Source organism: Perognathus longimembris, chromosome 17 (genome assembly GCF_023159225.1).
Source record: "Perognathus longimembris pacificus isolate PPM17 chromosome 17, ASM2315922v1, whole genome shotgun sequence".
Taxonomy (NCBI): Eukaryota; Metazoa; Chordata; class Mammalia; order Rodentia; family Heteromyidae; genus Perognathus; species Perognathus longimembris.
In genome coordinates this window covers 12,944,488-13,068,001 of record NC_063177.1, presented here as the reverse complement: position 1 = coordinate 13,068,001, position 123,514 = coordinate 12,944,488, and the positions used below count along the sequence as shown (strand labels likewise).

The 123,514-nt window shown below is 40.5% G+C and overlaps 3 protein-coding genes, 1 long non-coding RNA gene and 1 pseudogene across 10 annotated transcripts in view; 1 reads left to right on the top strand and 4 right to left on the bottom strand.

The window, feature by feature from the left end:
* Positions 1 to 10,954: 10,954 nt before the first annotated feature.
* On the bottom strand, positions 10,955 to 72,707 carry Akap10 (A-kinase anchoring protein 10). 2 transcript variants are annotated; one of them, XM_048365163.1, is made up of 15 exons: positions 72,448 to 72,707; positions 64,434 to 64,481; positions 59,943 to 60,125; positions 57,549 to 58,103; positions 51,129 to 51,227; positions 43,780 to 43,864; positions 42,675 to 42,798; positions 41,146 to 41,282; positions 38,407 to 38,551; positions 34,063 to 34,236; positions 31,017 to 31,126; positions 29,324 to 29,406; positions 23,498 to 23,550; positions 21,727 to 21,822; positions 10,955 to 12,278 (listed from the first exon to the last, which is right to left on the bottom strand). In XM_048365163.1, exons 1-15 carry the CDS (start codon positions 72,533 to 72,535, stop codon positions 12,273 to 12,275), a joined length of 1,986 nt encoding a protein of 661 aa, XP_048221120.1. In that variant the 5' UTR covers positions 72,536 to 72,707; the 3' UTR covers positions 10,955 to 12,272. The 2 variants fall into 2 exon arrangements, with proteins under 2 accessions (XP_048221120.1, XP_048221121.1); XM_048365164.1 differs by lacking the exon at positions 64,434 to 64,481.
* Positions 45,376 to 49,630, bottom strand: LOC125365226. Its single transcript, XR_007213674.1, has 3 exons — positions 49,620 to 49,630; positions 48,927 to 48,930; positions 45,376 to 45,575 (listed from the first exon to the last, which is right to left on the bottom strand). It is a non-coding gene; the product is annotated as an uncharacterized LOC125365226 (long non-coding RNA).
* A 350-nt stretch (positions 72,708 to 73,057) lies between the features above and the next one.
* LOC125365812 (polyadenylate-binding protein 1-B-like) lies at positions 73,058 to 84,089 on the bottom strand. Its single transcript, XM_048366060.1, is given in 4 exon segments — positions 73,058 to 73,215; positions 73,418 to 73,611; positions 83,612 to 83,990; positions 83,993 to 84,089. Coding segments are annotated over 4 exon segments (828 nt in total).
* Positions 84,090 to 99,108: 15,019 nt separating this feature from the next.
* Specc1 (sperm antigen with calponin homology and coiled-coil domains 1) overlaps positions 99,109 to 123,514 on the top strand; it is a 273,509-nt gene continuing 249,103 nt past the window's right edge. For 2 of the 6 annotated variants that reach the window (XM_048366746.1, XM_048366743.1), the window contains exon 1: positions 100,350 to 100,444. The gene's annotated coding sequence lies outside the window, so the exon portion shown is untranslated. Of the gene's footprint in view, positions 99,192 to 100,349; positions 100,445 to 123,514 lie in introns of those variants that run through there. The other 4 variants (XM_048366749.1, XM_048366748.1, XM_048366744.1 and 1 more) reach the window with 3 other exon arrangements.
* On the bottom strand, positions 122,532 to 122,990 carry LOC125366205 (annotated as a pseudogene).

Below are 123,514 nucleotides of genomic sequence, written 5' to 3'. Positions count from 1 at the left end.
GAGGCACAGGACTCAAACACAGTAAAGATATGAAAGAAACAAACTTGAAGCCTGCTGTGAGATCATCCACAACACTGGGAGATGGCGGCTGTAAAATGATTGGGAGAAGGCAGCAGCTTTATTGGACTATAAAGGACACACAATGAAGAGAAACTGCTGAAAAGAATCTACCAGGGTTTGGCTTGACCTGTTGATCTGTGCATAAAGAAATATACATGCCTGTATCCTAGCATTCCATAGACTGAGCCTGAAGAATCGTTAATTTGAGGCTATACTGGGCTACATAGTGAGATCCTGTTTTAACAACAAGAAAACCAAACCCCAAACAAAAAACCGCCCCAAACCCAAAATTAACAGAAAGCCACAGAATACAAAACAAAAAAGCATATTAAAGAATTTTTAAAAAACTACCAGGATGAATTTCATAAACACAGCCAAAAGAGAAATTACAGATTTGAAAAACAATCTTTGAGGGATGTTTCCTATGGTTCCAGATGAGGCAGCTACTTTGCCCTAACACCAGCCCCCAGACTTCCCTGGACCATAGAGTAAAGTTTATAGCCTGCCAGGAAGAGGTTAAGACTATACTGTTATACCCACCAAGTGGATAAAGAGACTGATATTACCATGTGTGAATGGCAATGTACAACAACAAGAACCTACATACTCTGTTAGTGGGAGTGTAAATCGGCATAAACACTTTAGAAAATACTTTATTAGTATCTATCAATGTTGAGTATTGTCTATAACCCACACATTCACCATAGCTCATGTACCAGTGTTCTTAGCAGCACTATTAGTAATAGACATAAAGCATGGCACTACTTAAAACAATTAACAACAGTAAGTTATGGACTACGCAGATTGCATGATACTGAATAGCCAGGAAAATGAAGTACAACTACAAGGCAATATAAAGATAGTTATCACATATGTAATGCTGAATAAAAGAAATCACATGCAAACCAGATCCAATTAAATGCAGAATTTAAGACAGTGCTACACTTTGGGGGTAGCGACTGCATAAGGACATGCGGGGAGCTGAGTTTCTAGCCATGAGTAGTAAATCCAAAAGAAGCTAGTGCTCTCCATCAGCTTTAGCAGTTCAAACCGTACACGGGATCAGCGTTGTTTTAGTGAGGTATTGTTGAGTCCTCTAGCCACCCTTGAACCTCCATCAGCTGGACCTACATGGACTATAAACACCTAAAAAAAGTTGTTCTTTCAGTAACCTAAGCTTTGCAATATAGCAATAGATTACTGAAGCAATTTTCATGCTTGAGGGGCTAAGGACAGGGACAAAATCTTTGAGAGGTTAAAAATACTTAATACTTGATTTTATCTTAATAAACTATACCATAAACATCTTGCCAGTGTATAGAAAATACACTACAAATTATTTACTAAATTTCTTGCTAATTCATAATTTGTGTTTTAAAATTGTCAGGTGATTGGTATGGTTCTCACTCATTAAGTGGGTGCCTTTTCTACACAATGATTTGATAATAGCTCAGTTGGTAGAGTGTGCCTAGCATTAGGCTGTGGACTCAATCTTGAGCAAAATAATAGGGAACCACATCAAACTTTTCTCATGCTCTCTCTATATATGTGCACATATACATATATATTATCTTAAATATAAACAATATGCATGGTTCTGGACCTTCTCTTAATCTTTGTAATAATGTCTTAGTTTTAAAATACATTCAACATCTTTATTATAAAGTGTTTGAGTGTATTACTAGAATATTTTAATTAGTTGGCATATTTTTATAGATTTTTGTTCATCTGCAATCCAATCTAAAAATGTCATCTGGACACAATTCAGAATTTAATAAATGTAAAGATTTAAAAGTTTACAATTTTTCACTCTTGTCATTAAATAACATTTTAATATAATTAGGCAACCTTGTTCTAACAGCATATCATCTCTCCATTTTTTCTTTCATAATCTGCCTTAGTTTTAATTACTTTTACCATTTGCTTAATCTATCTTCAAACTTCTGACATGTTTGCCATATTACAAAGTACAGAATTTAAAAGTATTTTTAAAGACACAGTAAGCCCACTGTAAGTTAACATGTTGTATAAAAATGTATTTGCAAAAATGTGATTTAGTAAGAAAAGTGAGGGGGCTGGGAATATGGCCTAGTGGCAAGAGTGCTTGCCTCGTATATATGAAGCCCTGGGTTCAATTCCCCAGCACAACATATATAGAAAATGGCCAGAAATGGTGCTGTGGCTCAAGTGGCAGAGTGCTAGCCTTGAGCAAAAAGAAGCCAGGGACAGTGCTCAAGCCCTGAGTTCAAAGCCCAGTACCGGCCCCTCCCCCCCCAAAGAAAAGTGGCATTAGTTTATATATTTGCAAATCTCTAATATCTGGCCTAATGGAAGACAGCAGGATTATTCTGTTTTTGCCTTAAACCTGTTATGAAATGCTATTTGTGTAATGTTACGCATGTGTGTGCCTAGCATTTTGCTCGTTAATTGGAGACTGAGTCTAAGACTTTTCTGTCTGGGCTAGCTTTGAACTGACATCCTCCAGGTCTCAGCCTCCTGAGTAAGTAGAATTACGTGTGTGAGTCATCAGCAGCTGGCTTTTGATGTGCTGTTTTGTTGAAGAAAATCTGGCCTCAAATATTTGCTTGGAAAGGGATGGGTAACCATACAGGACAGTCAGATATTATCAACTGTCTTTGATTGTACAACATCACTTGAAAGGTAGTTCTTCTTAAGAGTTCCAAGGGAAGAGCTGAATTGTATCCATGAATTTTTCACACCCTATCAGAATAATCTACTGGTAGACCCTGCACTTTGAGTAGGACTTTTATTTACGTGGTTTTTTTTTTTTTTTACATCATACACTGGTTATTTGGAAAAGGCGCGTTCACTGGGTTATGAAGATCTTCCAAACGTTGACAAATTTTATTATACAATACTGAAAAATCATATTTGTTAACCAGATCTCATCAGTTTTGGGAACTATCAAGCTCTCAGTGGTGAATATTGGTTCTCCAAAATCATAATTTTTTGCTGGAAAACTCAGAGTGTGTAGTCAGCATTGTTTCCTTCAATGTGACAAGCTTTTATTCATTTTCAAGAAAATATCTTTTAAATACCAAGTTTGAATGGCTGGTTTGTCAGCTGTCCTTTCAAGTAGATGCATTCTGTGAAAATGGTGAAGTCAGGGTTCAAGTGCTCTTCCTGTGACGACATGCTTTAGCATGCAGGATTGCACTTCCCATTGCCACATGCTATTAAAAACCATGTACTTGAGGGCTAGCCAAGATTTCACAAAACTAGTAATTGTTACTGCTGCACCAAGGACTTTCTTATAGGAATATTTTGTGCATGTGATGAACATGGTAATGATGGTAGTTAACTGCACTGTCTACATTCCTGCTAAGGTGTCAGCAATTTCACCTACTACCACTTCTGCTTCACTGCTATATAAGTTCATTAATTCATACAAGTTTTGGCCTTGCACACCTCTAGAAAGAGTCTCAGGGACAGTTCAACAACCCACAAGTGAGGCAGCTAGCCCAAGACAGTGACATCTTAACATTAGCTTCCTGTGAAGAGCAGACATCTTCCAGTGTAGAGGCTTAAGTAATTCAGAACCAGATAGGGAGCCCAGGAAGGCCATTAGCTGGGCTTGTTTCACTTAAAGATGCCTTTTCCCAACTTGCATATATCCCAGGTCATATATCCCTTGCATATATCCTTGAGGTCAAACCCACGTCTTTTCTGGGAAAAGCTCAATCTCATTTGGCAGATCAAATAGGCTCTGAACCAACTCGCAATGATCCCAAACTAGACATTAAGAGAGGACAACAAAGGGTGCCTCAGACAAAATGACCACAGGCAAAGGTTTTGGGAGGAAGAAGTGAAGAGGATTTCTTCATAGATGAGAACTTTAAACAGAAGTGTAAAGGAAGGTCTTCTTTCTTTAGACAAATGTTTTTGTAGCCTAGGTTGGCCTGAAACTCACCATCATTCTGCCTCAGCCTACTCAGTACTAGTATTATAGAGATGTGCCACCATACTTGGTGTTAGGAAGAAAGTTTATATAGTGGACATTGATTAAGCAAAGGCAATGGCTCTGAGAACTGAAAACAAGACATGTAGCTCAAGGTCTTAGAGATTAAATTGCCAGGATCTCTAATGCTAACTAAGGAATTTGGTTTATTCAGCAGACAACCAGGAGCTCATTAGACATATATACAATCCCATATTTATGGAAAATTCCTATTTCCCAAATGAAAACAAATTTTTTTTGAGTGGTAATGCATGACTATGGTCCCAGCTATTTGGGAGGTGGAGGCTGGAGGAACATTTGAGCCTAGGATAGAAGGACAGATTGGGCAACATTGAGGCACTGTCTCAAAAAGGCTAATTTTTTTTTCCTTTTTGCATTGGTACTAAAGTTTGAACTCAGGGTATGAGCACTGTCCCATAGCTTTTTCACTCAAGAATGACATGCTTTAACTTGAGCCACAGATCCACTTTTGATTTTTTGGTGATTAACTGGAGAAAAGAGTCTCATGGACTTTCCTGCTCAAGCTGGCTTCGAATCATGTTCCTTAGATCTCAGCCTCCTAGAGGTGAGCCACTAGCACCCAGCAAAAATAAATACATTTAAAGTTTCAATCTGAGTATTTAGACTTTTAGAAATGCCCATCAAATAGTCAGATATCTACTTGTAATATCTAATTTATTAGTTATACATGCTTATTTTAAAATTACAACAGACAATACAGTAATACAAAATATTGCTTTTTTCCCATTCTCACATTTCAAGTAACAATTCTATTTAAGTTTTCTACAAGCATCTTGAATGTCAATATCTTCGTGATATTTACAGTTACTTTCTTGGAATGTTACCATCTTTGTTTGCATCTAAGTTATTCTCCCCTCCTCCAAAAAACAGCACTTAAAAATACATGTCTGGCACTCACACAAAATTTGATCCAAGTTGGACTGTTCTCATACCCCCCAATAAAGAAAATGGGTGTACATTTGTTATCTTTACAGCAGAACCACACGCTTATTGCATTTGAAATATATCTTTGAATGGCTGGTTTGCAAAACCTAACTCTTGTAGTGAGGGATTATCTTCCTGAAATAATGACTAAATTTTCTTCCCTTCTTCTAACCCATTCCAATAGTAGGAACTTATATCTATACAGAGTTTGCCTTGCTTTAGTGTGGGCCAAAATTCATGGAGCAGCCAGAGTTATAATAGCTGCAAGAAATGGGCTGTGCATTTGTGGCTCATGCCTGTGATCGTAGCTACTCAGGAGGCTGAGATCTGAGGCAGGGCAGTCAGGGCAGCAAAGTCCATGACGCTTATCTCAGAAAACAGGAAATGGAGCTGAGGCTCAAACTGGTGGAGTGCTAGCCTTGAGCAAAGAGCTCAGGGACAGTGCCCAATCCCTGACTTCAAGCACTATGACCAAAAAAAAAAAAAAAAGTAAAGAAAAATTGGTTATGGGGGAGACTAAAGAGTAAAACAGTGAAAAGAGCTCAGAGCTGACTGGATGCCAGTGGCTTAGGCCTTAATCCTAGCTACTCAAGAGGCTGAGATCTGATGACTTCAGTTTGAAGGCAGCCCAGGCAGCAAAGTTGGTGAGATGCTTCATCTCCAATAAACTACCAAAAAAGATGGAAGCAGAGTTAGCTCAAGTGGTAAAGCATTAGTCTTGAGCACAAGCAGCTCAAGAACAGCACCCAGGCAGAGTTCAAGCCCCAGGTGTCTGTCTGTCTGTCTGTCTGTCTGTCTGTCTGTCTGTCTCTCTCTCTCTCTCTCTCTCTCTCACACACACACACACACACACACACACACACACCGCTCAGATCAATACCATGGACAGGGACATTTCCTAGCATGGGAATGAACGCAGGAAGAAATCTAGGAATGGTCAAAGACTTGGAGGAAGAGAGCCAGAGCAGCCTGGAGATGAGCAGATGGTAAAAATAGGGGACAACCTTTCCCTGGCAGCAAAGGTTTGAATGAGGTTGACCAACTAGTCAGGGACAGGTGCTCATGGGCAATAGTGACATGAGTCCCAATCTAGTTAGGGGGTTAGGAGTGGCCACTCCCATATATGCCAGGACTGTAAGGAAATAAGTGTCTAGAGGGAAAAAGGACATATAGAATGGACAGGCCCTGGAGAGAGACTGAGATGGTTAGTTTGTGAGTCACAAAAGGGAGGATAAGTCTACCTGAATCACATCCAGCAACTTTCCTTGCTCATAGCATTTATCACATTGAATTGTCATGGTCTACTTTTCAGACTGCAAAGAAGGGCAAGTAGTTGTCTGACTTGAGCACCAGTATATTCCTAGCAACTAGGATAGGTATAGTACAAGTCCCTAGGAAATATGTGCTACTATAAGAATCAGAGAGAGGAAGATAAAAAGAAGAAAAGACTGGGAGGGACTGAGAAAGATCAGTAAGGAGATAGGTCAAGACCTTAGGTGGAAGCTGGCATCAAAGACCTAGACAATCTGGAAGGAAAGAAACCAGACAGGATTTGTGCAAAGGATTCCATAGGACCCTGAGTATGATCTAGACAAGCTAAAGCCTGAAGGAATCTATCAAGGACCCAGTCCCTAGTAAGGGCATTGAAACTGGGCAACTGACAACTATGGGCTTTGGATTAATCTTAACTTGCTCTAAGTCTCACTCCAGAAACACTGACCCTCATGGTCTCAGATCTGCCTGGGCTCCCAAAGACAGAAATTTACCTGGTGTTTGGGTTTTTTCAGCCTTAATAAATATCTAGATACTAACAACAACAAAAAAGCCTCAAATTACCTTTTGCTTTTTGTAGCCTGGCATTTCTGATAAATGGGAATGAAAATGTTCATTTCCCAAGTTGCAGGAAAGACTTTAAAACAGTGATTCTCAAGTGTGGTCTTTCAAACTGCAATGCATGTAAGAATCTGTTAGGAATGTATTTGTTAGGTTCCACCTCAGACCTACAGAAACTATGGAAGTTAAGCCCAGCAATGTGTTTGTGTATGTAAACAAGTCTTCCAGGGGATTCAGATAAGGCCAAAGTGGAAGAACTAATTTTTGTTTTGTTTTGAGACAAGGTCTTGCTGTATAGGATAGATTGGCCTTGAACTCATGATCTTCCTGCCTTAACCTCTGAGAGTTGGACAATAGGGATATATCAGTATAACCAGTTATGAACTACTGCTTTAAGGCAATGGATTGAATATTTTCTACTTTAAAGCCACAAAGCCCCAAGTTTTCCTCAAGTCTTTGACACCTGCTATACTGATGGCAAGATGAGAGAAGGAAGAGAAATAACTATTTGTAGCCTGGCAGAGTAGTAAGAGTTAACACTAGGTGCCTGGGTTTGATTCCAGGCTATGTGATCCTGGAAAAATTCATTTACCACTCAAACCTCAGTCTCATTTATAAAAAGAAAAAAGCAAGCATTTGCCTTGTAAGACTGTCATAGGATCAGATGTGATCAATTATGTTTGCTATCATGCTTAAAGCAGAACCCACAAGGAGATCATCACTTCAAAGAATGAGCCTAATAACTAAGCTAGGTTTTTCCAAGTTCATGACTTTATGTCACACACCACCTTATATTAGTATTTGTGTTTCTACTTTCTAAGAATTATTATGTCCCAAAGCTCTGCAGAGCTTTGATCCTTTGAGCGCTACTAAGTGCTGCTCTGTTTAGAGGGACTAGCTTTGACGGTGAGACATCAATATGCTGACACCTTGCTTAATACCTAAGTGCCCAAATTCCCAGTTTTGCAGTAAGTGGAATGACACAGTGATTGGTTCTCATGCAAGGATTATGCTTCATTAGCCACATACCACCCCCTTCCAAGCTGCAATTCTTAGTGGGAGCCTGACTTCCGGGACTTTGGGATAGTAAATCATGGGCTCAAAAGGTAGTCTTAAATTAAAAAAAATACCAGTACAAATTTATTTGCTGGTGCTATACCCCAGTCTAACACATTTTTAATCATTAGTTTTTGGACAGGATCTCACTTGGAGACTTACTATGAAGTCCTGGATGGCCTCACACTTATTAACTCCCCTGCTTTAGCCTTTGGAATGTTGGGATTACAGGTATATGCCACCATGTTCAGTTGCTACAGATTCTTTGACAAGTTATATTGCATGTGTGATTCTTACTATGACACACAGGCAAAGGATTAGAATCATTTAGGGGTAAACCTGAAGGCATATTCAAGACTTAGAAATACTTAGAAATCTGAAGCTGAGGGAAGTGTTATAGATAGCACAATCCTCATCTCTCATTTGCTCCTTGGAAAATTATAGCTCCCTTAGAACTGAACTTTAGCTCACTTTTTTCATTTTTGGTTGGTTATGGGGCTTGAACTCAGGGCCTGGGCTTTTTCACTCAAGGCTAGTCCTCTACTATTTTGAACCACAGTTCTACTTCTGGTTTTCTAGTGGTTATTTGGAGATAAAAGTCTCAAGGACTCTCTTGCTTGGGCTGGCTACAAACTGCAATCGCCTTCTAAGTAGCAAGGACTGCAGGAGTAAGCCACCAGCACCTGGCTAGACCATTCTTTCTAGCACCTCTTTGGCCACTCACCCTCTTGCCCCAGCTTGTTGCTCATAAATGCTATTCAGGGGAAACCTAAGGTATCTTACTAGTGCCAAGGGGTGGTGGATGCAAGAGGCTTAATGTTCTGTATCATCTCAATGTTTGAGAACAGGCAATCTGAAAGCAACAAACTGATGAAATATTTGTTTGTATAAAATCACTAGAGCAAGGATATTTACTTTCCTAGGTTCCAGGCAAGGAGACGGGCAAAAACACTTTTTGGACATGAATATCCTAGGCGCCTTTGCTCAATGCTTTCCATGGCCACCCCCACCACCCCCCCACTAATCCAGAATTCCTAGTACCACTCACCCTATCCTGAGCCATTCCTAACACTCCCAAGCCGAGAGGCTTTCTCAGTGCTCACTTGGAAAGAAGCTCAGAGGATGATTACTAGCATGGAATTCCAAGCTGTAACCAAAAGAGGTTTTACTGACCTTTATTATTCCCTTCTTTATGACTTTAGCCAAAGGCCAGACTTAGCATAATACATAGAAAGTCAGCTTTAACATATTTTGTACATTATCCCCTCTTCCCATTTTAAGCTTTTATTACTCATTAGTCAAATTTCCTTCTATTCTAGGTTTGTTATATTGCTAAAAGTGGGAATCATGTTTAGTCTTCAACAGGATGTAGAAAAACATGAAGAGGTTGTTTTAGGATTGAATTCTAATGGTGACTATCTCACAACAAGCAAGTTGTGAGGGAGCTTTCTGAAGCCTAAATAATTCCTTACTATATACAAGAAGTATCTTTTAGTTCCGTTAGGACTTTATTTTGAGCACATATTTAAGATGACCAAGGAAAGTTTACTGAAAAATTCTGCTCCACAATGTAGCAGTACTTTGTACACATGTTGAACATGGGAGCATTAGGGATTAGGCCAGTCTGGTAGTCAAGGTTCTTTCAGTAACATTGGTAAAAATGCACTTCAGGCTGACTTAAAAAAAAAATCAAGATGCAATTTAAGCATACCTGAGAATTGAACAGAGTCCAAGGCAAGGAGGTAAACCCTGATGCAGAAACCAGGGAAGTCCTCGGAGTTACCAGGGGTAGCTGCTCTCAGGCTTACCCATGTAGTGCCAGCTCCTGCCTGTTAAGTGCCCCATCCAAGCTACCATCCAAACCACTGTCACAGATGGTAACTGTTACCTCTCCTTAACATAAAGGATTTGGTGGGTCAGTACTGTTATGTTGAGGGGAAAGGGAGAAAAAGAGGCATTGTGCACAAACATGGCTTTCACTCCTGAGCAGTGTATGTGGGGACTTAGTTAGGCAGGTTTCTAATAGTGTCATTAGAGATACCAGCTGTTGTTTCAGGTACTTAGCTCTCAGTATTTAAATGCAACAATAATGAAGTTTGTAGTATTCTACAATTCAGAATGACTTTTCCTTCCAAATTATCTATTAAATGAATCAAAAGTCCAGCACTAAAACCACGTACATTTCATAAAGCTCTACTTAATATTGGAATCCAAGTAGAAAAGAACTACAAAAAATTTCCTATTTTATTGCTCTTCACTGGATTTGGTTTATATCTACTTTATGCTTTTATCAAACTTGACAGAAGTAAAAACACATCAAGTTACAAATACTAGTTTTCTCACTAATATTTTTACTTTTAAAATAATTTGTGTTGATGTCAATGACAAGGATACAAGAAGGTTCAACTGGTTACTTGAGCCTGTAAAACCCTGCCAGGGTATCATATTTTGTAGACACACTGCATAGAGCCGGGAATACACTGAGTGTTGAATGTTAGGGAAATACAATTCCAATTTTAATGTATATACAAGGATCTACTTTAGATCAAAAATTTTAAATGGCTAATAATTTCAGCTACACCACTTCTATGTCTCATAGCATGTGAAGCAAAAAGAAATAACTGAATTTCAAGTGTGCTATTTTTTCCCCTTATTAGAAGTTTATAATTATTGGATTCTTTACCTTAGAAGCATAGAATGTACACAAAAGACCTAACTAGAAATTACCTTAACCAACAGTACTAGTTGAGCCTAAAGTCTTATAGAAATTGTTTTTCTAAAACATGCAGAGGCAAAAGAGTTACCCCAAATCACATTTTGTTCTATGATTTTTATATTGCTTTCCTTCTGAAGTGTGAAACAATGTAAACTGGATAGAAATATTTTGTTAAAAGAACAAAATAAGTTAATCACAACATATATACCTAATAAAAACCTCAGTTCTATTCCTAAACTCCGAACACAAGGCTAAGTGGCTCATGTTCTGGGTTTTTGTAAAACAAGTGTTACTATTAGGAAAGATTGATGTATTTCAACCAAAGAACCACAGATACCCTGAAAGCAGAAAGTTGACACCATCTTAAATATAATTCATATTTATATATTTAAAATCAAACACAATTAAATAGAATATTGTTTAAGTACATGAATACTTCAACTTTAGAAGAATAACAGAGGTGGTACATAGTACCAAAAACTTACACACAGCCTTTTTGTTTCTTCTGTTGATAAAACGGTGTGTCTGTATACAATCAATATTGCAATGGAATAAATTCTCTATTCATTCAAGACTTTCTCAAGGACAGAGGTGATTAATAATTATATACATATATATTCATTTTTATTTTTGTAAAATCTGAGCAAAAGCAGTAACACCTAAGAGAAGACTGTGCTTGCCAAATGGAAGGCCCTGACCATGGCTGTGCAGTCTTGAAGCAAAGTCAACTGAGCAGTAGAGAAAGTGTCCCACACTGTCCTGAAGACAGAAAGGAAAATGACCGACTGCATACCTCCCACTCATAGCAAAGAAGGAGAAGCCAGTCAAACAAAGATGAGGGCCTCTCTCCCTATCTTATTATTTTTTTAATTATAATCTGGAAAAAACCATTTTGTTCAAGGAAAAACTGGAGTGATCATTGCATTTCCTAGCAACTGGAGTGCAGAATTCCAGAGGAACAAGTCCTAAAGCTCAAACTAAATTTGCCCTTTTGTTAGCAGGGGAGAGACTGGTTGTAAGGATACTGCCTCTCAGAAGCAAGTATAATGTGAACACTGCATATTGCCACCAAAGAGAAAGATGGCATCACTGAGGCTTGAGTTGTGACTTTGTCAGTTTCCTTCTAAAAATGTGCCTCTGTGCAGCAGATTACATAAGAAATCCTTACCTTTTCCCAAGCTGCAGGCCCCATACTGCCACTTGGAGCTGCCTGGCTCTTGGTGGGAAGAAGTGAAATGGTTATTTTAGGAGAACAAAGCAAAGCACCTCTGGCACGTATTTTATGCTGCTGTCAGGAAAGGATTCCTGCTACAAGAATGTGCATCAAATACCAGCTCTGTGGTTATCTGCCTCTTACAAGATGTGGTCCCTGTCCCAGCGGGTACCTCTACCTAAGTGGACTACTGGCCACTGGAAAACTATTAAATTTCTAATAATGTCAACAATACCACTTTGTATTTTTGTGACTTACTGTGTGAATATCATGTGCATCATTTGTCTATATGATATTCTGTATCATGGTGGAAATCTAGGATTGTCTCCTATTCTTTCATGGAAACAACAGTGATCTACCAGTGAACAGAAATACAGTGCTCTGTTTTCATTGGCTGTGTTGAAGATTCCAATCAAAGAAGGAAGTTCTCTCATTTTTCAGAAGCAGCTTTCCTTATGTCTGGGCTTGAGTCATAGCTGAAAAAAATAAAAGGAAAACGTCAGGTACATTATCAGTACAGATGAAGGAAGAATGCAACCAGAACTAGGTCAGTATCTACTACTTGCCACAATTTATGACAGCCAGAAGCTGACTACTATCTTGCCAGAACAAATATTAAAATTACCCTCATTTACATATGAGCAAATCTTAGCATCGAGCTATTAAAAAGTTGTTTTCACCTTTCCATTTGGCCACCGACATAAAATTGAAAAAGATCCCTACTTTATGATAGGATAATCCTACTTCTAGGAATTTTTAACACTAAAGCATCCTCATAAGAGTGGGTAAAGATATATTTTTGAAATACTGTTTTTAAAAGGGAAAACCCTTAATCATTCACAGAGAGCTCTTTAAATGATAATAAAAGCATACTATGAAATATCCTAAAGTCTTTACAAAGAATAAAAAAATATCTTTGACCAAGCTCAGGATGCCAAGTCTTTCCTTTACTCAGCACTAGGGAGCAAACACACACAGTATTTGTGAGATGGGACATGCTCCTTAAACAATTTAGTAATGACATTAGGTAGCTATTTATGCTGAAAGTTCAAGTACACTCTGTGGGCAATTTAAATGCTAGAGGTTCAAAGCAGACAGGTATCAACACAGTCTAAAGAGACTGAATGATCTTGAATAGGTTTAGGACTGTTCATAGTCACAAAATTATTGTACAGAATTGGATATTCTTTCACATTTTTAGGTTCAGTGTCTCTATTCACTGATGAGAAATAAGGCACTGGAAAAGAAAAGCCATTTGCAAAAAGTCACACATCTTACCTAAAAATGAACTTCAGGACTGAAGGTATAACTCAGCAGAAGAGAACCTGCTAGTACTCAGGAAGCCCTGGTTCAAATCTCACTCAATCACACATGCACTCACTCACATACTAACTACTGATTCCTGAAGTGCAGGCAGAACAGATGCCCCATAAGCCATATACAAGGCAAAGCAAACTCAAAAAAACAAAATATAGAAAAGTATGTCTATAATCTTAAAAATGCAAAGTACCTGATAATGAAATCTAAACATACCAGTCAAGTGAAAAGTTTGAATTTTAAACATGTTTTCAAAAATGGTTATAAAGAACATTTCCTTTCATTTTTCTTTTTGGTGCTGGTCCTGGGACTTGAACTCAGGGCCTGGAAACTATCTCTGTGGTTTTTTTACTCAAGGCTAGCACTCTACTTCTTGAGCTGCAGCTCTTCCTCCTACTTTTTGGTGATTAACTGGAGATAAGAATCTCATGGACTTTCCTACCTAGGTTGGCTCTGAACCTTCATCTTCATTCTCAAACTCTTGAGGAGCTAGAATTATAGGCATGAGCCACAAGCACCTGGCTGAACATTTTCTTATTGTCAAAATTGGTAAAGAACATGAAGATGAGAAACCACAAAAATAACTACTTCATACTTCTTTATACACCTTTAGCTGTTCTTTACTATTTTAGGTTCAGGGGCTGGGAGTATGGCCTAGTGGCAAGAGTGCTTGCCTCCTACACATGAAGCTCTCAGTTCGATTCCCCAGCACCACATATATGGAAAACGGCCAGAGGGGGCGCTGTGGCTCAAGTGGCAGAGTGCTAGCCTTGAGCAAGAGGCCAGGGACAGTGCTCAGGCCCTGAGTCCAAGGCCCAGGACTGGCCACAAAAAAACAACAACAACAAAAAAAACCCACAAAACTATTTTAGGTTCAGCTGAGCTAGAAGATAAATAATAGACAAAAATAATTGTCCTTACACAGAAAAGAGGATAGTTTGCAAAAGTAAACAGGGCTTTGGTATGAATCAGCTCAGTGAAAAATTAAGTTAATCCAAAATCTGTAATGACAATTCTCCCCAAAAGAGGTTAGTGAGATAGCTGGCAGGATAAGGATAATATTGGACTTAAAAAAATTCAAACCTTACAACCTACTGAAAGTTGTATGGATGTCATCAAACATAGTCTTTGGGTGAGGAGTATGGCTCACATGGCTCTCATGTTTAAGGACTTTGTTTTGAGCTCCAGCACCAAAATTTTTTCTTAAAATATAAGAATCATTGGGCAAAGAACGTGGCTTAGTGGTAAAGTGCTTGCCTAGCATCCATAAGACCCTGGGTTTGATGCCTTGATCCCACATAAACACAAAAAATAAATAAAATTATGTTTTAAAAAAGGATTCATTATATAACTATAACTACTCTGTACATCACCTTTATAATAACAATAGAAATTAAAATAAAAGATTCATATGGATATTTTTCTGATTTCAAACTTTTTATGTAATGTAAATGACAAGAATTGGGGCTGGGAAGATGGCCTAGTGGTAAAGTGCTCAACTTGCATAAATAAAGCCCTGGGTTCGATCCCTCAGCACCACATACATAGAAAAAGACATAAGTGGTGCTGTGGCTCAAGTGGTAGAGTGCTAGCTTTGAGCAAAAAGAAGCCAGGGACAGTGCTCAGGCTTCTGAGTTCAAGCCCCAGGACTGGCAAAAAAAAAGACAGGAATAGTTTAAGGATATAAGCAGAAATCCTCCTATCACATTAAGTCTTTACAAATAAACTAAGAAGAAATAAAACTAGAAGAAACTAAGGACATTTGGTTTGAAGAAGGTGTTTTATGTGGCTCTCAAAGGTAAGATCAGAACTAGTTGGTGAAGCTACAGAGAAACAGAATATTAAATTTCCAGAACAATGACAAATGTCTGACCTCCAAGAAACGATGGTAGCTTGTTCACACACAATTAACTTGTTCCTTCTTAAGCCATTACTTCAAAAACCACCACTACCACCCCATAAATACATGATTAAAAAAAGAGGGAAGAGGGGCTGGGGATATGGCCTAGTGGCAAGAGTGCTTGCCTCGTATACATGAGGCCCTGGGTTTGATTCCCCAGCACCACATATACAGAAAACGGCCAGAAGTGGCGCTGTGGCTCAAGTGACAGAGTGCTAGCCTTGAGCAAAAGGAAGCCAGGGACAGTGCTCAGGCCCTGAGTCCAAGGCCCAGGACTGGCCAAAAAAAAAAAAAGGGAAGAGGTGGTAGCATTGATGCCTCTGATAAAGGGAAGGGGAATAAAAAGTGAAAACACAACTTGTTAAAAGCTCAACTTAGGGGCTGGGGATATGGCCTAGTGGCAAGAGAGCTTGCCTCGTATACGGAAAATGGCCAGAAGGGGCGCTGTGGCTCAAGTGGTAGAGTGCTAGCCTTGAGCAAAAAGAAGCCAAGGACAGTGCTCAGGCCATGAGTCCAAGGCCCAGGACTGGCAAAAAAAAAAAAAAAAACAAAAAAACTCAACTTAGAAGTGGCTAGTTCTTAGTGACTGTTATACATCTAATCAGCCAGTGACTGTCTTTAAGTCCAACTCCAGTAGAAAATCTAAGATTGATTCCCTGGGCTAAAGAAAACTAGGCATGCATGAAGACACAGAAATTGTACTGAAAAGATTCAAGGAGGACTTTAATATAATGAAGAGTCCCAAGTCCTTCTACCCTTGTTCCACTGGCTCCTAGATAACTGATGGCCTGGCTTTAACTTATAGACAGGAGACTGGTATAGGTTTCTCTGTGGAACATGTCCAAATCATGAAAAAAAGAACTTAAAAACATTTCTGAGCCAGGTGGTGGTGGCTTATCCTTTTAATCCTGACTACTTAGGAGGCTGAGAACTGAAAGACTGAGGTTTTAAAGGCAGCCCAGGTAGAAAATTCTGAGACTCTATTTCCAACTAACTGCCAAAATGCTGGACTAGAGGCATAGCCCATGTGGTAGAGTGCCACCTATGAGTAGGAAAGCTAAGAATGAGGTCCTGAGTTCAAGTCTGATATGGGTGCACAAACACAACTGTTTAACATTAAGAAATTGCCAAACTGGGGCTGGGAATATGGCCTAGTGGTAGAGTGCTTCTCTTGCATATATGAAGCCCTGGGTTCAATTCCTTAGCACCACATATGTAGAAAAAGTCAGAAGTGGCGCTGTGGCTCAGGTGGTAGAGTGCTAACCTTGAGCAAAAGGAAGCCAGGAATAGTGTTCAGGCCCTGAATCCAAGCCCCAGGACTGGCAAAAAAAGAAAAAAGGAAAAAAAAAAAAAACACTGCCAAACTGTTTGTTTCAAGGGTACTGGGGTTCAAATTCAGTGCCTTGAACTTGTTAGAAAGGCATGCTACCATTTAAGCCAAGCCTCAGCCCTTTCTGTTTTCATTATCTTTTGAATAGTGTCTTGCTTTTATCTGAAGTGGCTAAGAACTTCTTACTGATACTTGCTAGGAGCTGGGATCTCTAGCTTTTTATTGGCTGAGAAATGATCTCATGAATGGTTTCCCCTAGGTTGGCACAGAATGGGGATCCTTCTGATCTCTGCCTCCTAGATAGCTAACATTACTGGCATAGCACCTGGTCCTGTCAAACTGTTTTTTCTTTTACCTTGCTTTCTTTTCGTTTTCCTTTTTTTTTTTTTTTTTTTTTTAAAGTACTAGGGTTTAAACTCAGGGCCTCACTCTTGCTAGACAAGTGGTCTACTGCTAAGCCTTGCCTTAAGCCCCAAAACTAGTTTTTTAAAGTGACATTACTATTTTTCATTCCATCAGTGATCAAATTGTTTCATGTCTTTGTCAACACATGGTATTAAGTCTTTTTTCCGCTGGTCCTGGGGCTTGAGTTCAGGGCCTAGGTGCTTGCTGTCCCTAAGCCTCTTTGTGCTCAAGACTAGCACTTGAGCCACAGTGCCACTTCCAGCTTCTTCTGAATAGCTAATTGGAGCTAAGAGTCTAACAGACTTTTCTGCCTGGGTTGGCTTCCAACTGTGATCCTCAGATCTCAATGTCCTGATTAGCTAGGTTTACAGGCATGAGCTAACAGTGCCTGGCTTGGTATTCAGTCTTTTTAATTTTAGTGATTCTTTTGAGTAAATATTTGGTCAAATATCTTTGTGACTTTAATTTGCATATCCTTAATGGCTAATGATACTGGGTTTCTTCGCACACCAGTTATTTGTTATCTTTTGTGTTGTATTTATTTCTCTCTTTTGGTCATTAAAAAAAACCCCAAACCAAAAAAAAAAATTCCTGGGTGGTGGTGGCTCCTGCCTGTAATCCTAGCTACTCAGGAAGCTAAGATCTGAGGATTGCAGTTCCAATCTAGTCCAGGCAGGATAGGCTGTGAGACTCTTCTCTCCAATTAACTACCAGAAAACTGGAAGTGGAGCTGTAGCTCAAAGTGGTAGAGTGCTAGCCTTTAGCATAAAAGCTTAGGGACAGGACCCAAGCCCTGAGTTCAAGCCTCATGATTGACCAAAAACCAAAAACATCAGACTGTAAACTGAAACATGCCCCTCCCCACAACCTTTTTTTTTCTTTTGCCAAACCTGGGGCTTGAACTCAGGGCCTGAGCATTGTCCCCAGCTTCTTTTTGCTCAAGGCTAGAAGTCTACCTCTTGAGCCACAGCGCCACTTCTGGCTTTTTCTATTTATGTGGTGGTGAGGAATTGAACCCAGGGCTTCATGCATGCTAGGCAAACACTCTACCACTAAACCACATTCCCAGCCCCCCAGAACATTTTGAAATTCAGAAAAAATTACATTTTTTTGTATATAAAGAGAAAAAAGTCTTTAGAATTCATGTTTACATGTTCTAGATATAACTCTTAGAAAGATGTTTTTCACCACATGCTGGTTACTCACACCTGTAATCCTAGCTACTCAGGAGAGTGAGATCTGAGGATCACAGTTTGAAGTCAGCCCAGGCAGAAAGAGTCTATGAGACTCTTACCTACAATAAACTACTCAGGAAAAGCTGGAAGTGGTGCTGTGGCTCAAGTGGTAGAATACTACCCTTGAGTACAAACGAGGCTCAGGGACAGTGCCCAGGCTCTGAGTTCAAACCCCAGGATTGGCAAAAAAAAAAAAAAAAAAGTATGTAGTGCTTGGATTTTAAGAATGCACTAACATACCCATATATCACCATATACGGCTAATGTCTCTTGGGACTCAGGGCCACAGGGATGCACTCTATCACTTGAGCCAACTTCCAGTTTTCTTTACATGTTATCTTTTGCATTTTTTTGTCCCCCTGGTGGTACTGTAGCCTGAACAAGGGACTTGCAGGCAGGTATTCTACCAACTGAGCCACAGCTCTGGCCCTGTTTTCTTTTTTTTTTTTTTGGCCAGTCCTGGGGCTTGGACTCAGGGCCTGAGCACTGTCCCTGGCTTCTTCTTGCTCAAGGCTAGCACTCTGCCACTTGAGCCACAGCACCACTTCTGGCCATTTTCTGTATATGTGGTGCTGGGGAATCGAACCTAGGGCCTCATGTATACGAGGCAAGCACTCTAGCCACTAGGCCATATCCCTAGCCCTCTGGCCCTGTTTTCTATTGCTTAATTTTGAGATAAAGTTTTGCTTCCTGCCCAGTGTGTGCCTAGATCACAATTTGCTTTTTAGCTTCCTATTGCTGCCAAGATGATAGGCATGTGCCACTGTGTCCAGTTTCCCTCAGTTGAGATGGAATCTTGTAGAACTTTCTGACTGGGCTATTATGAAACTATAACCTTCACAATCTTAGAATTATATGCATGTACCATTGTACCAAGTTATGAGTTGAGGAGGGGCCTTGTGAACTTCTCTGCCTTGGTTGGCCCTAAACCATGATTCTCCTATTTTTAGCTTTCCAAGTAGCTAGGACTATAGGCATGAGTCACCAATGTCCAGATTACTTCTTGTATTATTGGATTCGTTTTCTCATATTTTGTTAAGGTATGTTCACAAGAGAAACTGTAATTTCTCTGCTTACAATGTCTTTAATTTTCAATGTTGGCCTCACAGGATGAGTTAGGAAATATTGTCCTCTCCTATGTTTTTGGAACTTTATCTAGAAATGCTATTATTTTTCTTAAAATTACTTCTGAGCCATGAAGCAATATGGGGTAGTTGTTTACTAGAAATTCAATTTCTTTAATAAAGGCAGTGTTATTCAGGTGCCAGTGGCTCACACCTGTAATCCTTGCTACTCAGGAGGCTGAGGTCTGAGGACTGAACTTCAAAGCCAGTTCAAGCAGGAAAGTCGGTGACACTTTTATCTCCAATTAATCTCCAAAAAAAGCCAGAAGTGGAGCTTTAACTCAAGTTTTAACTCAAGTGTTAGCTTTGAGCAAAAAAGCTGAGGGGCAGTACTCAGGCTCAAAGTTAAAATCCCACTATTGGTTATGTGCCTTCACACACATACCCACACACCCCTATTTCTTTTTGAATGACCTTTCATGCTTATTAGCATTAAGTTGTTTAAAATGTTTCTCTATTGTCTTTTTTTTTCCTTGTCTGTCATGGGGCTTGAAGTTAGGGCCTAGGTGCTACTCCTGAACTTTACTTAATCAATTGAGCTGGCTTTTTTTTTTTTTTAGTGGTTAACTGGAGATAAGAGTCTCTGGGACTTTCCTGCCTAAGCTGGCTTTGGACCACAAGCCTTAGATCTCAACCTCCTAAGTAACTACAATTACAGGTGTTATCTACCTATCTGTTTATGGTGACAATATAAAAAAAAAAATTTTTTTTTCCTGGTCTTGGGGCTTGAACTCAGGGCCTAGCTAGTGCTGTCCCTAAGCCTCTTTGTGCTCAAAGGATAGCCTTCTATCACTTGAGCCACAGAGCCACTTCTGGCTTTTTCTGAGTAGGTTATTGGAGATAAGTGTCTCAAGGACTTTTCTGAACTGTGATTCTCAGATCTCAGCCTTCTGAGTAGCTAGGATTACAGGCATGAGCCACTGGGTGCCTTGACAACAATCTCAATTTTTAATAGACCCTTTAATTTAACATAGTTATTAATATGATCAGGTTTACATCTACCATCTTATTTGTCTCACTGGTTCTTTCTCTTCCTTTATCTTTTAGATTCAGTTTTTGTTGTTTTAATTTGGCAGTACTGGATTTTGAACTCAGGGCTTTGTACTTACCAGGCAGGTACTCTACCACTAGAGCTATGCCTCCAGTTCTTTTTTTTTTTTTTTGCTTTAGTTATTTTTTGGATAGGGGCTTGTGTTTTTGCCAGGGGCCAGAGAGAGACTATTATTCTTTTACCTATGCTTCCCAGGGAGCAGGGGAATTATAGGTGCATGCCATCATATCCAGCTTGTTAGCTCAGATGGGGTTCTGCTATTTTTTTGCCTAGATTAGCCTCAAACTCAGATCCCTTTGATCTCTATCTCACATGCTTAAACAAACAAGATTCAGTATTATTGTAGGCACTAGTTTTTAATATCTCACTAATGGCCTACTTATTAGCTTTATCATTTTTCAGTGTTTGCTCTTAAGGTTAATAATATACATTATTGGCAAGAGCCACCGGTGCCTAGCAAATTTTGTTACTTTGTCTTTTTGTCACTGGGGTCTACCACTCAAATGTCTTATTCTTAAAACTTGCTTTTGAACTTGATTTAGGTGCTTTACTCTAGTAGTAGTAAACCATAAGTTATCCAAATCTTTCTATATTGCTCTGGCTAGAGGGAATATGAACTATTCCTAACTCTAGGTTCCAGGTATCATTCACACTAAATTCTGGGGGTTCTTTCCTTGGACATGTGCATTTTGACCCAACACATATGCAGATTTGTACTTGGCCAAGGACTTGAGGGGACCTCTCCAAATATCTTTGCAATTCTCTTTCTGGGTAGCCATCTCTTTTCTGATAACCTGTCTTGTAGCTTCTAGCTATGTTAGACTTTCCAAGCTTTACTTTCTTTTTCTTTGTGTGTGTGTGTGTGTGTGTGTGTGTGTGCGCGTGCGCGCGCTAGTACTGGGGCTTCAACTCAAGTTTGTGTTCTGCCATAGTCTTGGACTGGCACTTTATCACTTGAGGCACACCTCTACATCCAGCTTTTTCTTTTGGCCAGTCCTGGGGCTTGGACTCAGGGCCTGAGCAGTGTCCCTGACTTCTTTTTGCTCAAGGCTAGCACTCTGCCACTTGAGCCACAGCGACACTTCTGGCCATTTTCTGTATATGTGGTGCTGGGGAATCGAACCTAGGGCCTCATGTATACGAGGCAAGCACTCTTGCCACTAAGCCATATCCCCAGCCCCTACATCCAGCTTTTGCTGCTTATGTGGAGATAACAGTCTCATAGACTTTTCTGCCTGGGGCAGCTTTGAACCACTATCCTCAGATCTCAGTTTCCTGGGTAGTTAGTATTAAATAGGCGTGAGCCACCTAAGCCCAGCTAAGCTTTGCTTCCTGACTCCTCAATTCAGCATCTACAGGATTCGATTTGGGTTCTTCCACTGACTCAGAAAACGCTTCTAAGCAGTGAACTAAATCACTTAAAAGAGAAGGCAATTCCTATAGCTGTTAACCCTTCAAAAGCAAATGCAGAGTACCTCGCTTTTTTTTTTTTTTTTCAATACCCGAAATGTAAAATTCTTTTCAGTTTTACACAAGCTAGGTCAGAATATAGTCTTCCTTACCTTTGTAGACTTCTCTATTGGTTGATCATAGTGTGCCTGCTGCATAACGTCACTGACTATCATTTTAGCAATCTTCCAAGCTAGCTCTTCTTGGGCCTAAAAGAAGTAATCTAAGCTGTTGATAATGGTTATTCATTAGAAGCATCAAGATACATGTAATCCTTGAACGAGGTGACCCACGATCTGCTCTATGAAGGCTACCGGGCTCGCTGCCTACAGAGCCTGGCCCGGCCCGGGGTTCGAGATCGAGCCAGTCGCAGTAAGCTATCTCGCCAGAGTGCTACAGAGATCCCCCTGCCCATGCTGCCTCTGGCCGAGACGGAGAAGTTGATCTGTGAGAAGGACGAGGAGCTACGCCGCATGCAGGAGATGCTGAAGAAGATGCAGGCTCAGGGAGAGCAGTCGGACTCTCCTTCCCTCGGCTCCGCCTGGAGTCCAACCCCGGGGCCCTGGACTGCCCAACCGGAGCCCAGCCACTAGGTCGACCCTAGCACGCGCTTTGCAAAGGAGCTCTTTCTTTTTTTTTTTTTTTTTTTTTTTTGGCCAGTCCTGGGCCTTGGACTCAGGGCCTGAGCACTGTCCCTGGCTTCTTCCTGCTCAAGGCTACCACTCCGCCAGTTGAGCCACAGCGCCACTTCTGGCCGTTTTCTGTATATGTGGTGCTGGGGAAATCGAACCTAGGGCCTCGTGTATCCGAGGCAGGCACTCTTGCCACTAGGCTATATCCCCAGCCCACAAAGGAGCTCTTTCTTGATAAATGGTTCACCCCGGGAGTACCGCGCCTGAATGTGTAGCCCCTCCCTGGCCACGCCCCCAAAGACCACGCTCCCTAGCTTACACCCCATCCAAGCCCCCGTCCCTCCCACTCTCCACCTGATCCTCAAATCCTCCAGCCAGCCCTAGTCCGCCCCTCTCCACTTTGGGGTGACCCCCTTCTTTATTCAATAAAATCAGCTTGTAGAATCCAAAAAAAAAAAAAAAAGATACATGTAATCAGTGCTCTAAATACAAGTGTATATGCATATCATTTGGGTAAAAGGTACCTTCCATTGTATGAAAGGATTTGGGCACCTCCTGGCTATGATTTATTAACATGTCAGCCACTGTGCTTCAGTGTAACCTACTACATAGCAACATTATGACTACTTTGTTAGATGGTCAAATAAAACTTTTCCTTTTCGACAAACATCTTTCAATGAGCTTATTCAAAAAACAAAATTCCATGGGGCTGGGGATATGGCCTAGTGGCAAGAGTGCTTGCCTCATATACATGAGGCCCTGGGTTCAATTCCCCAGCACCACATATACGGAAAATGGCCAGAAGTGGCGCTGTGGCTCAAGTGGCAGAGTGCTAGCCTTGAGCAAAAAGAAGCCAGGGACAGTGCTCAGGCCCTGAGTCCAAGCCCCAGGACTGGCCAAAAAAAAAAAAAAAAAAAAAAAAAAAAAAAATTCCACTTCTGACAGAAAAGAAACATTTTAGCTTCTGTTTCTGCACTAATGGCAGATGCCTGCTGGTTGACGGAAATTTGAATGCAGGGATATTCTTCAGTGGTCACAGTCTCTGGATTGCAGACATATCTTCACTGGTACCACAAAGGCAAATTGTTGGTTGCTAAGAAGGTCCCATTCTTTTTCATTACAACCTGAGTAAGAGAGCACTGATGTGTCATGCTGCTTAAATGTGGGAACTCAAAATGAGAAAATGTGAAGCTGGACTTAGATAAGGGGAGTTCCTAGTGTGAGAGTATTCTCACACTAAAAGTAAATTTACCTCATCAGTATTTCCTTGAACCCACTTCTTCATAGCTTGTGAGAACATGGAGCCTAGTAAACAAAGCCAAAATTGAAAATTGATTTCATACATCATTTTAAATTAAAATGCTCTTATTCAAAAGTGTTACGGTTAGTCACTTCTTTTTCTAGTGTGATTACATCTAAAACATTAAGGAACCATTAGTAAAAACTGGTTATATCACTTCAACAACAGATATTTGCAAACATCATGGTTGGAAATGCTTTTAAACAACTGTTTTAGAGTTCTAGATTTTTCTTCCATTCTAGCCCAATGAAAGAAACCATCCTATTATCCAATGCTAACCTGACAAAGGAAACCATCCTATTATCCAATGTTGGATGTACAGCAAACAGTAAAAACAAAACTAAACTCTAAAGAGAATGTCAGACCTCAATTCACTCATTATATTTTTGAATCATCCAGAGACGCTACTATACAAAAGTGCTTGATAGTACATACTAGTAAATGTTATGCTGTTATTAGATGGATGTCTGGTCTCCATAAATTAGCTTCATGAGAAAAGCGTTTTAAATAGCCATGCTGTACTCAAGCCAAAAAGTACCTCAACTTTCTAGGATGCACAAGTTCATGTCTTCTTCAGGACACTAAAGAACTGAACTCAGGGCCTAAGCACTGTCCCTGGCTTCCTTTTGCTCAGGGCTAGCACTCTACCACTTAAGCCACAGCACCACTTCTGGCCTTTGTTTATGTGGTACTGAGGAATCAAACCCAGCTCTTCATACATTCTAGGCAAGCACTCCACCACTAAGCTACATTCCCAGTCCTGTCGGTGTCCTTAATTCCAACCTTCTAATTCCTTGCTACCACCACCTAACTCCAAATACTCCTTTTCATTAATGCTACTGCCTGATGGTTTCCCTGACATCTCCTAACCTGGAATTCATTCTCATTATGCTGTCAGAAGAAGGTATTGATTAATAATCAGCTTAGAAATCCCTAAGGCCTACAAGATGGGAGTCAAGTTCCTTAACAGAGAATGCAAGGGCTCTCTCAACTAGAGTACCACTTCATCTCCACCAGGTCATCTAGGCTGTGGGAGGGCTTCCAATACAGGGACCCAGGTTCACATCTTCTTATAATTCTTCTTGCTAGAATTTTTCCTAAATGATTTCGATTTAGCCATTTATTTTACGTCTTTCCTGAAATCAAAGTTCTCATATTCTTAGAAACCTCTGAGATATATACCCTTTTCAAAACTTTTCCTTTGCCTATTACCAGAGTTTTAAAACCCAAGTTAAAACCATAGGCTAGCAAATGACAAGCACTCTGTCCAGCTGTGTTTAGCAAGTAAGGCAGAGGAAAGTAGTAGAACTGCAACTGTTATGAAAACAGCATTGTGGATTAAAGCCCTGTACTTGCTATCTTGCTATCAATCTGCTATGTCATCCCTAACAATTCACAACTTCCCTATTTCTGTTTCTTCATTTGTAGAGTGGGAAGGTGGTATATACAAATGCATCACCTAAGAACTACATAAGCTTAGCAATACCCAAATCCAGAATTTTGAATCAGAAAAGGGAGAAAAGAATATCTTTAAGATTAAGCAAGAGGAGAGTAGATTTCAAAAGAAAAAAGAATGAAGTCATATGGATAAGAAATCTTAAGTGTTTGTGCCTGATGTTTGTAAGATATGGAAGTTCAAGCTCCTTTATATATATGGCTTATGAGAGCTCTCCCAACAAGAGTACCAGTCCAACCAAGTTTTTAAAAATTGGACTTTTAAAAACTACTCAGCTAATCTTCCTGAAACTCTTCAGGATTAATTAATTCAAGCAATATACACTTAGTAAATGCCTATTAAGATATAATGCATAATTTCAGAATCAAGGAATATCCTGCCAAATAAGATAAACAATCCCCACTCTCACAGAGGTAATATTCTAGCCATAAAAGAGAAACAGAGCACAAACACGTATGAGTATGAAAATGAGAAAATAAATGTGCTGTCAGTGACTACCTCTCTGAAGAGACAATAGTGTGAGGAAAGGGTCAGTGGCTGCATGAAAGCCACTGCAGGGGAAATAGCAACTTTGGAAGCCTACAAAAGAAGAAACTGTAACATACAAGCTAGTCCAAGCCGAGTTTTATTTGTGAAAGGTAGGTTACAGAGGCCAGAAGGGAACACCTGGTAGGTCACAGTGGAGAGGATAGATTTTTATTTCAAATGAAACAGGACACCAAGGGTAAAGAATGGAGTGGATGATGAAGCAGCGACATACACATAGGGTATTTTACTACTCTATTTTTGAAAAATTAGAGGCAAAAGATCCAATGAAAAATAAAAGATATACTCTCCCATTCTCATCCCTAAAGTAACTGCATTTTTTTGTACGTCTTTTCAGGTAGCATTTTAATTTATATTCCAGTATTTAGAGAACTTTATAAAAATACTATATACAAATGAACCTATGATCTGTTTTTAACAGATGCAGAACTTCCAGTTTACAAAAAACAAGGAGGAGAAAGAATAAAGTAAACAACACAATTAGGAAAATCCAGAAGGTTGAGTATTCTGGAAAGTAATTAAACTGTTATGTTTAACAGGTCAGCATTCTAGAAAAGGAACCAACTGAGAGTAAAATTGATTGGGACTATGCCTCTAATTTATAGCTCTAGCATGGTACATGGAGCATAAGAATCACTTAAACATCTTCTGAGTAAGTGAATTCAATTTCTGTGCTCCTATACTACCAAAATATACTTGGCTGAAAGAGACATCTGGACAACGAAAGGAAGCACCACCATATATAGATGTATTTAATTAAACTGCTCAAATTCCTACTCATTACTTTATATAAATAGGTCTTGGTTACATAAATAATATAACTTGATGGAAAGACTTTCTGGTACAGACATAATCCTGTTGCCTCTATTATCAAACATCATCCAAATATCTGACTGTTTCTCCACTACCAGCCTAATCTACTGATCCTTATTTATCTCTGCTTCTCTTCCTAAACTTTACAGTCTATTTCCAAATGACTGCCAGAGCAATCCATCAGTCCTACCACATTACTTCCTATTCCAACCTCCAGTGGGTCCCCAATAATTTCCAGTCCTTGCTGTGATCTCTCACCTTCTACCATTCATTCCTCTGCTCATTCACTCTAGCTACACTGGTCTTGTCTCTTGACCATGCTGAGCTTTCTAGTTCAGTCCTTTATTCATTATTTTTGTCCTATCAGTTACCAGGGCTTGAACTCAGGGCCTTCAGCTTGCTCAGTTTGATTGCTCACAGCTGACACTATGTCACTTAAGTCACATTTCTAGTCTTGATTTTTTAATTTTTAAAATAATCAATGCTGTTTAAGTGCATAACAATATTTATTTACTTACTTATTTATTTGTCATTTGTGGGGGCCTGGGCGCTGTCCCTGAGCTCTCTCGCTTAAGGCTAGCCCTCTACCAATTTGAGCCACAGTGCCACTTCCAGTTTTCTGGTTGTTAATTGGAGATAAGAGTCTCACAGACTGTTCTGCACAGGCTGGCTCAGATCTCGGCCTTCTGAGTAGTGAGGATTATAGGTGTGAGCTACCAGCATCTGGCAGTATTATTTGACAATAATGAGCACTGAACTCAGGGCTTCATGCTTACTAAGAAGACAATCTGCAACTTGAGCCATGCTTCCAGCCTATCTCTGCCTTTTTTGCTAGTTAATTGTGGAGTTGAAGTCTTGAGAATTTTTTTGCCTGGGCTGGCTTTGACCTATGATCCTCCAGATCTCAGCCTCTTGAGTGGATACGATTACAGGTGTGAGCTACCAGTGTTCAATCAGTCTCTATTCTTGTACTTTCAGCCTTGAGCAAGCACTCTTCTTCCATACAAAAAATGAGGGGGAGAGAATAAAGTAAATAATACAATAAGGAAAATACAGAAGGTTGATCATTCTGGAGTAATTAACCTGTAAGGTGTAACTGGTGAAACATAACATTCTGCTCAGGTCTTCTGGTGCTACCTCCAAGTGAGGCCTTTCCCAATGACCAACTTTCAAATACCATTTCTAACAATTCTGCCAATTCCTTACCTTGCTTTTTATGTTTATATGCACATATAGAAATAGATATACTTTTTAGAATTAGTGAATAACATGAAGAGACTAAATAAAATGAGCAAACCATAGTTTAGAAAAGTTTCTCAAGTATCTTTACTCAAATATAGCTTAATTCATAAAGCAAACAAAAAGCAAACAAAAACAAACCATAAATATCCAATCACCTTTGCTATACTGCACCACAATGAACAAATGGAGTAGAAACACTTCTTCATGAGCTATCAGAAGTATTTAAGACTAGATTTTTTAAATAACAAAGAACTCAGATTTTCTACTAATATTGCATACCCCAATGTCTTCATTGTCAGAGCAACCCAATGACACAGTCCTTTCTGGTCAATGCCTCATAGAGGTCACCTAGAACTTCCTCTGTTCCAAGGCCATCATTGGCCTTTTCCCAGCATTTAACTTTTACCCAAGACAAGCCAAATAATTACTAAACTGTTTTCTTGATGGCAAGATATGCACCTTCCAAAACCAGTATACAGTGAAGCACTTGAATAATATTTACTGGGCTCAGGGAATCGTTCAGTGATGAAACGCTTGCTTGGCATGTATGAGTCCCCACGTCTAACCCCCAATACTGAAGAAAAAACCTGTAGAATATCATTTACACTTTATATTCTTCTCAACCGAGCACCTGACACATTTCTGACAAAATAGGAACTAAGATAAGCAGTCCAATGAGGTGAAAGGTCCTTCTTTGTTCTAAATTATTTCAACAACTGTTGGATTTTTTGCTTACTCTATTAATACATATGTAACCCATAGATTATTTATCAAAATAAATGGTAGAATTGATTAGCCAACTGGTGTTGCATTAAAAATAAGTTAAACATAACAGAAATGCAGTCCTATTAAATTGAGAGGAAGATTACTACTTGATCAATTTTAAGCATACATATTAAAGAATGGATGAACACTTTACAAACTCTTCCTATGTTAACCAACTATTTGGTCACAAAGAATGTAATGTCAGAAAATATTTTAGTCTGATTCTTAGACTTGACAAAGCTGCTCCTCTGCTAATTGAACAAAAGGTATGAATTTCAACTTATTAATATTTTCCACATATACTGCAGCTATTTTAAGAAAATTTAACAAAATCAAGGGTCAAAAAACCCTGAAGGCCAACCTAGATTTGGTATCTTTGCATTACAAGAAAAGGTGAACAGTGTTTCTTTTTTTAAAAAAATTAATTAATGAATTAATTTTTGTTAGTTATGGGGCTTGAACTCAGGGCCTGGGTGCTGTCCCTGAGCTCTTCTGCTCAAGGTCCTACTACTGGATACTATCCCTGAGTCCTTTTGTTCAAGGACTTTTTGCTCTATAACTTTGAGCCACAATGACACTTCAGGTTTTCTGGTGGTTAATTGGAGATAACAATCTCACAGACTTTCCTGCCTAGCCTGGCTTCAAACAGTGATGAACAGATTTCAGCCTCTTGAGAAGCTGGGATTACAGGCACGAGCCACCAGTGCCTAGCTAAATAATATTTTCTCGTGTTGCTGTGCCTTCTACAGTGAAAAAGCAAGTTCAGTAACTTTTCAAAGGAAGAGACTTTTATAGATGTGTGACTTAGATGAGGCCCTTTCACTTACTGTGACAATAAACATAAGCAAAGAGACATAGTGGTTATGACGTTTAACCCCTAAGTGGTGATCATTTGCAGCCAGTGATTACACTTCAAGAAAAGGCTTACTTAATATTAAGCATAAAGTTAACACAACCTTTTGATTTCTTTACATCAGGTTCAGGCTCAGATTCTCGGATGAACTGCCCCAAGTCACTGACTCTTCCAAATGTCATCTTCCTATATAAGGATGAAAAGGAGAATATAACTGCTAACAATCAAAATCAACCTTTAAGTATCTTATCCAAAGCTAAAAACACAATTTATAACTTTTCTGTTATTCTAAGTGGAGCATATTTAAAATAAAACTTTCCTCCACACAGAGCAAAATATTCTCTAGTGTAATTCTATTAAAAAATCCTAAGGTTGGGCTGGGATGTAGTTCAGTGAGCACTTGCCTAGCAGGTTCAACGTCCTGGGCTTGATCCCCAGAACCAAAAAAGGAAAGACAAAAAAAAAAAAAGCTTAAGGTTTGAGAAACTTGACAGACTAATAGCTAATGCATTATTCTAAAGTGCACACAAAGAAAAAGGCAGAAGAACAGCCAAGAAAAAGCCAGGTGTGGTGATACATGCTTATAATCTAAGAACTAGGGAGTCTAAGGTGAATGGTAGAGTTGCCAGCTAAGCAAGAAAGCTGACGAGAGCATGGCACTCTTGAGTACAAGCCCAGGTATCAAAAAAATTCAAAACAACAAAAAGACATGTGGGGCAAGTTTAGAATGCATGGCAAATATAAGACTGGAGTTCAAGCCTCAATACTATCCCTACAAACAAGATTAAATCTTACTTTTTTTTTTTTTTTGGCCAGTCCTGGGGCTTGAACTCAGGAGCTAGGCACTGTCCCAGGGCTTTTTTGCTCAAGGCTGGCACTCTATCAATTGAGCAGTTCCAGTTCTGGCTTTTTGATAGTTAACTGGAGATGAGCCTTATGGATTTTCCTGCCTGCGCTAGCTTTGAACAGCAATCCTCAGATCTCAGCCTCCTGAGTAGCTAGGATTATAGGCATGAGCCACTGACACTCAGCAATGTTTAGTCTTTATTAGTGTTATCAGGTCTCACTGCAGTATTTGTGTACATGCATATAATGTACTTTACTTGAAAAGCTATTTTAACAGGTTTCATTATTTAGTTCTCATACTTACATATAAAGTACTTCAGTCTTATTTACTTTTTTTCTTTCTTTTTTGAAAGGGTCTTGCTGTATAGCCCAGGCTGGGCAGCACCTTACTGTGTAGCCAAGTAAGAGCTCAAGGCCGAGTTCAAGCCCTGGTTTCTGTCTCTGTCTCTGTCTCTGTCTCTGTCTCTCTCTCTCTCTCTCTCACACACACACACACACACACAGGCAGCAGGGCCAAGTTAGTTTTGGTTTGATATTACATATTAAAATACATATGGTACATAAAATACATATAATACATATTACAGTGTGGGGAAAATGTTGGGCATAGATTAAAAAACATTTAAAATTTAATAGAAAATTTAAGAGATACTAAGTTCTTTTGTGTGTGTGGGGGGGGGGGAGGACACCAGGGCTTGAACTCAGATCCTTGAGTTTCTTGTTTAGCTTTTTCAATCATGGCTGGTGTTCTACCACTTAGGTCATGTCTCCAGTTCTGCCTTTTGTGCTGTTTAATTAGTTCTAAGAGTGTCTTAGATGTGTCTACAGGGGCTGGTTTCAAACCATCATCTTCAGATTTCAGCCTTCTGAGTAATTAGAAATAGAGGCATGAGCCACCAGTGCCTGGCTGTTATATTCTTTATAAAACCTGAGACATGCGTGAAGCTTACCCTGCATATGTCCGTTGGTATAAAGATTCTGGATCCAGACTTGCAGCATCCACAATTATTGCTTCGTCAAAATTTTTCAGAATTTTAATACTGGCTTTTTTCACATTGGACTATAATAGAAATTGTAAAACTAGTATATTATTCAAGAAATAAATCAGTCTTCAGTTAAAATTACAGACAAATTTTTCTTCAGTGTTTCAACTGTGTGTAATTTTTCCTTAACTCCTTCACTACTAAGAAGCTTAATGGCAATGGTATGATTCTGGAATGTATCCTCCAACTACACCTACAGGAGGAGAGCACAAGACAAAAATGTGTAACATAAGCATTTGTATACCAGATCTGTTTTCTTTTTTTTTTTTGGTTAGTTGTGGGGCTTCAACTTAGGGCCTAGAGGCATTGTCCCTGAGCTCTTTCATTCAAGGTGCATGCTCTACCACTTTGAGCCACAGTGCCATTTTCAATTTTCTAGTGGTTAGAGATACGAGTCCCATAGACTTTCCTGCTTGGGTTAGCTTTGAACCATGATCCCCAGATCTCAGCCTCTTGAGTATTAGGATTATAGACATGAGCCACCACAACCAACTATCAAATCTGTTTTCTTAATGACACCTGTCCCAAACAAATGTGTTGTTCTCACAGGAATTATTTCCTCAGGCGATTATTTCCATCCAGGAGATTGTATCTTGACTAAGAAATGCAACGCCCTCTTTTTTACAGAGTAAACAAGGATTTTTTTTATTCTTATGAGGCTATGTGACAAATAAGAAACTAAACAATCCTTTCTATAATGATTGAGTACAGTAAGTCCCCCTTCTCCTACTCTTATCACTCCCACAAAAAAAAAAAACAAACACCAAGTCAGAATTGGTATTTTTATAAAACAGTTATGAGTTGACCCAAAAATTCCAGTTCTTGAAATACAATTACAGACCTTTATGCACAACTTATATAGATCATTCATTACAACATTTTTGTTGTTGTTGTTTTTGCCAGTCCTGGGCCTTGGACTCAGGGCCTGAGCACTGTCCCTGGCTTCTTTTTGCTCAAGGCTAGCACTCTACCACTTGAGCCACAGTGCCACTTCTGGCCGTTTTCTATATATGTGGTGCTGGGGAATCGAACCCTGGGCTTCATGTATGAGGCAAGCACTCTTGCCACAAGGCCATATTCCCAGCCCTACAGCGTTGTTTAAAAGAGCAAAAAGGGAATAACAAGCTTAATGTCTATAACTAAGGGATATATTAATAAAACAAAATAATTGAATAGACACATCCCAAAGGGGCACATAATTTAAAAAAGGAGCCAGGTGCCAGTGGCTCATGCTTAGCTACTCAGGAGACTGAGATCTGAGGGTCGCAGTTCAAAGCCAGCCTAGGCAGTAAAGTCCACAAGACTTACTTCCAATATACTACTCAAAAAAGGCTGGAAGTGGTGCTGTGGCTTAAGTGATAGAGCACTCGCCTTGAGCAAAAGAAGCTCAGAGATAGTGCCCAAGCCTAGAGTTCAAACCCCAGGACTGGTGGGGGAGGGGGGAAGGATACTACAATAAAGGACCATAGCCCAAATAATTCAATGATATCACTACGACTAAGGTATCAAAACCAGACATCACTAAAAAACTAAGACCCAGTACCTAAACATGTCTAATAAAAATAAGCCATTCTGGCTTTTATCAAAAAGCAAAATGGACAAGCTCAAGCCTGGAATCCTGGCTACTGGGATGTAATGATGAGAGAATGCAGTTCAAGACCAGCATAAAAATTCCATCTTGACTATAGACTGGTGCAGTTACACATACCTGTCATCCTCAGTATAAAACAAACAGGAAGACTGCAGCCTAGGCAAGTTTGGGAAAATTGAGACCCTACTTCAAAAATACTCAATGCAGCCAGGCACTAGTGGCTTACATCTATAATCCTAGCTACCCAGCAGACTGAGATTGAGGATTAAGGTTCAAAGCCAGCCCAGAGAAAAAAGTGAGACTTTTACCTCCAAATAAGCAGCAAAAAGCCAGAAGAGGAAGTATGGCTCAAATGGTAGCACAACAGCCTTGATTGATCCAAACAAGAGCACAGGGTCCTGACTTCAAGCTCCAATAACCAGTACCCAGTAATAGCACACACATACACACAAATCAATGCAAAAAGGGACTAGAGGCATGGCTCAAGTAGTAGAGGAAGAACCTGAGTCCAAGTCTAGGACCAACCAACAAACAAAACAAAACAACATAACAATTACAACTTCTAGTCATTAACCCTCCCTGTACCAGGATAGCACTGTCCTGACTTGATAGCACAGATAAGCATTATTTTTTCTTGTGACTTTATAAATAAAAAATATAAGAGGGAAAATACTCAGAAAAGCCTCATTCATGGCAATAAGAACATACTGTCTTGAAAACAGTTTTAATTTATCTAAGGCCAAGAATCAAAAGATTCAAAATGTTACTTGTTAATGATTAGTCATGTGAAAATTATTAATCTATATTATTAAGCTATGGGAAAGAACAACAGAGAATTATATCTGGTTGTACTACTTACTATGTGATTTTATAAAATCAGCTAACTTTATTGTGTCTCCTTTTAATCTCCTATTTTGGGAATACTCCATTTCATTTGATTTGGGGGAGAATCAGGTAGCATGTGATACATGACAACACCCAAACACCACAAAAGTTAAGGAAATATACAATGAGACATGCTAGTTCAAAATAAAGCTAAAAACTATTGAGTAAAATATGGTATTAAAAAGCCAAATACACAAAAGGCTCTTCAGGTGCTATAAACAATTTAACGTATTTAATTAATAAGCATAAAAGCAATCATGTCAAGCAGATTAATGACTTGAATGACAAGGTACTTTACACTATACTATATGGTTAATCATCACAAGCCCTCTGATAAGAATTTATATTAAGTAGACTAATTTTATTTCTTGAATCTTTAACAAAAAGTTGTAAGTAAACAGGGTCTGGTACTGGTATGTGAAGGGAAAAAAATGGCATGCTTTTCTACATAATAGTAGATGTGAACCAGATTAATACCTGAGAGGTGGAGCTGTCAGAACCTCCTGAATGAGACTCATCTGGAAGGCTTACAGAGCTATGGGAAGCTAGTGAAACATTCCCTCCGGGAAATTCATCTCCTCGAACGGAATGGATGAGGTCATTTAAATACTTATAATAAAGATTGCTGGACAAAAATCCAGGCAGAAAGACCTGAAATGGAGGGAAAACATTAAAGTTGAAAATAAAATGCATCTCTTATTTTAAATAAACTTTACTTACAATTTTACCACAAATGTTTGTACTTTTTCCTTGCTATAATCTATTATCTCTTTGTATACCTTTCTACCATAAAATTACAATGCATTCAATGTTGTCCCCCTGCCAGATACCTGTGTCATGGAAATTATATAGACTTAACATCTTAGAAAGCAGAATTAGTTTCCACAGATTAGATAACACCCCTTAAAAAAATCTATTTTCAGATGATATCTAATCTATGGAAGAAAGCCCAGGCAGGAAAGTCCATGAGACTCTATCTCTAATTAACCAGCAAAAATCTGGAAGTGGAAGTATGGCTCAAGTCATAAAGTACCAATATGAGCAGAAAAGGCCAAACTCAAATGATCCAAGTTCAAGCCTGAGTGCCAAAATACATAGAAAAAAACTTGTGCATATATGGATTTGTGCTCCTGAACTCATTTCTCTAAGATAAATTACCAGAAGTGTAATTGGTCAGTTTAATTTTAGCTTTGAAATACTAGCCAATGTATCCTTCAAAAGAATATAATCAATTTGTATTACCAGCAATATAGCAAAGTATCTGTGGATTACAGATGTGATTCAAATCTGCCTTTCAAACTCAATACCTAATGCTGACCTCTCCCCCCCCCCCAAAAAAAAAGAGAGAGAAAGAAAAAATCGAATTTTGCTCAGTTCTAGTGGCTCATACCTATATCCCCCATCTTATCTACTCAGGAGCTAAGATTCTGAAGATATGGGTTCAAACCCAGTCCAGGCAGGAAAGTCCATGAGATTTTGTCTCTGAAATGACCAGTAAAAAATTGGGCTGGAAGTATGGCTCAAGTGGTAGAGCACCAGCCAAGTGAACAAGCACAAGGTCCTCAATTCAAACGCTACTAACAGCAAAAAAAAAAGCATCCTACACAGACTTTCCAATGTTTGGGCTCTACTCCCTACCCAAAAACTTATGGATGAATAAATGCCTAATGGTGCATAAATGTCTTGAATTGTATTCAGCAATTATTGGGGATGCTAAGTTTCCATGGTTATTAGTTGAATTGCTTAAAAAAAACAAAGCCTTTTAGTGTTTAGTATAACTGTACATATTTATGTCTATATTTAGTATGTGTCTTCTTTACAGAATAGTGACCAGGGAGGGGAAAAGAAGTCACATTTCTTTTGCTTACGAGTGTGATAACTAGTATAAAAACACTGCAAGCATTTAATAAATGAATTATTATATCATTTTTCCACGCATATACCAAGGTCACCTTAAGTATTCTTTAGATTATCATAGCCAGACACAGTCAGATACTCAGGATGTACAGATTGAGAGGATCAAGATTTGGAGCCAACCTGAGAGAAAAGTGAGATGCTCATCTCAACAAATAAGCCAGGTATGGTAGTATAAAGCCTGTAATCCCAACTATACAGAAAGCTGTAGATAGGGAGGTTTTGGTCTGAGGCTGGCCTGAGGAAAAGAGTGAGATTCTGTGTGTGATTCAAGGGTCAGAATATCTGCCAAGCACGTCTGAGGCTGAGTTCCGAATCCCAGCACAGAGGGAAAAAATTAGAGGCAAGTGCTGGTGGCTCATGTCTATAATCCTAGTAAGTCAGGAAGCTGAGATCTAAACATCATAGTTTGAAGTTAGCCCAGGCAGAAAAGTCTTTGAGAGTATTATCTTCAATTAACCAGCAAAAAGCTGGCAGTAGAGAAGTGGTTCAAGTTCCAGCCTTGAGGGAAAAAGCCAAGCAAGACTGAGAGGCTCCGAGCTCAAGTCTCAGTACCAGCACACATAACCCCCCTCCCAAAACGAACAAACAAAAAACCCAAGAAAATATTAGTGCAAGTTCTAACCTAAAAACATTTAATAAGAACCTTTTCTTTTTCTTTTTTTTTTTAAGGTCCAGGACCAGGACTCAAACTGGGTACCTGAGGCTTTTGTTCACTGGCTAGTGTTCTATCAACTGAGCCGTACCTCCAATTCCATAAGAACCATTTTTGTCCTCCCCTCCCCCCATCATACTGGAAAATACTATACTCCAGCCTGTTTTTAATTTTATTTTGAGACATGGCCTAAGTGGCCCTAGCTGGCCTCACACTTGTGATTCTTCCATCTTCAGCCTTCCAAGTAGTCAGGATTAAAGGCATATACAACATGTACAAAATGCCCAGCTGCATTTTGGTTTTCTCTGTATTTTATTTTATTTTATTTTTATTTTTATTTTTGGGTACTGGGGATTGAACCCAGGACGTTGCACTTGCTAGGCAAGTGCTTTGCCACTGAGCTACATCCCAGCCCCTCTTTGTATTTTAATTTTATCACCTAGAAAGTTTACATTCATTATATGCTGTAAGTCATTCTCTAAAATCAGGAAAGTTTTAATTTTGATAATGGAAAAACTATCATCTTTGGGTAATTGATATTGTATTACATTACTTCCAGCATTTTAATGATTTCACTTGTCATATATATATATATATTTAAAATGTAGTCTTTTGTGTGCAGTATTATGTATTAGTACATAATCTTTTTCCATATATAACTCATGTTATGGTAATTAACTTAATGATAACATTAATTTGCCCTGGACTTTGTGCAATTCCTGGCAAAATCTATTTATTTTTTTGGGTGGGTCCTGAGGCTTGAACTCCGAGGCTGGTCACTGTTCCTGAGCTTCTTTGGCTCAAGGCTAGTGCTCTACCTCTTGAGCCACAGCACCACTTCCAGCCTTTTCTGAGAAGTTTCCTGGAGATGAGAGCCTCACAGACTTTCCTGCCAGAGCTGGCTTTGAATCGTGATCCTCAGATCTCAGCCTCCTGAATAACTAGGCTTACAGGTGGGAACCATCAGTGTCCAGCTCCCAAAAATCTATCTAACTTGAACCCAAAACCTTGAGCTCTAGCTTGACCTTTTTGCACTCAAAGCTGATACTACTTAAGCCACAACTCCACTTCTAGCTTTTGCTGGTTAACTGGAGGTAGGTCTCATGAACTTTTCTGCCTGAGCTAGTTTCAAATCATGATCTTCAGATCTCAGCCTCCTGTGTAGCTAGGATTACAAGCATGAGCCACAGCACTTGATTTATCCATAAAAGATTTGCCAAATAAATGTAATATGAAAACAAAAAATGTCTCAATCTTAATGGCAGATAATGATAAAATATTTTTATCAATCCTCAGCTAACTTTACCTCATACTTGTATGTGACTAACAATAACAACATTTTAAAATGCTTTTAAATTATGGCATTTCTTTCTTTCATTATTAAGTAGTTGTACAAAGACATTTCAATTCCCTAAGTCAGGTTATAAGTACAATTCATCTTGATTAATGTCACCTCTTCCATCATTTCCTCCCATCCCTGCCCTTAAGTTATATAGTTCAATTTTTACATAATGTACCTAGAATATAATATATAACCACCCATCCTTCCTCTGTTCTTCCTGGTATTCACTTTGTTAAACAGTTCATTAGTTGTTCAGGAGTTATACCATTGACTCCTTCTCTAATTATACCATGGGCACTATGTTAATAAGCATTTTATATATAACCTCATTTTCATCCTAAAAATAACTGATATTACCACTTGTCTACAGATGAGAAAAATGGCATTAATAACAGCCCGGGATTACTCACCCTATAAAGGTGAAGTTAATACATACCAAGACAGACTCAAAGCCTCTGCTCTTAATCATATGCTGCACTGCTTCAATTTTCCACTATTGGGGTAAGTTTAGCTATTCCCATATTTTTCTAGGTTCCACTAGTAAAACTTCTTTTCTTTCATTTTTTTATTGTCAAAGTGATGTACAGAGAGATTACAGTTTCATACATAAGGCAGTGCGTACGTTTCTTGTTTTTGTTTTTTGTCAGTCCTGGGCTTTGAACTCAGGGCCTGAGCACTGTCCCTGGCTTCTTTTTGCTCAAGGCTAGCACTCTGCCACTTGAGCCACAGTGCCACTTCTGTTTTTTTCTATATATGTGGTGCTGTGGTGCATGCTAGGCAGGCACTCTACCACTAGGCCACATTCCCAGCCCCAGTGTGTACATTTCTTATCCAACTTGTTACCTCTACCCTCATTTTTAGCCCCAAGTAAAACTTCTTATAGTTTAATACTTCTGAAGATCTTGGTTACCTTCTCCATGGTTGTCCAGGCCTGACGTAATGGTGTTGTGAAGCAGTTAGGGAGTGGCCCACCTTCCCTGCAGATATTGGACTCAATTTCTAATCGTACAACATCATCAAATCCAAGAGGATGTGTGGCTTGGAGGGAGAAGTACCTATAGCAGAAAGATATGTATAGTAAAACCAAATTCCAAACCAAACTTAGGGACCTATGCCTAAAGAACCCTTCATAGAGCTACATGACTAGCTACATGTTTCAAATAGACTTGTGAAATGACAGCTTTGCTGTAACCTTTATTTATGTATTCCCATTTTCTCAAAGATACCTGGGTCAATTTACTACCTCCCTATCCGCCTTTCAATCATCTTCAATTCCTGATCAACCAAATTTGCTACTGTTTTTAACATCTGTGAGAAATCACAAAAGAAGGCAGTAAATCAATCAACCACATATATTTAATGGACATTTGTTCTTGTTCAGAGCTTAGTTGACAGAAATAGGTTTAGGAGAAAGACACAGTTATTTCCCCTGAAAAGATAGCAAAGAAGACCTGTGCACAAGATATAATGAAAATACAAGATAATACAAATCACAAGCAGTAAAAAGGAAAAAGTGAACTGAATAAATGTGAGGTATCTGGAGAAAACTCACAGGACTTGCTGATGATTTGTTAAGGAAAGAAAAAGGAGTAATCAATGGTAACTCAAAGATCTGTAATTTGATGGATATAATGCAGCAAATGTTTTGATAAGTTAACTATGAAATGGACACCAAAAAATGCAGAAATAAAAAGACTTCTTCCAAGTACTCTAGTGGCTTTATCACTCATGTACGACAGAAATACAGAAGGGCTTGATGATGTACAAGCAGGGAGTTCTAGGTCAAACCTTGTACAAGAAACTTAGCAAAATGAGAGTGCCAATAGTATGTCAGTCATTTTCATTTAAAAATGGCTCCTAGGGTAAAAATGGAATCCAGTGGGAAAACCAGTCCTTCTCTGTCTAAACTCTAGCTTTACTACTGTCAGTGTCACTGTTCTGCTCCAGCATATTGATACCTTCTCTTTTAAAATCAGCATTTTTATAAAACACCGGATCTCCCATGTTGTAACAAATAAACAGGTGAATGAGTTAAACTTTCAGGCATTTCAGACCAAATTTCTACATGTAAACTCTTGCTACTCAGCAGCTATCAACAATGTTTCTTAAAATATCTTCCATAAATGTGTTATACTAGACAGAATACTAAGAATTTCATTCTAGTCTAAGTGTTGCTGTAAACATGCTCTAAGACTTTGAGAAAATTACTTCCTCTCTGGATTTTAGCTTCCTCATCTGCAAAATGAGGGGGGGAAAACCAGACTAGATCTCCATTTGGCTATTTTCTAACACTAAAGATTCCCTGGGTCAGCTCTCAAATCTGAATCAGATCTTTTAGAGAAGACTGGAAGCTTATTAACAAGCTCTTAGCTACTTAGGAGTGGCTCAAAGCCAGCCTAGGTAGGAAAGTTCAAGAAACCTTTATCCCCAATTAATCAGAAAGTAGGAAGGATTGGAAACGTGGCTCAAATGGTAGAGTGCCAGCCTTGAGTGAAAAGGCTCAGGGGCAGCACTTAGGCCCTGAGTTCAAGCCCAGAAGTAGCACATGGCTTTTATGCATACAGCTTAGTGTGAACCTGCAGGCTCCTTGCCTGGAAGTTCTTGGTTCTCTTCCAACTCTAAAATTCCATGGAGTTCTCTCTATCCTCAAGTTATTTCCTTAGTGCTTTCTTGTGGATACAAATAACAAATTACAAAGTAAAAACAAAAAATCCAATGAGAAGGATTATGGAGCTGGCCAGTCTTATCAATTGCCTGAGCAGACCTTTTCAATGCTATTCACTGTAAGATTTTTTTCTAACCTCTCATTTTCAGTGAAAACTAATGAAAAATGAGCTGGGAATAACTCTGGGATAATATATGCTTAACATATGTAAGGCCATGAAATTAATCCCTATCACCAAAAACAAAACTAATGAAAACTATTATTTAACATTATGGCTAAGCAGAGTTGTACAAGAAAATATGCCTTCAAACACAGATATCCAAGGTCCTTTGCAATCTATTCCATTTGATTTCACACACTCACACACACACACACAATCTCCCCCTATAATCCCTTTGATTACTCAAACTCGTTTCTTTCTTTTCAATTTTCTTCCTGTTCCTGATGCTAGTGATCGTGGAATCTAGACCCTTGGTAATATTTAGAGCAGACCCAATCATCAAGCTATCTTTTTCTACCTCTCACTAATCAATTATCTATCTCTATATACATACATAAAAATACCTATATATACATAATACACATACACACACAGAGTATATATATTCTTTGTCCCCAGATTCAAGTTTCTTTAAAGTACCAAATTCCTCCAAATTTCAATTATTTTTCTTGTGTCATTGCCTGGAATTTTCTTTCCTGCTCTCTGCTTGACAAAATTCAATTTACTCTTAAGGATCCAAATCAAATCTATTCCATACAACACCCCGAGAACACCTTTGTTATTCTGCTTATCATGCATTAACCCTCCCTTTTCCCAAAAGAAACATTTGCTAGAATGTTTGTTGAAACACACACTATATGCAAAGCAGATTTTATGTTCTGTGAGCTCCTTGACAAGAAAAAATGAGTTTATTCATCTTCATTTTCAGTCCATAGTAAATGCTCAATAAGTATCTACTAAATGAATCTATTGATCAAACTCACTTGTCATACAAAATCATGGCATCGTTCTGTGCCTCCTGTCCGTCATACTGGCCCTTTTTGGCAGCAAGCTGAGATTGGAAGTTATCTGCTGCCAACCAGAATTGTAAGATATTCACTGCATCTTCTTTTTCCATATACTAGGAAGGAAAAATACAAAAAGTGTAAAACAAAACTAGAAACATTCCTTTCACCATCTGCAATCTATAAGCCTTAACTATTAAAACACAGGTAGTAAGCAAGAAGCAAAAAGATCTACTTCATTAAGAGGATCTACTTCATTCTGGGGTTTTTTTTGTTTTTTGTTTTTAGTCATTTGTGGGGCTTGAACTCAGGGCCTGGACAGTGCCTATGAGCCTCTTTGTACTCAACGCCAGTGCTCTACCACTTGAGCCACAGTGCCACTTCTAGTTTTTGAGTGATTAATTGGAGATAAGAGTCTCATGAGAACTTTTCTGCCCGGGCTGACTCTGAGCCTCGATCCTCAGATCTCAACCTCCGGAGTAGCTAAGATTACAGGTGTGAGCCACCAGCACCCAGCAAGATCTACTTCATTCTACTTCACCATTCAGCAGTGTACAGTAATTTGGGAAAGACAAGCTATAAAATACCTTTGAGAAGAAAAATCAACAAAAACAACATATTGCTGGATGAAAACTTTGGAAGAATAAAAATTGTACTATATTGGATTAGTAGTTCCACATGTGCAATCATGTAATGAGATAATCACACCACATCATTTACACTTGCTTCCATCACTCCATGAGGACATATTTACCTGAACAAATGCTGAAAAAGCAAGCTAATTAAGTAAATGTGTTTTTGTCTAGATAACTGTTTTGAGAGAGTGAGAATCCTCTTAATAGTCATTGCTTTGTAACAAAAGAATTTCATTTTCTAAACTCTAATAAATACTATGTACAAACCCTATGTCTCAAATAAATTAATATATTTATTGTTGCAAACGCTTCACTGGGCAATGCTATCAAATAGCTAAAGTAAAAATGAAAAGCATAGCAAAAAATTTACTATTCCCTAAAGTCTGGTCTGCAATTAATGTGCACTGGGATCAAGTACCAAATTCTATGCTCTTAACAATTTCCAAACTAGCTAGGTCCTCGTGACTCATGCCTCTAATCCTAGCTCGAGTGGTAGAGTGTTAGCCTTCAGCTAAAAGGCTCAGGAACAGCACCCAGGCTCTCCTGAGTTCAAGCTACAGGACCAGCACCTATGCGCATGGTATGTTCACATGCTTGCGTGCACACACATACTTCCAAAATTAAAATCACATATCTTGCAAGCAATAGCTTGATAAGCTTTTTCAAAATGGAATTATTTTACATTGAATTTTCATGATCTCTTAAATCTGATGAATACATCCATCATTAAGTATTCTAGCCACTGGATACAATTTACAACAATAAATCTTTTTGGGAATGTCTCTTTTGTTATTTTCTATAGACAGGGTCCCAGTATTTACAGCTTAGAGGCTGGAATGCTCTAGATGAGTGCAAAAGGAAATGCAAAATTACCTCAGAGAAATAAAAGAGGGCTGACTCACAGAAGAGAATGTCAGCCAGGTAAACAGTTCCACTGGTCAGCACTTCAATCTGGTATTTACAGAAATGGTGACTTCGCAGAAACTCACTAAAGTGCCTGCATGTGGACAAAAAGGGAAAACTTGAAGGAATGACCAAGGAAAGAGCTTAATTGGGAATAAAAAACAAACCCAGGTTCAATTCCCCAGCACCACATATATAGAAAAAAGTTGGAAGTGGCGCTGTGGCTCAAGAGGTAGAGTGCTAGCCTTGAGCAAAAAGAAGCCAGGGACAGTGCTCAGGCCCTGAGTCCATGCCCCAGGACTGGCAACAAAAACAAAACAAATAAACAGAAAAGACAAAAAACAAACCCAGGCTCTTTCCATGACTGTTCCTACCGAATCATAAAGGGCCTAGATCAAGGCCACCTTACTTCTGATATTGTAATTCCTGATTCCTTTAGTTGTAAGCAATCTCTCCTATCTCTCAATGACTTTGTAACTCTCCTCTAAGTCAACACAGGCTATGTCACATTACAGTAACTAAAGAACATAATGATTCTTTTATTGGGTTATAACTTCCTTCAAAGTAGATACTGTACTTATTTATGTTCTACACAACACACTAATAAATGTTGAAAAAATGAATATATAATTTTTTAAAGGGCATGCAACAATAATTAATAAACTGTGATGTCAATTTCAACAAAATGATGTCGACTTAGTTATACACCATATATTGAGCTAAAAGCATGAGCTAGTAAGTTAGGATATCAAATAGATTACCTAAGTAAATAAACGAATTCTAATAGTGACATACTATGGTCTTAATCATCTGTAAATTATTTAAAAACTAAAAACAAATTATTTTAACTTAGGAAATATGAAACTAATCATGAAAATTATCTGATTTTTTAATAGAGGTTACATAATTTATATTGAAATTAACCAAGAGTCTTAGAAGTCTTACATGATCTTGTAAATATCCAAATAACATAAGTCTTCTCCAACTAACAACTTTGTTTTAGTTGAATAAAGTCTATTTCTAACACATGACCCAAATTCCAAAGAATACAAAATGTGAAAATAATGAAACTTACTCTTGCTCCATTGCACTAAAGACTATGGCCTGTGCCAGAACGAAACAGTTGGGATCTACCTGTCCATCTTCTCCACAAATTTTTGCTGTGAAAGAAACAATAAATAATTAAATACTAAATTCAAAGCATATCTTTTTGTGAAATAAACTGGAAATAAAGAAGATACTAATGAGGTTTTAAATAGAACTATAATAAAATACAGGTAGTTTCTTAAGGTAGGGAAAGTCTTTTGAAGTACACAGATAAAAGCAGAAATTACAAGGTTAACTTCTATACACTAAAATACTACAAAAACAGAATAAAAAGGCATTTATGACCGTTCAAAGATTAGTATTATTAATTTATCAAAAGCTATTACAAATTAATAGAAATGTCCCTAAAGACAAATGAACAGAAGACATGACAGACCACAAAAGAATACAAAATAACCAATATGAAAAGATATACAGAAACACTAGTGATCAAATGAAGTAAATACAGATTAGAATAGTAGGCTCTCTATTTTTTACTTAGAGAACAGAGAAAATTGTCTTTATACATATGAGAAATTGGTTAATAATACATATTCTTGAGCAAGGACATAGGCAACTCACACTACTGTTAGTGGAAGTATAAATTGGTATAATTTCTTGTGGAGGGTATTTTGGCAATTTCTCAAATAAGCTTTAAAAATAAGCACACCTTTTCCACCAGCAATTCTATTTCTAGGATTTTAACCTAACGAAGTATGCATTTATGAAAAGATTTATATGTTAAAAAAGCTTATGTTATTGGCAAATTTTAAAACACAGATACTTTAAAAGGAAAGTCTCTAAATAATGTCAGCTATTAAGTTCACTGTTAAACAGAGGAATGGATTCAAAAAATGTGGTACCTATATACAATGGAATTTTACACTGCCATTAGAAAGGATAAAATAATGGCATTCACTGGAAAATGGATGGAATTAGAACAAATCATCTTGAGTGAGACAAGCCAATAACAGAGAAACAAATGGCATATGGTGTCCCTGATATGCGGGTGTTAGAATTAAAATGCAAAGAGACAGAACAAAGTAAACAGGACTCAAGATACCAAAACAGTAAAAAGAGGACACAGAATGACTGGGAAGTGGATAAAAATAGAGGGGACCATCAGCTACACTGGACACTGATGAAAGTGATCTAAGCAACTCATGGATGGGAATGGGAAGGAAAAAACAAGTGAAAGAGGGAACAGATGTTACTAAACAAAAAGAAAGTAATGTACATATCACCCAAAACGGAAGAAATGATTTTATTGTTAAAATTCATAGACTTAGTAAGCTATGTAGAGTAGAAAGATAATTTTTATCATTGTGAAGGTTAAAATGTGTACTGTGAAATATATGTTGTAACTTAAACACAATTTTTTAAAAAGTTAGCTGTTAAAGATGACTGGGAAAAAAACACCCACAAGGCATGAGGGACAAGGCAACAAACAGTACAAGAAATGTATCCAATGCCCAACGTATGAAACTGTAACCTCTCTGTACATCAGTTTGATAATAAAAATTTGAAAAACAAACAAACAAAAAACACCCACAACCATGATGGCCAGCTTTACTTTGAATCCAAGAAACCCAAGGACCAGATACTATAGCTTCCACCATCCATTCAATCTCATCTTCTCCTAGAGAATACCCATCTGTAATATTGTTGTGCATATTGTGATCTTTGTCTGGTTTCCTAGCATAGAGCTCTTTTAATTTTTCAAGTCTTTAGAGTAAAGACTGTCTTTTGTATGCTAATGAGATGACTAGTAGCTGAGATCTTACCCTCAACCTCTGGGAGAAAAAGGTGCTAAAGGTTGAGCTGTTTACCAATTGCCAATGAGTCAATCATACCTACATGATGAAGCCTTCATTAAACAAACCTACAAGGATAAGGTGGAGGAACTGGAGCTTCAGGGAGCTAAACATACAGAGGTTCCTGAGGAACCTCTGACTGAATGTGCATAGACTGGATGCTATAATAAACTTTGAATGCCTGTGACTCTCACTTTAAAAAATAAAATCAAGGGGCTGGGAATATGGCCTAGTGGTAATGTGCTTGCCTCATATACATGAAACCCTAGGTTCAACTCCTCATGACCACATATATAGAAAAAGCCGGAAGTGGCTCTGTGGCACAAGTGGTAGAGTGCTAGCCTTGAGCAAAAAGAAGCCAGAGAGCCAGGGACAGTGCTCAGGCCCTGAGTTCAAGCCTCAAGACTGGCTAAAAATTAAATCAAATCAAATCAAAGACTTTCCCTCTTAACTTTACATATTCTTCCACCTAATCGTCATAGTAGTATGTCTCATCAGAACAGTCAATGCTTGTAGAATGCTTGGCTAGCAAGTACAAGACCCCAGGTACAAAGCTCTACTCCCACCACCTCACACCAAAGAATGCCAACCCTTGGCATCTTCATTCCTCCTCCTATTTTCAATTAAGATTTATTCAACTAAGTTATTGTCAGCAACAGCCCACTATTATTAAGTGACTAGTGTGCACTTGGGCTTCTAAAGCCAATCAATTCCTACCTTTCATCTTATCAGAATCATTTAACATATTACTTATTCACTGAATCAATTTTTGGGTGCTGGTAGTGTGGTTTCAACTGAGGGCCTGGAGTCGCTTAGCTTTCTCACTTAAGGATAGTGCTCTAGGGGCTGGGAATATGGCCCAGTGGCAAGAGTGCTTGCCTCATATACATGAAGCCCTGGGTTCGATTCCCCAGCACCACATATATAGAAAATGGCCAGAAGTGGCACTGTGGCTCAAGTGGCAGAGTGCTAGCCTTGAGCAAAAAGAAGCCAGAGAAAGTACTCAGGCACTAGGATAATGCTCTAACACTTGAGCTCCACTTCCAACTTATGGCTGCTTAATGATGGTAAGAGTTGTAATGAACTTTCCTGCCTAGGCTGGTTTTGAATCACTATCCTCAGATCTGAGCTTCCAGAGTAACTAGGATTACATATGTGAGCCATTGGCACATGACTGCTTGAAACTTGTTATTTTTTTCAAGTCTGGCTTCCAGGAAAACTACTCTGCATATCTAGTTGATGCAAAAGGGTTACTTGGTAGCTGTTACTTTTTTGGGGGCAGGGGACAGGTAGCTGTTACTTCTAAGTCTCTTTTGCAAATTCTTTCTCAGTGAAGACTTCTAAATGATAGGTACATATGTTCCAGGGCCTTGTGCATGCTAGGCAAGTAATCTACTCCTGAGCCACATTGCCAGCCTTTCCTTTTATTTCAATATACTCACTCTTACAGTAATAGTATCTATTCTGGAGGGTCTACTACTTATTATACTGATGACTTCCAAACAGGCACCTCCAACCTGAACTGCTAACATATGTGTCCAACTGCCTGCTTGACACTGACTAGAAATCTAAAAGCAAATGGTTAACTTTTCCCAAAAGCCATCCTCCCATGGGCTTTCTTATCTTAAAAGTAGCAATTCTATTATTCTAGGTAGTCAGTGTTTTTTTGTTTTTGTTTTGTTTTGGTTTTTTTCCAGTCCTGGGGCTCGGACTCAGGGCCTGAGCACTGTCCCTGGCTTCTTTTGCTCAAGGCTAGTACTCTACCACTTGAGTCACAGCATTACTTCTGGATTTTTCTATATATGTGGTGCTGAGAAATCGAACCCAGGGCTTCATGTATGAGAGGCAAGTACTCTACTGCGAGGCCATATTCCCAGCCCCCATTTTTTTGAAGAGTCATATTTGACTCTTAATTCTCTCACACAGCATTAATATCTAAAACATCAGCAAATTCTACCAGCTGTACCTTCAAAGTTGAGCTCTAGTGGCTCATGCCTGTAATCCTAGCTATACAGGACACTAATATCTGAAGTTTAAGGTTTGAAGCCAACTCAGTCAGGAAAGTCACACTCTTATCTCCAATTAACCACAAAAAAAGCTAGAAGTGGAGTTATGGCTCAAACAGTAAAGTACTAGCCTTGAGAATAAAAGCTCATGGACAGTACCCAGGCCCTGAGTTCAAGCTCTAGGACTGACACATACACACAAAACTTCTAGTACTTCAAAGATGTTAAAGATGGAAGAGAGTGTAGAAATATAGTCTTTGGATCATTCTGAATTTGTAGATGAGAACAGTAATTAGATACTACAACCATCAAAACCCTATGGTTAACATTTATAATAAAAGTAGACAGGTTGAATACTTAATGTAAAGGCTCCTTGAAACAAAATTCAATTGAAATACAGCTATATTAAAATATTTCAACTGGGGCTGCGAATATAGCCTAGTGGGAGAGTGCTTGCCTCATATACATGAAGCCCTGGGTTCGATTCCTCAGCACCACATATAAAGAAAACAGCCAGAAGTGGCGCTGTGGCTCAAGTGGTAGAGTGCTAGCCTTGAGCAAAAAGAAGCCAGGGACAGTGCTCAGGCCCTAAGTCCAAGGCCCAGGGCTGGCAAATAAATAAATAAATAAATAAATAAATAAATAAATAAATAAAAAATGTTTCAACTGTAAGAGGAAGCAATTAGGGAAAGATTCAGAAGAATAAAGAATCAGGAAAGATAAAAATAAAGAATAAAATAATTAGGAAAATAAAATAAATACAAAGCAATAAATAAATAAATAATTAGGAAAAGTGACTATCCAGCTCCATTTAAGTAATTAACATTCTAAAATGCATACATGCATAGTAGATATGAAATAGAAACTTTTTCAGGTTCCCTGATTACTAAATCTGATCCCTCAGAAGATATTTTTTCTCCCTCAACTAAGTCATTAATTTGTTAAGTAATTAATCACTGATTCGATCATTAAGTTTAAGTAAAAAACAGAACTGCAGTAAAACTTCATTTAAAAATGTTTCATTTGGTTTAAAACTTCTTTCTTCTTTTCTTATCCCAGTTTAGTTGCCATATATACTATCAAAGGAATCAATAGCCAATCTATTTCTCAATTAGCCAAATTCTAATCAGGATAAGCTAGTCGTATTACTAGAAAAAGTTAAATGTCTAGGAGATGGTAGCAACAAATTCTCAGCTAAAAAGACAGTAACTACAAAGAAAATGGAAAATCTCATGACAGAACTTTCAGTAAAACTGAATGAAACAGTGACCCACACACTTCAAACCACAAGAAAATGAAAACTCACCAACAGGCACTAGACTTACATGTAATAGGTATCTGCACAGAAGAAAAAAAGGGGACATAGGAGCAGCAGCTGATGAACATAAAACAGACAACAAATGCTCCATGGGAATGCATGGTAGACTACAACTTTGTAATAAGCACAAAGTACCCACAGAACTGGAAGAATCTGCTGCTCAGAGAAGAATGTGTGCTTTATTTTACAAATCACAAATATTAAATCGTGTGTGTGCATGTGCATGCTTGTATTGGAGCTTGAACTCAGGGCCTGAGAAATGTCCCTGAGTTTTTTTTTTTTGTTCAATGCTAGCACTCTACTACTTGAGCAACTGCTCTACTTCTAATTTTTTCATGATTAATTGGACTTATGCCATACAAGCATGTTCCAATTACTGAAGGTTTGAACTTAGGGCCTTGCACTTGACAAGTAGGCTCTCCATCACTTGAGATACACTCCAGCCCCTATGTTGTGTTTAAATCATCCCTGTCAATTTTTTCTTTGTTTTTGTGTGTGTGTGTGTATGTATTGGTACTATGGCTTGAACTCAGGACCTAGGTGCTGTCTTTGGCTTTTCTGCTCAAGGATGGCACTTTTATCACTTGAGCCACTTTTTGTTGGTTAACTGGAGATATGAGTGTTATAAACTTTCCTGCTAGATTGGCTTTGAACTATGATCCTAAGAGCTGAGCCTCCTGAGTAGGATTACAAGCATGAGTACTGGCACATGACTCCCCACACTTAATTTTGTGAAAATATGCATCCCCAAAAGCAAGATAAAAGTCCATGTGTTTAATAAGTGATTAAGTAAAAATCTTAAGATTTGTTCAAAGTCTGTATGTCTTTACCAGTGTTATGGAAAAAAATGACTCAAGCATCTGCAGTGCAATACTAAATTCCATCCACCCTGAGCATGCACTGCTTTTCCCCAATTGTGGTCTTATGGAACCATATACCTGGGATACTAAGAGTCTAGTGTAATAAATATTCATTGAATGAACAAATGAACTACTTTCATCTGTGAATATACTTTTGTCTAGGATGTACTTGATAAAACACCGTGAAAGCTTTCAAATTTTTTGGAGGAAGGGACAAAAACATAATTTTATTTTGTACTATTTGTCTCATTACTAATAAAGCTGTATGTGGGGGCTGGGAATATGGCCTAGTGGCAACCGTGCTTGCCCCATACATGAAGCCCTGGGTTCAATTCGTCAGCACCACGTATATAGAAAATGGCCAGAAGTGGCGCTGTGGCTCAAGTGGTAAAATGCTAGCCTTGAGCGAAAAAAAGAAGCCAAGGACAGTGCTCAGGCCCTGAGTCCAAGGCCCAGGACTGGCAAAAAAAAAAAAAAAAAAGATCTATATGTGGCCCCATGCAAGATGCTTTTATAGCTGTGATGTACAGAAAAATATATTTGCTGTCTGAGTACTATCTACATATACATATATGTACATATGATGGAAACAATTTCCTGAAGTGCTATTTGCCCATACAACTCTGCTAGCACGTTGATGTTTTTATTCCAGTAGGGATTTTTGTTGTTTGTTTTTTTTTGGGGGGGTCAAGAGTATGACTGCCTAAGTATGGATACATTGCTATGTCTGAGATGTTGCCCTACACAAAATACTTCCCTCCCTCTGCTTCAATTTTCTCATTTATAAAATATCATCTATTACACCAGTTCCTTAAAATGTTAAATGAACTTATACATGGAAAGTCCTTAGAATATTGTCTAGGACATAGAGAATATTCCATAAATGTTTATTATTCATACAGCTGTCATTATTTAGGTCGAAGCCCAGGAGTCTGGGTCCACAATAAAAGAAAAACTTTTTAAGTGAGCTAAAAGTTAGATGTTAAAAAGTACTATGAGGGGCTGGGAATATGGCCTAGCAGCAAGTGCTTGCCTCATGTACATGAAGCCCTGGGTTCAATTTCTCAGCACCACAAATACAGAAAATGGCCAGAAGTGGCGCTGTGGCTCAAGTGGAAGAATGCTAGCCTTGAACAAAAAGAAGTCAGGGACAGTGCTTAGGCCCTGAGTTCAAGGCCCAGGACTGGCAAAAAAAAAAAAAAAAGAAAGGAAAAAGTACTATGAAAACAGACTAGGAAGGGAAGTATTACATTCCACATCCATTAAAAAAAAATCTTAGTAAATAACCAAACATTGGTATTTTTGTTTGTTATTTTTGCTTAGCTTCAAGTAATGCTTACCTATAATGTCATTTCTCATTGCTTCAGTAATTGGAATTGGTTTAGCAGCATCTGGAGATATATATTTGGTAAAAGTATTCACTGCATCTTGTTCTATACCTGCAAAGGGAGAAGGGAAAAACGTCAAAATCAAACAGCAACTTGGATCACAGCAATGAACTATAGTCATGAACAGTAGGGCTTGGTTTTCAGAGTAAGCTTCCATCAAAAAGGTATTTCTTAGCCTGGAGCTGGTAGCTCATGTCCTTAATCATAGCTCCTCAGGAGGCTTAGTTCTGAGAATTATGATTGGAAGCTAACCTAGACAAGAAAGTCCATGAAACACTTATTTCTAATTAACCACTAAAAAGCTGGAAGTGGAGATGTGGTTCAAGTAGCAGAGCACTAGCCTTGAGTAAAAATAAAAGATCAGCTCAGTGCCCAGGTCCTGATTGGTACAATTAAAAAACAAAACAAAATACTTCTACACTGAACACCAATGGCTCACACCTATAATACTAGCTACTCAGGAGGCTGAGATCTGAGGATCATGGTTCAAAGCCAGCCCAGGCAGAAAAGTCCCTGGAACACTCTGCTCTCCAATTAACCACTGAAAAACTGGAAGTGGAACTCTGGCTTAAAGTGACAGAGTGCTAGCCTTGAGCAAAAGAGCTCAGAGACAGTGCCTAGGCCCTGAATTCAAGCCCCACATGGATCCCTCACCCCCAAAAGAAAAGATGCTTCTTCATTGGTTCACGGAATAGAAAAGCTTTTGAGAATTTTTCTCTTCCAATCTAATGTGCTAATTAAGAAAGATCCTTTATAACAATCTCATCTTTGCACATTCTCTTTCCATATTTTTTCTCCAAAGTCTCAACTTGAAAGAGTTGCATAGTAATCTAACAATAGAAGCTCAAAAATTTATTAACCTACCTTTAAAATATTTTACGTTATCCTACATACATGAATATATTCATTTAACCTTAAACATCGTAGGTTAAATAATGAATCTTAAACTTTTATTCTGAGGATTCCTCTAAAATTTTAAAGTTAAAAAAATACCTAGTATATGTGATGTACTTCCAGCACTACAAAGAAACACAAGCAATAACTGATATCTCTATTTCTAGCTACACAGGAGGCTGAGATCTGAGGACTGTGGTTTATATCCAGTCCAGGCAGACAAATCCAAATGATTCTTTTAGAAAAAACCTCAAGTGAAAACATGGCTTAGGTGGTAGAACAACAGCTGTGAGTGTCGAAAAAAGAAGCCCAAAGTTCAAGGCCCCAAGTTCAAGCCCTAGTTACAGCTTCATGACTAGGGGAAGAGCTCAAGTTGTACAGTTCTTGCCTAGCAAGCCCAAAGCAGTGAGTTCAGAGCCCAATACTGTAAAAAGCCTCATCTATACAAATTAAGAAATTAAAAATTAAACATAGTTATATACTTGATTAAAATCAACAACTTTAAATCTTAGGTGTTCAATATAAACATTTTTAAAAAAATATTATTTTCAAAATTAAGAAAGTTGGTGAAAGGCATTCATTCTTGAATCAGTTGGTATTGATAACAAAACTATTAGATTTTGGTATTCTACCTTTGCCATGCTCTTTTTTTTTTCTTGTGTGATGGTTCTGGGGCTTGAACTCAGGGCGTGGGTGCCATCCTTGAGCTTCTTTTGCCCAAGGATAGTGTTCTACCACTTGAGCCAAAGTATCACTTTGGCCTTTTCTGAGTAGTTTACTGGAGACAAGAGTCTCATGAACTTTCCTCCCTGGGCTGTCTTCAAACCATGATCCTCATATCTTAGCCTCCCGAGTAACTAGGATTAGACATGAGCCACCAGCACTCGGCTTGGCTTGCCATGTTGCTTTGATTGAAATATATCTAGGAAAACCAGAATTTGAAAGCTTTTTGAGATAACCACAGATATATTCTATTTGATATTACCTCAATATTTGCCAAGTGGTAGTTTTTCTTGCTTTGGCTTTTTGCTCATGATTGGTACTTCACCACTTGAGCTTGCCCAAACTAGCTTTGAACTTCTATCCTCAGCCTTCTGAGTAGCTAAAGTTATAGGAATGAGTCACTAGAGTCTTGACTGGTTAGAGCCACCGCTGTAAGCAGGAAAGCTGAGTGACATTAAGAGGCCCTAAAGACTCTGTACCTACCCATTTTTTTAAAAAAATTCCAAGAAATCTATGAAAAGTTACTAGAAGTAGGTTAGAAAAATCAGACTGCAATGTTTACTTACTAAATTAAATCACATTCTATGTACCAGGAATAAAAATCTTCAACAAAAAAAGTTAAGCAATACTATTCACAAAAGCATCAAAAACTGTAGCAGGAATTCTAGTTTTCTGGTGGATGTTCACAATATAATATTATGCTAAACTTTACATGAAAAAAATCCTAGAACAGCCAATAAATTTTCAAAGAAATAAACTTGGTGATCCCTAAGCCTACTATGACCAAGGTAGAAAGGCAAGTCAATGGGTTAAGAGTATCTTTCAGGGCTGGGGATATAGCCTAGTGGCAAGAGCACTTGCCTTGTATATATGAAGCCCTGGGTTCGATTCCCCAGCACCACATATACAGAAAATGGCCAGAAGTGGCGCTGTGACTCAAGTGGCAGAGTGCTAGCCTTGAGCAAAAAGGAAGCCAGGGACAGTGCTCAGGCCCTGAGTCCAAGGCCCAGGAATGGCAAAAAAAAAAAAAAAAAGAGTATCTTTCAATTAATGGTGCTGGAAAAACTAGACATTCATTTGTAAAAATAAAAAACAATACATAATAAAATCTTTGACCTAACCATCACACATATGCAGTTTTAACTCAGATCATGCAAAAATAAAAAGTAAAATCTTAATACTTGGAGGAGAAAATCTTCCTGAATTGATTAGACAAAGGGCTTATAGATATGATTCCAAACCTTAAAATATAAAAGGAAAGAATTGGTAAATCAAAAGTTCTTTTGCTCTGTAAAAAACAGCTAAAAGAGTAAAAAGTCAAAGTCATAACCTGTACAGTAGCATTCTCGAATAACAGAAATACTACAACTCTTATCTGAAACATACCAGAACACTCTTAAAATTCAATATTTGCAGCTGGGCACTGGTGGCTCATGCCTGTAATCCTAGCTACTCAGAAGGCTAATATCTGAGAACTACATTTTGAAGCCAGCCTAAGCAGAAAAGTCTGAAACTCTACATTCTAATATACCACCAAAAAGCCAGAAGCAGAGGTATGGCTCAAGTATCAGCCTTGAGTGAAAAACTGAGAAAGCAAGAGGCCCAGAGCTCAAGCCCCAGTACCAGCACCAGCATCCCAACATTAATAAAACAGTTCAATATACTGTGAGAAAAAATTTGAACAATTCATGAAAGAACACATTAAAAAAAGCAACACTTCCTCAGCACCACATACATAGAAAGGGCCAGAAGTAGTGCTGTAGCTCAAGTGGTAGAGTGCTAGCCTTGAGCAAAAAGAAGCCAGGGACAATGCTCAGGCCCTGACTAAGTTGAAGGCCCAGGACTGGCAAAAAACAAACAAACCAGAAAACACTCAAACATTTGGCAGTAGCAAAGCAAATCATGAGATTCCACTACACGTCTATCAGATGGCTAAACATCCCCAAATTAACAACGCTAACAGCACCAACTACTCACAGTAAATGAAACTAGAAAATGAAACTAGAAGTTGGATATACTGTGTTTATAAAAGCAAAATTGTACACTCTATATTATCTTAGACAATGGCAGCATCTTATATAACTATATATTTAACGTATAATCCAGCAAACCCGCAACTAAATATTTACCCTAGAAGTAAAAACTATGTTCACGTCAAAACCAGCAGAAATGCTTATAGTTGTCCTAGATGTAATCACCAAAAACCAGAAACAATCTAAATACTCTCCAATAGTCAATTTCACAGTACATCCAGACAAGGAATACTAATTAGCAATAAAAATGAATGAACTATATTTTTTGTGCCAGTCATGGGGCTTGAACTCAGGGCCTGAGCACTGTCCTTGGCTTCTTTTTGCGCAAGGTTAGCACTCTACTATTTGAGTCACAGCAATACTTCTGGCTTTTTCTGATTATGTTACTGAGGAATTGAACCCTGGGCTTAATGCATGCTAGGCAAGCACTCTATCGCTAAGCCACATTCCCAGCCCCTGAATGAACTACTGATATAATCAACATGGATGGACTTCAAAGTGGGAGAAAATGCAAACCAATCATTCTCAAAGGTTATATAGTGCATAAATATACTTACATGGCATCTCAGAAAAGGCTAAACTAGGGCTGGGAATATGGCCTAGTGGTAGAAGTGCTCGCCTTATATACCTGAAGCCCTTGGTTCGATTCCCCAGCACCATATATATAGAAAAGGCCAGAAGTGGCGCTGTGGCTCAAGTGACAGAGTGCTAGCCTTGAGCAAAAAAGAAGCCAGGGACAGTGCTCAGGCTCTAAGTCCAAGGCCCAGGACTGGCAAAAGAAAAAAAGAAAAGAAAAGAAAAGGCTAAACTACTGAATAAAAATAGATTGCTGGCTGCCAAATAGAGAAGAAAATGGCTATAAAGGTGACAGATCTATTCTTTGTCTTGACTATTGTGATAGTTACAGGCATCTATATATGCATTAAAATTCATTCATGTAAAATGGGAATGGTGGCAGATGCCTGTATCCCTTACTTGGAATCCTAAGCAGGAGAATAAAGAGTTTAAGGCCAGCCTGGCTACACAGTAAGACCCTTTCTTAAAAACAAGTAAACAAAAACATACCTTATACAAGCATGCTTTTTTTTTTTGGCCAGCCCTGGGCCTTAAACTCAGGGCCTGAGTACTGTCCCTGGCTTCTTTTTTGCTCAAGGCTAGCACTCTGCCACTTGAGCTACAGTGCCACTTCTGGCCATTTTCTACATATGTGGTGCTGGGGAATCAAACCCAGGGCTTCATGTATACGAGGTGAGCACTCTTGCCACTAGGCCATATTCCCAGCCCAAGTATGCATTTTTTTTTTTTTTTTTTTGCCAGTCCTGGGCCTTGGACTCAGGGCCTGAGCACTGTCCCTGGCTTCTTCCCGCTCAAGGCTAGCACTCTGCCACTTGAGCCACAGTGCCGCTTCTGGCCGTTTTCTGTATATGTGGTGCTGGGGAATCTAACCTAGGGCCTCGTGTATCCGAGGCTGGCACTCTTGCCGCTAGGCTATATCCCCAGCCCGCAAGTATGCATTTTTAAAAGGTCAAATTTACTATATATAAAAGTAACAATGAAAACAGAAAAATAATTAATATTTCCTTAGTAACTCCATTCCTATCTTGATGTTTTCCTTCTTTCTTTTTTTTTTTTTTTTTTTTTTTGGCCAGTCCTGGGCCTTGGACTCAGGGCCTGAGCACTGTCCCTGGCTTCTTCTCGCTCAAGGCTAGCACTCTGCCGCTTGAGCCACAGCACCGCTTCTGGCGGTTTTCTGTATATGTGGTGCTGGGGAATCGAACCTAGGGCCTCGTGTATCCGAGGCAGGCACTCTTGCCACTAGGCCATATCCCCAGCCCTCCTTCTTTCTTTTTAATGCCTGTATTGGGGCTTGAACACAGGGCAAGTCTCTTATTCTTACTTGGCTTTTCACTCAAAGTTGGTGCCCTAGTACTTGCACAAAGTAAAACTTTAAAATATAAATAAATTACCAATGCAAGTCATGTGACAGTGGTTCATGCCAACAATTTTAACTACTTAGGAGGCTGAAGTATGAAGATCTCATTTCAAAGCAAGCTTTGGCAGACAAATCTGAAACTCTTATCTCCAATGAAACAGCAAAGAAAATGCTGTTTCAGTCATAAGTAACAGCACCAGGCCCTGAGTTCAAGTACTAGTACCAGTAAAAAAAAAAAAAATATATATATATATATATATATATATACAAAAAAATAACCAATGTAAAAAAGGAAAATGGGGTGGAGGCATGGCTTTGTTGGTAGAGCACTAGCTAATGAGCTAAATAATCAGGTTCAGAGTTCAAGTCTCCATCTCAGAACTATAAAAAGAAATAAAAGGCAAGTCAAATGGCTCAATTGGTAGAATGTCTGCTTGGTAACTTTGAGGTCCTGAACTCATACCAAGAAAAATGAAAACTTTAGTCTGCAAAGTGTGGTAAAATAGTAATATAATTGACACAGAGAAGAAATAACTACCTGGATAATGGTTTGATTTCCAAATCTATGAAAGAAAAAAGCATGACTGATTCTGCTACAGTTGTCAGTTCTAATACACCTCTTAAAGGATGAAGTCCCTCAAGACATTTCTCCTGTTCCTTTTTCATATACTAGCCTGATCTGCCCCCTAATCTGCAAACTATTAAAGGAGAAAAGGTAGTATTCCAATCCTTTTGTTATTTATCATCTTAGATACATGAATGAGCAAAGAGAGAGAGAAAGCCACTTACTTTTCATTAGTTTTCCTGATAATTCTTTCAGTGGAGAAGAGGGAATATTTCTACTGGCTACTGTAAGTTTGGAAGCGGATTCTTGGGTATCCAGGGAAACTTGATGAGCTCCTGCTCTGGCCATTTCAAGGAGAGAATGGGCACTATCACATTCCTGGGAAAGCAGTAAGTGATTCTGAGTGTTGTTAGTTCTATTATTTAGGTCAATTCCTTCTGATTGAGTCATAAGCAATTGGGTAGAGTAAGAATCCTCCAACCTCTTGTCAAGAGATTCAGTTATAAGAGATGCTGTAGTTTGGTGCTTTTTAGATGGAGAGACAGGCTCAGCCAGTGAACTCTGCTTCACTGTGTTCAGACTGTGTGCTCTTATTCTGGACCAAGTTGTAGAGTGAAAACTTTCAGCTTCCAGCCAAAATTTAACCAAATGCTCCATTCTCCGAAGTTCCATGAATTGAATGAAATATGGGAGGACAACAGTGTCATGCAAGACTTGTTCAAGGGTTTTTGAAAGACTTGATTTGGTCTCTTGAGTCTGGTAGTCCAGACAAGATCTGCCTAAAAGACAGAAGCAAAAGAATCAGCAGTTCAGTAACAAATAATTTCAGATCTAAACATTAGCCAATCACTTTCAGCAACAGTAGTAACCAGAGGTCTCAAACTTTACTTCTAGCAATTAAAATGAGTAAAGAATTAGAAGTACTATGGTTCTGATTTCTAAATATGACAAAGAAAACAAACTCTCTAAAATTTATTTAAATTACTAAAAAGTATATTGTTACTCAATCATCATATCTCTTTCAATAACAAATCTGACCACAGGTTTTTTATTTTGGTGGTACTGGGGATTGACCTCAGACCCTCATCACTGGAACCACACCCTCAGCTCATTTTTCTTTTATCTACTTTTTAAATAGTGTGTTTTACACTGCCCAGGCTGGCAGTGTAAGACAGTCTTATCTAGCCCAAAGGTGAGTAGGATCAATCAGGTGGAGGACTTAGTGGCAGAGTCAACTTTACTCCCTGCCATGGTACTTGGTGAAAACCCCTTGAAGGTTCTGGAAGGACAATCTGGGTAAAGCAACCCAAAGAGGCGTGTACTGGTGGCACATGCCTGTAATCCTAGCTACTCAGGAGGCTGAGATCTGAGGATCACAGTTCAAAGCTAGCCTGGTCAGGAAAGTCTGTCAGACTCTTATCTCCAATTAATCAACAGAAAGCTAGAAGAGGCACTGTGGCTCAAGTGGTAGAGTGCTAGCCTTGAGCTGAAGAGCTCAGGGACAGTGCCCAGGCCCAGAGTTCCAGCTCCATGACAAAAAAACAAAACAACAAACAAATAAACAAAAGAATGCTATGTACAATGGAGTCCTGTTTTGTGACCTTTCAAAAGTAGTTTTTATCTCTCAGAATAATTCTCAAGATTCATTCAAGTGGCTGTGTTACTAATAGTTTATTCTTTCTGACTATTCCATGGCTTAAAAAATCAGTCCATTTACCTGTTGAAAGATACTTTTTCACTATTAAGCTGCCATGAACATTCATCTGCAGGTTTTTGTGAACAAAATTTTTCAGTTTTCTGAGATAAATGCCAGAGTACAATTAGTGAGTCATATGGTAATTATATATTTTGCTTTGCAAGAAACTGCCAACCTATTTTCCAGAGTGGCTGTACTACTAAACACTCCCACCAGGAAAATGTATAGTTTTACTTTGTGTCCAATAAACATTCTATCTGCAGTATACTACTGAGTGTGTCCCACAAAAAAACTGACATCCTGTCTGTGACTATAAAGCAGTTAAGCAGAGCTGTCAAGATGGGGTAATCTTTTATTTTTTATTTCAGTACTGGGGCTTGAACTCAGGGCCTTGCACACTTGTTTAGCTGTTTTGCTCATGGTTGGCACTCTACCACTTGGGCCATACCACCACCTTCAAGGGGATAATTCTATTGCAAGCCAATTAATTTATGAATTTTGATCATTTTGTAACACCATGATGCAGGTACAGAAATTTGAGTAATACCTAGAAAAAAGAATCTCCTACATTTAACAAGGATGTGACTAAGCACATTATATGTACTGCTTTTATCACTTTAACATATCTTTAACATTACAGTTTTCCATAAAAGACTTTAAAATGGGTACACTGTATACCAGAACATGAGGAAATCACAATTTTACTATTTCTTTATCAACAAGTATTCTTCCTGGTTTTGACTATCATGAACAATAATATGAATTGCCTTATATAGACTTATATATACATCTTTGTACATGTTTTAGAATATTTTATACTTATGTCTTGTCTAAAGGGCATGCACATATTACATATAGGTGTGTGTGTACACATAGATATACACACATACACACACACCTCTAGCATGTCACAGGCACTTACCCAGGTCCCCAAAATGAGCAGCCTCCATATGACTTGGCTGCTTCTTAAGGGTTGCTGTCCTGCTACTTGAAAAGGAGTCCATGTTGGCAGAAATGGCATTGATTGCGACATGACTTGGTCCTGCAGCCTCCAGCAAGGCATGATTTTTAGTGCTTTTTTGTGGGGAATGTACAGATATTGAAGCTGTAATTTTTCAAAAAAAATCATTAAAAATTAAACACAAGTTGATAACCTAAAATTCTTACAAAAGGCCTTTAAGAAAACTTCAAAAATTAGATTTTCTAACATTTTACTTAATGCACTCAACAAAAATAATTAACATATACCTCAATCAAGAAGGACACTGGATGGGCTGGGGATATAGCCTAGTGGCAAGAGTGCCTGCCTCGGATACACGAGGCCGTAGGTTCGATTCCCCAGCACCACATATACAGAAAACGGCCAGAAGCGGCGCTGTGGCTCAAGTGGCAGAGTGCTAGCCTTGAGCGGGAAGAAGCCAGGGACAGTGCTCAGGCCCTGAGTCCAAGGCCCACGACTGGCCAAAAAAAAAAAAAAAAGAAGGACACTGGAAAGCCAACATTCTAAATATTATTTATAACTTTCAAAATAATGTATCAAAAATAGAACTTGAGCCACATGCCAGTGGCTCACACCTATAATCCTAGCTACTCTGGCGGCTGAGATATGAAGATAAAGGTTCAAAACCAGCCCGACAGGAAAGTCCATGAGACTCTTATTTTCAATTAACCTCCAAAAAGCCAAAAGTAGAGCTGTGGTTCAAGTGGACAGCACCCACCCGAGTTCAAGCCCTAAGACTGGCATGAGCATGCACACGCACACTCACACACAAACCTGAAAGAGATAACTGTCTCTCAGACTAATCCTTTGACCTGAGTTCTGATCTTATGTGTCTATTTATTATTGGACATTCCCACTTTTGACTTTGCCACCTCAAGCCCAACATATTAAGGTAAACTAATTCTTCTAATTATCCTATGTTCAGCCCACCAGTCTCCAAAGCCCCAAACCATGGTCCAATTCCTTTCTACAGAGTTGGTTTACCTGTCGATATCTTGTCTTTTCCTTCAAGAGCTTAGACATTTACTTGTTTATTTACTCATTTATTTATGTAGTACAAGTACTGGAGCTTGAATTCAGGGTCTCATGCTCTTACTTGGTGTCTGTACTCAAGACTGGTACTTTACCATTTGAACCATGCCTCCACTTCTGGCTTTTTGCTGGTTAATTGGAGATAAAGAGTCTTAGACTTGTTTGCCCAATGGCTTTGAACTGGCATCCCTGATTTCAGTCTCCTGAGTAGCTAGGATTATAGGTATAAGCCACCAGCACCCACCTTACATGTTTATTTTTAACACCAACCCTTAGTATAGGTATTTCTGTATTTCAAAAAAACCTGTAGGGTCTCAGTGCTATTCAAAGGCCTACAGTGGCTCCCTGTCTTATCTGGCTCAACTTTCTCTCTTCTGGTCTTCATGACTCTCTATAACCTCATCTCTCTTTCTGTAGAATCTTACATTTCCTTAATCTGACGGCCTTTCTGCCCAATATATATTCAGAAAATAAAATAAAAGCTAAGCTCATAGGGAGAAAAAAATCATTCAAGCCCTTCTAATTCTTCAATTTTATTGTTGGTTGCTTTTGCCGGTCCTAGAGCTTGAACTCTAGGCTTGGGCCCTGTCCCTGAGCTCCTTTTCCCTCTACCACTTGAGCCACTGCACCATTTCCAGCTTTTTCTGTGATTAGAGAGTTTCTCAGACTTTCCTGCCCTGGCTGGTTTCAAACTGTGATTCTCAAATCTCAGCCTCCTGAGTAGCTGGAGCCTTGAGCCACCAGTGCCTGGCTTAATTCTTCAACTTTTATACAGCCTAAGTCATGACATCCTTTCTAAACTTCAGAAATTTGCCTGAACTCTTTATGATATTTTGCTTGATTTACTAATTTAACAACTGAAGGACTCCTGTGTTTACACTAGACAAGAATTGCTATTAACTAGGTACTTACTACAGACTAGTTAAGACACTATTGCAATTTATCTTTACTTAATTTTAATTTTTTTGTGTGTGTGCTGGTGCTGGGGCTTGAACTCAGGGCCTGGGCACCATCCCTAAGCTTTTTTGCTCAAGACTAGAGCTCTACCACTTGAGTCATATCTCCACTTCTGGCTTTTTAACTGGAGATAAGAGTCTCATGGACTTTCCTGCCCAAGGCTAGCTTTGAACTGTACCCTCAAATCTCAGCCTCCTGATAGGAATACAGATATGAGCCACTGGTGCTAGGCAATTTTGCTTTTTGTCTCTCGTAACAATCCTGTAGGGCTGGTATTTACCATTTTGAAAGTGAAGTAAAAAGTGTAAAAAAAGCTAACTATTTTCCTTAAGTCAATGAACTAGTAAAGAATAAGGTGATATTTCAACCTACATCCTCTACAGTTTCTTACCTTCAGTTAGTAAATCCAAACCCTAAAATTAGTATATATCTATATATAGTTATATGTAATAAGTGACTCAAAAGCACTTCCCACTCAATAGCATTCCAAGACTGAACATATAATTTCCTAGCTTGGCAAGCCAGAGGTAGCAACCAACCTTAAGTCTGTCTCTCGTCACACTTGCTGTTTAATCAATAACCAAGTTCTATTCACTTCTTAATTTTTTTCTACTATGCCCAGATTTCTTTATTCCTATCACTACCAATGTAGCACAAGCCAGCTGCCAAATTATTTGATTAGTGTTCCTCTCCTTTATCAATCTGTAAATTCAATATAGGATAGACCCAAGTCTTTTATACTGTAATAACCACATGATTTGTCTAATAGCTAGAATAGAAAAGATGTGCTATTTATGGTGCTTATTATTTTGCTTTATTTGCTTTTGTTCTGTGTCTAAGTTTGTCCTACTCAAGCTACAAACATGTTGAGGAGCTGTTTCCTGTACTGCTTTTTTATTTTCCTAAGGTTAAGTCTATGATGCTTATGTCTTGATGTATTGTCATCAAGAGAACAGGAATATGGATTTTAAAAAGGTTTAGAAGTCCATTTAGAAAACAGAATGAGGCCAATACTCTCACTATATAAACAAAGAATCTAAAGAAAATTATATAAGTTACTAAGGTCAGACAGCTGATAGCAAACTTGAAAGTAGAGGACTAGTGTTTTAACTGCTGAAGACTTCAGTTTCTGCCTTTACTACAATCAAATGCAGTCTACACATGGTTCTACTTTCTCAATGCTTTCGGCCTGTACCACTGCAAGTCACATTTGGCTTAAAGAAGGCAGTCTAAACTTATATGGAATCCAGCCAAGTTTATTTTAACTTATCAAAAATAAGCAGACAACCAGGAAACGGAAACAAGAGGATTTTCTTCTTTGTTTTCCTTTCTTTGTATCTTGTTTGTTCCTTTATCTGTCTTTGGGAGGATAAGGAAGGGCACAGAAATGGAGAGACAAAAGGTGAACAAAGGAAGCAGTGGTACTCACTAGATACTATGTTGAAAATGAACTATTCAACTTGCAGGTGAAGATGGGAGGGAAAAACTGGGAGAGAGGTGACTTTGTTCAAAAAGGAACTTATATAACTTATATAACAGTAACCCCTCTGTACATCACCTTTATAACAATAAAAACTAAAAAAAAAGCATACAATGAAGCCATAAACTGTTTTTTTGGGGGGGTAACAATGATCAAGATGCAATGAACCCATAATCTGACTTGTTGAATTGAGTCTCCTTTTTACAACTACTTTAAAAAGTTACTTTTCCTTAATCTTGAAAATTAATCTCTTTGTGGCAAAGTGAATACATAAACATTCAATGCTGGCAATACAACAAATAAACACTGGAAAGAAAAAATCTAAGTAGCAATCTACAGATTCTATGTATGTTATATTTATGAAATTAATAAAATTTATATAAAGTGACTATGGAAAATATTTTGCATTACAATGTTCACATATTCCCAGTACACTAGACATAACAAAATGAATCAAAAAGAGAGCAGAACCTACAATCTAAAGAAATCATATAATAGCTTGTAAATAAGGACAGTATATTAATGGCAACAAAGTATTACAAATAAAATCCAAAGTCAGGCCAATAAAAATAGAAAACTATAATGATCCACATTTCTGAATAAATAGAAAACAATGGCTTGTATAGGTGAGGGTGCTTTTTCTGTTGTCAGAATGATCTTTTTTTGTTTTATTGAATCAAATCAACTAATCACATAAAGAACAAACAAATTTATGAAACGAGAACTCTAGTTCATTGTAATCATGAGATTGCCAAAAAGGATCAGTAAAAGCCTATAATGTGTTAGCTGTTAAAGTGTATGCAGGTTAAAGAGGGAAATGTAACTATCAAATAATTATAAATGAAGGCAGAAATGATTAATGCCAAAAGAAGGTAGAAGTTTACAAGAGCTCCTAAATGCAAAGCACATCACTTTTTAATACACTGTAATTCAACTGAACTCACCTTTAGTGGATGTGACATCTGAGGTCTTCTCTTGTTCTTTGCCTTTCACTAGAATACAAAAGGATATCATGACCAACTCCTGCAGTCAGATATCCATCCTACATAGTATCAAAAATCAGAGAAGCTTGATTTGAACACATGAATATTCAAAGCTCAGGAACAATGGGCTATGTGACTTGGAGGGGTGAAGTCAGGGCGGCTGTCAGGAATACTTCTCTAAGGAAACCTTTGAACAGCATTCAGTCAAAACCTTTGGGAGGAACCAGGTGCCAATATGGCCTAGTGGTAAAGTACTCATCTCAGATACATGAAACCCTGGGTTCAATTCCTCAGCACCACATATACAGAAAAAGCCAGCAGTGGTGCTGTGGCTCAAGAGCAAAAAGAAGCCAGGGACAGTGCTCAAGCCCTGAAGCCACGCCCCAGGACTGGCAAAAAATAAATAAATAAATAAATAAAATGATCATACAATCTTTCCTCTATTACACAAAACAGTGAAAATTCTATGGCAGATAAGCTAACAATATGTCAGCCAAGAAAGGAAGGTGAATGGCAGCTAAAGCCAGGGGTAAATTTTACTATAGGATCTGAAAGAAGACTATTTTACTTTTCTTGTGTCTTTCTTTCCTAACACTAAATTTTCTTTAAATCCACCATGTAAAGCTTCTCAAAATAAGAAATCTCAAAAAAGTGACCATGTGTCTACATGAGTTCTAGATATTCAAAACTGAAAGATAGCAGGAAATAACTAGCTCTCAGAGTATGTTACTTAAGTCAACCTATTTACAACTACTTGGGTGTCTAGCAAGGCCTAGATTCTCGAACTTTTTTTTTGCCAGTCCTGAGGCTTGAACTCAGGGCCTAAGCACTGTCCCTGGCTTCTTTTCGCTCAAGGATAGCACTCTACCACTTGACATAGTGCCACTTCTAGCTTTTTCTATATATGTGGTGCTGAGGAATTGAACCCAGGGCTTCATGTATATGAGGCAAGCACTGTACCACTAGGTCATATTCCCAGCCCCAAGACCTAGATTCTCTATTGGCTCAGAAAAAGTAGTGATTCTACTTTCAAGAAATCTACTTTCAGCAGAGCACCAGTGGTTCACACCTATAATCCTACTCAGGAGTCTGAGATCTGAGGGTTAGGTTCAAAGTAGACAAATCTAAGCAGCAAAATGGTTATAAGTAGAGGTATGACTCAAATGGTAAAGCAAGAGCAGTACGCCCTGTGTGCAAGCCCAAGTACCAACACATAACACATTCAAGAAAGAGAGAGAGAGAGAAAGGGAGGGAGGGAGGAGAAGAGGGAGAGAAGATGGAAAAAGAAAAAGAAATGAAATCTATTTTTTCTGGGTACTAGTGGCTCATACCTGTAATCCAAAGTCAGCTGGGGGAGAAAAGTCTGAAAGGCTCTATCTTCAACTAACCAGAAAAAAAAAAAAAAACCTCAAAAAACCAGACTGAAGGTGTGGCACAAGAGATACTGTGCCAGCCATGAGCAAGCAAGCAAGCCAAACTGCAAGCCCTGAGTTAAAGTCCTAGTATTAGCACCTCCCAAAAAACTATTTCCAAGAAAATGAACCTAACATGGAAAAAAAAATGATACCATCTCAATACTGTTCAAAGATAAACTATGAAAATGAGGCAATTTCTGTAGTCCTCTACCAAACAACTGTATCTCTCATTTGAAACATTCGCATATCTTGGCTTTCATGACATTCCACTCTTTATTTCCTAGCAGCTCCTTCTCAGCTTATCCCTTTGCTGACCTCTCTGCCTTGGCTGGCTGGAATGTTCTTAGGAAAAGCAGATAGCTCTCTTTCTTTGTTCACTGCATAATACATTTATTTCCTGGTTGATCTTCACTAGTTATTTTGTTGCTTTTTAAGTACAGGGGTTTGAACTCAAGGGTTTGAAGTGTTTTTCTGGGCAAGTATTCTAGAACTTGAACCAAGTCACCAGCCCAACACACACACACACACACAATATGTATGCATGTATGTATTCTCTCTATATAGAGAGACATACATATGCATTTGCACATGTTTTTCAAATATTATGTACTTACATTTTATGTTTTGGGCAGTATTTGAACTCAGAGCCTTGCACTTGCCACAGATACAGAGCCCACTTTTTGCCTGGATGGGCCTGGACCAAAATCTTCCTATTTATGCTACCCACATAGCTGGGATGACAGATTAGTGGCTGTACTCAGCTTTTTATCGGCTGAGTTAGGGTCTTGCCATCTTTTTGCTTGTGCTAACCTCAAAATACAATCTACTCGATCTCAGTTCTTAAGTAGAAATGTAAGTGTGAGCCACCATACCCACTGTATATATGTATGTTTATATCCATACAAATACAACCTTTTTTTTTTTTTTTTTTTTTTTTTTGCTAGTCCTGGGGCTTGAACTAAGGGCCTGGGCACTGTCCTGGAACATGAGCTTCTTTTGCTCAAGGCTAGCACGCTACTTGAGCCACAGTGACAATTCCAGCCTTTTCTGTTTATGTGATACTGAGGAATTGAACCCAGGGCTTCTTCGTGCATGGTAGTCAAGCACTCTACCACTAAGCTACATTGCCCCTCTACAGAGGTTCTTTAACCTTGATTTTGTTTGTTTTTAGAAAAAAGTCTTAGAGATAGCCCAGGCTGAAGATCCTCTTGCTGCAGCTTTCCACTAGGATTACAGTTATAATCACATCTAGCTACGGAGCTTCATGTATGACCCAATCGGACCAACCCCATTCCTCTTCCTCCCTTTTCAGAGATAATATTATCCAAAACTAAATGTTTTCCTGTCTTTTATGTTTTCAGACAATTGCTACACATGAATACATTTAAATGGTAAGATTCTGTACCTTTTAAAACTATACAAATAGTATTCTACACTTGACTTGTATTCATTATATATAATTTTGGAGGGGTGGAGGTCAGTCATGAGGTTTGAACTCAGGGCCTGAGTGCTGTCCCTAAGCTTTTTTGCTCAAGGATAACACTCTACTACTTGGAGCCACAGCTCCACTTCCAGTTTTCTGGTGGTGGCTTTGGAGATAAGAGTCTCACAGACTTTCCTGCCTGGGTTGGCTTCAAACCAGCCTCCTTAGTAGCTAAGATTACAGATGTGAGCCACTAGTGCCCAGCTTCATTTAATATTTTGATGTGTATTTTGATACAGCTATTTCATTGGTATGATTATAGTTTATTCACTGTAGCTAATTAATTCCTTTAAAATACATTTTTACTTATCCATCTATTAATCAATTTATTTCCTAATTTTTACTTTCAAACACTGATGCTTATGAAACAATCCAGTATATGTCTTCTTATCCAAATTTGTAAGAATTTCTCTACAGTAAACCCCTAGAAATAGAATTGCTAAAGTAAACTAAATTTTAAGTAGAAATAGTTGTACCAATTTACATTCCAAAAGCCACACTTTTCATGCTTCATATTTTTAATTTTTGCTGACTTACTAGTTTTTAAATGCTATTTGATAGACACAATTGTGTACCCAGGCACAAAGATGCTGCTGCCAAAGAATAAGGCACAGCCCAAACCACTATGTCTACTACTGTCTCAATCCAGTTAAATGCCAAGTATCGCTGGAAACCCACAGTGGCAAGCAGCTGGCCACCTGATCCCTAAATGCCAGTATCTACTTCAGTATAATGACCCCAACTGACCAATCTTTGATGATATTCACTGGACATGTACACGAATAGCAAATGTGTAACCAATTTCAAACCCACTCCCAAGTATTCACTCTCTTACGAGCTATGTTTGGAATTAGGCTCCTCATCTGTACATCTTATACTAACCTCCAAAAGGCCAGAAATGGAAGTATGATAAAGTGGCAGAGTGCCAGCCTTGAATGGGGAAAAAAAAAAAGCTAAGCAAGGTCATATGAGTTCCTGAGTTCAAGCCCCAGTACTACCACCAAAAAAAATGAGTAAACTATATAAAAGCCTTTTATTATATACCAAGTTCCTCTATTTTTCGGTCTACTGTGCATTCACTTTGAAAATATATCATAGGAGTAAAAAAGGGAAGGAAAACAAATGCAAATATACAGCATCCTCATTTTCACAAAACCATTTCCTTTTTGACATGTACGCTGAAATTTCAATGGCATCTCAAAGGATTTTCTTAACTACTCAATCTAAACAGAGATGACTATCCAGAGCAGTCATTGTCAGGATTTGGAAATGTTCTGGGATAACAGATCTGCTGATGGACAAGACGTAGAGCAGGAGAGAAAAAGATGTTTAAGAATATACTAAATTTTTAGCCTGAGTTTAAAATAATAATAATAATTAAAAGTCCAAAAATTTGGGCTGGGGATATGGCCTAGTGGGAAGAGTGCCTGCCTCATATACATGAGGCCCTGGGTTCGATTCCCCAGCACCACATATACAGAAAATGGCCAGAAGTGGCGCTGCTCAAGTGGCAGAGTACTGGCCTTGAGCAAAAAGAAGCCAGGGACAGTGCTCAGGCCCTGAGTCCAAGCCCCAGGACTGGCAAAAAAAAAAAAAAAAAAAAAAAAATTTGATGAACAGGTTTAGGACTGAATCTGGAGCAAATTTTTACATATTGTATTTTAAGTAAACTGGTGAATTAGAGAGATTAAAAAGTACATCAACTGGGTATACCAGTCAGAATTTAGGAGTGAGAATGCCAAGCTCAGGACATGTGTGTGTGTGTGTGTGTGTATGTGATAAACACAGAAGTTGTTACTTAAAGACACATTGGCTCTGCTTCCTGACTACACTAAAGTATTGGCTTCTTTCACTAAACCCTAAAAAAAACAGTAAGAAGACAACACAGTAAGAAGACAAAGTGGTAGTGACAGAAGCAATCAATGTAATTAAAAATGGTACTTAAAAGTGTACTGGGTCAGGCACCAATATCTCAAGCCTGTAATGCCTAGCTACTCAGGATGCTGAGAACTTAAGGGTCATGGTTTGAAACCAGCCAGGACAGTAAGTCTTTGTGACTTTGATCTCAATTAACCACCAAAAAGCTAAAAGTGGCTCAAGTGGTAGAGCATTAGCCTAGAGAAAAAACAAAACAAAATCAACTCAGGGGCAACACCCAGGCCCTAGTTCAAGCAGGACAGATTCCCAGAAGACTTTTCTAAAAGTGTGAATGGGGGCAATGAGGGAGGAGGTAACAAACAGTACAAGAATGTATCCAATGCCTAACGTATGAAACTGTAACCTCTCTGTACATCAGTTTGACAATAAAAAAAAATTTTTTTTTAAGTGTGAATAGGGCTGAGGATATGGCCTAGTGGTAAGAGTGCTTGCCTCGCATACATGAAGCCCTGGGTTCAATTCCCCGGCACCACATATACAAAAAACAGCCAGAAGTGGCGCTGTGGCTCAAGTGGCAGAGTGCTAGCCTTGAGCAAAAAGAACCCAGGGACAGTACTCAGGCCCTGAGTCTAAGCCCCAGACTGGCACAAATAAATAAATAAATGAATGAATGAATAAAAAAATCATGAGAAAGATCCCCAAAAGAAGGGAGTTTTACAAAGTCAAATGAGAGTTCATCTTGCAGTATCATCCACTCAAAAGGCCAGAAGTGGAGGTGTGGTTCAAGTGATAGAGCGCTAGCCTTGAGTGGGGGGAAAAAAAAAAAAGCATCTTTCACAATTTCCTTTTTTTTTTTTAATTTGGTTGATCATGAGGCTTAAACTCAGGGCCTGGACACTGTCCCCGAGTTCTGTCACTCAAGACTATTGCTCTACCACTTTGTGCCACAGCTCTACTTCCAGTTTTTTGGTGATTAATTGTAGATAAGAGTATCATGGATTTTCCTGTCCAGGCTGGTTTTGAATCTCAATCCTCAGATCTCAGCCTCCTAAGTAATTAAGATTACAGATGTGAACCACCAGCACTAGGTACAACATTTCCTTTGATGTTGGGTATGACATAAAATTGGAGTAGAAGAAATTATGGTATCTTTCAAAAGACTTAGTAGAGGAACAAAATCAAAACATAACGTAGACACTCAGAAGCAAAAAGAGAGCATACTGTACTAAAAAGTACTAAGGTAACTTTTTTGGGGGGGTGGGGGCAGTCCTGCGGCTTGGACTCAGGGCCTGAGCACTGCCCCTGGCTTCTTTTTGCTCAAGGCTAGCACTCTGCCACTTGAGCCACAGAGCCACTTCTGGCCTTTTCTATATATGTGATGCTAAGGAATCGAACCCAGGGCTTCATGTATACAAGGCGAGCACTCTACCACTAGGCCATATTCCCAGCGCCTAAGGTAACTTTTAAAAAAATTATTTCCAAATTTACCATTTTAAACATATAACATAATAAACCTTTCTTTGTCAAGAGAGGGGGAAAAATAAAGGTATTTAAAATAAGACTGTCCTAAAATGGTATTTGTGTCACATCAATTTCCAAAAAGCATCCAGAATGGCTTTTGAAAAATATAAGATCACATCATTCCTCCTCAAAAAACTAAAAGTACTATTCTCTCTGTATTTGGAATAAAACCTACACATGATCTACAGAGCTTTCTATCATCTGATGCCTACCAAGCTCACTTGGGGTGGGGGGGGGGGTACCTAACTCTTTATTCTCTGTGCCTAGAGTGCTCTTCCTTGCTCTCTCTAGCTACCTCATACTTACTGTTCCTTTAATTTTATGTTTTAAAGTTATCTACTGAATATTTTCTCACATTCAAGGAAAATGTTTTTCTTCTCATTAATCTTTCATTACTTTAATTTGTAAGTAGGCTCATACACACATATTCACATAGAACTTGTTTGCTTATTTGTTATCTGTCTACAGTAGCCTACAACAAACTCCATAGATGCAGGGGCTTGCTTGGTCTTACTGACTGTTCAATCATTTGAGCCTAGAACAGTGCCTGGCAGATTGTAGACACTCAAAAAAGTACTTGTTGAATAAACTATGGTGTGCAACATGCAATTAGCCTTTCATCTACAACACTATTTTTCCTTCAAATAAATAAAAACCCTACCCACTTCACTGCTGTCCAACTAGGTATAATTAGTAACTCTAGACCTATGAAGTTAACCAAGCTTCAGTTTCATTCATTCATCCTAGAATATTAAACCCTACACATAGTAAATTCTTTTGTCACATGGCCTTCTGGAATCACCTGATTCTCAGGTGAGGAAGAGAAAAAAGTGGGTTAAATGGCTTGCTCCAGGTTACACAATAAGAGAGCTGTCGTGTGAACCCAAGACCCTGATTTAGTTCGGTGCTTTTTCCAAAACCCTTTCTGTCCTGAAGTTTTTCTGAAACAAGAACTAACAGAAGAAGCATTTTTAACTACGGATATGTATTTCTAGTGAAATACAACAATCTTCCCCAGGACAAAAATGATGCTACCCCTGCTGAAAAACCGAGTAGTCCCTAACAACTGATAATCAGAAATACAAGAAATTGGTTTATAAAGTCAAGGCTCCAGTAATTAGTAGACTTGCTAAGTCATCAAAAGTAGTCTGCCTCAGGAGGGAACTTCAGCAGTAAGTAATTTTATTTTAAGACTAATAGTTGGCCTCCTTCCCATCTTCACTCCCCCAAAAAGAGGAAACTGGAAAATGACAATGGTTGAACAAGTGTCTCCCGTGTTGTTTTTTAAGACTTAAATTCCTCAATATTCCGAAAAGTCACAGACTTCCATATGAAGGTTCAAAAGAAATTTCCTTGATCTTGAAAGACACACACACACACACACACACACACACACACACCGAGAGGATAGAAACCCCTTTCCTAAGCAAACAAGCTTCAAGTTCTCTGTAGTGCAGCAAATAGTTTTTTGCACCAGCGCTACAATTCCCCTCCGACCTAGACCGAGCAGCCATCCTCTTCCTCCCGGCCGGGTACCGTGCAGAGCAGGGGCATAGGCGACATGGTTAAGATTCTTTGAGGGCCTTGCCAACGCCCTCGAGGAAGTCCCTGCAGCCGCACCTGCCCTACCGCCGGCCAGTAGCCCCGGCCTGGCCCCCCGCAGCGCCCCCTCAGCTACCTTTCCGCCGGAAGAAGGACATGGCGGGGCCCCGGTCGGGGCGGAGGGCGTGGGGGGACTGTCGCGGAGAAGGTCCGGCTCCCCTCATTCAGCAACTGGCCCGGACTTCCGGGCCGGCAGGCGCCAGGCACCAGGCACTAGCCGGAAAAGAGACCCTTCTTCCGGGTGTGGGCACCACCGCCTCCTCGGGATGGCCAGGCAGCTCCTGCCGCCATATTATCAACAAGCCGTCCGTCCGGAGTTCCGGTCCTTCCCCGCGCGAGGCTTCACGGGAGGCCCTGCCGCGGGCCCCGCCTCCTCCCGCTCGCCGCCCCTTGTAGGTGCAAGGACTCGCACTCGCGCCGCCCACGTCACCGCACGTGACCTAACGTCACCACCACCCCCCTCCCGTGAAGGGCGCCTGCGGCTTGCGAGCGCGCGAACACCTCTGATTCGTGCTGCCCGCCGGCATTCCTCTCAAGCATTCATTTTTTTCCCGCCAGCGTCGGACGTCGGCGGAGCGCTAGAGACGACGAGCCCTTCTGGAGCCGGAGTCCCCCTGAGCGGAGTTGGTTAGACGTGGCCAGTGTGGGAGGCAGCCCGCTGGGGCACCTGGCGGCACACGCCCGTGTCAAAAGCTGCGCCACCACCGCCACGCCCCCAGGCCTTCAAGAGATTTGCCGGGAGACACTGGCCGACTTCGGCGGCTTCCCTTGCTCACTTTTAGCTCCAGTTTTCCCGGGGACTCCGGTCGCTTGGCATGGCCTCGCGTGGCTCCTCGAGGCCTTTCTGTCAAGACCTCGAGAATGAAAGGGGAGGAAGGGGTTTATTTTCAACGAGATCCTTGCAAGTGCGCAAATTCTAAAGGGACAGCCAGGTAAAAGCCGCGCCAGTGAGTTGTATTTCAAGTCTTGATCCCAGTGGCTTTTCCCTGTGACTCTTCTGACCACCCCACCCTTAAAGCCTCCACATCTTTAGTGCCTTTTCCCACCCGGGAAGGGCTCAGCGCTCTTGACTGAGTGGTAAAGATTGGTGATTGTAGCTGCTGCTCCTGTTAGGGAAGAAACCAGGAGGTAGTCTTGTTCACCTTTCTTTTTTTTAATGAAGTATGTCATTGCGTAGACTGGGAAGCTAAGGTTCAGAAGAGGCACATTGCCCAGTTGTTCAGTGTGGTCAGTATTAAGACTATATAGCCAGATAGAACCTGGGGTCACAGTGTTATTAGAGCAGGTTAGGTTAAATTTGCCTGTGTTGTGTCAGGCATGTTTGCAAGTACATTAAAGTTAAAACTTACTGGGTAGATAAACCTCCAGATTAAACCTCCAGATTAGTAGTCCTTAGGCTTAGGTAGGGGAAAATCCGGTACAGCAAAACTCACCTACTCAAGGTTACAAGTTGACTAGAGGTGAAACCTGGATTTCAAGGTCAGGTTTCTCCCAGATTCTGAAAGCATGTTCAGGGATGCTGGGCAGGTGCTGCAAATACTTTATTGGGGCTGTGGATATGTCATAGCCCCACCCCCCACGACCTTATCAAAAATACTTTTGGAAAACAGTCTGCACTTGGAAGGGGATACCCAACTCCATTTGTGGTCAGACCACAAATCAGCCTTTGAAGGAGTTGCAACCCAGCTTCAAGTCATTTGGATGTATCAAGAAATCTCAATTCCTGGAAGTGGCCCTTTGTTCCAAGTGGTAGAGTGCTAGACTTGAGCGCAAAAGCTCAGGGACAGCACCCAGGCCCTGAGTTCAAGCTCCATGACCACCCCCAACCCCCAATCTTAATTCCACAGTCATAAATTAAGAAAACTCTAGCTGGGCTGGTTGCTCACAGCTGTAATTATACTTAATTACATTTAATGTTGATTATACATAACATACTAGTTTCTTTGTTCTTTTAGTGCCTTGTATCTCAGACATTCCACTTTACTTCTAAAGAAAATCCTTTAAAACATCCTTTAACCAGGTGCTAGTGGCTCATGCCTGTAATTCTAGCTACTCAGGAGGCTGAGATCTGAAGATCTTGGTTTGAAGCCATCCAGCAAAAAGCCAGAAGTGAAGGTATGGCTCAAGTGCTAGTGCACTAGTCCAGAGTAAAAGAGCCAAGCAAGAATGCAAAGTGCTGAATTTAGGCCCCAATACCAACACACACACACACACACACACACACACACACACAATTGCTAGTAATCAGGACAACTGATTCATCTCCAAATGTACGACAATTTAAAGAGCTGATTTCTTAAAATGTATTTCAAAGATGACACAAAGCATTTACAGACAAAAAAATGTCACTAGAAGATCGCACTAATATTTTTTTGTGTGTGTCCTAGAGCTTAAACTCAGCCTAGGTGCTGTCCTTGAGCTCTTTTTGCTCAAAGCCAGCATGGTACCACTTGAGCCACATCTCTACTTCCAGCATTTTGGTGGTTAATTGGAGATAAGAATCTTACAGACTTTCTTGCCCTGGCAGGCTTCGAATCACCATCCTCATCTCAGTTTCCTTGAGTAGCTAGAATAACAGGCATGAGCCACCAGCACCTGGCTAAAGGATGTTTTAAAGGGTTTTATTTAGGTAGAATTAAAGTGGAATGTATGTGATACAAGGCACTAAAAAGAACAAAGTAAGTGGTATATATGAAAAACATCAAGTGTAAATGGTAACAATAAAATACAAAAGTTGCTGGGCAGTGAGATACAAGGCACTAAAAAGAACAAAGAAATGGCATGTGAATGAACATTAAGTATACATGGTAATAAACTTACAAAAGTTGCAGAAGGATCACAGTTTGAAGATAGCCCGGGGAAGAATTGTAGACTTTCTAATGAACCACCTAAAAATTGGAAGTGGAGCTGTGGCTCAAAATGGTAGAGTGCTAGCCTTAAGCAAAAACAAACCTCAGAGATAGCACCCAGACCTTGCAAGCCCCATGATGAACAACAAAATTTTTTTAAGTTAATCAAAGAACAATACAGAAAAAAAGCATTCTTACTCTAACTAGGTTCAGGGATCCTCCATATTACCCTTACATTTGATCATTTGTAACAAAATCCACTAAAAGTTGTTATATTCAATGAGAGATTATAACAGCCAAAGGATATAGGTTGGAATCAGGCAAGGGAAGAAATACATGAGGTAATATATACAGAACTTCAATAAAAAAAACTCCAGTTGTATTTGCTCCAGGTCTAGTTTACTAGCCTGAAATACTGCCAACACAGGTGGCTTATCCAAGCCTTATTGTCCAAAACCTTTTGGGAGTTCCATCATGTAAGTATGGTAGGTTGCCCATGTGGTGGACCCCAATACCTTAGGAGGTCATGATGGTGCCATATGACTTATAACCCTCAATTCAATACACATGGTTAGCTTGCTCAAGGCCCAATTAAAACAAAAACATTCATGCAAGGAATTATATTTCAAGGGCCTAGTGGCTGAAAGCTTAGGACAAACCTTTCACTGAGTAAGGTTAAATCCATTTATATATAATCTAACAGATTTTGAAACCAGTGCAGCAGGCTCCTGAATCTTTGGAGGGCATGATACCACCTGGCATGTGTGTGTCTTTCGAACATGTCTAGAATATGTAATCATTTTCTTGCTCACTGATTCCAACTAATATGATGTCAGTAATGCCCTGTGGTATTCTACAGAATGTCCAGATACTCAAAATTCTTCATATTCTGTCCAATATGGTACCACCAGTCACTTGTAGCTATTCAACACTCAAAAATATGACTAATCAAATTAAGATATACTGTAAGTGTAAAATACAAAATTTCTATTTTGGTACACTAACTTGACCATTTTCTACTGAAAATGCCTGTGATGCTTTGTCTCTTGGTCTTTCTTTAGTACTTGTAATGCCCCTTGCCTGTGGATGGAGCAGGCTGGACTGCCAGAGAATAAACAATCACAGGTCAGATTTCAAAGACTTTGAATGAAACAAAGAACATAAAGATATTGCATTCATATTTTCATATTGATTACAATGTCTGCCATATTATCCTAGTTCCTGAGGAAATAACCACAGAGTAGATTGGGTGGTTGGACTTATACCAGGACTCCATATGTCTTAATTTCACACTCAGGAGTACATGAAACAACAATAAAAATTGATTTCTCAAAACATAGAGTCTAGCAAGTTCAATATGGGGTGCTAGGAGTGTCTGGTAAGAGTTGATTTTCTAGTTCACAGATGGGACCACCTTGGTGTGCCATCACTTGATAACACTGTCCAGGGGGACTCCTTTATAGTCCCATTCATGAGGCTCCCACTCCTAATACTATCAATCACATTGGGGCTTAGGATTTCAACATGAATTTAGGGAGACCATAGCATCTCCATACAATGTAAGTGCCACAAATACCACTAATTCCAAATATTATTTCAATTACTCATAGCTGAAAGCCTGATTTTTATTCTGAAGCCAGAGTTTTAGATTAGGCCACTCCAGTACACCAAATAAAAGGAATGGGGGCTTATATGGCATACACAACCATAGAAAGATACTTCAGTTCATCTTCAACCATCTTTGGGGGTACAGATATGAGCTGCATTGTTTAAGTAGACAAATAACTGGGAGCAGGAGAAGAAATGCATAATTATTTACAGTCTGGTCAAAGTATGATCCAATTAGCCATTATTTCAGCCTTTGTCCTAAGGAAGCTCTACTGCTCCTTAGGGGTAGTTTTGGTTCTTTGTTATGAAGATATTGATCAGTGTTGTTCTTTCTGGAACCCAGTGATTGCAAATTGATTGCAGAAAGAATGCTTAGAACAAAGAAAGGTTCAAAGTGGGGGCAGAGAGGCCAAGCTTTTCTCCTGGTTTTAATTAGTTTATGGCCCTAAATAAGGAGTCCATGCTTTCTGCAAAAGCAGCTTTAATCAAACTTCTGCTTGCAAGAGGTTTTTTTTCCCTGTATTTGCTATTAGCAATAATCTATTGTCATTATGGTTGTTATGTTCTGAATGTTGGTGTCTTCCAAAAGTTATGAATTCCTCATTGGTGGATCAACATATATAAAAGAGGCCCCAAGGTGAAACCGGATTTCTAAACCCCAATCCCAGAGTCCAGCAGTCCCAAGTTAGGTCTGGCCACTCGCCCCATATGCCAAATTAAGAGATATCATCTAGGGCAGAGAAAAGAGCAATGGGAAGACAGCATATCTTCAGAGGTATACACATTGACTTCAGGTTATATAGAATTGGAGGAATAAGGTGGTTAAGGTATGCACACTTAAACTAGTCCCAAGTCCAAGATATGGCCTGGTTGACCATTAGCCCAGTCTTTGTCCTTGGAGGAATTCTGGAGAAGTTATCCCTTTATTGCTAGAACAGGAACAAGGTGAGTGTCAGAGTTTTGGGTTGTTTGTTTTATGATAAGAAGAAGGTATTGCTTGTTTGAGGGGCAGTTTGCCTTCCACACAAGATAGTTATCTGAATCTTTTTTCCTACAAAGAGAAGGCAGCAGAGAATAGCTCAGATCAAAGGGCACAGATACAAAGTTGAAGAACTTTTAGTTATTTCATAGGACCTAGAAGAAAGCATCTTTTAAATTGCCAGTTACATTATTACTTTGACTACAAAAGCACAAACTACCGTCTGTAACTCAGAAAATAGGCCCTCTGCCAGAAACAATCTGCCAAGCGCCTTCAATTTACCTCACAGCCTATGGAATTTGAGGCATAAATTTCTGGCTTATAAACTGCCTAGTCTTTGGTACTCGTTACAGTAGCAGGAATGAATACTGATGAATAATCAGACATTAGAATCTCAGCCCTCTTTAGGTTACCCAGTACTCAGGTACTTGGATCTCCCAGAAAATAAAGACCAAGACAGGACTCATAGTAGAGCTATGCTAGTGAGCACAGTCCCAGGGGGCTGGAAGGAGAGATTAGAGAAGTAACTCAGGAAATGAGGGAGATCCAGTCAAGACTTGAGATTATCACCACTAAGAGTGAAGGTCTGCTGGGTTCATAGGACTGGTTCCCAAATCTCTGTATGAACAGAAAAGCGTTTATCCACCAACTCCCAGTTCCCTCTGACCAATGTTCAGGGTACTCCACAGTTCCAAGTGACACTGTCAGTATAGAAACCCACATCAGGAAAGACATATATAATAGGGAGAGGAGGTAAGATGCTGTCAGGTTACCACTGAATGAAGCTGCTCAGGGTCCATGCTGAGGTGGAACTCTAGCCCCTCAAGATGAGACCAAGAGAGGAGAAGGGGTAGGAACAGTGAGCAAACATTCCCCCATTCCAGAATGGAGAGTTGCCAAGAGAATGCTTATAAATAGAGTGGAAGAGTTGCATGGGTTCCAGAAAGAATCTTTAGAACCCAAAGACTTGATTGGTTGTGTCTCTAATGTACTACTGGGAGTGAGTGAGGGCCCTGAAGAAACTGAGCAAGTGGAAAGCTGGAATAATATGCCTTACAGTTTGCTGTTTCATATATATGAGAAGGGCATCTGAGTCCTGTGAAGCCCTTCATAAATCACTGAGGCTCCAGAGTCAATTACATTAGCATGATGTTTTCTCAAGATGTCTTAAGTATATTTCTCCAGAAAAACCTAGAATCAGTGGCTGTCAAAGCTAGAAGGGATCTTATGGTATTAGCAATTCCCACTGTCTATAAATCTGAAAACTGAACCTTCAAGTGAAATAATAATAACAGTAATGGCCACCAGAATGATAATATGGCCTATCACTTTGAGCTTGACATGAAGGAAGGCATGCCAGTCTAACTAACTCCTTTTTTATCCCTGCCTTCCACTTTTTACTTTTTTCTTCTTTTTCTGAATCCCTAGCCCCTCCATTCACATTAGGATTCCAGAAAGCACAGGATCAATGAAAAAAATTGTGACAAAACAGTCACTGAGTCTCTAAGAACAATGTATTTTCCTTATCATAACCAGAAGTTTCCTGACCATCCAGGGATAATGATCACCTGGATTACAGCTTTGACCAGGACTATCTAAATACACACAGTTCCTTCCCTACTTAAAGCATTTATTTCAGTCCCTGGAAGACCATCTGGGGTGTCACCAGAAGATGAATGAAGGCTTCCCCTTGCTTCCCAGTTACCACAAACATAATCACAGGCCCTTGAGATCTACATGCACACAAAAAACATTTGTCTCACAAAAAGAATTATGGGGTAAAAGAATTAATTTAACAGGGTAAAGGGAGAAACAAAATCAGGGAATCATTTCCTGTTTCCTATGCAGGAAATGAGAGTTAAAGACTCAAAATAGCGTTCCTAACTTATTTATTTATTTAGTTAGTTATTTTGTTGGTCATGGGGCTGGAACTCGGGGCTGGGCGCTGTCCCAGAGCATTTTTACTCAAGGTTAATGCTCTACCACTTTGAAGGACAGCTCCACTCTGTTTTTCTGGTGGTTAATTGGACATAAGAATCTCAAGGACCTATCTCAGCTACCAGAGTAGCTAGGCTTACAGATGTGAGCCATCAGCACCTGGCCCTCTCTGCATTTTTTAAAATTTATTTATTAATTAAAAAAATTTTGACAAAGTGTTGTGCAAAAGGGGTACATTTACATAATAGGGCAATGTGTACATTTCTTGTGATATCTTACATCCTGTTTTTCTTTCCCTTCCCTAGATCAGGTAGACATATATACAATACACAGTGTACCAAAAACATATACAGTAGCCACGTGGCCTACGACAAAGGAAATTCACCTAGGACTTTAAATGTAACGTCAGCAATAGAGTATGCTTATCCTTGTCTTATATGACATACATATATAGCTTTTGAGCTATTGTGATCCACTGAGAGGTCTATTTTAGACCTTTATATGTTGAGTAGTTGTTTGGTTTTAGTTACGTAATGTAGGGTTGCTGACCCAAAACTGTGGGAAATACCATTTGACAAGAAGTTTTTGGTTTCGAAGACCTGGTCTCTACTGTCTCCCCCTCCCCCCTCCTTAACAGTCCTATCTCAAGGAAATCATGCCCCTTTGCTTTCTGTGTTCTAGGCTTGTCTCAACATTATTTGTTCAAGTTCTGACCATTTCCCTGCGAATAACAATTTCACCATTCCTAATCACTATGTAGTATTCCACTGTGTATAGGTACCATATTTTTTGGATCCATTCATCTGTGGAGGGGCATCTGGGTTGTTTCTATATTTTGGCTATTGTGAATTGTGCAGCGATAAACATGGAAGTGCAAATGTCTTTTTGATATCTTGAGACCTGTTTTTCAGGATAGATGCCTAGGAGTGGTATGGCTGGGTCATAGGGTAGGTCTATAATAAACTTTTTGAGGAGCTGCCATACTGTTCTCCAAAGTGGTTGTACTAATTTGCACTCCCACCAACAATGGAGAAGGGTTCCTCTTTCCCCACATCCCCTCCAGCATTTGTTGTTACCTGAGTTCAGAGTATAGGCCATTCTAACTGGAGTGAGGTGGTATCTCAGGGTTGTTTTCATTTGCATTTCCTTTACTGCCAGGGATGTTGAACATTTCCTCATATGTTTCTTTGCCATTTTTATCTCTTCTCTTGTGAAGTCTCTCTTTAGCTCCTTTGCCCATTTCCTAATTGGTTTACTGGGCTTGGAGGGACTTAATTTTTTGAGTTCTGTGTAGATGACAGATATTAGGCCTCTGTCTGTTGCTGTGCTGGTAAAGATCCTTTCCCATATGGTTGGCTGTCTTTCTAGTTTGGTGGTAATATCTTTAGCTGTGCAGAAACTTTTTATTTTGTAGTAGTCCCATTTGTCGAGTCTCTCCCCTATTTGTTGTGCCCCTGGGACTCTATTCAGGAAGTTCCTTCCTGTGCCTATAAGTTCTAGTGTCTTTCCTACTCTTTCCTTCAGTAGTTTGAAGGATTCAGGTCTGATATTGAGGTCCTTGATCCATTTTGAGTTGATCTTGGTGCATGGTGATAGGCTTGGGTCTACTTTGAGTTTTCTACATATGGCTGCCCAGTTTTCCCAGCACCAGTAGTTGAAGAGGCTATGTTTATTCCAGGCAAGCTCTCTTTTTTTTTTTTGGCCAGTCCTGAGCCTTGAACTCAGGGCCTGAGCACTGTCCCTGGCTTCCTTTTGCTCAAGGCTAGCACTCTGCCACTAGAGCCACAGTGGAAAGATCTGGTTCTCCCTTCGAATGTGAACTCCAATTTCGCTGGATATTTGCTCCGAGGTTGTAAATTGTTATTCTGAAGTACTTGGATGGTGTTCTTCCACTCACTTCGTGCTTGGTAAGTTTGTGTGGATAAGTCGGATGTTATTCGAATTCTCTTCCCATTGAAAAAAGTTTCCTTCTTCACTTTAGCTGAATTCAGAATTTGCTCTTTAATCTTGAGGTCTGTAGTCTTGAATATTACGTGCCTTGGGGTGGCTTTCCTGGGGTCTGGCCTGCCAGGTGTCCTATAGGCTTCGGTTACCTGGATGGGGTCCCCTGTAAGATTGGGGAAGTTTTCTGCAATAACTTTATTGAGAACATGATTAAGCCCTCTGTTCTGGTATTCGGCTCCTTCTTCTATTCCAATTATGTGCAGATTATATCTCTTGTCTTTGTCCATTAGTTCCTGGATTAGTCTTCCCTGAAGCTTCACCTTTTCTTGGAGTGTGGTCATTTTCTGGTTGTTGTCAGCTGCTTCATCGTCCAGGCGAGAGATTCTGGATTCTATATGGTCCACTCTTTGTGTTATGGTTTCAGTTGCGGAGTTTATGGATGTCAGAGAGCCATTCATGGTTGTCATATCAGTTCTGATTGTGGAAATTTCTTCCTTTAAAGAGTTGTATTTTAAATCTATTTTTTCATGCATTTCAATTCTCAGGATGTGGAGATTTTCTTTAAAGGCGGCTTGCATTGTATCCATTTTTGCTTCCATTTCTTTAATTGAGGCTTGCATTGTATCCATTTTTGCTTCCATTTCTTTCTTGGCTTCCTCGGTGTCCTTCCAGATTTCCACTCTAAACTCCTGGAATTGTTTTCTGATTTCATTTCTGATGCTTTCGATCATTCCTGTTAACATGGCCTCATTTGCTTTTTTAGTCTCCATCTCCTCTTCAGTCGTGCTGCTCCTTGGAGCTGGCGAGTTGGCTTGCCCCTTGATGAACTGAGTTATGTTTCTTTGTGATTTGCACAACTGGAGGTCTGTGTAGGTCTTCCCTCCCTTCTGTGTAAGCGTGTCTACGGCAGCAGGTGCTGTCGCTGTGGCCCCGCCCACCAGTGCAGGGTACGCCTACCAGTGTGGGTGCTGTCGCCAGGAGCCCCGCCCTCCTGTGCGCTGTGCGTCCTCTACAACAGGCACTTTAGCGGGATATGCCTCCCAGAGCGAGCCCCGGGTTGTTGGGTTGTGCTTGCGCCCTCCTGCGAGTCCATTGGGGGGGCGGTATGTGTGGGGTTCAGTGGGATCGACTGTCTGGGTGTGGCTTGGCACCCTTAGACCTCACCTCCACTGCGAGGGGGGCACATGATCAGGCTCAGGTGACCCTGCTGGGCTGGTATTGCCCACCAGTGCCTGTGATTTTAGTTGTAAGAGTCTGCGAGGTCCAGGAGCCTCGGGTGGGGCTTGCACTGCCCGCCGTCCCCCGGCCCCTGTTGGGAAGGGGGCGGGCCCGTTCTGCCAGTTCAGGAACCTGTGGGGCCTTGGAGCTGCTCCGCCCTTTCCCTGCTAAACTGACTTCCCAGCGCCTGATGGGGGCTCCCCGCCTGATTTGGGCGTTCTTTGTTCCCTCGGGGTGGGAAGGGGGAGGGAGGGAGATCTAGCTTCTTTGTCGGGCTTGGGTCTCTGATAGCTGGTCTCCCGTTGGGTGAGGGTAATGGGGGGACTCACTTTTGCTGCTTTGTGTGTGTGTCCCGCGCAGCCGTTGGCCCTTCAGTGTTTGGTGAAGTGTTGTGGTGGCTTCCCCGGTTCCCTCTTTCTGCCGCGCTGGGTTCCCTTGTCCGAATCTGGTGTGGACCCGAACTTCTCGTCGCTGCCGGTGTGTGTCTTGGTCCGCACCCTGCCTTGTGTCTGTGGGGTCTCCCGCTATATGAATTCTGCACTCCTGGCAGCCTGTCAGCCGATCGCCGGGTTCCCCTTTCCCAGCCTGGCCCTGTTTGGGCCAGGGTCGGCTGGTGGGGGGAGGGTGCCCCAGAGATTCTCCGGCTCCGTGTAGGTTTTCAGTTCTTCTTTTTTGCTCCTTTTTGTTTTCCTGCGTTTCTCCACTGCTTCTGGCTGCTGGTTTTTCTTTCAGCTGCTTCTTGTGTCTCAAAATGTACAAATCCATAGCCCTTGGAACCATTTTCCTCACAAACCACCTTACATGAAAGGATGTTACCAAAAGCAGAAAATGTATCATACAGTGCTTTATTATCAATGGATTTGTCCAAATTGTTAATGAATATGTTGCCCACTCCACTTTTACGAAGTGATGGATCATGCTGAGACCACATGATGCGTACTTGCTTGCCCTTTATAACATCAAAATTCATGGTGTCCAAAGCACGCTCTGCGTCTGCTGGCTGCTGGAAGTTCACATATGCATAGCCCAAGGAGCGGTGGGAGATCATGTCCCTGCAGACCCAGATGGAGAGGAGGGGCCCCCCGGGCTGAACTTCTCGTAGAGCATCACCTCGGTCACATCGGGGTGTAGATCCCCCATGTAGAGTGAGGCCATGGGGTAGCTGGGGGTGCTGGGGTTCATCTTGGCACAGCTGCCCACAGGGCCACAAGCAGCAACCTTTCTGTGAGAGGAGAGTGAGTGCTGGGGCCCGGGGCCCAAGCCAGGGGGCAGGGGACCTGGGACAAGCACAAAGGGACAAAATTCAACCAGAATTGATGACTACTCAACTGCCGCAGAGCCGGATTGCGTTTGCTGCTGCTGCGGGGTGGCCAGCTGCTGGCTGGGAGAGAGGCTGGCGGTGCCGGGCAGGGGGGACAGACGGGAAGGCCTTGGTCTCTGGGTTTCTTCTTGGAGCTGCTGCGGGGCCGTGGGCGGGTGGGCGGGTGGGTGGGTCTCGGCTGCTTCACTGGGTTATTTTATAAAAGAGGAGGAAGGAAAAAAAAATAAAAGTCTCCGGTGGGGGAGACATGGATTTTTTGTAAATTTCTTTTGGGTTTTTTAAAGGATTTTTTTTAGGTTTTTTTTTTTTTTTTTTTTTTTGCCAGTCCTGGGCCAGCTGGGACTCAGGGCCTGAGCACTGTCCCTGGCTTCTTTTTTGCTCAAGGCTAGCACTCTGCCACTTGAGGCACAGCGCCACTTCTGGCCATTTTCTATATATGTGGTGCTGGGGATTTGAACCCTGGGCTTCATGTATACAAGGCAAGCACTCTTGCCACTAGGCCATATTCCCAGCCCTTTTTTTGGATTTTTAAATAAAAAATGTGTGTTCCGAGCCCGGAGCACACACTCCGCACTCTCAGCACTAACCGCAGGGGAGAAGGAGCTGCCCTGAGTTGGAGGGTGCTTGTGCCCTCTCGCGAGTCTGCTGTGGGGGGCGGTATGCGTGAACCCCAGCAGGTTCAAGTGTCTGGGCGCAGGTTAGTGCCCACAGACTCTCTGCACCTCCGCTGTGGGAGGGGGGTGCGTGTGTTCGGGCCCAGGTGTCCCTGCTGGGCTGGTATTGCACACCAGCAAGCCTGTGACTGTTGTTCAAAAAGTCTGCGTGGACCAGGGCACCTCTGGTGGCATTCCAAGGCCTACCAGTCCCTGGACCCCTGCTGGGAGGCACGGGGGGGGGGGGGCTGGTGTGGACAGGTTCAGGCTCCCCAGCTGGGGCTTTGGGGGAAGCCTGTCTAAGGTGTTTCCCGGTCATTTTGTTGGGCGCTGCTCTGCCTCTGCTAACTCCGGTGTCCTCCCAGAGGCTGTAGGGTCCTAGAGCTGCCAGATATGGGGCTCCTTTGTTCCCTTGGGGTAGGGAGGGGGAGGGAGGGAGCTCTAGCTTCTTTGTAGGGTTTGGGTCTCTGCTAGAGCTGTTCTCCCGTTTGGTGGGGGGAGGGGCAATGGGGAACTTACTGGTCCCGGATTGTGTGTGTGTCCTGCGCTGCTGTGGGCTTTTCGGGGCTGGGGTGCTAGGGTGTGGCAATCGGTCATTTGGTGGTGGCGGTCCCGGCTCTCCCTGTCAGCTCTCCCCGTCTGCGCAGCCTGGTTCCCCTGCTGTTGTTGTCTGTCCATGCCTCCAGTCCCGCACTGCCGTCTGTCTTGGTCGGTCTGCGCTCCGTCTGCGCTCCGTCTGCGCTCCGTCTGGGGCCCGTGGAGCTCCTGCTGTCTGGACTCTGCACTCCTGGCATGACTTTTCAGCTGTTGCTTCTCTGGTTGCTGACGGTCTATGGTCCCATTTACTAGCACCAGGTCCCCTTTCCCAGCCTGGCCCTGATTGGGCCAGGGTTGGGGGCAGGGGATACCTCAGAGATTTTCCGGCCCCATGCAGGTTATAGGCTCTTTTTTGTTCTTTTTTGTTTCCTATGTTTCTCTGTTGCTTCTGGTTGTTGGGTTTGCTGGACTCTTGATGGGATATTGGGTGTTGGAGTTCCCAGCTCACTATTCGGTTGGAGCAAATTGGGGTGCCTCCCTATTGTGATGGCGCCATCTTCCTAAGGCCCTCTCTGTACTTTTTGAGTGGAAAGAATACAGTCATGTCAGTCTAGTGACTGCTAATCTATGAACAGTGGTTTGGGATGGGTAAGATGAATGAGGGCCAATGCAGTGTCTTTTGGGACTTCCTATTGCTAGACTCATTTTTTTCTGTCTCTACCCTTATTGGAAGAATTTCCAGATGTTTACCATTTCAAAGGATAAGACACATTTAGATAGTCCCTCCAATATTCCGTTTCCCAATTTATCTATCCTGCCTCACTGAGGGTCACTGAATCCCTCTGTCAGTGACACTGCCAAGTATGATTAAATTTCCTTTCTCTTGTTCTGCAGTGCTTCTCTTTGACTGGGAGATAGAGACAGGTAGCCAAGCCTAATGAGATTGGGATTTGCTTGAAAACTTCCATTTCATACATACTTGAAAATAACTTTAGTCCACACAACAGCTCTGATTTTGCATATGAAAAAATGGTTTTTAGGTAGGCTCTGATTTAATCAGTTTAGTTTGTCTAAAGAGAAGAAAATTAAAAATCAAGCCCTATGTTGGTGGTTCATGCCTGTAATCCTAGATACTCAGGAGACTGAGATCTGACGATAGTGGTTCAAAGCCAGCACAGGCAGTAAAGTCCATGACACTCTTGTCTCCAAATAACCACTAAAAAACTGGAAGTGGTGCTGTGCTTGAAGTGGTAGAGCTCTAGCCTTGAGCCAAAGAACTCAGGGACAGCACTCAAGCTCTGAGTACAAGCCTCACAACCAACAAATAAAAGTTAAAAATCACTTTCTGAGCCTCAGAACTGGTTGGCTCGGTCTGTAATTTTGACTATTCAGAAGGCTGAGATCTCTGGATCACAGGTTCAAAGCCATCCCAGGCAGACAAATAGGAGAGACTCTTACCTCCAACTAACTAGTAAAAGGCTGGAAGTGGAGCTGTGGCTTAAGTGGTAGAGCACCATCCTTGAACAAAAAAGCTAAGTGAATCCCTGATTTCAAGCTCGACTAATGAACCTGAAGCTGGGGGGAAAAAAACTAAAACAAAAAGATTCACTGAAGTTTAAGTTAAAATTATTTAGATTTTCTTCCTTAAAAGGAGACAACTGAGCCTGAAGCTTTATATTCTTCATCCTCTTTTTCTTCTATGCTCATTTTACTTTTTCCCATGATCATTTTAAATGAATAGAAATTCAGCAACATTCCATTACTCTCAGGCTCACTTCTGGCTAAGTACCTACTAAAAGGATAGAAAGATAACCCTGTCCTGTCAAGTGCATACTGTGTGCCAGATATTGTCCCTAGATCTTTTCATTTCATTAAATGTAATAGTGCATTTAATTCTCACAACAACCTGGGATAGTAGATATTATTATTTGCTTCATTTTGCAGACAAGAAAGTGAGTCTTCAGAGAGTTTTAACAAATTAATATCTTGCAGCAAATAAAAGACAGAGCCAAAGACTGGAACATAGTTCTGTGTCTCCAAAGCCGTTCTCACAACCCTCCCCCATTTTTGTTTTTTAATGCCACACCATATCAAGATCTGGTTTTGCAAATCTGATGGTTAATGAACTTTTGCGCTAGAGTAACATGTGATTCCTCCTTGAGGAAGACTCAGTAGAATGGTAAGATCATCTACTTTTTAGGCATTTCATTAGAAAAAGTTGCATTTGAAAACTGTTAGAACTGCCTAAAACGGCTTTACAGTTCTGAAGCCAATTAACAGATGGGAGCTGCGTGTGCTGCTACTGTGATGGTTTCATTGCTTTTGTTATTTGCACTGATGGTCTAGACACTGTTCTCAGGCCCAGGACATAGACAGTAAACCTTGTTGCTACCTTTAATAAAAGCAAATTAGTGGAGCAGACAGATATGTGCAGATGGAGCTGTGTTCAGAGAACCTGAGAAGAAAGAGGTGCAAGTGAGCCATCACTTACACTAATATAGTGATAATCACAAGTTCCCTGTTCAGTTTCTACCTTTCCTTCAGGACTCAGCTTAAGATCCACCTTCTGCAGGAAATCTGGCTGGCACCAGTGGTTCATGCCTATCATTCTAGTTGCTGAGGAGGCTAAGATCTGAAGATCACAGTTTGAGGCCAGGCCAGGCAGTAAATTTTATGACTCTTATCTCCCACTATCCACCAAAAAGCTGAAATTGGAGCTATGGCTCAAATGGCAGAGTGCCAGCCTTGAGCAAAAGACTTAAATGACAGCACCCAAGCTTGAGTTCAAGCCCCAGTATTAGCACAAAAGAGAGAAAGAAGAAAACGAAAGGAAGGGAGGAAAGAAGAAAGGGAGGGAGGAAGGAAGGGAGAGAGAAAGAAAGAGAGAGAGAAAAACAAACAAAAAGAGCTATTTCTGTACTTCTCCAGGGCTGCTGTATGTCAGTAGGCTAACAACTTTAATATCTCAGTTACTTAAGACAAGTGTTAAGAATTAACAATGGTCCTCCACAGGGGGATTCTGCTCACTGTGGTATCCCAAAGAACACAGGTGGACAGTAACTTCATTGCCACTTGTACTTTGATGCTGCTCCATCAATGAGAAATGGACTTGTCCAAGTGTACACTAGATTTTAGGACTCCTGCTCACATTCTACTTGCTAAAGCAAGTCACAGGCTATGCTCAACTTGAAAGGTAACTTCAAAGATGAAGTTTAGGTAAAGCAGAGGAAATGTCATCTTACTGTAAGGTCCACTCCTGGGAGGGTTCCATGCAGATGTTCCCCACTTGCTTATGTCTGTATCCAGTACCTGAGTTAACTAGGTTACTGGCACACCTGGAGGCAGTTACCTCCCCCTTCTCTGAGGTCACATCCAATCTACCTGGCCATACCTCCCACCTTTTCCTATATAATCCAGCTCAACACAGTCCCCACTCTCTTTCCTTTTCTCTCTCTCTCTCTCTCTCTCTTGCTCTTTTCTCTCCTTTTCCCTTCTTCCCCTCTGTCTCCTCACGGCTCCATCTTGTGTGGTCTGGCAGTTTGCTTTTCCCCCAATAAACTCCTTTCTGCCTGAACCATGTGGTGGGTTTCCTTTCTGGCGAACCTTACACTTACCATGAGGCTAGAACATTTGTAAACAACTGTAATGACCACTGTCTCTGATCACATATTCCTTTGGAATATGCTATTTCTCTGACTTGTCCAAGGCACAAGCTGTGATTGGTGAACCTCATCCCATACAGAGTTATGTTAATCAATGCCTGAATTTCAATGCTGAACTCTAAAGTTTACTAAATTTATATCCTCTTCTTAGTTTTAATGGCACTGTAAATTTGTTTTTTCCTTCCTTCCTTTTTTCTTTCTTCCTTCCTCTTTTCCTTCTTTCTTTGCCAGTCCTGGGCCTTGAATTCAGGGCCTGAGCACTGTCCCTGGCTTCTTCTTCCCTCCCCCCCCCCCCCCCCCCCGCCTCAGGGCTAGCACTCTGCCACTTGAGCCACAGCGCCACTTCTGGCCATTTTCTATATATTTGGTGCTGAGGAATCAAACCCAGGGTTTCCTGTATACGAGGCAAGCACTCTTGCCACTAGGCCATATTCCCAGCCCCTCCTTTTTTCTTTTGTGTTCTGTTACTGGGACTTGCACTCTTAGCCCAGTTTTGCTGGACTTTGTCCTTATGGCTGGTTGTCTGTCATTTGAGCTATACCTCCACTTCCAACTTTTTCCAGTTTAATTGAGAAGGGTCTTTTAGATTTGTCTGCTTAGGATTATTTCAAACTAATTTCCAAATCTTAGCTTCCTTAGTAGTTTGGATTCTAGGAATGAATCGTCAGTGCCCAGCAAACCTTTTTTTTTTTAATTTTTGATATTTTTTTTTTTGCCAGTACTGGGGCTTGAACTCCTTCCTTTCTCCTTTTTTCTTTCTTTTTCCCTCTTCCCATTTCCCCATTTATTTCTTCTCTTTCTTTCCTTCCCTCCCTCCATCATTTAGTTCATTCATTCTTTACTTCTCTCACATTTCTGTCTCTTCTTTCTTTGTGTTCTCTCTGTATATGTGTGTGTCTCTGTTTCTCTGCCTCTTGACTTCTCTCCCTCCCTCTTTCCCTCCCTCCTTCCCTTCCTTTCTTCCTTAGCATACTCTCTCTCTCTCATACACACACACACACACACACACACACACACACACACACACACACATCGGTAAGCATTACAGTCTGTGTCACACAAAGCCAATCCACTGCAGAGCCTGCCCATTGTCACTGGACCTCTGAGGTTGCGGTGGACACTAAAGGACATGTGGTCTAATTGATGCCCTTTCTGGGTCACATACCGTGTACGTCTGTGTGGACCAACATTTCATTGTAAAGCGGGTCACACTTAATGTTCTGTAAATGAAATTTGATCCATCTTGTATTTGAATTTGTGTTTAAAATTGAATTTGTGTTCTGAGGTTTAAGATCATTTCCATATAAAAGAAATTCTTACTTGAGGACTAAATTTTGAGTGTGATTTTCAGTGGTCCCCATACCCCTAGCAATTTGTTGGATGGGAATCCTTTCTCCTCCCCCCCCCCCCGTTTTTTTTTGTTTGTTTTTTTTGCTGTCTATAAGAGTTGAACTCAAGGCCTGAGAGCTCAACTTGTTTGTTCATGGATGGTACTGTACTACTTGAGCCACATCTCCAGCCCAGCTTTTTGCTGGTTAATTGGAGATGGACTTTTGAACCCAGATCCTCTAGATATCAGCCTTTTGAGTAGCTACTGGCATCTAGCAGACATGTGCATTTCTTAGAGTCTTCATTATTTAATCACATATTAGAATGCATCTGTGGCCCAAAATAATATTAATTAATTCCAGGAAACATTTAAAAGTTCTTGATAAAAAGTTCTGCTTCACGACCTTACATTATGTATAGGCAAAAACAACTCCAAGAGAAGGACACAGAAGGATTCTATTGTTAACATTACATTTAAAGTTCTAGGTGAATTTCCTTTGGTGAATGCTACGTGGTTACTGTATATGATTTTGGTACACTGGGTATTGTATATATGCTTACCTGATCTAGGGAAGGGAAAGAAAAATGAGGGTTTAAGATATCACAAGAAATGTACTCACTGCCTTATTATGTAACTGTACCCTTTTTGCACAACACCTTGTCAACAAAATTCAATTAATAAAAAAAAAGGTTCAGCTTCAACTTGGAGAGAGCAAGGGTAGGGGTGATATTGTCCAAAATGTACTAATTACCTGGCTTATGTAACTAACCCCTGTATGTATCATCTTTATAATAATTTTTAAAATCTACTTTCATTGTAGTAAAAGCAGCAGTTTCCAGTACTAGATATGTCCTCTAGGTGGCAGCAAAATGCACAATATAAATCTGGTCCAGGTTGCTGGTCCTTTATTGCTCATGATAGCAATGAGAGTATAAATTACTTTTTTTTTTCTATGTATATAATTTTGTATTGTTACTTTTAGGGAGTTGTACAAAAGAATTATAATTTCATAAGTCAGGTTGTGAGTACAATGTTTCTTGGGCAATATCATCCCTTCCTTCCCTGTTCCTCATTTGCCCCCTCCCACCCCTACTGACAAATTACATAGTTCATTTTTTACATATTGTATATCAACTACAATGACAAAATAATTTACACATGCATTTCTTTAAAAAAAATTGTAAAGTAGGGGCTGGGAATGTGGCCTAGTGGTAGAGTACTTGCCTAGCATGCATGAAGCCCTGGGGTTGATTCCTCAGTACCACATACACAGAAAAACCCAGAAGTGGTAGCTGGGAATATGGCCTAGTGGCAAGAGTGCTTGACTCGTATACATGAAGCCCTGGGTTCGATTCCCCCGCACCACATATATAGAAAACAGCCAGAAGTGGTGCTGTGGCTCAGTGGCAGAGTGCTAGCCTTGAGCAAAAAGAAGCCAGGGACAGTGCTCAGGCCCTGAGTCCAAGGCCTAGGACTGGCAAAAAAAAAATTGTAAAGTTCTTGTACAAAGAAGTTACATTTCCATAAATCATATTATGACTTATATATATGTATAATACGTCTTGATCAATGTCATCCCTTCTATCATTCTCCCCTACTTTTCTCTCTCATCCCTATTCTCAAGATAGGGAGTTCAATTTTTTACACATGTACATAGAACATAACGACGGCATTCTCCACAAAACATGTATTTCTTAACACTGAGGCAAGTAGCTATATCAGTTTTCTTTATTTTAAAAAGTGTGTGTGTGTGTGTGTGTGTGTGTGTGTGTGTGTGTGTGTGTGTGTGTGTGATGCTAGGGATCAAAATCAAGGCCAGGTACACGAAAAGCACACATTCTACCACTAATCTACATCTCCAGCTCCATTTTTCTTTTTGTTTGTTTTGTATGGTACTAGATTTTGGACTCAGCACCTTATATTTGTTTTTTTCTGTTTTCTTTTTTAATTGTTTTAAAATTAAATTTTATTGACAAGGTGATGTACAGAGGGGGTATAGTTACACAATCAGGTAGTGGGTACATTTCTTGTCACAGTTGTTTTTTTAATTAAAATTTATTGACAAGGTGATGTATAGAGGGGGTACAGTTACATAATAAGGTAGTGAGTACATTTCTTGTCATATTTATTATACCCTCCCTCATTTTTTTCCCTTCCCTAGTTCAGGTAAGCATATATACAATATCCACTGTACCAAAATCATATACAGTAACCACATGGGGTGTGCCAAAGGAAGTTCACCTAGTACATTAAACATAATGACAACAATAAAATCCTCCTGTTTCCTTCTCTTCTAGTTCATTTTTCTTAGCCTCATCTTATAGAATCATATATACATAGCTTTTGAGCTATTGTGATCCTCTGATAGGTCTATCCTAGACCTTTTTATGTTTGTTTAGTAATTGTTTGGTTTTAGATACATAATGTAAAGTCACTGACCCAAACATGTGGAAATGCCATTTGAAGTTTGTTATTTTACAGACCTGATCTCTACTGTTCTCCCCCCACCCACACCAAAATCATATATCAAGGAGACCATGCGCCTTTGTTCTCTGTATTCTAGGCTTGTCTCTCTCAACATTATTTGTTCAAAATCTGACCATTTCCCTGCCAAGACCATTATTTTATCATTTCTAATTGCTATGTAGTATTCCATTGTGTACAAGTACCACATTTTTTGGATCCATTGATCTGTAGTGGGGCATCTGGGCTGTTTCCATGTTTTGGCTATTGTGAATTGTGCAGCGATAAACATGGATATGCAGATGTCTTTATGGTATCCTGGGACCTGTTGTTCAGGATAGATGCCTAGAAGTGGTATGGCTGGGTCATAGAGTATGTCTATGCTGAGCTTTTTGAGGAACTTCCATACTGTTCTCCAAAGTGGTTGTACTCCCACCAACAGTGGAGAAGGGTTCCTCTTTCTCAGCATCCCCTCCAGCATTTGTTGTTGCCTGAGTTCAGAGTATAGGCCATTCTAACTGGGGCGAGGTGTCAGCACCTTATATTTGCTAAGCAAGCATTCTGCCACTTGAGCCATACCCCCAGCCCTTTCTTTCATTAGTTATTTTTAGGAGGTGTTCTCATGCTTTTTGTTCAGGGCTGGCTTGGGAATGTGTTCTTCCTAACTACACCTTCCATGTAGCTTAGATTATAGGCAAGTACCATAATAGCTGGAATGTATTTTTCAGTTTTTGTAAGTTTTTTTTTGTTGTTGTTGTTGTTAGTGGTGGTGGTGCTTTGCTGGTTTCTAGGTTTGAATTCAGGGCCTTGAGCTCACTCAGATTGCTTGCTCAGAAAGTACTTTACCACTTGAGCCTCCAACCCAACCTTTTGCTGGTTATTTTTGGTGGTATGGGGTGTCTTGGACTTCTCAGTCTTGGCTGGCTTTGCACTGTGGTCCTCTAGATCTCAGCCTCTTGAGTAGCTGGAATTACAGGTGTGATCCACCAGTGCTGGTTTATTTTTAAGATGAGTTGTCAATAGATAACATTACTCAGGTTGGTTTCCTGGGCCTAAGCAATCCTCCTGCCTCCATCTCCTGAGTGATGGGAAACAGATGTACACCATGTGTCAGGATCCATTTTTAATTTTTCTAATTAACAAATTAGTGAATCTGTGGCACTAGGTATTTGGCTCAGAGTCAAGGCAAAGACTTTCCACTTGAGCCATGTCACCAGCCTTTTTGTTTTTAGTTTGTTTTCAGTCAGGTCTTCCCCATTTGCCTAGGTAAGCCTTTGATCAAGTAAATGGCCTCTTCTGCTCCAGAATGGCTGGATCACAGTCACACACTAGGCCTAGCTAATTTTTATTTTTAATTGACACATAAATAATTGTGCACACTTGTAGCATACAGTGTGTCATTTCACCACATGTACACAATATGTAATGATCAAATCAGCATAATCTGAATATCCATGGCCTCAGACATCTATCATTTCTTTGTACTGGGAACATTCAAAATCTATTCAAAAGCTATCTTGAAATGTATGCTTAATTGTTATCAACCACAGGACTATAAAATATTATCTGATCTCTCTTATCTAACTATAAACTTGTCCTTAGCTTTTTTGGTGCCAGTCTTGGGCTTGCCTGGGCACTGTCCCTCAGCATTTTTGCTCAAGGCTAGGGCTCTACCACTTAAACCACAACTCCAGTCCCAGCTTTTTGGTAATCAATTGGAGTTAAGAGTGTCATGAGCCAGGTGGTGGGTCTCATACCTGTAATCATATCTACTCAAGAGGCTGAGATTTGAGGACAATAGTTCAGAGCTAACCAAGGCAGGAAAGTCCTTGAGACTCTTAGCTCCAATTAACAGACAGAAAACCAGAAGTAGAGCTGTGGCTCGAAGTGGTATAGTGCTAACCTTGAACAAAAAGGGCTCAGAGAGAGTACCCAGGCCCTGAGTTCAAGCCCTAAGACTGATAAGAAGAGGAGGGGGGGAGGAGGAGAGGAAGAGGAGGAAGAGGAAGAAGGAGGAGGAAGAAGGAGGAGGAGGAAGGAAGATGGAGGAGAAGGAAGGGGGAGGGAAAAGAAAGAGGAGGGAGAAAGAAGAAGGAGGAGGGAGAAGGGAGAAGGAGAAGAAGAGAGAAGGGAGGAGGAAGGGAAGGAGAATGGAAGAGGAGGAGGAGGAAGAAGGAGAAGATCATCATGGATTTTCCTTTCTGGGCTAGCTTTGAACCATGAACCATGATTCTCAGATCTTAGCCTCCTGAGTAGCTAACTAGGTATGAGCCAGTTTTTTGGTTAGTTCTCAGGCTTGAAAATGGGCTTGGATGCTACCCCAGAACTCCCTTTTGCTCAAGGCTAGCACTCTACCAGTTGACTCACAGCTCCACTTCCAGCTTTTTGGTGGTTAATTGGAGGTAAGCGTCTCTCAGACTTTCTGTAGAGAGTGGCTTGGAACTGCATCCTCAGATCTCAAGCTCCTGAGTAGCTAGGATTACAGGTATGAGCCATTGGTACTAGGCTATATCCCTGTACATGTTAACCATCCTCTCCATCCTTCCTTTTTCCCTAGAACATGGTCCTTTGGCCTTTGAAAAGTGTGTGTGTGTGTGTGTGTGTGTGTGTGTGTGTGTGCGCGCGCGCGTGCGGTAGTGCCTCAGGTTGTATAGTCTCCTTCAAAGTACATATTTCCCCCAAACTAAACTAGAATCACAGTATACCTTTAGAATTTTTGTAGTCTCATATTCTTGAGCATAGCTGGTTGAACAAGTGAATGAATGAATGGATTACAGAAAACTACACAATGTTTGCCATTGCCTAGTTGGAGAAAGGCTCTTGTGTATGGACACCCCAGGAACCCTCTAAGGTTTTTGGTTGCAAGCAATAGAAATCAACTCTGGCTCTTTTTATCATAAAGACAATTTATGTGTGCCAAGTCCCAGTGGCTCATGCCTGCAATCCTAACTACTCATGAGGCTGAGATCTGAGGATTGAGGTTCAAAGCCGGCTGGGGAGACAAATCTGAGAGACTGCTGTCTCCTATTAACCAGCAAAAAACAAGAAATGAGGTATGGCTCAAGTGGTAGAGTACCAGCCTTGACAAAAATATCTAAGCAAGAATGAGAGGCTCGAGCTCAAGCCCCAGTACCAACACACACACACACACACACATACACACACACACACACACACACACACACAATTTATTTCAATGATATGGGAGCAGGATAATGAGATAGAGTTCAACAGAACCAGTTGATTATAGATGGAAACCTCTAACATTGTGAGTCAAAATATCCTTTTTTATTTCTGCAGTAATTGATTATCTCAGGTTTTTGTTATACTAATGGAAAGTTGATTCACATGAACAAGCTCAGAAAACAGGCAGAAGCAACACACTACCACAGGACAAGGAGTAACAACACCTACTGTTGAGCATGAGCCAGCTGTCTAGGGCCCCACCACTGCTACTGGACACCACTACAATTACTATAAAATGAATCATAATTCAATTGTTGTCTCACCTTTGCATCAGGCATTCCAGACTTCTGGATGAAAAGACCCTTTGATAGAGTAGATGTCACATTCCGGTGCTCCAAAAGTTTTAAAAGGTGAAGAATCTCCATGCTGCGGCTCCTGGTGAGGTAAGATCCATCTGGGTCCCACGACAATACACGGAGCTGAATAATATTCTTCATCACCTGGGTGATTCTAGTTTCTTAGTGAAACTGTTATGGTTGTTTTCCCAACCCCTACACCTGTGAGGGAGACACATTTTCTGGTCTTGATGCTGAGTCTTCTCTTCTTCCTCTTTCTTTTCCTCTTCCTCCTTCTTTAAACCTGTACTAGACTTTAAATTCAGGGCCTCCTGCTTGCTAGGCAAGTGCTTCCCACTTGAGATGCAATCTAGCCCTTTGTTGCTTTAGTTAATTTTCATATAGGGCATCACATTTTGGCAGGCCAGAGTCCAATCTGGATTGTGATCTGTCTAGCTGGCTGTCTGGATACTGTAACAAAAATATGGTAGATTAGGAGGCTGTAGAAATGAAATATTTTTCTTAGAGTCCTAGAGGCTAGGAAGTTTAAAATCAAGGCAGACTTGGTCTCTGGGGAGGGCTCATTTCCTGATACTTTGATGGCAGCTTGATGCCTGCTCACAAGGTAGAATGTTCTAAGCACATCTTGGGATATTTTTCATAAGGACACTTATGACACGTTGTGTCTCTGTCTAATTCTTCATTACCTCCCAAACACCAAGATTGGGTTGTAAGAGATAAATTTTGGGTAATATCAATGTTCACTTTTCAGTGAATACCTCCATTTTAAATTCCTGGCCTGCTCAACATTGACCATCCTTATTTCCTATTAGACAGACACTCCTCTCTGCTTTAGTTTTCCAAGTACTTCATGAAGGAAAGTATGATTCCCATCAACACTGCCCAATTGTTGAGCCCACTACTTCCAACTGTTGAATCCACTACTTCAGTTCTCTCCTTCCTTTCCTTCTTACACAGCTTTGGTCCCATGATTCAGAATCCCCTGCTTCTCCTGCAGTTCTCACAGGTAACTTTTCTCTCTTGCCATGGAAAACTTCTTTGATGTCTCTCTACCAAAGTAAACCTTTACCCTCTCCTTTTGTTCTCTCCTTTATCTAGTTAAAGTTGCTCAAGCATTGACCTTTTGGGCAGGATCAGTCCTTATTGTGGGGCCTGATTTGCACGTAGTAGAGCATTTTTAGCAGGATCCCTAGTGTCCATACACTACACATCCCTAGTCTCCATGCCAGTGGCATGGGTGACAGTAATAACAACCAAAAGTATCTCCAAATGTTATTATTAGTGGATGGGATTGAGAACCACTAGCCTAGTCTCACCCTCCTAGTATATCTGGATCTCTACCTTACTCTTCACACATACTGCTCAATGGTATTAACTATTTTTTTCTTTCTTGTACAATAAAGTCAGCAGCTCCCTATCAACTGTATTTGTTTCATAAATATTAAAAATAAACAAACAATACCCTCCTTGGACAGTACTTCTACATCTAGTCACTAGGCCTCTCTTCCTCCTCCACCACATCTGGCAAGAATGGGTTGTTTGCCTGACCCGTTAGTGGCTCACAACTGTAATCCTAGCTACTCAGGAGGCTGAGATGTGAGGATCTCAGTTCAAAGCTAGCCCTGGTAGAAAAGTCCATGAGACTCTTATCTCTGATGAACCAGGAAAAAGCTGGGAGTAAAACTGTGGCTCCAGAAGTACAGTACCAGCCTTGGGGTGGGGATGGGGGGGGGGGGACAAATAAAGGTCCTTGGTTCAAGCCCCAGTACTGCACACACACGCATGCACACACACACACGAGTAGATTGTTTGATCCTTATTCCCTCCCCTGATTCCATCCCACCCCTGCAGGTTTTAGCGATGTTTTGACTTCCTTGTTTATAAATACAATGTACACTCATCAGACCCTGGACATAAGGCTCATGGAAAGAGAATCAGTTTGAGGAGAGTGAATCTCATGAGCTTAGTCTTGACCTGGTGGAGTTTCAGATGCCTCCCTGGAGAGGGTAGATGGACACTGGGGAAGAAAGGTTAGAGTGAGTGGGGAAGAGTATGCCAGACGGAAATGTCTGGGTCGCCTGCACTGTAGATGGGGACACACAGATGTGTGTGTATGTATGTAACTAGTGTCCCAGACATCATGAGTTCCTTTTAGGGGAGGAGGAAAAGTCTACATAGAGCTGAGGGTGTAACTCAATTGTACAGTGCTCACCTAACATGTGGGAGGCCATGGATTCCATTTACACCACTGCAAAAGCAAACAAAACCAAAGCCAAATAAAGCCCCGTGAGATGGAGAATATGTACTTGCATCAAGGTCGCAGAGGATGCGGAAGCTGTTGATTTGAGTATTGCGCTTTAGGAACATTAGTTTGGAAGTCTCTGCGGGGTGGGGGGGGGGTGGGTGTCAGGCCTCTCAGTGAGACACCCGGACAGCGGAGAGTAAGGCCTGGAAGAGGCGAAGAATGCGAGAGGAGGGAGAAGAAGCGAAGGTCCTTGGACTACAACTCCCAGTAATCCTCCCGCTGGTTCGCGCGCGCCTCCTGGAGGAAGCTGAAGGTGAAGGGCGAAGATGTGGAAACTTTGGACTACATCTCCCAGCGATCTTCGCTTCAGCTCACGCGCGCCCTCTGGAGGTTGCTGGTGGGAAAGCGCTGAGGGATCCCCGGGACCTTTCCACCGACACCGGTGAGCACCAGCAGCTGCGGGCTGAGGGCTGCGGGCTGCAGGTTGCAGCAGCGCCTAGCAAATCGAGTAGTGGAAGCCCAGCCGGACAGGTGAGGTGGAACCGCGAGCCGCATGCTCTTCTGCGCCTCAGCTGCCGTATCATTCCCGAGCGGGCAAAGGGGTCCCAGAGTCCGGGTGTAGGGACGCAGGACTCCTCTATGGGAAGACGCGCTGCGGAGATGGTTGCGGTGTCCCCAGTTCCTTTCTTGTCCCCAGCCAGAGAGGGACGTCCTGCTCTGTCTTGCCCAGCCTGGGAGTGGAGAGACCGGCGTTGCAGGTGGCAGAGGCAGGTGGCCGCCCCCTCCCCTCGGGGCCCAGGGGGGAGGGTTCGCGCTGGAACCTAGGACAGAGGACCAGGTGACCCCTAGGACTGTGGCTCTGAGATGCACCCAGAGTCCTCGCTGTGGTGGGACAGGTGCGTGGGTGCGCCCGGCCGGGACCCCTGGGAATCAGGGAGGCTCCCGCACCCCAGCTGGTACTGCCCGAATGGGAAGGGGAGGGGTTGCTATGTGATGTGAAGGACCGAGGAGCCCTTCCTTGGCTGTCCTCACGATCACGCAGCTCCGGCCCGCGTCTATCCTGAGGTGACCCGGGCAGCGCGCAGGCTGCGCTTCTCAGGGGCTGGCTGGCGGTGCCACAGTGCGGGGCGCCTGGCGAGCCGCCTCTCCCCGCCCCCCCGCCCCCGGCGCCGCGGGCAGGAATGCGCTGGGGGGTCCAGGGGATGCCCAACCTGCCGCGAGTGCGACAGCAACAATTTCCTTGTCCAGAAGCCTCGGAAACAAAAATTACTTTTATGTGCTTTTTTAAAATCATTATTATTAAGCAAGATTGACGGAATATGTGCCTTATTTTTATTTTACGGAAGCTCCATTTGGCAGCACGCAAAGTTTATATAATAGGTAGCATACGCTTTGAAAGAGAAAATATTCCCTTAGAGGGCTCTTCCTTGCCCTCTGTCGGAGGATGCAACGCGTGGGACTGGCTGACACGCTTATCCCTCAGTAACTGCAGTAGCTGCAGGCGAGAGATAAAGTGTTTTTGAGCAGAGCCACAGTTCAACCGCTCAGAACGATTTTTGGTGTCACAAGATTTGGTTATCCAGTTTCAAACACTGTGTTTTTGCCATAATTAAGATGGGAAGCGGGGTGGGGTGGGGCCCAAGCTTGTCAGTCCTAATCCCTCAGTCGAGAAAATACATATTTTGCATGATTAACTCTCAAACCAAGCAGGTTTAAACTGAAGCTGAGCCTCCATCTAAACTCTATGAATTTTTGCTTTCAGTTGAACTGTTTGGCTGTTCCAGGTAAATAGGTTGTCTATTAAAAAACTCTGTATCTCTTATTTCTTGCCTTCCATCAGCCACACTATAGTACTGAGTTTTAAACTCCAACAGGATGTCTTCCTCTTAGGTTTGGTTTTCCGGGCACGTTGCTCCTATATATTGGGAAAGGCTCTTTACCATTTTAGGTGAGTTTCTATTTATACCTGATTACCAAGATTTTAATAGGGGTGAGCGCTGCTAGTTTTTTCCACGCATTAATATTGGCTTCCTTAAGATTGCTAATATAAGTGACAACATTGCCTAATTTTCTTTCTAAAATCCTGGCACTTTTAAAAATGCATTCTGAGTTGTTTGATAAATTTACTTAGGGTTTGGAACCCCAGTTTAAGGGTAACATTGGTATATAGTTTTAATAAATGAGATCAGTTTATAGTTTTCTTATTTCCCCATGTGTGTTCATAATTAACATTATGCTGTTGTTACTAAGTTGGGAATCTTCCCATCATTTTCTGTGCTGTGGAGTAAAAGAATTTTCTGTTCCTTGAAGTTTGGCAGACTCTCACTGCCGACTGCCTGGACTGCTGTTGGTGTTTTTAGGAAGTTGATATCAGTATTTAACTACTTTAACGCTTTTCCCTAACCATTAATATTTCTAGGATCATTGTCAGTATTTCTCAGGTCATTATTCTCCTAGAAAATAACATTATTGATTCTTAATAACATTACTGATTCTTAAATACATGTTAGCATAATGCTATATGTAGTATTCTACTGTAAGACAATAAATTTATGTACTTGTGAGATGCTATCTTCCTTGTTAATACTAATGTTAAATGATGTATTTTATCTTTTTATTGTCAGACTTGTTGAATGATTGCTTTTTAAATTAAAATTTTAAGTTAATTTTAAAGAATGGAATTTGGATTTATTGGCTAATCCTATCAATTATTATCTTCCTTTCTTTTTGTACCCAAACTGGAGCTGGCTGTGCTTTCTTTCTCATGGCTGGCATTCTAGCATTTGAGCCAGACTTCCAGATGGGCATTTTGCTGATTAATTGGGGATATAATCTCTCACGGACTTTCCTATCTGGGTTGACTTCAAACCTTGATCCTCAGATCTGTGCCTCTTGAGAAGCTAGGATTACAGGTATAAGCCACCCGCAGCCAGCCTTAGGCTTATTTCTTGCCAGCTACTACGCCTACCATAAATTATTTGGACTCATTTTATTTTTTTCTGTTTTATCTCTATTTTATCATTACAGATTTTATTCCTATTCAGATTATAGCTAGGTAGCCCCTCCTTTTGGGGGGCAACTGCTCACTGATGTGTATGTACATAAAGGCACATAAATTATCAATGAATTTTTTTGGCTGGTCCTGGGACTTGAACTCAGGGCCTGGGCAATGTCCCTGAACTTCTTTTGCTCAAGACTAGCACTCTACTAGTTGAGCCATAGTACCATGTCTGGCCTTTTCTGTTTGTGTGTTACTGAGGAATCAAACCCAGGGCTTCATGCATACTAGGCAAGCACTCTACCACTAAGCCACATTCCAAACCATCAATGAATTTTTTTTTGTTGTTGTTGAATGACTTTCTTTTTTTAATTTAATTTAATTTATTTATTAATTGAAAACAAATTTTTTGACAAGGTGTTGTGCAAAAAGGGTACAGTTACATAGTAGGGCAGTGTATCTTGTGATATCTTACGCCTTGTATTTCTATCCATTCTCTAGTTCAGGTAGACATATATACAATATACAATGTATCAAGAACATATACAGTAGCCACGTGGCCACGCCCAAGAAAGTTCGCCTAGGGCTTTAAATGTAATGTCGATACTAGAAAATATCTTGACAGTAGTCTTTTTTTTTTTTTTTTTTGGCCAGTCCTGGGCCTTGGACTCAGGTCCTAAGCACTGTCCCTGGCTTCTTCCCGCTCAAGGCTAGCACTCTGCCACTTGAGCCACAGCGCCGCTTCTGGCCGTTTTCTGTATATGTGGTGCTGGGGAATCGAACCTAGGGCCTCGGGTATACCGAGGCAGGCACTCTTGCCACTAGGCTATATCCCCAGCCCCATTGACAGTAGTCTTATATGAACATACATACATAGCTTTTGAGCTATTCCCCTGAGAGGTCAATTTTTGACCTTTATATGTTGAGTAATTGTTTGGTTTTAGTTACATACTGTTGGGTTGCTGCCCCAATCCTGTGGGGAATACTATTTGACAAGCAGTTTTTGGTTTCACAGACTTGGTCTCTACTGTCTCTCCGTCTCCCTTTGTTAACAGTCATATATCAGGGAGATCATGCCCCTTTGTTTCTGTGTTCTAGGCTTGTCTCACTCAACATTATTTGTTCAAGTTCTGACCATTTCCCTGCGAATAACAATATTTCACCATTCCTAATTGCTATGTAGTATTCCATTGTGTATAAGTACCATATTTTTTGGATCCATTCATCTGTGGAGGGGCATCGGGGTTGTTTCCATATTTTGGCTATTGTGAATTGTGCCGCAATAAACATGGAAGTACAAATGTCTTTTTGATATCTTGGGTTTTGCTGTTTAGGATAGATGCCTAGGAGTGGTATGGCTGGGTCATAGGGTAGGTCTATATTGAGCTTTTTGAGAAACCTCCATACTGATCTCCAAAGTGGTTGTACTAATTTGCACTCCCACCAACAATGGAGAAGGGTTCCTCTTTCCCCACACCCCCTCCAGCATTTGTTGTTGCCTGAGTTCAGAGTATAGGCCATTCTAACTGGGGTGAGGTGGTATCTCAGGGTTGTTTTTATTTGCATTTCCTTTACTAGCAGGGATGTTGAGCATTTCCTCCTGTGTTTCTTTGCCATTTTTATATCTTCTCTTGTGAAGTCTCTCTTTAGCTCCTTTGCCCATTTCCTAATAGGTTTATTGGGCTTGGAGGGGCTTAGTTTTTTGAGTTCTCTGTAGATGACCGATATCAGGCCTTTGTCTGTTGCTGTGCTGGTAAATATCCTTTCCCATATTGTTGGCTGTCTTTCTATTTTGGTGGCTATGTCCTTAGCTGTACAGAAACTTTTTAATTTGTAGTAGTCCCATTTGTCGAGTCTCTCCCCTATTTGTTGTGCCCCTGGGACTCTATTCAGGAAGTTCCTTCCTGTGCCTATAAGTTCTAGCGTCTTTCCTACTCTGTCCTTCAGTAGTTTCAAGGATTCAGGTTTGATATTGAGGTCCTTGATCCATTTTGAGTTGATCTTGGTGCATGGTGATAGGCTTGGGTCTACTTTGAGTTTTCTGCATATGGCTGTCCAGTTCTCCCAGCACCAGTAGTTGAAGAGGCTCTGTTTATTTCATTGTATGTCTTTAACTCCTTTGTCGAATATCAGCTGGCTGTAAGAGTGCAGTTTTATTTCTGGATCTTCAATTCTAATCCATTGGTCTTCTGGTCTGTTTTTATACCAATACCAGGCTGTTTTTGTTATGATGGCCCTGTAGTAGAGCTTGAAGTCTGCTATTGTGATACCTCCTGCACTGCTTTTTTTTTTGCCTAGAATTACTTTGGCTATTCTAGGTTTTTTGCTGTTCCATATGAATTTATGGATTGGTTTCTCTATTTCAGTGAAAAATGTGGCTGGGATTTTGATAAGGATTGCATTGAATTTGTATAACAATTTGGGCAATATGGCCATTTTCACTATATTGATTCTGCCTACCCATGAGCATGGGAGGTCTTTCCATCTCCTTGTGTCTTCTTTGATTTCCCTTATTAGATTTTTATAGTTTTCATTAAATAGGTCTGTCACATCCTTGGTTAAGTTGATCCCTAGGTACTTTATTCTTTTTTTGGCTACTGTAAATGGAATTGTTTCCATAATTTCCTTTTCTGTTTGTATATTGCTGGTATACAGAAAAGCTGCTTACTTTTGTGGATTGATTTTGTATCCTGCTACTTTGCCAAATTGGTTTATTAGGTGTAGGAGTTTGGGTACTGAGTTTTTTGGGTCCTTCAGATATAAGATCATGTCGTCTGCGAATAGGGATAACTTGATTTCTTCCTTGCCAATGTGGATCCCTTTGATGTCCTTCTCTTGCCTTATTGCTATGGCTAGGGATTCCAGCACTATGTTGGAAAGAAGTGGGGAGAGTGGGCATCCTTGTCTTGTTCCTGAGTTTAGGGGGAATGATTTAAGTTTCTCTCCATTTAATGTGATATTAGCAATTGGTCTGTTGTATATGGCTTTTATTGTTTTGAGGAATGTTTCATCTATTCCTGTTCTCTCCAAAGCTTTTAATAGGTATGGATGTTGTATTTTGTCAAAGGCTTTTTGGGCATCGACTGAGATAACAATGTGATTCTTGATTTTAGTTCTGTTTATGTGGTGAATTACGTTGATTGATTTACGGATGTTGAACCATCCTTGTGACTGTGGGATGAAGCCTACTTGGTCATGATGTATGATTTTCTTGATCAGTTTCTGGATCCTGTTAGCTAATATTTTATTAAGGAGCTTTGCGTCTGTGTTCATTAGTGATATTTGTCTGTAGTTCCCTTTTTTTGTTGGGTCTTTGCCTGGTTTGGGAATGAGTATGATATTAGCTTCATAGAATGAGTTTGGGATTTCTCCCTCTGTTTCTATTTCGCGGAAGAGTTTGAGGAGTAATGGTATTAGCTCATCACTAAAGGTTTTGTAGAATTCGTTGGTGAATCCATCTGGGCCTGGGCTTTTCTTTGTTGGGAGGTTCTTGATTACCTCCTGTATCTCACTGTACGTTATTGGTTTATTTAGTTGATTTATTTCTTCTTGGTTCAGTTTGGGCAGTTTGTACTTCTCTAAGAATTGATCCAGGGGCTGGGGATATAGCCTAGTGGCAAGAGTGCTTGCCTCGTATACATGAGGCCCTGGGTTCAATTCCCCAGCACCACATATACAGAAAAAAAATGGCCAAAAGTGGCGCTGTGGCTCAAGTGGCAGAGTGCTAGCTTTGAGCAAAAAGAAGCCAGGGACAGTGCTCAGGCCCTGAGTCCAAGACCCAGGACTGGCCAAAAAAAAAAAAAAGACTTGATCCATTTCTGTAAAATTATTGTTTTTTGCTGAGTAGAGTTTTGGAAATAGCTCCTTATGATTGTTTGAATATCATGTGTACTTGTTGTAATTTTTCCGGTGGAGTCCTTGATTTTACATATATGAGTCTCTTCTTTTTTTTGTAAGTCTTGCGAGGTGTCTGTCAATTTTATTTATTTTCTCAAAGAACCAGCTTTTAGTCTTATTTATTTGTTGAATGGTCTTTCTATTTTCAATCAGATTTATCTCTACTTTAATCTTTGTGATCTCTCTCCTCTTAGTCATTTTAGATTCTGTCATTTCTTGTTTCTCCAGTTGTTTTAGTTTCATCATGAGGTTATTCACCTGCTCTGCTTCCATTCTTTTAATGTGAGTGCTGAGGGCGATTATCTTGTCCCTCAGTACTGTCTTAGCTGTGTCCCATAGGTTTCTTTGTGATGTATTTTCATTGTCATTGTGGCTTATGAATTCGTTGATTTCATCTTTAATTTGGTCTGTGGCCCAAGTGTTGGATAGCAGTGTGGGGTTTAGCCTCCAAGAATGTGTATAGCCTCTGTGGTATCCTTTGTTATTGAGGGTTACCTTTAGTCCACTGTGATCAGATATAATACATGGGATGACGTCAATACTTTTGTATTTGCTGAGGTTCTTTGTGTGGTCCATGACGTGGTCTATTTTGGAATATGATCCATGGGCTGCTGAGAAGAAGGTGTATTGTGTCTCTGTAGGGTGGAAGATTCTGCATAGAGCTTCCAGATCCATTTGGGATATGGTGTTACTTAGGTCTTCAGCTCCCTTGCTAATCCTCTGGGTGTTGGATCTGTCTCTAGGAGAGTGTGGGATATTAAGGTCACCCACTCTGACTGTGTTTGGGTCTATCTTGTTCTGTAATTCTGTGAGAATTTGCTTGACATATGTAGGGCCTCTTTTGTTCGGTGAGTATACATTTATCACCGTGATGTCTTGATTCTGGATTTTTCCTTGTATTAATATGTAGTGTCCGTCTTTGTCTTTTTCAGTTGATTTTAATGAAAAGTCCAGCTTGTCTGAGATCAGGATGGCTACACCTGCCATTTTGGTAGGTGCGTTTGCTTGGTAGATCTTTCATTCGGAGCCTGTTTTTGTCTCTTCCTGTAAGGTGGGTCTCTTGTAGGCAGCAGATGTCAACTTTTTGTTTGCGGATCCATCCTGCCAGTCTGCTACTCTTTATCGGAGAGTTTAAACCATTTATATTTAAAGAGATCAAGGATAAGGGTGTTTTTTCTCCTTCCATTTTCTTGTTGGGCTGTTTTTTCCTCTTTTTTTTTTTCTTCTTGTGTTTAGTTAGCTGTTCTTTCTGTTGGGCTTTGGCTATTGTAGTTTCTTTCTGTTTCTGTATGTGTGTGTTGTACAATCTCTGTTGGGTGGGGCTCCCCTCTTAGAATTCACTGTAGGGCTGGTTTTTTATTCACATAGTCCTTTAGCTCCTCTTTGGTGTGGAAAGATCTGGTTTTCCCTTCGAATGTGAACTCCAATTTCGCTGGATATTTGATCTGAGGTTGCATATTGTTAGCCTGAAGCACTTGGATGGTGTTCTTCCACTCACTTCGTGCTTGGTAAGTTTGTGTGGATAGGTCTGCTGTTATTCGAATCCTCTTCCCATTGTAGAAAGTTTCTTTCTTTGCTTTGGCTGACTTCAGAATTTGCTCTTTAATCTTGAGATCTGAAGTCTTGAATATTATGTGCCTGGTGGTGGCTTTTCTGGGGTCTGGCCTGCCAGGTGTCTTATAGGCTTCGGTTACCTGGATGGGGTCCCTTGTGCGATTGGGGAAGTTTTCTGCAATAACTTTATTGAAAATATGATGAAGCCCTCTGCTCTGGTATTCGGCTCCTTCTTCTATTCCAATTATGCGCAGATTATATCTCTTGTCTTTGTCCATTAGTTCCTGGATTAGTCTGCCCTGAAGCTTCACCGTTTCTTGGAGTGTGGTCATTTTCTGGTTGTTGTTGGCTGCTTCATCGTTCAGGTGCGACATTCTGGATTCCATATGATCAACTCTTTGTGTTGTGGATTCAATTGCAGAGTTTATGGATGTCAGAGAGCTATTTATGGTTGTCAGATCAGCTCTGATTGTGGAAATTTCTTCCTTTAAAGAGTTGTATTTTAAATCTATTTTTAATGAATTTTTTTGAAACAGTTGTCTTTTTTGTACTGGGAATCAAACCCAGGATGTGGCACTTACTAGACAAGCACTTTTCCATTGAGCTACGTCCCACCCTAGCCCTATCAATTAATTCTGATAAACTGAACATACATAACAACTTTTTCTATGCTGCTTACTACCAAGGGTAACTACTATTTGATCTCCATGACAATAGATTAGTTTCACTACTATTTATCAATAGAATTATATGGAATGTGCCCTTTTATATCTGGCTGCTTTCCACTATCATTACATTTGTGAGATGTGTCTGTATTCTTGAGGCTATCATGGTTTTTTCATTCTTACATATTCATCATTTAGATACCTATTCTACCTTCCTTGACAACTGAATTGTTTGCCGTTTTCAACTGATGATCACATTTATTTATTTATTTTTGCATGCGTCATGGTACTTGAACTCAGGGCCTTACACTCTTCTCTAGTTTTTGTTTTACTTTCCTCAAGACTGGCACTCTGTCTACCATTTGAGACATACCTGTACTTCCTGCCCTAATTTATTTGTCTTCAAAGTATATGTGGTTCATTTTGGCAATAAAGAAAAAAGTTTATTTAAAAAAAGTGTATGTGGTTGACAGTTCTTAGTATTTTCTGTATTCACTTGAGTCAGTCTGATGTGTATCATGTTGTGGTTTCAGTTTGGATTTCCCTAATGGTAAGTGACACACTTTTGAGTTGTATTGGTCCTCTTAATGTTTCAGGAGTATTTGAACATTTTTCTTTCAAATCTACATATTTTCTTTTTAGGAGCTAAGTAAGAAAGAACCTTAACATGATTTTAACTCTGCCCTATGTTAACATCACATGGAAATTTGAATTTGACTCATTGTATACAACTATTTAGATAAGCTCAAGTTTCATTAATATTTGATCACATTGATACTTTTACCTCTTAATTTACTTGAATATCGAGCCATTATCTTTTTCTTTAAGACATTCAAATTGTTTGAGTGGTAAATTTTTGGGGCTCTTGTTTGTTTAAAAATATTTCTTATTGCCAGGCACTTGTGGCTCACGCCTGTGGTCCTAGTTACTCGGGAAGCTGAGACCTGAGGATTGCTATTCAAAAAGCCAGCCTACTCAGAATAAGCAGGAAGTGGCACTATAGCTCAAGTGGTAGAATACTAGCCTTGAGCAAAAAGAAGCTCAGAGACAGTGCCCAGGCCCTGAGTTCAAGCCCCCTGGACTAGCACACACAGTCTTTCTTTTTACTTTGCCACAAGAAATTTTTCTTCTCTCTCTCTCTCAATCTCTCTCCCACATCTCTCTCTCCCCCCTCTCTCCCTCTTGCTCTCTTATTCTCTCACTCTCTCTCTTCTCCAAACTCAGGGCCTTGTGTTCTTGCTTGACTTTTTCCACTCAAGGCTGGGGCTCTGTGATTTAAACCACCCTTCCACTCTGGCTTTTTGGTGGTTAATTGGAGATAAGAGTCTCCATGGACTTTCCCACCTGACTGGCTTTAAATCCCAATCCTCAGAACTCAGCCTCCTGAGTAGCTAGGATTACAGATATGAACCACCAGTGCCCAACCATTTCCTGACCTAGAAACATGCCAAAATATGCACAGTCCATACTAAACCAAATTGAGGGGCATACCAGTGGCAGAGTGTGGAGGAACCACTCAAACATCCAAGACTATTTTACCATTAATTGGTCTCTAGTCACTTCAAATGAACATCACATCACACAGTGAACAATGTGCAGCTCCATTATGTCTTTCCTACAAAACCATCCTGACTGACCCTTCCCCCAACTATGGCCACAGCTGTTGTCATGAAACATCATCTCTTACTTTCCTTCTGTGATTATATTGGGAAGTTTTTGTTGCTTATGTCATGTCTGTCTGAGTTTGATATCCCACCAGATTGGGAATTCTATGAGGAATAAGCAACATGTCATATGTAGTTCTATACTCGAAGCCTTCTGGGAGGATGGCATGCTTAGATTTGGTGCTGGTTAATGCTCATTGAAAGAACAGCTAAAAAGATGTAGGAAGCAATCCCTTCTTCATTCTATCCAATGCTTAATAAGAAGCTGATCTTTGTTCTATGCTGAGAATGGTAAGGTAAAGGACCAACCTGGCATTAACGATTCACATTGTCTGTGTTCTACCTATAGCAGATGGCATAATTACATGCTTTCATTGGAAAGAATTTCTGAGGTCATAGACCCTAAGTGTGGATTTGGATTGCCAAACCATCTTTTAAAATTAGTGTATATTCATTATACAAAGTAACAGTTTTCATGCTGAAACTTTTTCATGCATGTAACTTACTTGATCATATTTCCCCCATTGCCCTGTTATTCCCCTTCTTCTCCTTCAACCACGTCTTCTCCTATTGCAGTCCCTCTTCTACTTGTTTATTTCTTTTTTTCCACCTAGATTCCACAACTGAGTCTTGACTTGTGTCACTAGACCTCACAATCTACAATTCTAGATGTTTTCCTGGAAGTCATGATTTTATTCTTTTTAATGGCTGAGTAATACTCTATTGTGTATAAATACATTTTCTTTATTCATTCATCAATTGATGAGTAACTAGGCTGATTATATACCAAGGCTATTATGAATAGTGCTGCTATAAAACATTGGTGTGCAGATTTTCTGATATGCTGACTTTAATTCCTTCAGGAGTGGTATGGGTAGATCATATGGTAATCTTACTTTAAAGAAAATTTTGTTGTAGAACCTCTATGCTGAATCCCAAAGTGGTTACACTAATTTATATTCTCACTAGTAATGTATAAGGGTCCTTTCCCCACCAGATCCTTGCCAACACTTATTGTTTTTGTTTTTCCAATGGTAACCGTTGTGACTGGGGTGAGATGGAATCTCAATGTAGCTTTTTAAATTTTATTGATTGATTGATTGAAAGTCCTGGGGCTTGAACTCAGGGCCTGAGCACTGTCCCTGGCTTCTTCCTTTTGCTCAAGGGTAGCACTCCACAATGCCACTTCTGGCTTTTTCTGTTTATGTGGTACTGAGGAATCAAGCCCGGGGCTTCATGCATGCAAGGCAAGCACTCTACTGCTAAGCCACATTCCTAGCCCCCTTATTTTTTACTTTTTATTTTTTAAATTGTTATTATACAATAATCAGAGAGGTTCCAGTTGCTTAAGTCAGGTAATCTGTACATTTCTTTTTGGATAGTGTTTCCCTTGCTGTCTCCATTTTCCCACTCTCAGTTTGGTTTTGATTTGTATTTCCCTGATGGCTAAATATGTTGAATATTTTCTGTACATATTTATTGAACATTAATACTTCCTCTCTAGAAAAGTGTCTTCAGGTCATTTGCCATTTATTCTATTTTAATTAATTAATTAATTAGTTTGTTTCTTTATTATTGGTTGTAGGGCTTAGACTCAGGGCCTACGTGCTGTCTCTGAGCTTTTTCTCAGTGGAGCCAGATCTCCACTTCTAGTTTTTTGGTGGCAATTGGAAATGAGATCTCATGGACTTTTCTACCTGGGCTGGCTTCGAACTACAATTCTCAGATCTCAGCCTCCAGAGTAGCTAGGATTACAGGCATGAACCATCTATACCTAGCTTCATTTGCCATTTATAAATTAGATTATTTGTTTTTTTAACATTTAATTATGTGTGTATGTACACATGCACGCATGTGTGTTATTTGGATTTGAACTCAGGGTCTTACACTTGCTAGACAAGGTTTCTACTACTAGAGTCATACCTCCAGTCTTCAAATTTTTTAGTTCTTTTTATGTTCTAGATCTGTTAGAGGAAGAACAGTCTCTAACCAGTGATGCTGGAGAGACTAAATCTTCACATGTAGAAAGCTGAAATCAGATCCCTATCTCTCACATTGTAGAATATCAATTTAAGCCAGGCATCAGTGGCTCATATCTGTAATCCTAGCTACTCAGGAGGGTGAGATCTAAGTATTGCAGTTTGAAGCTAGCCCAGGCAGGAAAGTTCATGAGGCCCTTCTCTCCAATTAACTACCACAAAGCTGGAAATGGAGGTATGACTCAAGTGATAGAATGCTAGGTTTGAGCAGAAAAAGCCAAGTGAGAGTGAGTGGCCCTGAATTCAAGTCCCCTCCCTCCCATCAACTCAAAATGAATAAAACTTATAAGGGAAGACCTGAAACTTTGAAACTCATAGAGGAAACTGTAGGAAGCACTTCAAGATGAAAGTATAAGCAAGGGTTGTCTGAAAAGGAGTCTAATAATCCAAAAATTAATAGCAACAAGTGACAAATGGAATTGCATCAAATTTGAAAGCTTCAGTGCAGCAGCAAAGGAAACAAAAGAGTGAATAAACAACTTACAAAAAGGCAAAGGGCTTTTTTTGTATTTCATCTGCACAATTTGTGAGGTGAGCATTGACCTCAATGTTGCTGAATAGTGGAAGTGAGGGTTTGTGGTGTCAGGGACAAGAAGAACTTGCATCAGGTTGTAGTAGGAGTGGTAAGAAGCAGAAACGTGGGGAAAAAAAAGATTGAAACAGAATCATGAATGCCTAAACACAAAAAGGCAGATGATAACTCCCATGCTGTTAACATAAGAAAACACCAAAGCATCACACCTGATTAGGACAGTAGAAGGCCATATAAGTAAACTATATGCATAGTATGATATAAACACCAAAAATAAAAGAAATAGATCTTATTGTAGGAATTTCGATGTATTTGGACATACTTTAGCACAAATATTATACACATAAAAGAGGAAAGCCCTATAATCATCTTTGGAGAATCTGACAAATGCTGGATGCAATTTCACTTCTACCTTCTAGAACTATGAGCAAATACCTCCCCCCCCCACCCCACACGCACTTCCTTTCTCTCTCTGTCTCTTTTTTTGTGCCAGTCTTTGGTTTTGAACTGAAGGCCTGGACTATGTCCCTTAGCTTTTTCACTCAAGGCTGGTACTGTACCACTTGAGTCACACCTCCATTTCTGGCTTTTTGGTAGTTAATTAGAGATAGGAATCTCACAGACTTTCCTGCTTGGGCTGGCTTCAAATCCCAATCCTCAGATCTCAGTCTCCTGAGTAGCTAAGAATATTAAGTGTGAGCCCCAGCACCTGGCTTGTTTGTTTCAGCTACCCTGTATTTGATGCCTTGTTATCAAAGTGCTGGCAAACTAACACTCTTCCTGTCTTCCTGCTGTTTAGCCCTAAGCCACCACTAAACTACTTTCAATTTCTTATAGATATCCTTATTCTAGATGTTTCATGTACATGGAATCATAAGGTTAGTTGTTTGTGACTGGCTTCTTCTACTTAGCTGAGTAGTTTCAAGGTTCATCCATGCTGTAACATGTGGCAATATGTTATTATTTTGCACGGAAAAACAATGTTATAGTGTGTGGATATAGCACATTTATCCATTCTTTCTTGGTAGGTATTTGGTTGTTTCCAACTTTGCTCTTGTAGACATTTATTATTATTATTATTATTATTATTATTATTATTATTATTATTATTATTATTATTTGCCAAGCCTGGGGCTTGAACTCAAGGCCTAGGCACTATCCCTGAGCTGCCGGGCTAGATTTACCTCCCCTGGTGCGGGGATGCTAAGCTTACTCCTTATCAGTGCTCCCCTTGTCACCCTCTCCCCTGGGCACCCGACCAGCAGGTGGCCAAGGTGGAGCGAGGGACACGGGCTAGCCTAAGGTGCACGTGGCCGAACGAGATCCCCTTTTCCTCCCTCCTTACCCACCAAGGAAGCCAGGCGCAGACAGATCTCAGAGAGGCTTCGGAGAGCAATCCGGTTTATTTAGGAGGGGCTCACAGTAATATAGTAGTGATGACGAGGATTGAGCATGAGCTGTGATAGGCTGGCAAGCTTGTTCGTCCAAGAGCAGCTCCCAAGGACCTCCCTCATGGGCTAACGTCACTTCCCATTGTACCGCCCTGTGTGCTCACTGGCGCAAGGTGGGGGATGGTCTCAAAGCTACCCCTTCTGGTTATGGACCCAGAAGGAGATAGGTGTGGCTTACTTCCACACTGCCCCAGGGCTGGGGGAAGGGCGGCGTCTTGGGAGCGATCTCCTCGCCCTTCTCCCCTTAAGGCCAAGATGAATCCCCAACACTGAGCCACTTGTGCTCAAGGCTAGTGTTCTACCACTTGAGTCAAAGCACCACTTTCACCTTTCTCTGAGTAGTTTATTGGAGATAAGAGTCTCGCAGACTTTCCTGCCTGGTCTGGCTTCGAACCACTATCCTCAGATCTCAGCTCCCTGAGTAGGTAGGATTATAGGCCTGAGCCATCAGCACCTGGCCTTTTTTTTGTAATTTATTTATTAATTAAACACAAATTTTTTGACAAGGTGTTGTGCAAAAAGGGTACAGTTACAGAGTAGGGCAGTGTGTACATTTCTTGTGATATCTTACACCCTGTTTTTCTTTCCCTTCCCTAGGTCAGGTAGACATATATACAATACACAATGTACCAAGAACTTATACAGTAGCCACGTGGCCTACACCCAAGAAAATTCGCCTAGGGCTTTAAATGTAATGTCGACATTAGACAATATGTCGACAGTAGTCTTATATGAACGTACATACATAGCTTTTGAGCTATTGTATTCCACTCAGAGGTCAATTTTTGACCTTTATATGTTGAGTAGTTGTTTGGTTTTAGTTACATAATGTTGGGTCCCTGACCCAATCCTGTGGGAAATACCATTTGACAAGCAGTTTTTGGTTTCACAGACCTGGTTTCTACTGTCTCTCCATCACCCCATCTTAACAGTCATATATCAGGGAGATCATGCCCCTTTGTTTTCTGTGTTCTAGGCTTGTCTAGCTCAACATTATTTGTTCAAGTTCTGACCATTTCCCTGCGAATAACAATATTTCACCATTCCTAATCGCTATGTAGTATTCCATTGTGTATAGGTACCATATTTTTTGGATCCATTCATCTGTGGAGGGGCATCTGGGTTGTTTCCATATTTTGGCTATTGTGAATTGTGCAGCGATAAACATGGAAATGCAAATGTCTTTTTGATATCTTGGGGCCTGCTGTTCCGGGTAGATGCCTAGGAGTGGTATGGCTGGGTCATAGGGTAGGTCTATATTGAGCTTTTTGAGAAACCTCCATACTGATCTCCAAAGTGGTTGTACTAATTTGCACTCCCACCAACAATGGAGAAGGGTTCCTCTTTCCCCGCACCCCCTCCAGCATTTGTTGTTGCCTGAGTTCAGAGTATAGGCCATTCTAACTGGGGTGAGGTGGTATCTCAGGGTTGTTTTTATTTGCATTTCCTTTACTGCCAGAGATGTTGAACATTTCCTCATATGTTTCTTTGCCATTTTTATATCTTCTCTTGTGAAGTCTCTCTTTAACTCCTTTGCCCATTTCCTAATAGGTTTATTGGGCTTGGAGGGGCTTAGTTTTTTGAGTTCTCTGTAGATAACAGATATCAGGCCTTTGTCTGTTGCTGTGCTGGTAAATATCCTTTCCCATATCGTTGGCTGTCTTTCTATTTTGGTGGCTATGTCCTTAGCTGTACAGAAACTTTTTAATTTGTAGTAGTCCCATTTGTCGACTCTCTCCCCTATTTGTTGTGCCCCTGGGACTCTATTCAGGAAGTTCCTTCCTGTGCCTATAAGTTCTAGCGTCTTTCCTACTCTGTCCTTCAGTAGTTTCATGGATTCAGGTTTGATATTGAGGTCTTTGATCCATTTTAGGTTGATCTTGGTGCATGGTGATAGGCTTGGGTCTACTTTGAGTTTTCTGCATATGGCTGTCCAGTTCTCCCAGCACCAGTAATTGAAGAGGCTCTGTTTATTCCATTGTATGTCTTTAGCTCCTTTGTTGAATATCAGCTGACTGTAAGAGTGTGGTTTTATTTCTGGATCTTCAATTCTGATCCATTGGTCTTCCGGTCTGTTTTTATACCAATACCAGGCTGTTTTTGTTATGATGGCCCTATAGTAGAGCTTGAAGTCTGGTGATACCTCGTGCACTGCTTTTTTTTGCCTAAAATTGCTTTGGCTATTGTAGGTCTTTTGTTGTTCCATATGAATTTATGGATTGCTTGCTCTATTTCAGTGAAGAATGTAACTGAGATTTTGATAAGGATTGCATTGAATTTGTATAACAATTTGGGCAATATGGCCATTTTCACTATATTGGTTCTGCCTACCCATGAGCATGGGAGGTCTTTCCATCTCCTTGTGTCTTCTTTGATTTCACTTATTAGATTTTTATAGTTCTCATTAAATAGGTCCATCACGTCCTTGGTTAGGTTGATCCCTAGGTACTTTATTCTTTTTTTGGCTACTGTAAATGGAATTGTTTCCATAATTTCCTTTTCTGCTTGTACATTGCTGGTGTACAGAAAAGCTGCTTACTTTTGTGGATTGATTTTGTATCCTGCTACTTTGCCAAATTGGTTTATTAGGTGTAGGAGTTTGGGGACTGAGTTTTTTGGGTCCTTCAGATATAAGATCATGTCATCCGCGAATAGTGATAGTTTGATTTCTTCCTTGCCGATGTGGATCCCTTTGATGTCCTCCTCTTGCCTTATTGCTATGGCTAGGGATTCCAGCACTATGTTGAAAAGAATTGGGGAGAGTGGGCATCCTTGTCTTGTTCCTGAGTTTAGGGGGAATGATTTAAGTTTCTCTCCATTTAATATGATGTTAGCAGTTGGTCTGCTGTATATGGTTTTTATTGTTTTGAGGAATGTTCCACCTATTCCTGTTCTCTCCAAAGCTTTTAATAGGTATGGATGTTGTATTTTGTCAAAGGCTTTTTGGGCATCGACTGAGATAACAATGTGATTCTTGATTTTAGTTCTGTTTATGTGGTGAATTACATTGATTGATTTACGGATGTTGAACCATCCTTGTGACTGTGGGATGAAGCCTACTTGGTCATGATGTATGATTTTCTTGATCAGTTTCTGGATCCTGTTAGCTAATATTTTATTGAGGAGCTTTGTGTCTGTGTTCATTAGTGATATTTGTCTGTAGTTCTCTTTTTTTGTTGGGTCTTTGCCTGGTTTGGGAATGAGTATGATATTAGCTTCATGGAATGAGTTTGGGATTTCTCCCTCTGTTTCTATTTCGCGGAAGAGTTTGAGGAGTATTGGTATTAGTTCCTCAGTAAAGGTTTTATAGAATTAATTGGTGAATCCATCTGGACCTGGGCTTTTCTTTGTTGGGAGGTTCTTGATTACCCCCTGTATCTCACTGTAAGTTATTGGTTTATTTAGTTGATTTATTTCTTCTTGGTTCAGTTTGGGCAGTTTGTACTTCTCTAAGAATTGATCCATTTCTGTAAAATTATTGTTTTTTTCTCAGTAGAGGTTCTGGATATAGTTCCTTATGATTGTTTGAATATCGTGTGTACTTGTTGTAATTTTCCCGATGGAGTCCCTGATTTTATGTATATGAGTCTCTTCTCTGCTATTTTTTGTATGTCTTGCGAGGGGTCTGTCAATTTTATTTATTTTCTCAAAGAACCAGCTTTTAGTCTTATTTCTTTCTATTTTCAATCAGATTTATCTCTTCTTTAATCTTTGTGATCTCTCTCCTCCTAGTCATTTTAGGTTCAATCATTTCTTGTTTCTCCAGTTGTTTTAGTTTCATCGTGAGGTTATTCACCTGCTCTGCTTCCATTCTCTTAATGTGAGTGCTGAGGGCAATGATCTTGCTCCTCAGTACTGCCTTAGCTGTGTCCCATAGGTTTCTTTATGATGTATTTTCATTGTCATTGTGGCTTATGAATTCGTTGATTTCATCTTTGATTTGGTCTGTGGCCCAAGTGTTGGATAGCAGTGTGGGGTTTAGCCTCCAAGAATGTGTATAGCCTCTGTGGTATCCTTTGTTATTGAGGGTTACCTTTAGTCCACTGTGATCAGATATAATACATGGGATGACGTCAATACTTTTGTATTTGCTGAGGTTCTTTGTGTGGGCTATGACATGTTCTATTTTGGAGTATGATCCATGGGGTGCTGAGAAGAAGGTATATTGGGTCTCTGTAGGGTGGAAGATTCTGTATAGAGCTGTCAGATCCATTTGGGATATGGTGTTACTTAGGTCTTCAGCTCCCTTGCTAATCCTCTGGGTGTTGGATCTTTCTCTTGGAGAGAGTGGGGTATTAAAGTCACCCACTATGATTGTGTTTGGGTCTATCTTATTCTGTAGTTCTGTGAGAATTTGCTTGACATATGTAGGGCCTCTTTTGTTCGGTGAGTATACATTTATCACCGTGATGTCTTGATTCTGGATTTTTCCTTGTATTGAAATGTAGTGACCTTCTTTGTCTTTTTGAGTTGATTTTAATGAAAAGTCCAGCTTGTCTGAGATCAGAATGGCTACTCCTGCTGTTTTGGTAGGTGCGTTTGCTTGGAAGATCTTGCTCCATCCTTTCATTCGGAGACTGTTTTTATCCCTTGCTGTAAGGTGGGTCTGTTGTAGACAACAGATGGCAACTTTTTGTTTGCGGATCCATGCTGCCAGTCTGCTCCTCTTTATTGGAGAGTTTATACCGTTTACATTCAAAGAGATCAAGCATATGAGTGTTTTTTCTCCTTCCATTTTCTTGTTGGGCTGTTTTTTCTCTTTTTTTTCTTGTCTTTATTGAGCTGCTCTTTCTGTTGGGCTCTGGTTATTGTAGTTTCTTTCTGTTTCTGTCTGTGTGTCCTGTATGATCTCTGTTGGGTGGGATTCCCCTCTTAGAATTCGCTGTAGGTCTGGTTTTTTATTCACATACTCCCTTACATCCTCTTTGCTATGGAAAGATCTGGTTTTCCCCTCGAATATGAACTCCAGCTTCGCTGGATATTTTATTCTAGGTTGGCACTTGTTGGCCTGTAGAACTTGGATGGTGTTCTTCCATTCTCTTTGCGCGTGGTAGGTTTGTGTGGAGAGATCTGCTGTTATTCGGATCCTCTTCCCATTGTAATAGATGTCTTTCTTCGGTTTGGCTGCATTCAAAATTTGCTCTTTATTCCCGAGATCTGAAGTCTTGAATATTATGTGCCTTGGCATGGCTTTTCTAGGGTCTGGTCTGCCAGGTGTCCTATAGGCTTCGGTTACCTGGATGGGGTCCCTTGTGAGATTGGGGAAGTTTTCTGCAATAACTTTATTGAAAATATGTTGAAGCCCTCTGCTCTGGTATTCATCTCCTTCTTCTATTCCAATTATGTGCAGATTATATCTCTTGTATTTGTCCACTAGCTCCTGGATTAGTCTGCCCTGGAGCTTTACCGTTTCTTGGAGTGTGGTAATTTTCTGGTTCTTATTGGCTGCATCATCGTCCGAGAGAGGTTCTGGATTCAATATGGTCAATTCTTTGTGCTGTGGATTCAATTGCAGAGTTTATGGATGTCAGAGAGCTATTTATGGTTACCAGATCAGCTCTGATCGTGGAAATTTCTTCCTTTAAAGAGTTGTATTTTAAATCTATTTTTTTCATGCATTTCACCTCTCAGGATGTTAAGGTCTTCTTTAACGGAGGTTTGCACTGTATCCATTTTTGCTTCCATTTCTTTCTTGGCTTCCTGGATGTCCTTCGAGACTTCCACTCTAAACTCCTGGAATTGTTTTCTGATTTCTTTTCTGAGATTTTCCGTCATTTCTGCTAACATAGCCTCAGTTGATTTTTTATTCTCCATCTCCTCTTCAGTCGTGCTGCTTTTTGGAGCTGTCGAGTTGGTTTGCCCTTTGATGAACTGTTATATTTCTTTGTGATTTGCGCATCTAGAGATCTGTGTGTGGCTTCCCTGGTTTGGCTTTGTGCTGGTTCCCGCTGGTCTGTCAGTGGGAGACTTGTGTCCTGGCTCTGGGTTTGGGTTTGGTTGTTGAACCTTACTGCCCAATTGGTGAACATGACCTTCTCAGTTGTTGCCGGGGTGGTCACCCTCCTTGCACTTGTGGGTGGGTAGGTTCTGTGTCTTTCTCTGTGGGTTAGTGTCCTGCCGCTGTGTTGTGCTGACCCTAGCATGCTCCTGGTGGGGGTTTGCTGGTTGCTGATTCAGCGTGGCGTGGAGGCTTTTCTCTTCTTTGGTTCTTGTTTCCCCACTCTGTATCTTGGTCAGAGGAGCTCACCTCTCAGGCAGTTCGTCCTCCTGTGTAGATTGCTCTGGGGCCGGTGTTGTTGAGGGGCGGTCCACCCACTTATGCGAAATGCACCAAACTGAGTGGGCACTGCCACTGGGGGGCTCTGCCCTCTTGTGCAGGTGCGCCTATCAGAGCGGGCGCTGCCGCCGGGAGGGGGGCCCTGCCCACCTGTGCGGGGGCACACCTACCAGAGCGGGCCCCGGGTTGTTGGGGTGTGCTTGTGCCCTCCTGTGAGTTTGCTGTGGGGGTCGGTATGTGTGGGCCCCAGTGGGATCAAGTCTCTGGGCGCGGGTTAGCGCCCTCAGACTGCGCCTCCGCTGCGAGGGGTGCGTGTGATCCGGCCCAGGTGTCCATGCTGAGCTAGTATTGCCGACCAGCATGCCTGTGACTTTTGTTGAAAAAGTCTGCGAGATCCAGGCACCTCAGGTGGAGCTTTCAATGTCTACTGGTCCCCGAGCTCCTGTTGGGAAGGGGGGCGGGGCCGGTGCGCCTGGTTCAGGCTCCTCTGCTGCCTTGGCGCTGCTCTGCCCCTCCCCTGCTAGCTCCTGTGTCTTCCCAGAGTCCTTTTGCGGCCTGATTTGGGGGTTCTTTGTTCCCTCGGGGTGGGGAGGGGGAGGAAGGTAGTTCTAGCTTCTTTGTAGGGTTTGGGTCTCTGATAGCTGGTCTGTTGGGGGAGGGGGTAATGTGGAACTTACTGGTCCTGGATTGTGTGTGTGTGTGTGTGTGTGTCCCACGCTGCTGTTGACCTTTCAGGGGTGGGGTGCCGGGCGGTCCTTTGGTGGTGGCGGCCCCAGCTCCCGCTTGGTTCCCCCGCAGCTCACGTTCGATCCTGGCCGTGTGATCCCGAACTTCCCGTTGCTGCCGCCGCAATCTGTCTTGATCGGTCCACGCTCCCCTGGGTTCCGTGGAGACCTGCTGTCTGGACTCTGAACTCCTGGCGTGACTTTTTGGCAGTTGGTTTGCCGGTGCCGGGTCCCCTTTCCCAGCCTGGCCCTGTTCGGGCCAGGGTCAGCGGGTGGGGGGGGGAGGGTACCCCGGAGATATTCCAGCTTCGTGCAGGTTATAGGCTCTTCTTTTTTTTGTTCTTTTTTGTTTCCTGCATTTCTCTATTGCTTCTGGCTGCTGGTTTTGCTGGGTTCTTGATGGCGTGTTGGGTGCTGGAGTTCCCAGCTCGCTATTCAATTGGAGTGAGTTGGGGTGCCTCCCTACTGTGGTGGTGCCATCTTCCTCCTCTCAGCACCTGGCTTTTAAAATTTCTCTTGGATATATACCTTGCAGTAAAATTGCAGGGTTATATGGGAGTGCTCCTGTTTGAGGAACTGCCAGACTGTTTCCCAAAGTGGCTGTATCATTTTACATTCCCACTAGCTGCAAGTGAATATTCTATTTTTTTTTACATTCTTTGCTAAAAATTTACTTTATTGTTATCATAGAGGTGATATACAGAGGGTTTACATTTACATGCATTAGGTAATAAGTGCATTTCCTATTGTACTGTGTCATCTGTTCCCTCATTCTCTCCCATTCCCTCCTTCTCATCTCCACCCACCATAGTTCACTTTCATCAATGTCCATTTTTTACATTCTTGTCAACACTTGTTATTATTTAATTTTTCTAGCCATCCTAGTGAGTGTGATAGTGTGTGTATGTGCATGTGTGTGTGTCTGTGTCTGTGTGTGTTTAAGATGGACATCTTGCTATGTTGCTCAGACTGGCTTCAAACATGTAATCTTCTTGTCTTAGACTCCTCAGTAGCAAGGATTACATGTGCATATATCTGATTTCACTGTGGATTGATTTGTATTTCCCCAATGACAATGTATTCAGCATCTTTTTATGTCCTTATTGGCCATTTGTATATTCTTGTATACAGAAAAGTATATTTGTATTCTTTATCCATTTTAAATTAGTTTTTTTTTTGTCTTGGAGTGATAGACATTCTTCATATATTATGGATGCTATTGATTTTAAACCTTATTATGGACATAATTTCTTTTCTTGATGTTCCTGGGGATTGAATTCAGGACCGTGAGTTTGCTAGGCAGGCTCTCTATCACTTTTTGTATTGGTTATTGTTTTGGATAGAGTCTCATTTTGTGCCTGATCCATCCTGGACTGCTATCCTCTTATTTGAACTTTCTACCATTGTGAGGGTTGACAGATACATGCCCCTGCACACAGTCATTGATTGAAATGAAATATCATTAATTTGCTTTTGCTTAAGCTGGCCTTAAACCTCATTCCTCAAGTCTGTAGCTCTCAAGTAGCTAGGATTGTAGGTTTGCTTCCCTGGCTAATGAATAATTTTTAAATGTTTTATTCCATTCTGTGAATTGTCTTACTTTCTTTTCCTTTTTCATCTTTTTTATTTTGCCAGTCCTGGGGCTTGAACTCGGGGCCTGAGCACTGTCCCTGGCTTGTTTTTGCTCAAGGCTAGCACTCTACCAATTGAGCCACAGTGCCACTTCTGGCTTTTTCGGGTTTTTTTTTTTTTTTTTTTTTTTTGGCCAGTCCTGGGCCTTGGACTCAGGGCCTGAGCACTATCCCTGGCTTCTTCCCGCTCAAGGCTAGCACTCTGCCACCGGAGCCACAGCGCCCCTTCTGGCCGTTTTCCATATATATGGTGCTGGGGAATCGAACCGAGAGCTTCATGTGTAGGAGACAAGCACTCTTGCCACTAGGCCATATTCCCAGCCCCTGGCTTTTTCTATATATGTGGTGCTGAGGAATCAAACCCAGGACTTCATGTATGCGAGGCAAGCACTCTACCACTAGGCCATATTCCCAGCCCCTTGTCTTACTTTTTTTTTTTTTTTTTTAGTTTCTGTGGTTTATTTAAGCACAAATAAAAAGTGTATGTGAGCCATCTATTCGTTCTCTTCACTGCGCAGCCTGGCATTGGGATTGGTGACTCTGATGGCCAGCTGGGCTGCTCGGTCCACGATGGCTTTTCGGTTCTTCCAGGAAACGTTGTGGGCGATCTCGGCACAGTAAGACTTGTTGCACATGAGCAGCATTTCCAGCTTCTTGACGTTGTGGACCAGGAACTTCCGGAAGCCACTGGGCAGCATGTGCTTTGTTTTCTTGTTGCTCCCATAACCAATGTTGGGCATCAAGATCTGGCCCTTGAATCTCCTCCGCACCCGGTTGTCGATGCCCCTTAATCTTGACATAGCGGTCTGACTGGTGGCGGATGAACTTCTTGATCCTCTTTTTGACGATCTTGGGCTTCACCAGAGGTCTGAGGGCAGCCATGATGCTGAGCGGGAGAGATGGCAGCCACCTCTGTGGGCAGCGCCGAGAAAGAGGAAGGGGAGGGCGGCGCGCAAGGGCTGATGGGCTTGTCTTACTTTCTTAATGTTGTTCTTTTAAAACAGAAGTTTTATAATTTGATCTAGTATAATTCATATATTTTTACTTTTGTCACTCATGCTTTTAATGGCATGTCTAAATTTGTTTTCCAAAATACAAGGTTTCTAGAATTAAATTTTATCATTTTCATCCCTTACATGTAAAGTTGGTTCATTTGTATGAACATATATTTCTAACAATCATAAATGACCATGTATGTGGTTAATCATATTAACCACCATATATGTATGATGGTTTATCTTGATTGTTAATTGGATTGGGTTAAGAGCTTAAGAGAGCCTGAATAAGTTAACCACACTTAAAAGTGTGTCTGTGGGGCATTTTCAGAGATGATTAGACCAGAAAGCCATTAACCTAATCAATGATTTAATCTATTGATGATTTCAAAAATTTAACTCTTGGGAGGTAGTTGAAGGCAAGAC

What these genes read in the sequence shown, in the direction of transcription:
- Akap10 (XM_048365163.1), bottom strand. Translation starts at nt 72,535, where the DNA reads ATGAGGGGAGCCGGACCTTCTCCGCGACAGTCCCCCCACGCCCTCCGC. An exon ending in AGATGTCACATCCACTAAAG is followed by an intron (nt 60,126 to 64,433) that starts GTGAGTTCAGTT and finishes GAAAAATTACAG; the next exon opens with CTTCAATATCTGTACATTCC. An exon ending in AATGAGAAATGACATTATAG is followed by an intron (nt 43,865 to 51,128) that starts GTAAGCATTACT and finishes TTTCTTTCACAG; the next exon opens with CAAAAATTTGTGGAGAAGAT.